This window comes from Cynocephalus volans, chromosome 1 (genome assembly GCF_027409185.1).
Source record: "Cynocephalus volans isolate mCynVol1 chromosome 1, mCynVol1.pri, whole genome shotgun sequence".
Taxonomy (NCBI): domain Eukaryota; kingdom Metazoa; phylum Chordata; class Mammalia; order Dermoptera; family Cynocephalidae; genus Cynocephalus; species Cynocephalus volans.
In genome coordinates this window covers 250,135,763-250,279,941 of record NC_084460.1, presented here as the reverse complement: position 1 = coordinate 250,279,941, position 144,179 = coordinate 250,135,763, and the positions used below count along the sequence as shown (strand labels likewise).

Genomic DNA, 144,179 nt, shown 5'->3' with positions numbered 1-144,179 from the left:
GAAATAAAGCTTCACAGTGAAGGGAAAGGCAAAATAATATGCCAATACAACCACAGGAAGTTACAATAAGTATAAAATTTGCTTTTCTATCTACTTTTAATTTTGTGAAATATTCTGCAAACAATAATAATTGTTCCCCCACTCTCTCTCTCTGAATACGGAATCCATTTTTTTAAATGAGAAAAATACTGAAACAGAGAGAATGCTTTGATGCGATTTATTCAAGCCAGATCATTTGCACATTAACATACCAAACAGCTTTTGCACATCAGAACACAGAATCATAAATCAAATGGCCAAACAAGACCCTGAGAAGTCTTCCATTCCAATCCACTACCCTTAGGCAACAGGAAGACTCTCAAATCACCTCCTCGGATAGAAGAGTTTTTTTAATGACCTTTAAAAAAAGAGATAGTCTCCTTCTAATATTTAACAATCCTGAGATTTAAATAAATAAAAAATAAAACCTTCCTTGTATTTAACCTAAATCTCTTAGGGTACAATGGTACAATAGCATTAGGGTTTTGTTTTATGTCACATCATGTCACTAATTTTTTAAAATAATATATTTCATAACTATGATGGTTAAAGTAAAATTACATATGTATAATTTCTGTAACTCACAATTTATATAGTTTTATATTTCCAAATATTTAATACTGGCCTCTTAAAAATAACACAAACAACATGAACTAAGCCTCCCACACAACATGCTGATACACAAAACCTGGAGGAAGTCATTCTAAAAGCGACTTTATATCATAGGTGTATTCACATTCAGTCATAGATGGGAGATCAGAATTCATTTAAATAAAAGATTAAACTGAGCAATGACTAAAGTATAATTTTCTCTCCATCATATAAGACATGGATAAATTTCCCTTTTAAAGAGATTATGTAAGTGAATTATAGTCAATTTCTAAAAGTATTGTGTTTTCACAAAGATGTTTTATACGGAAACTAAAATTTCAGTAGGCCATTATTTAAATACTTCTTCTTAACATTAAATCTCTTTGAGTTCATATAGCCTGATATTTACAGTTTAAAGCCCCCAGCCTTGCACATTCCAGAGTCAGTACTATTTCTCTAAAATCACTGACCTGACAGTTTTCTTGTTACAACAATGGAATTGCGGTATCTTTTGTCAAAATTCCTTGCCCTTGCTTATGCCATCATTTCCAAAGTTACTCCAGGCAAAGGATGCAGAGAAGTGGTAAAGCTGGTGACAGACAAAGATCATGGCTTTCCAGGAAAAGTTCATGCAAGACTTGAGAGGACCTCAAAATTCCTACAGTTGTTTTCATTTACCATTGAAAAGAAGAATCAAAGCAATTCCTAGGATCACAGTACATGTGGGTTGTTCATGGGCCTTCTCTAGATTCTGTTATGGTCTGTAGTCTTAGGTGCCATCTTCTCCTAGCTGCACAGATCCCCAAGGGGACAATGGTTAAAATTCGAGAAATCAGTAAATGCAGATTGGAAAAATTTACATTTTTATTGTCACTGACCTATAACTGAAATTTAGCATTTCCTGAGATTATGAGCATAGGTAACAAACCACAATGGTATTAAAGTCTTTATGACATTTTCACCAATAGCAATCATAGATATTTCCATATCACGTTATAGTTGTTGCAGATATCCCAAAATATATACTTCATTTATCCTCATCTTTACTTTAAAGCATGGTAGTTATTAGAAACATTGCTACATTTTGTTATTTAACATATTAAAAAACAAGTACATGTATTATTATCACAATTTTTAAATCTTTTGATGATGATATTTCATTATAGTTGATTTCTTTTGTTATCCTATGTGTTTTATTTTATGTATTTAAAATTTAACCTGAAAAAACTGATCTCTAGCATGACAGCAATGACCTGCTTCCCAGTGAAATTGGTGAAAATTATTTTTAAAAACTATCATTCAAAGACTCTGGAAATGATCCAAAGGGAAAACAGAAAATGAAGAAACATCGATTCAAAAAACTCTATGAAAATTCTGTAATAAAGGCAAGAATCTGCAGTATTTGAACTAATACTTCTCCCTCCCCTACCCCTCCCAGATCAGCAAGTTGAAGACTCCACTGTAGACTGCTGGGGCCAAGAATAAGAGGGATCCCTCTCTCCCCAGATCCCAGCCAGAGAGCTTTCTTCTCAGGAACAGGACTGCAGTATTTCTCATTCTACTTTCATCTGCCTCTTGTTGAAGGTAAATTCTGGTGAATGCTGTGGAGAGATAAGGTCCCCCTTTTCTGGTCCAAACCCCACTAGTGGAATGGAGGTTCTGCCTTGGGCATGGTGCAATGAAAATACTGGGACTCCTGTAGCCCTTTCCCCAACTCTTGAGGTGTTTGTTCCATGCCAGAAAAAACAAGTGAAGAGGACTGAGGTCTACTAACTCTTCTCTGCTGAGTACTCAGCTTCTAGAACGGGGATGTCACTCAGAGAGAAGCTTGTTATTACCCCAATCCCAAGCTCCAGAGTCCAAGGTCAGAAGTTTTGCCTGTGGGGAGAAGCAGGCCATAAAAAGAAGCTCTCTTCCCAAAGGAACTTCATTTGAGACAGAGTATGAAGAAGTTTTAGCCTAAGAGGACTCTAAGAACAGTAAATGTTGTGATGAAAAGCAATCAGGAGCAGGTTCATGGATCTAATAAACATATAAGCCTAGGCTATAGGCCAGCTAGTTTGCAATAGTGAACTAGGAAATAAGGCAGCTGGGAAGAGCACTCCAGGGTCAGGAAATATCAAACACTGACCTCAGAAACCATGAAGGAGCCACAATTTGATCATTGGGTCCTGGAGCCATTACTGAAAATAACAGAGCAATCAGTCACCAATTAGTAAAGTTTAACATCTGATTGTGATCAGAGAAAAAGTAGAAGAGAGCCCTACCAGGACCACTGTCATCCCAGAGTGACTGTGGGCATACCTGAACTTGCACCTGTCTGAGGTGCAATATATGACTTAACACTGTGTGTGAGGAGGAGGGGATAGGAAAATAGACTTTACTAAAATAATCCAGCTTAAATGAACAAATAAGGAAAGAACAAAAAGTCCCCCAGGCTGGAGGCATGGGAGAGGCAGTACCTAGATTTGTTACAGTATATCTAGAATATCCAGTTTCCAACAACAAAAAAAAAATTATAGGGCATGCAAAGTAACAGGAAAGTATGACCTACAGCCATACACCAGAAAAAAGGAGGCAACAGAAGTTGCCTGTCAGAGTGACCAGATGCCAGATTTAAAGGAAAAAGAATTTTAAAGTAGCTATTATAAATATGTACACAGAACTAAAGGAAAGAATGACTAAAGAAGTAAAGGGAGGTATGATGGCAATGAGGCATTAAAGAGAAAATTTCAATCAAGAAGTAGAAAATGCCAAAAAGAACCACATGGAAATCAGAAAGTGAAAAGTACAATAGCTGAAATTTTAAAAATCCACTACAGGAGCTCAGTAATAGATTTGAAATGGCAGAGGAGAGAATTAGTGAAATTGAAAATAGACTGGTAGAGATTATACTAGACAAAGACCAGAGAGAAAAAAGAATGAAGAAAAATGAACAGGAACTTAGAGAAGTGTGGGCACCATTAAATGCACCAACATAAGCATAAATAAATCTGGTGCTTCTGGGAGTACCAGAAGGAGAGAAGAGATAAAAAGAAGAAAAGAAAAAATATTCAAAGAAATAATGGCTAAACACTTCCAAAATTTATTGAAAAATAATAATCTGCATATCCAGGGAGCTCAACAAACTCCAAACAGGTTAAACACAAAGACACTCACAAACACATTATAGTCAAAATGCTGAAAGTCAAAGTCAAGGAAAAACTCTTGAAATCAGCAAGAAAATATATTTATTCTGGGAAGCGGTTCAAGCACCAGACTGCCACAGGAGCTGAGGCTCAGAACAAGTTCAAGAATCTCAAGTATACTCATCTAGAATAAAATAGCTGGCCGTGGGAGATAATGGGAGTGGGGAAAATCCCAGTTATCAACAAGACTATCAATGCTACAGAAACAAAATGTCTGTAATGCAAAAAAAAAAAAAAAAAAAAGAATGGGGAAGCTGCTAGGTTATACAAAATTAAAACTACTTTGTTGCTGCAGGACTTGTCATGAGGTTTAAGTGCCAGCTATGAATCTCCAAATATGGGCAAAATCACAGCATTTCTCAAACTAATTTGACCATGAAAGCCTTTTTGAAATATATCTAAAGGCTCAAGGTTTGAAGAGCATTTTGAGGAACACTGATCTGAAGTTAATAAAAGTGAGAGTTATGGTCACTGCTGGAGTCAACTGGCATCTTTGTTTCCTATATGTCTACATCAGGCTCTACTTTTTCTTCACGGTATACATGATAGATAACTATTCATATTTTCAAGGACACCCTAGGTCAAAGGCTGTCTAATGTCCCTAGTAATGCTGCTTGCCAAGGCCACAACTTTAAGTCACCCTGAGGGTGACTATGCCCTAGCCATCTTTTTTGATTTTTAGATCACATTCTGTTAAAAATCTTTAGACTCTACATTAATGAATGCAGAAAAGAACAACCACTGCTAACGGGCTTCTGTGCATGGAAAATTCCTTCCCGTTCCTGTTTCTAGTCTTAGGTGCTGGTTTAGAATAACAGCCTATCAAAAGGTTGCATGCAGCTTCAAAAAACGCAGTCATCATCTGAGAGCTATACTTAACATCAAATGCCAAAGCAAATTTATCAGCAGCTGAGGCCTGGAGCACAGCCAGTTCACAGCACTGAAGCTTTGCTCACTGCAACTCACCATTAGAGGAAGATGGACTCAAGCCAGATATCAGGAAGTTATGGCTCAGCAACTTGAATCAGGGTGACAGCAAACAAGGAGGATGAAGGAGCAGTGCAAAGGCACACAGAGACAACTCCAAGAAACATAATATTGCCGTTGCCTGTCAGAAAATAGCAATAGCAGCAGATAGCCCAACCTTAGTGTGCCATTCAGAGGTGAAGTGGCTATTATTCTTTACAAAAATGCTTATAGCCTCCAACAGAAAGCAGTGACTCATAAAAAGAACTAAACACTTCCTAAGATGTAAACAGACAGAAAAATAGATGAATACTCACTATGGAAATGACCTAAGTCTAAGGGTATCACCAAACACAAATATTCTATATAGAAAACATGGTCTCTGTATAGTCTACAGGGCTGTTGACTTTTGTTGCTCTAATCCTTCTAACAGTTGTGTAAGCTTGTAAGTCTCTGAATTAAGTTTTATCCGGCCTGAAGTACTTACAGTGGTTCCTGTTTTCCTGAACAAAATAATTATATTGCACTATACCTATTCAGACGTCCTTGAATAATCAATGATTATAGAAGCAGAGATCATACTTTCCTAGAATGTTGTGCACACATTAGTGAGCATTAAATACTGGCTTGTTAATAGATTAATGAAAGGATCTAGTAGAAGTCTGTCCTTGTTCTGGTGGCCTTCCTACAAGCAGGCCACTTTCTGAGTAGAAAAAAGAGCAAATGACAGAAAAATCTAAAGCATGTATGAGACAGAAAACAAAGACCAATTACCAACAACAGCAAAAACAAGAAGATCCCAAGGAGCCAGAGTAAGTTTGCATAAGGATTGGAGTTGCAAGCAGTAGTATAAACATCATAGATAAAAAAATGTCTTGAGCCAACCAACACATTTGAGGCTCTCAAGATCCATAGCTAAAAGAGGACTGTCTTTCCCAAATGCTGAGTGATGTTGAGCATTTATTCATGGATCTGTTGGCCATTTGTATATCTTCCTTTGAGAAATGCCTATTTAGCTGTTTTTTCCCATTTTTTAATTGGGTTACTTCATGTTTTTCTTATAAAGCTGTTTCAGTTCCTTGTATATTCTGGATATTAATCCTTTGTCAGATGTATATTTTGCAAATATTTTCTCCCACTTGTTGGTTGTCTTTTAACTCTGTTAATTGTTTCTTTCAAGTCGAAGATATACCTGTTCCCCAATGTTCATTGCAGCACTCTTTATGATAGCTAAGAGTTGGAACCAGCCCAAATGTCCATCATCAGATGAGTGGATACGGAAAATGTGGTATATCTACACAATGGAATACTACTCTGCTATAAAAAAGAATGAAATACTACCATTTGCAGGAACATGGATGGACCTAGAGAGAATTATATTAAGTGAAACGAGTCAGGCACAGAAAGAGAAATACCACATGTTCTCACTTATTTGTGGGAGCTAAAAAATAAATAAATAAATACACAAACAATCTGAGAGGGGAAGGGAAGAAGACATAACAATTACGATTCCTTGAAGTTGATACGACAAGCAAACAGAAAGGAGATTGTTGGGGGGGAGGGAAGAGGAAGGGAGGTTTCAGTAATGGGCCACAATAATCAACCACATTGTGTATTGACAAAATAAAATTAAATTAAAAAAATTTTTTTAAAAAGAGGACTGTCTTTGTTTTGTACTAGTATAATAGAATAACACAGAATGGGTAATTTGTAATGAACAGAAATGTATTGGCTCATGTTTCTGGAGGCTGGGAAGTCCAAGATCAAGAGGACGGCATCTTTCAAGGCCTTCTTGCTACATCATCCCACAGAGGAAGGGCAAAGAGATGGTGAGAGAGAGCAAGAAATTGAACTCATAGCCTCAAGCCTATTTACAATCAACATTAGTCGGTTCATGAAGGTGGAGCCCTCATGACCTAAACACCTTCTATCCGTCCCCACCTCCCAACACTGTCACACTGGGGATTAAGTTGTTTCCAACACATACTTTTTGGGGGACACATTCAAGCCATATAGCAAGGACCAATGGGCAATCAGAAGCAAAGAACTATACCAAGAATCTGTAAAAATGTAAAGAGCTCACTTACCAAAATGACATTAAAAGAAAAAAAAGATAACTTCTCATCTTGGCAAATTCAGAAATGCAGCCACTTATTCACAGTGTTGGTGGGAGTACAAATTGTTAAACTGATTCAGGAGAGGAGTTTGGTAATATGTTTTAATTATTCAAAAATGTTCAGATTATTTAAACCATGCATTTGTACTTTTAGAAACTTTTTTACCAAAATCTCAATTTTGTTTCAATGAAAATTGTGTGTGAGTGCTTTGAGTATGACTAGAAGAACAGCCTACAAAATAACAACAGTGATTCTATCTGGGTATTAAGATATGGTAAATCTATATTTTCTGGGGTTTTTTTTTTTTTTTTTTTTTTTCTATTTTCTTTGGTATCTTCCATGATAAACAGATACTAATTCTGTAATACATAAAATAAAATAAATAAAATTTGAAAGAGCAATAGAGTGAAAGCACACACAAGTGTCGGGAAGACTTTATCATAGTTTTATGCCTTTTCTAAACTATTCTATAGTTCCAGGGAGGCAGGAGTTAATTTTAAAAGGATAAGGATTGCTTCAGATCCTAGTTAGGAACTGATAAAGGGATACTCCTAACCAAAGTACAGAATGCAGAGACTGAGCAGCAATTTCTAGTGAAAAAAATAAAGAGAGAGAGAGCTCCAAAGCCAACAACCTTCATCCTAACATAAATAGAGCCTCCGCCTCTGCCACTCACTAAGAGATACATACAGAGGAATGCAGATACCAGTGGAAGGAGCCAGTGTGGTACAGACTAGGAATCAAACAGAAGAGAATATTACTTTCCTGCTCTTCCACACCTTCAAAACACTACACATTTAGTATATTACACCTTTTGAGCAAGGCCAGGAAACTTGTTTTATAGGATCAAGAGAAAGGGAAATTTCAAAAACAAAATAATGCTAATGTTTGTTAATCCAATGAAATTTACTTTGCTAATAGTCGGTGAGACCCAGGAAAGGGCAGCCAAGACTTAGTTACTGTAGCTTCAGTGCTTAGCACAGCATCTGGCTCAAGGAAAATTTGATGAGTGAATGAATGACTATTTGAATCATTTCAATAAGACTCTAAAACCATCAGAATTTAATCAGAAGAGAGCAGTATCTAACCAATGAAACCAAATGCCTTTGCAATAATACACAAATATACAAAATTAATTTATTGGAATTTTCAAAACTTCATTCTTGCTGATAATTTGTGTTAAATTCAGATTCTACTCCAACTCATCAGGTACTAAATGCAGCTATCATAAAGGAGGCCAGTTGCCACACTTCTCTAGGAATTTCTGGTCCTTATGTTCTATGATTGAATCATTGAGAAGAAACATTTAGGCAGTTGACCCACACTGAATTTAACAAGAGCTTGACATGCATCAGCAGCATCACACGCAGATGAAATTGGTACTGACTGGGTGACAGCATTTATTGCAGGATAGTGAGGGTCTTGAGGGCCTTTACTGTGAATGAGAGTGACAGCACTTCAGAAAGGCCTGATGCAAATTCTTTGACAGATTATACAGTCACATACAAAAGTCCTCTTGCTTCTGTCACACATCATCACTTTTTAAAAATGCCAAACCTGTATTACACAGTATTAAAAAAAAAGAAAAGAAAAGAAATAAAATCTTAGTCATGGTTACATGTGAAATAACAATTTTAACATGATTTAAATTCCAAATCCACAACTTGATTTAAAAAAAAAAAAGTTAACTCTGCTGTTCTCACGCTTGGGCTTTAAAAAAAGATTGGATTTTTTTATTAGCAAATATATTATTTTAAATTCAATCATTTCAGGGCCGGCAGCGTGGCTCACTTGGGAGAGTGCGGCGCTGGGAGTGCAGTGGCGCTCCTGCCGTGGGTTCGGATCCTATATAGGGATGGCCGGTGCGCTCACTGGCTGAGTGCAGTGCGGACAACACGAAGCCAAGGGTTGCAATCCCCTTACCGGTCACAAAAAAAAAAAAAAAGACAAAATAAAATAAAATAAAATAATTCAATCATTTCAGCTATTTAGCAATTAAGCACTTAGGTAATACCACTACATTTCTGTATATAAGATTTCTACACGTTTCCCTCAGAGAGAATAAATAACATTCTCTAAATCCCATGTCCTGGTGTAGGTATACTTCACCCTGTGACTCACCCTGTGACACACCAGTGATCTCAATCTATTTAAGCAAAAGATTGCCTTTTTTTTTTTTTAAGGCATTACACTTTGCCCTAATTTGGGAAAAAGAGCAGTAGGATTTAGAGAATCTACAGAAGATGTCTTCATCAGCCACACCCGCTCCCCTCACTGGACCCTAAAAAGGTTATAACAAGTTGCTGGTGAAGGTTGATCCAGAAATTCTCCACAATAGTCCAGAAGTACATTTTTGTATTTTCCTCTAATTTTTCACCGCAAATATTAGCATTTAACAAACTTGGCACAGGATCCTCAGATACTTGAAATCTTTCACCTTCTGACAGAGAAGTGAAAGCAAGCTTTGACCATTGCATTTAAAATAGGAAATAAAAGGTCACATGGAACTTTTTGACCAGTTTTTGTATGTCGGCATCCTGATATTTACTTCTCTTTGCAATTAAAAGAATCAGAATCTAGCCAGAGAAGAGAGCCACCCAAAATTTTAAGAGATCCTAAAGCATAATGGCAAACCAAAATAACAGAAGCCTGCTCTTTGAGATGGAAAATATAGAATTAGAAAGATTATTCTACTTTTAATAAATAAGTCAGCTTTACTCAAAGTAGACTCTGAGGAAGCTTCATGAAGTTTTTGTTTATCCAGAGGCTCTGGCATATATTGTCTCTGGCCCAGAAATTAACAATACCATTTTGGATTACCAAAATCATTGGTGGGCTGAACTACCATGAGGAAGTTAGTCTCAGGGCTCCCCTCTTTTCTTCTTCATGGGCATCCACTCTCCCTACATTTCCTGGCATCCAAGGCCCAAGAAGATAAGAGTACTCTCAGATTTGTACACAGCTATCTTTATGTTAAAATATGTGTATCATACATTAAAAATAGATATTAAAATATATAAAAATTTATATATGTATAAATGTATACACACTCACATATGTGATGAAGTTTATATATATGTTCATTATATTATTTTAAATTTAATCGTTGTGTTGTGGAGACTGAAGTCTGTAAATTATGGAGTCATAAGACATAACTGGTGTCAGAAACATGGATAGATTATAAATTGCACCTGCTGCAAATCATTGAGGATATAAATAAATGTGCTCTAGTTTGTTTGTTATTCCTTTTACTTTTCTAACCTATCTCTGTCTTATTTTCTCCAGAAGTTTCAAACGTGGTGTCATTTCTGGTGTTTGAAAAGCAATACACTCTGAGCTTTTCTCCAGTGCAATGATTTGTAAGAAGCTTCTATTATGAAAAGTGCTTCTAATAATTTCTACCTCTAAAAACAACAGTTTTTATCTTTGGCAATAATGTTTACCTTGTGGAGTTGTAAAAATTACGTAGCATATTTATAAAGTACTTAGTATTCAATAAATAATTACCATGATTTGCCGAATACTTTATTACTTGCCTGGTAAGTAAGTAATGAAATACAAACCCAGGCTCTGCTATTTCAACTGTCACTTGGTCCAATTTACTTTTTGATACTCAGTCTCCTCTTCCTAAAAGGAGATATAATAGTATCTATCTCACAGGGTTGTTATGAGGATTCAAAAAGTTAATGTATTTGAAGCACCCAGCACAGTGCCTGGCATGTACTAAAGCTCGTGCATTAGATAGGCTTATTCAATTTTGGGGGGTTGGCGGGAGTGGAAGGATGAGGAGGACACAGCTACAGCAGAGAATTTTACCTGTTGCATCCCACCTTATAGCAGCTCATTGCTTTATGTGACTGAGATGGTTCTGGATTCTCTTCATATGTTCCAAACCATTCTCACCATACATATCTCCCACAACAGATAATGCCCCCAAACCTCATAATATTAACACCACTATTAACTATTTTATATTTTCTTCATGTCAATGGCTTTATCATGTTAAGGTCTCTATGATTTCAAAAAGTCCCTGAGATATTAACAATAGAGCCAAATTACAATAATAATAATGGTCTCCTGAAGATTGAGAAAATGTCTGAAAAGACAGAAGTCATGTATAGCCACATGTTCTCAGAACTAGCAGAAAGCAAGCTTTAAATGAGGGTTGAAATTCAAATGCCTACAGGATTGATCACATAACTTTAAATGAGGTAAGTCAGCTGTGGAGAAGAATTTGCATACATGTTATTGGAGTGGAAGAGAATGTGCAGAAATGGAAAGCAGTCACCCCAACTGAAAGTGACAATAAGCTTGGTGTTGCCACAGCTTTTGGTTTTTTTCAAGAGAAGCCAAAATCCTGATTTTTATGTGAAATCCTCCCATCGAGTTTTAATTTATGAAACAATCATTGTGCAGGCTTAACACAATATACCTACGAGGGGACCTTACTGTAACCTTCCAAGCCTTGCACCCAGCTTTCAAAATTCAATTTCCTTGAACCTCAGTCAATTTGGTCCTGATTAATCCTTCAAGCAACTAAATAATTTATTTTTTAGTTACTGGTTAATGTTGTAATTCATTATGAATCCCCCAAAACAGTTTCTCATTCAAAATAAACCCACCATTCAACATTTTGGTCAAAAGCCAAAATGTGAATCTCAGTTCCTACAAGCCATGTGTCTGCCATTTTTTTCCTACCAATCCACATACATCTAAGAAAAATGGTCATTATGCTGATTCTGAGCCATATAAAAATGCACATCTTTAAACAAAGACATTTTCACAAGAGCTTTCTTTTTTATCCTATTAATCTAGTATTATATTTGTTGCTTCTGAAAAACAATTTTTAAACTATAAATGTAGGGCCCAATAGTGTCATTCTAGGGATATAAACTATTGAATGCTTTTCAGTTTAAAGATATCTTTACTGTAATCATTTTTCTTTATATTTCCTGCAAAGTCATCTGAAATGCATTCTCTGGATGGGTAAATCATCCCTAGTATAGCTGGTACTTGGTCATGTGATTCATGTGGTTTTAGACTGCGTAGGTAAGAAATCATTTAAAGTGCTGAGAATTGGTGAATGTGACGTGGAAGTCCAACATGGGAATTCCGGCTGCTGCTTTGATTGCTTGGGTCTGATTAATTGCTGAGATAAATAGATAGATATGCAATTACTTTGAGCCGAGGCAACAGAAAAGGCCTATCACCTGATTAGGAACAATAAGTTATGCCCTCAGAAGCCTGCTGTTACTCATGGCCAATGCCTCCAAGTTTAGAACCTTTTTTTTTTTTTTTTTAAAGAAATGAAATGTTGTTGGTTAAGATGAGTTTTTAAGTTTTGCTTTTTATCAATTTTACAAAAAAAGTGAAATAAACTAAATGGAAGTTCTAAAGGCACTTTAATGCTGGGATAATGCATTTGTATTTCCATATCTTATGGCAAAGTAGAACAATTACAAGCTTTGGAATAAATTAGAGGTGAGTTCAAATGTGTTTCTTAGTAGACCTTGAGCAAAGTCCATTAATAACTCTAAACCTCAAGTTTCTTCATTCATAAAATACAGGTAAGAATACCTACCTGGTAGCATTCATATAAGGATTAAATGGGATAAAGCACAATGTCTACTTAAGGGCTCTATTTATATCCTTATTTACATATCTACCATGTAACTCTCTCCAGGCACCTAGAAAATAGAATCCTCCTAAGTAAGAAAAAACAAAGCTCACAAGGTTGAATAAAGATTGTAAATTTAATAAAAATGCTCCTTATACAATTGCTACCTGTAGGGAAAGTGAAGGTATATGGTCAGGGTCTCTCAGATGTTCAGAATCTTGCCTAGCACTTGATGTAAATATGCATGTGCACCCAGGTGTTTCTTGGTTATTGTCTAATGTAATTGTGCATGTGCACCCATCTGCAGGTGTTCTTTGACTGACTCCACCCAGATGTTCCTGGGTTATCAGACTTGAGTATAAAGGATGAGTTGCTCTGATCCACAAGGTCACCCTCCCTCCACCCCCAGGATGCCCCCTGGAGGGGGGTACCCAGGAGAGGCCATCGCTCTTGCTGCCTGTGTCCCCAACCCCCAGGGGGCCATGGGGAGACTGCTACTGCTGCTGGAGGGTGTTGCTGCCAGGGCCTCTGGGTCTCTCCAGGAAGCTACCACTGCTGCTAGAGGCTGCCGTACACTGCTGCTGCTGCTGCTGCTGCTGAAGAAACTGAGGACTAAGCCTACTTCTGGAATGAACCTGTCAACTCTGCCAACTGCTTCTGGGATCTTTCCCAATTACCTAGCTCACAACCTGTATGTGAGGGGTCTGTGAACAGTCTGTACGATAGGTTTGCAGGGTCTATGAGCCCTATCCCGACACTACCTCACTTACTCTTTCCGACCATCAGCCATGTGCCCAGAAGCACTGGTATGCACTGCTATATTATGAATATTCATCGTCCAAGGACTAAGTCACACCCAACCCTGATAAAAGGCCAGGGAATATTAGAAGATAGGAAGAAGAGCCAGCAAGCCCATGTCCTAGAGGCCTTAGTAGAAGACACCACCTTCCCCCAAACAATTACGTGTCTTGAGCTATATGGACTTGTACCTTTCAAGGAACAAGGTACAAGTCTGGAGGCTAGATGTCAGGATAGAGACAGGGCCTTTCCCTTCACCTACCCCAAACCAAACTCAGCTGGTGGTGTTTTCCTCACACGGGGGAAACCAAGCAGGCAATACACATGCAATTTAATTCAATTCCCAAAATAGCCCATTAAGTGCAAAGAGACCACACGTTTCTCACATAAGCCAATTTAAGGAGAGCTGGGCAATGTTTAAATTTTGACAGTGCTGCAATTCTTTGGGGACCAGCTGTCCAAGGGAAAGCAGAAAGAGTATGACATCCCCTGAATGGCTAATGGCTGCCTGTCAGATCCTTGCTCGCAGCACACACTGACTACATGCACAGTTCACGAGCCCAGAGCAGTATCTTAAAATGGACAGCATTCAGACCCTGCTCAGGGAGGAAGTTCTAAATGACAAGAATTTCATTTGCTTCTGGTCAATTCTTCTGACTGTAAGGAACTCAAGTTATCACGGAGGGGGGACAAAGCGGGGCGGGGGGGCTTGTAAAGCCATATAAACTGAAATTAGAATTGGACCATAGACAAACATGAAGCCAGCTCAGGGAACTGACCTCTCAGCCATTCCCAGAGGTCACGTGTCTCTCATTCTATCCCTGGGAAAATGTGCTAGATTATAAATTCTATTTTCCTTGCATTCTCATGGCCCCAAGCCTGGTATGTAGTTCCCTTCTTTGCAGTCCTTTTGTCTTATCCTCCATTTTCAATTGTAAGGATCACCCATGTCTCCTAATGCAAAGCACTGCAAGAGAATCTGACGTTCCATTATCATTCGTTCATGTCAGGGCCACGCAAAGAGTACTACCCAGACTGGTTGACCTGGGGTCAGGGTGACCACTCTTGGTCAGTTGGCTGAAAGAGAGTGGCTGGGGAGGAAAGGCTCAGCAATCTGTATCAGACCATGGCTGATGGCTGTGCTGGCAAGCTCGCTGCCTGCTTTGTCTCTACACCCATGAGAGGTAACATGTCAAAGAAAGAGCATCAGCTCCTGGCGCATCAAGTCTAATTGATATTGTGAACAACAACAGTTGTCAAAAGGTACAAAGACAGATTTGATTGATGTTTGGAAACTTCTTCCCTAAGTTCCACCAGGAACTTGAGAATCATTTTTAAATGCAATGTCCAAAGTTTCAGAAGACACGTAAAATTACTTAGAGCAAAAATAAATAAGATTAAGGCCCAATGAAGGTCCATCAGATTTCAAATGAAAAACTGGACATGTTTTGCTTTTGAATTAGATAATATTAATTTGGCAAATGTATGGACCAAAATATTAAGTAAAATGGGTTTCATAAAACCTGATTAAGCCTTTTTTCTTATTTTCTAAATGAGAACAGAAGTTTCCCAAGTCAGGTAAATAAAACAAAATATACGGTGTTATCATAGTGCCAGTTACATAACAACTTGTTAACCTCACATCTTAAAAAGACAGTGATACACCTATTTTGATTTTTCTTTTTCTTTTATCTTTTAACATTTACTTATACATTTTTGTGGGGTACAGTGTATTGTTTCAATACATGCATACACTGCACAATGATTCACTTACAGTAAATGTTCTTTAAATAATAATGAAAAGGAAATCTTAATAAAAAATAACACTACTGATTACTTCCCACTTCAAGGATGATAAATAGGTAAATTAAATAGCTGGATTTTCAAAGAGATGAAGGTGAACAGAATCTGACACTCTGCTACTTTTACTTGCCCACAGAAGGAGTGAGTTTGATGCCAAAGGTTGAAACAGGTTTTTCTAAAAAAAAGAGGATCACAAAAGAAATTCAGACCAAGTCAAATTAAAAGGAAGGTATTTTCCCGACTAAAGGACAGCTCTGCTGGGCAGCTCTAAAATGGGAAAATATGAAGGCGGAGCTTTAATCACACAGATTCCTTCAAGGTCAGGGGAAAGCAAGCAGTGAGCAGGAACTGCATTTGCATAGCTTAAAATTATAAGAATGTTTCAAACATAAGACTTAAGGATGGGAAAAAATAGCTTACCTGCTTTTTTATTTTATGGTTTCTAAACCATCATTTAAAGTTTTGTGGGTTTTTTTACCTTGTAGGTTTACTTCATTCCTGCTATGAATTGAATTGTGCCCCTTAAAGTCCATGTATTAGAAACTTAATCAGCACTGTGACAATGTTAAGAGGGTGGGAAATCCTATTATGGTAATTGAAAGGTGGGGCCTTGAAGAGGTGATCAGATTGTGAGGACCACTCCAAGTAAATGGATTAATAAATTGATGGTTTAATGGTGGTTGTGGGCATGGTTCTGATAGCTTTAAAAGAAGAGCGCAGAGAAGCCCTCTCTCTCTCTGCTTCTGCCATTGCCATGTGACACCCTGCTTTGTTGTGAGAAGTCACACCCACCAGCAGGGCTCTCACCAGATGTGTTCCCTGGACTTTGGACTTCCCAGCCTCTGAAACTGTAAGCAATAAATATTATTTCTTTATGCATTACAGTTTCAGAAATTTTTGTTATAAGCAACAGAAACAGACTAATACAATTCTCTACTCCCTTTTGCCCCTCCCATCAATATTTAGCATCTCTCTCCAAATTTCACAACAAAATATATCATTTTTTCAGGATTAATGCTAAATTACTGCATCTTTATAGTAACCTAACACATATACCGATTATCTTAGTTTCATTCCAACCTCTCATTCAGATAGCTGGTAGGCTGCCAAACAAATCCACTTTCACCTTGGTCCTTTTGATTTCAAAACAAACTTTTTATTATTCATATTTGTATCTAAATGCACTAAATGTCCTTTATCTCTGTGTGTACTATAAAGGTGACCACAATAGGTTATTCAATGTAGCCCTAGTAATACCCAGATCTTTAAACTGGCTGATTTTGGCTAACAATCTTAATTCCTTTCCGTAACAAATACATTATCTGATATATATACCTTCCTTGCAAAATCACTTGCTATTAGACGTTGCTTTCTCTCTCCTGAAATGTTATCTTCCTTCCCCTTTATTGCTTAGAGCACTGGGCCACCTATCTTCAAAATCCTGGGCTTCATTTTTTTCTGTGCCCTGCAAAAAATATATATTAATAAAAAGCAAATAAGAAAGATCAAAAAAATCAACAATGCATTATCTATGCTGACAGTAAATATACCAAGGCAGGATGGGAAGAGAGCTGTGAACAACAGCAGCATGACCAATAACAACAGGAACCACAGATCTTCACTGGCTTTCCATCCAGTATCTGTAATTTTCTATCTGGCTAGATACTATTTATTTGATAAGATTTATTTATTTATGAGATAATATTCATTAGGTACCAGTATTGCATACATTGCCATTTTCAAAAAAGTGAAGATAAAACACATTCATTGTGCAACAGGTACAGATCACAACAGATGCAGGGTAGAGTGGAGAACATTCCAGAAAGAAGGAAGACATACAGGCAGGGGGGAGCGGGGGAGGGGTGGAATGCAGCCTGTCAGGAACTGAAGGATGTTTGATGCAGCTCTAGGAGTCAAGATGTGCATGAGAAGCGGCAAGAGGAGTCTGAGAAAGGATGGCAAGCTAAGTCATTTGAATTTTATTTTTAGTGGAGGTGAGGCAGGACAGGATAGGGATGTGCCTCAGGGAGGCTCTTCATAAATATTCTGACTGGAGCAGCACTAACCACCTCCTTGCTTGGCAGTTAATGGACCCGTAATGAGCTGATAACAGCTTAACCACCCTACCAATCAGTGTGCTATACCTGGAACTTTGCAGATTACAAAAACCTCCGCACCTGCACACTAGGAGAAACAAAAGTGCAGACAACCTTCCACCTGTGACGTTAGACAAGAAAGGACAAAGAGGAAAGTGAGTTCACTGTGCATGACTAGAAATTTCAGAAACTCAGAGGAGCACAACAGGAAGCTGATGAAACCTTCCATCAGCCTAGTAGGCCTTAATTACCCTAGACCCTCAACCACACCCGAATATTCCATCCCTTAGTTGGGGTAGAGAAACACCCCCATCCCAGAACAACATTTAAACCCTTCCCTTAGGAATCCGTGGCATGATCCTCACTCATGGGGCTGCCCGCGCACGCTTTGTAATAAAGTCCTATTGTTTAAATGTTCCATCTGCCTTTCCCACTTTCCTTTTCTTTCACTGAGCACTATCATGTAGACTCGGTACCGTGGAAGATTTTTCTCCCTGGTTTGACCAAGAACCTGGGTCTGCCCTCCAGTAACAGACAGATTGGCAAACTTTTCCATAAAAGGCCAGATAGTGTATATTTTAGACATTTGAGCCATCTGTGGTCTCTATTGCATATTCTTGTTTTTTGTTTTTTACAATACTTTTAAAGTGTGAAACCCCTCCCTAGCTTGCAGGCAGTACAAAAACAGGCCAGGGGCTAGATTTGCCCTGCAGGCCTTAGTTTGCAAACCCCTACTGTAGTCAATTGTTTATCTTGTCATAGTGCCAGAAACCCCAGAGAGAGAAAGAGAAACCAGAAGAGCTACCTCAGAGGAGATAGCAGAGCAGTGAAGGAAAAGTTTGGAGGCCCTAAAAACAAACAACCTGGTTACCCATTATGGGACGTGAGGATATCACTATCCCCTAATCCATGGTTCAGTTTAGTTTTTGAACACTGAGGTGATAGAGAATAATATATAACTGAACATTTGGACGAAATAATACATACACAGGCATAAATTTAGGTTTCTTCCTATGAAAACAAGGATTTTGATCTTTAGAATTAATTGTTCTCTAGTTATCAAAGAAAAGCTCTGCTTTCAGAACCAGATCACCACGCAGTGAGCACAATGTCCTTTTGCGTGATCATTTATGGCCTCCTTTGAAAAAGCTTCTGAGTAGAAATCTTACCTAAGCAATGTTTTATCCTGCGCACTATATTCATCTCACAAAATGAAAAGTCTCAGCCACAGTAATGAGGGGCTTAGCTGCTGAGATTTTCAGGTATGTTCAGCTGACCTAAATTAGCTCACTATACATGCCGGCAGCCACTGGAGTCACATGTCCCTGTAAAGAGCAAGCACCATACCTGTCTGGAAGATTTTCCATAGAAGATGGGGAAAAGAGGACAGTCTGCATTGTCAAAAGACAAAATTACAAGAAACGTAATTGAAAGCTCTAATTGTCTTTATTTAGCAATTCAAGAATCTGGCAACACCTCATTCTATAAAACAGAATGAGTGTTCTGCTGGGCATGACAGAATGGTTAGCTTTTATAAGATGAGAAGAAGGAAACAACAATTTTAGAAAGCATATTCGTTAATATCATATTACTACAGATCACTTTTCTTGTAAGGTTTAAAGCAGAGGGGACTTCCTTATTACACTGGGCTCTTACTGACTGGTTGCTGTGAATCTCCTGTTTTCATGAAGAACTGGTCTGTTTGGGGATTTACCTGCTTCACTTGGCATGTAAAGTGAATCCATTTTGGTTTGGTCTGGACTGCTATGGCCTAATGCAGGAGGCCAGTTCCAAACAATGCCCTCCCATAAACTTTAACTGCCTTTGCCGTCCATATATCAGTAGCTAGATATGTGGTCACTAGGCTGACTCAGCACTCATGCTGTGGCACCAACTTCCTCCCTATTCTGAGTCCAGTCAAGTGATAAAGCCCAAAGTCTTCCTGTGTCTGAGGTACATCCCATTGTCATTTCTCTCCTTAAAAATCGAGGTTTGTAGTCAACTCAAGCATTAGAAACTCTAGTCTCCAATGTGCTAGTTCTACTGAAAGTCTCTATTAATAATTTCACCAGTCCATATCCCTGTTCAGTGCAAGGCATCGATTTGATTTTTCCCAAAACTGATCTTTCAGTGTGCATTTAACTGAATACCTGTAGTGGATTGAATTATGTCCCCCCAAAACTCATTGAAGCTTGAATTGTGTCCCCCAAGTTTTATGTGTTGGAGCTTAGCCCCCACTTCGACTGTGGGGAGGGTGGGAAATCCTGTTGTGGTTGTTGAAAGGTGGAGCCTTGAAGAGGTGATTGGATTGTGGGACCGTGCAGTGGTAAATGGATTGGAAATGTTGGTCAGGGGCATGGCTTTGAGGGCTTTAAAAGAGGAGAGTCTCTTTCTCTCTCTCTGCTCTCTCTGCTTCCACCATCTTGCAATGTGAGACCTCTGGTACACTGTTGCCACCACCAGATAGACTTTGGGCTTCCCGGCCTCAGAAACTGTAAGCAATAAATTTCATTTTCTTTATAAATCACCCAGTTTCAGGTATTTTGTTATAGCAACGCAAACAGACTAATACAATATCCAGTGCAGTTTTTGGTGTTTTCAGAAATTTACTCATCTCTTTGACACTCTAAACTTAAACACAATGTCAAAACCTTTTATTTGACCTTTTTATTTCCCTTGCCAGCCTTGATAAATACAGCCAGCAAACACAATGGGAATCTTTAAATATAAAAATATCTCATCTTCCTTAATAACTCAAAGTGATATTTCCCTGCTACTTGTAGTATTTGTTTTCATGTTTATGTATTTTACATACAAATCTAATTTTAACCAATTAAAATTTCCAACAAGCCTAGAAATAAACCATCACATATTTCTGTACATAAACAAAAAGTTAATTGTGTTATATTCTTAACAAAAAAAAATAAAAACCCAGTGAAAAATAAAAAAGAATAAACAGAAAGAAAAACACAGTTCAAAAACTTAGAAATGAGAACAAATTAAGGAAATTAATAATTAAAAGTATGAAAGAACTGTCCTTTGGACATGACAGTTTTATTTTGATACCTGTATTAGTCTGTTTCTGTTGCTTAGAACAAAATGCACAGAACTGGGTGATTTCTAAGACAACAAAATTTATTGATTACAATTTTGGAGGCTGGGAAGTCCAAAGTGCAGAGAACATATCTGGAGAGGGTCTTGGTGGTTGCTACAGTGACCCAGGGATCTTAAATAGCAGAAAATGGCAGAGCAGAAAGAGATCTTCTCATGTGCTCTTCTTTTAAAGCCGTTAGAACCATGCCCCTGACCATTATTAATCCGTTCACTACATTACAGTCCTACAATCTATTCACCTCTTCAAGGACCCAATTTTCAATTACCATAATAGGACTTCCCTCCCTCTTTAAACTGACACAGTGGGGACTAAGTTTGGGGGGGGGGCATTCACCCCAAGGCAATACCCAACCAGTCATCATCACATACAATAAAACTCAGAAATGTGATATTTCATTAATGTTCAAGTGGGCTTGTGAAGAATGGTCCTATATATTGCAAAGGTTGTGTTCTTTGTTCAAAAACAAACAAACTTATAAGGTACCAACTGTACCGAGCACCAAACTAGATATGACAATAAAAGATGAATAACAAATGCCCTGTAATGTCCTGTACCCTTTTATCACAGCCCAGAGGAGGAGAAGATACTTAAGAATAAAGTGAAATGGAATAAATGTAATAATGGTACATATAAATTATTGGAGTAATCTAAAAGAAAAAAAAAAATAAAGACTTCACAAAGGCAACATCTGAACTAGATCATGTGAAGGAGTTTTACAAACTGTAGCTTACTACACAAATAAAATTCTGCATCCCCATATTTGTCATGAGAAACATACCTTCTTAGCCCACTGAGGTAAGATTCGCATGCTCCCTGAGTTGCCCCCACAGCAGTCAGCCCCTGCTGGCAGCTGCCTTTGTCAGACCTCTTGATCCTTCAGGGTCCGCAGAGTAAACAGGGGTGGAGGCAGCCAAGCTCAACCACACCTGTACGATAGGTTGTGAACACAGTGTGTAGTGAGTTTCTAAAATGCTGAACATTTCGGAAGCCAACTGAAAGAAATTAAAAGGAGATGAGCTCCCCAAAAGAATCATTGTAACAACATGTAAGAAAATTCCTGAGACCTTCATGGCCTTCAAAACAAATAGAGGGTTTGGCAAATGAAGTCATTGATTCATAATAATAAATCCCAGAAGCTGTGCAGAAATCATTTTCCTAAAACTCTGACTTCTGAAAACTCAAGTCTTTTTCTCCAGCCCTCTCCACAATAATAATTTTTCCAGTCCATCAGTTTTATGGATGTTGTCCACTATTATTTTCATCTTTCACTCCTCTTCTCCATGAGAAACTGCTTCCTATTCCCAATACTCAAAATACTATTTCAAATAATAAAAATAAAACTTTTTATTTTTAAAATACTATTAATCCAAATTAACTGTATTTATTAATATCCCTCCCCTTACTGATAAAAAATAAGTGACATCCTCTCAAGGTTACTAGTTTAAAAGCAGGAAGGTATAAATTCATGGTAGATTTTCATTTTCTTGACTTGTTTCATGTTTAAAATTTTGGCAAAAATAATTCAATATTTGTATTTAATTGACAAAATGGAGCATTCATTTCATCTATACCCCTGTTCACTGCATGAAGGTCAGTAATGATAATAAGTATGCTCTGTGCTAGACACTATTATCTCATAAGTATCATTCCAGAAATCACTACATACAGAAACAGTTTCCAGTCACTGGTAAGAAGCCAGCATAGCATTGCCTCAACACTATGAACTCGATCATGTTCAGTAACATTCACCTCTTAAGCCGATGGAAAACCAACATTATTTTATGCTCATTTACCTAGGATGGAGCTTATCTTTGGACCAGACCACACTCTAACACATATTAGGCCAGCCCTGAGGAGCTGATTTTCAACCTGGTTGGTTAGTAAACATACTGCATCGGCTGTTAAATATTTTTAATATCTTCCCTATAGTCATGTGACCAGTCAAGGCAAGTCTTCCTTTTAACAATCAGTATCATATGAAAAAGTTTGATAATGCTTCCTACTGAATTATATCTGGGGTACCTTAGTCCCTAATGATAAACAATCCATGCTAAAGACACCCCATTTCTTCTGAGAGCAGAGAAATATTTTTGTTTTATTACTCCAGTTTCTTTTCAGTCTGCCAGTGAATAATTATTATTTCTCTCAAAGTGAAAATAAGTTTCAAAAGGTGTGAGTACCCCCTTGGAAATTTCCAAAGTATGAACTTGGTATCATCAGCAATCAGCTTCTAATTAAACATCAGTGGTCAGGGCACAAGTACGGTCTTGTTAAACAAATAAATTATTTTATTATTAAATACCATTCAGGATAGGAATCATGCTCTATTTTTATGTCCAAAAAGAACCTTTGAATTAAAATTTTAAATAACACCTAAATTTTCTATGCCACTCACTGTATAGTCTTGTTAATTGCTTAAAATCTCCTTTTATAACTCCTGTATAGTGAGTGCTCTCTCACCCTTCCAGCTCTGCTCATGCTGATTTTCAAGGTTATCATGCAACTTTCACTCTTTCAATTTGGCCCAGCACTTCCATTTATAATTAATACCTACTTGGAAACTGTACGTACCCTCCCAATTTCTCCTTCCATTGTGTGAGTATTGTCTTAACTCTCAGGATCTTAGCAAATAAATTGTATTTGAGTCTGTTCCATCTTGATCATCCCGTCTCAGATTTCCAGACTGTATTCTCATCAGGTGTTCATTTTTTCCAACTTTTATCTTAGTTAGTTATCTTTTAAAAAATACTAGAAATTAGTATAAGAAGTTTTTACTTATTCAAAGTTTCACAAAGTTATTTGACACTTCAAACTTTTATTATTGTTTTCAGTGAATACAACTTGTTATTCTATGCATCATAGATAACTATTTCTTGGTGTTCATTAAAATGATAGAATAGCTGTAATCTCTGCCTGTCTGCCATTTAAATGAAGAACTGAGTTATGTGCATCATAACTGCCATCGCCTACAATGCTGAGACTTGATCAATTTGGCATTTTGAGTTATATCTATGGCAGTCAGAAAAATGGTAATGACTCACTTGTTTTTTCTATGGTTGTCAGATATTTATGTAGAAAGAAAATACATATATACACACATACACATATGTGTGTATGTGTGTATATATATATACATAGCCCTAACTTTCTTGTTGGACACAGTCCTTTGCAAATACCACCAATCTTAGCAAATGACAGTGTAATGAAAGAAAAAATGTTTTCATCCCAAACTGTACTTCCTTTTCTAATACAGGAATACCTGTTGGTACCAGAGGAGTGTTTAAGTTTCTACATACAAACTAATTCATCAGTTGTAGCCCATCTTCAGAGATTACAAGATTTAAAAAGTAATGGGTATAAATGTCAAGATTTGAAAATTACTGTGGTTGTACTTAACTGCTGTTTCATTTTGGCTGACATAGGAACTGAAAAACTCAGAAAAGACTAATACTTTCTTCCAATAGCAAACTTCTAACAGCATTAAAGTTTATGAGAAATCTGTCTTAAATCCTGTTTTGAGAAAAGTTCCATTAGGAACTCAGAGAAAATGCTAAGCATGAGCTTGAAGACCTTGTTAATGACCCTTTAATGGAATTTTACATGTTGTTGTCACACTTAATATTGACAGGTTTTGACAGCTTAATAATATCCTTGAATCAGAATCAATTTATGCTTAAGACCTATGACTCTCTTATGTAACTAATGAAGCAATTATTGCTTCTTCCTTTGCAAGAAAAAATCTTTACATGGTACCGTATGATAATATAAAATCTCACACTGTGACCCACACTAGCATCCTGAAAAGTCTCCCTTCTAGAATGTTCTTTTCAATAAAAAACATAAAGACATTTACAAAGGTATTTGTTGCCAAAGCAAGAATAACAATTGCTGGTATATGCTAAAATGTGCTATTTTAGAATTGCTAACTTGCAGAATGCGTAAGAATGAAACATTATATCATTGATATAAAGTTCTTTTTATGGAACTGCAAGGACATTGATCTCATATCTTGACTTCTTTAAGTTAATTTAGCAAGTAACTTCAAGTCTCCGGAAACCTTCTGAAAGTTATGTGCAGACACGATATCCAATTAGAAATGATACCAAAACTTAGCATTCAGGTTTCTTTATAGAAATATTCCTTCCAATAATTCTTAGACTAGCTTTGATCTGTAACCATTGGTGTACCTATTACATTGAAATAATACTATAAACCACCTCATATTTAGATTTTATTCTTAGAAAAAAAAATCATTCTGAAACTATTTCACTATAAATTTTGGTCCAACCAAACAGCTGAGACCTACGATGCAACCAATCAAAAATTCACAGGGGGAAGTCATTCTAATCTTGCCTCTTTGCAGAAACAGACCCTAGCTGAACTATTGATTAATGTTATGGTTGGAACTATTCTAGACCAATGAACACAATCTATTAATGTGAATAAACTATTCTAAGTGTCTCTCTAAGAAGGGGCTAATTTAGAGACAGTCAGTATCATCATGTTTCCCACTGTTCATCAGCCTCTTAGTTGGCTACTGGTTATAGGAGGTCCACCACACCTAAAACAAAGTTCATCTAAAATTTTGGGTCTGGCATTTGGGGGAAAAAAATGCCAACTATTATAATCACTATAATAATTAATCACACAAATAATACATTTGGGATCTATAATAAAAATGAGTTACAGAAAAACTGAAAAAAAAAATGGCCAACCTCAGAGCTCTACTCAATGTCACTATACCTGGGCTCAAAAAGAGAACAGGAGAGCTCACAACCAACCAACTGACAGCCACACTGGGATGGGAGGAGGAAGGCGGATTACAGAAGGCCCCCACCAACCAAAGCTGGAAGGGGAAATGAAAGAGAAAGAAAATCTCATTTATTTAACAGATACTATATGTCAGGTCTATACTAAGACTGTCTTAATTCGTAAAAAGCTGTTGTTGTAATCAATGTTTACAATGACCTTGTGAGAAAGGTAAGACTAGCCTTAGTGTTGATGAGATGAGATGAGAAAACAAAATCACTTACCCCAGGGGAGCAGCTATGAAGGACAAAGCTAAGGCAGAAATGCAGCTCTATTAATCTCAGTGCCCTCTATCTTTTCACCAGTCTATTCTGGGGGAATTTTCCCTATCCAGGAAGAGTGAGATTTGGTGTCATAAGTGTACCTCCAACACTCACTTGAAGGTTGTCATGAGTTCTTTATCCATTCGATGGTACCCCGATCCTTGAATTTTTAGGGAAAAAACTTAATCATTTAAGTAATGGCATCAGTAATCTTTGATGCCATTGTTGTATGCTTTTAAGTGGAGACTGTTGTTCCAGCAGCACCCAAGAATCAGTGCTTTACACCCAAATATCACTAAGTACTACTGGTACTATAAAATCAACTACAAATAAAAAGACTCTCTCTTATCACAACCAACATAAGCATATGAACAAAACCTATCAGTGTTTGCTATTAAAGAAAAAAAGAAAAGCTCTATTTTCATATTGCAACAGCTTCCCTGAAATAAAAGGCCTGCCGTTAGTTAGAAATAATCACAGTAGTTTGAAGATGACCTTAATGAACATATACGTTCCTTGAAGTGTTATGAACCTAAATATCAATATCAATCCAATAAATAGCCTATCCAAAATTCTTGAACACTACATCCACTCATTTTAAAAAATAGAAGTGCCATTTTAAATTTCTTATACATTTGGTTAAATATGCAAATAATAATAATAATTACTTGTAGTTACTTGTTATGTAATGCATATGATGCTAAAATTTGTCCTTATCAATTTTATTGAAAAATTTATATTGAAAAAGATATGATAGATAGCTATAACTTTAATACTCTCTAAAATAAATTTTTATTTCCTAAAGCTTTTCTCTTAGCCTAGCCAAGAAAAGGAAGTAATTACATTTGCTATAGTTTTGAGTCCATGGCAAAAACTATTACACCCTGAAACTCCTTTTTAATGACAAATTCAGGATACCAAACACAGACCTTGCCAGCATGTCTCTTTTAAAATAAGACTGGGCAGATCAACAACCTTGAATTTCTCACTTTCTCCTTGACAGTTCATCCCAATCACATCTCGGTATCCAATTAAATGCCTTCACTTACCATTAGAAGGACTGATTATTGCCAGCCTTTGCAACAGTGCTTACAGCAACCTGACAGGCCAGCATCAGTTAATCCTAAGAAGGTCCACTTCAATTTGTCATTGTCCTAAAGGTTTGATATTCCTTGGATATAAATCCAAGACAGAAATTCTTAAAACAGTCAGATGGCTTGGCTCACAGCTGAGTGCAGCTGGTGTACGGACGTATTGATATGCACAATCACTCAGAATCTGCTCTGTTAATGGACAGGTAGTTCTTGCTTCTCTGTGTCTGACACTTGGCAGGCATGAGTACAGCCTCCTCTCTTTTAAAGCTCCATGGCTGCTTTTAACATTGGCATACCTCAATCTCTTCTCAGAAGCTGCCATGACACCTACACTCGTAAAACCTTCCCAGAAACAAGTCCACCACAAGTCCACCTTGGTTAAGATCTTCAGCTAGATATTTTTAATCACTGGGGAAAGAATGTGCTGAAATCATATTGCATCAAACAGTATGAGATTAGAGCGTTTAGGGCCAAGACAGCAGCACTTCCTCTATATATTCATGAAGAGATTTTCTTTTACAGCATTTTGCAGATATGATAACATCTGTCTGCACAACCTTCCCATGAGGGATAAAGTGGGAGGATGATTATCCAGACGTTATACATCAGTAATAGCAAACAAAGCCATCAGAGAGAGCCGAAGGTTATAGTCTAGTCCCTGGAGAGCTGGGGAAATAACTCAGGTCTTTTAAGTCTCAAGAAAATCTGCTTTCTGGTCATGAACTAGCTTCGCTACTCATTAAAGAGCTTGTTTTAAGGGGCTACTCCTTTAAAAGCCCATTAAATGTTTTTATGCCAATTTTGGAAACAAAGGAAGGCTATTAGAAACTACAGGCTGAGCCTGTAGCACAAGGGAGAGATTTCAGTTACCCTGTCAGATCTAAAATTTGTTTAACTTTTACATTCACTAGGACTAGAGCTCTCTGCTGACTTTGGAATCGACAAATTGAGTCAATTTGTTGTACCTGTTATTTCAAATTGGAGTCATGATATTTAAGTCTTCCATAGACAGGAATACAACAATACTCAATCATTCATAGAATCTCTCAGCACTATTTTAGGTCTTATATGACATTTAAAATACAATAAATCATCCACCACACTTTCTCTATTGAGAGCAACAGGCTGTTCTAAAACAAGTGCAGGTGTCAAAGTCAAAAAACACATCATTCCCACCCATCTTCCCATGGCCTCTCAGCCTTTTACACAACTTAGCATATAACCTCACATCGCACATTCCATAATTTTTTCATTCTCCTCAGAGAAGTTATAGTAAGAGAAAACCATAGGTAGAGGAACTGGCTGTACCTGTGATTATATATTCTTCACAGACAAAGGACAAGCCCTGGCCAAAATGGAAAGGTATAATTTATTTTTGATGTTCTCGTTCCAATTAAAAACCTCCCTTGCCTACATTCTGTGACTTTTCTTATATGCCTCAAAGCTACACGAAAATAAAGAAAACAGGGTGATGAGTATTTATGAAATATAAAAGGATCCCAATGCAGTGCCCTATTCCTCCCCTGCCCAGCTTTTCCCAGCATCCACCCACCACTTCCTTGGGGCTGAACCTAGACCAGGCCACACCAGCAAGAGCCCATGCTACATCTGGCCACACACACCTCTCCATTTCCATCCCATCAGCCACCACATCCTGTAGATTGTGCCTGAGAAATATTTCTCCATTTTTTCTCCTTTTCTCTGGCTCCACTTTATGTCTTTAGTTATGCTATTTTCATCTCAGGCCTGGAAGACTGCATTATTTTTCTACCTGAGGTCCCTGACTCCAGTTTCATCCCTTCAAGTCCATGAATGTTCTAAAGTTAAAACTGGCTCTGCTTAAAATCCTTCAGTACTCCCCATAACCTTCTGGAAAATAATGCTGAAACTTTTTACGATGGAAGCAAAGGGCCTTCATTAGCTGACCTGCAGGGCACTCCGGTCTCATCTTTCCATGCCCTCAGTGCATCAGCCACTCAATTACCTCCCCTCTCCTCTGTCACATGTCTGTGTCTCTGTCAACATGCAGCTCTTGCTTTGCAGAATGCCCCTCCATTCTCTCCCACACTTCTGCCCAGTGAACAGTTACTCATCCTCAAAGATAGCTTAATCTTAAATCCCTGATGGAGACATCTCAATCATTGGTACACTATTTGCACTTTTCCCACTATATGAAAATTATTTATAAATTTCTTTCATTCAACAAATATTTGCTGTGTTCCTTCTATGTTCCAGGCACATAAATGGGCCTGAGCTCTGAGCATAGACTATGAGCAAAACAAACCTAGACCTTGATCTCATGGGGTTTACAGTTTAGTGGAGGAAAAAGACCTTAATAAAATAATCACAAAAGAATACAATTACAAACTGTGGTGTTATGAAAGAACAGTAACTAGAGCTACACAGACCTGAGCAGGAGGGCCTGATCTAGTCTTCAAGGTGAGGAACAGCCTCCCTGAAATCACATTTGAACAACTATGGGAGGGAGAAAAGAAGATAAGAAAGGAGGGAGGGAGGAAGAGAGGGAGAGAGAGAGAGAAATTCAATTACGTTCAAGGGCATCCTGAACAGAGAAAAGAACATGGCTAAAGACTTTAAATCAGAAGGGAATATGGGCTAAGCAGGTCAGTTCTAACCTACACACTGGTACATGGAATGTTTCTTTGCTGCAGAATGTTTCTTTACTGTTTTACACAAAGACAGTGGTAAAGTAAAAATGAATGTATTCTGGTTTAAAACAGGATTTTAAAGTAATCTTAGCTAAGTCAAATGGCAAGGATTAGGGACTAACCACGACATAACCAGAATATGTAGAAGGCAAGACCTGTATACTCAACACTGAACTCATGATTCATTAACTTCATATTAGTGAAACCAGCAAATTTCTCTTGACCAAGACCTTTCCGCTCCAATAAGAAATTATTCTCCAATTGTATATATAAAGGTACTTCAAAAAGTTTGTGTAAAAATAGAATTAAAAGATAATACAAATATTTCCATGAACTTTTTAAAGACACTTCATATGTAAACCCTATGTATTTGAAGAAAAATTCAAATTTTTGTTTTAAGTAATACAAACCATACGACCCTCAGCTTTCTTGCATAGATCTGTTCTCATCCAGATTTGCAGCATAGAATCCAGATCTAGAAGGCTGCTTAAGAAGGACATAGCTCATCACTAATCAATCACAACCATCATTCCTGATGAGCGTCAACTCAGCTTCAAAATTTTCCTCATGGAGCAGTCCAATCAACTACTCTTAACTAACCATACTTTTTTTTTTAATTCAGATCTGTTTAGGCATTCCTGCTCTAGTTCTACCTTGAAGTTGTACTATGTAGCTATTAATAGAATTTTTGTTTTAACTATCACTTTCTAAGTAAAATTATATTTGATTTTCCCTATCAATCCAAGATTCTTCATCCATATTACAATTGACTTGAAGTGGACAGTACCTGTTTTCCGTCTGGGCCACTTTGAAGAGTAAAAATGATTCAGGAGTTCCAGAGGCTTGAGAGTACACATGACACTACACCAGTGTCTGTCTGTTGATGAAAAAAAGGATGGATGCTGCTCTTTGCTCACAAAGTGTCAGCAAGAAGGCCCTTGGCTCTCCTTATCTCTTCTTCTAATGAGCTAATCCTAAATAAAGACAGCACATTTCACGGCATACTGCAACGGGATTTCTGGCTCCCTATCAGGTCCCTATCAGGACCATTCTCCTGAAGAAGTCATTTACAACCCATTGGTATACACAGACTGACCTAATTGTACTAGGAAGAGAACATAAGCCTAAAAGCCATTGGTGATGGCTTTAGCCACCACTGAATCGGGGAGGCAGTAATAAAATGCTTGGGCCAGCTGAGACAGAGCGTTGTCCACCCTAAAAGTTAAAAATCAGTACTGAATCACTAGCATGACAATAATGCTCTATTTTGTTTTATCTTAGCTTGGTCTTGAAAGGACTTTAAACACTCATCATTTTTAGTCCTCCTATTTCTATCCATGCCCCCCTCAAAATCACTCTCTGCACTACAATCAAAATGATTTTTTTAAATCACAAAATGTTTCATGCCCATCTCCTTTTAAAATTCTTTAGTGGCTCCCTTTGCTGTCAACATGAAAGTTAAGCTCTTTGATGAGGCTTGCCATGCTGTCCATGATCTGAGCCCTGCTTATCTCACCGGCCTCTTGACCCCCCACCCCCCTCCCCTAGCTCTCTGTTCCCACCATATGGAACCACCTGCAGTTTCTCAAAGGCTATGCTACCTCCTGCTTCTGGACCTTGGCCATGCTATTTTCTCTGTCAAGGAGATGGTACCACTATCCCTAATTTTCCTGGACGTCCCCAGCTTTTCTGTTAGGATCAGATGATATATCACCTCTTCTAGAAGGCTTCTTGGGCCACTCTAAATCCCAATTCTGTACCACTGTTATATACTACTCCCACAGCATCCTGCCCTTTCTCCATTACAGAACTTATGCTCCATTGTAATTCCTTATTTTTTGTACTGTATTCTTCACTACGTTGGAAGCCTATGACAGCTGGGATATTGTCTGTCTTGCTCACCAGTGAATACCCAGCTCCCAGCATAACGCCAGGCACATAAAACATGACATGGAAATCACCAACTTCTCCAAAATTCAGATACTGAACTTTTCTTCAGTAAACAAATGAGTCTGATTCTCTCTCATAACTGCAGGACATAAAAAATATCTATTTGGGTTTTCTCCCTAAGTGTTTTTGTGTCTCTCAGGAAGCATCCCAGAGCTCTGTTCCAGCCCCTGCCTCTCCCTCGGGCTTCCCCCTCCTCCAGATCACCATCCTCACCCTCGGTTACTCCACATCTGCTTCTGGAAGCTGTTGCTCTCCTACACTATGTGACTCACTACTGGTATATCAGTTTTCTATTGCTGCATAACAAATTGTCATAAACTTGACGGTTTAAAGCAACACCCATCGATTATATCAGTTTCTGTGGGTTAGAATTCCAGATGCAGATTATTTGGTTTCTTTGCTCAGAGTCACTCCAGGCTGTGAACACGGTATCAGCTGGAGCTGCTGTCTCATTTAAGGCTCAGAATCGCCTTACACGCTCACTGGTTCTTGGCCTTCTGAATGAGGTATCTGTTTTCTTTTTTTTTTTTTTTTTTTTTTTTTTTTTTTAAATTTTATTTTGTCGATATACATTGTAGCTGATTAATGCTCCCCATCACCAAAACCTCCCTCCCTTCTCCCTCCCCCCTCCCCCCCAACAATGTCCTTTCTGTTTGCTTGTTGTATCAACTTCAAATAATTGTTGTTGTTAAGGTATCTGTTTTCTTGATGAGACGTCTCAGCTCCTAGAGGCTGCCCTCCGGCCCTTGTCACAGAGCCCCTTCCTCTCACAACATGGCAGCTTACCTCCTTAAGGCCAGCAGGAGAGAGTTTGCTGCTGCTTCTTGACTCTTACGGGCTCTCCTGAAATAGGTGAGGAATACCATGTGATAGAGTTTGGATGTGTTGTTCCCCCAAAACTCCTGTGGAAGTTTGATCCCCAATGTGGCAGTGTTGGGAGCTGTTTGAATCATGAGGGTGGATCCATCAGGAATGGATTCATGCTCTCCCTCGTGGGGCAAGTACTGTGTGAGTTCTGGCTCTGGTAGTTCCTATGAGAGCTGGTTGTTTATAGGACCCTGGCACCTCCTCTTCTTCCTCTCTCTTGCTTCCTCTCGCCATGTGATCTGCTTGTACCCACTGGCTGCCTGCCACTTTCCACCATGAGTAGAAGCAGCCTGAGGCCCGTGCCAGATGCAGCTGTCCCAGAATCATAAGCCAAATAAACCTCTGTTCTTCATAAATTACCCAGTCTCAGCAACACAAAATGGACTAATACACCATGTAACTTCCCTTTTGATTGACTCAAAGTCAATTAATTAGGAACCTTCATTATATATGTAAAATCCCTTTTGCCTTATGAAATAACACAAGAGAGATATCCCATAATCACGATTGTGATATCCCAACATATTCGCAGGGTCCACCCACATTCAAAGGAAGTAGACTATGGAGGACTTGAATTCCAGGGAGCAGGAATCTTGGGAGACATCTTAGAATTCTGCCAAACACACCTGGAAAGAGAAGACTCCCTCAGTTAAATAAAATACAGACATAAGCTGGCTGTGGTGTTTAAATTAAAATAATACATTATTATATATAGACAAAGGAATGTAGACTTAGAAAAGAAAACTTAAAACTAAATCTGAACATCAATGTCCATAGAATTCAAAGGCCATGGCCTTCTACAGAAGACCACCTTACAGGGAGGTCAGCCTACTTGCCCACCAAGGAGGGCTTTGGAGCACCTCTCCTTACCGGAATCCAGCACCCATTGCCTTGACCAAACAATGGCCAGGAGAAGGGGAGGAAAAAAAGTTTTCTATTTACCTCCAGTGACTTGCCCAGGCTCCAGCAGTTATAATAATCTGCTAAGGATAAACTTACTTATTCAAAAAAAAAAAAAAAAACCTTTACATTATCATAGAAAACAGTTTACCACTTCACTGTATTAAAACTTTCCATTCCAGGACAGAATCTCAACTTTACCTTTGCATAACCAAAAGTCCTACTAAGATGCCACCTGACTCCCACATCAAAAACAAAAACAAAAAAATCAAAACTGGAGCAATCTATTCCCAAGAGTGGAATTCTAACTTCACCTCTTAGAGGAACAGGAAAAATAAACTTCTGATAACTTTTAAAATAGAGGTTCCTCCCCACTTTCAACCAATTAAGTTTTCAGAAAAATTGAAAGCAAGATTGTCTAGAGCTCCTCATTATACCAGACTCCCACATCAGGGTAAGTGTTCTCTCCTAGGTGCTGCCGTAGCATTCTGTATTCTTTCTTCATAACACCTTTCCCAAGAAATGCTAGCTCGTCTGCTGGTTGTCTGTACACTGCCTGTACCTACAAAAGGATAAGAACTGCATTTGCTTTGCTACCTTTGAATAGATTCACCATTGCACCTAAAAGAGGGACTCTCAGCCTAAACACACATTAGAATCTCCTGGGAAATTTTTGTTCCTTCATTTGTTTGTTTGTTTGTTTGTTTTCAGTACAAACCTCAACGTACAAGCCTCATCCCACCAATCAGATCAGAATCTCTGAGAGTAGAGTTTGGAAAAGTTTTTGTTAACCCATCTGTTTCACACATTCATAGGACCAGGTCAGCAGGGGTGGCTCCATTTCCGGCTGCAGGTCAGCAGTCCTGCTCCATGTGTCTCCTCTTGGGACCCAGGCTGCAACAGAAGTGGCTATCTAGAAAACCTCGAGGTGGAGGTAAATAACTTCTAGAATTTTCCTCTTCCAGATGAAATGGAGTACCCATCTTCCTGAAACAACCCAAAAAATGGACAAAGCACAGGCAACAATAGTTTTTAAGACACAACATCAGGGAATGGACAGTGATCCCTGACATAGAATACAAACAAGTTGAACCCTACAATTGCCTCAGTTAACTGCTGAAGTGAAAGGATGGAGAACCCAGGCAGGGCCTGTTTGACCCCAACTTGAGGAAATAGAGAGTCATCTACAATAAAGCTACCAGAATAAATAAATGACTTTATTAAAGTTGCAGGATATAAGATCAATATGCAAAAATCAATTGTATGTCTATATTTTAGCAACAAACAACGAAAAATTGAAACAAGAGATAATCCCAATTATAATCACATAAAAAAATAGGAAATACTTGGGGTCAAATGTGACAAAAGATGTGTAACACCAGTATACTGAAAACTTAAAAAAAAAAATTTGAAAAACCAACAACAACAAAAACATTGCTAAAAGAAGTTAAATTAGACCAAAAATGGAGAAATATACCAATACACCAATATTAGATGATTCAATATTTTTAAGATGTCAGTTTTCCCCACATTGATTTATAGATTTAATACATTTGCAAATAAAACCCAGCAGGGTTTTTTTTTGTGAAATTTTCAAACTGATTCTAAAATTCGTATGGAAAAGCAAAGGTCCTAGAATAGTCAAAATTACTCAGCAAAAAGAACAATAAACTTGGAGAATTCATAATACCTAATTTTAAGAATTACTTAAAATTACAGTAATCATAATGGTGTGGTTTTGGCACAAATACAGATAAGTAGATCAATGGAACCATTCAGAAATATAACCTCATATACATGAGCACCTGATTTTCAACAAAGATGTAAAGCAATTAGGTGGAAAAAATATAATATTATCAACAAATGGTGTTGGAAATATTGGATATACCTATGAAGGAAATGAGCTTTGATTCATACCTTGCATCATTTACAAAAATTACATCAAGTTCACCATAGACCTAGATGTAAAACCAAAACAATAAAACATATAGAAGCAAACAAGGAGAAAGAACTTTTACCTTGTACATGGCAAACATTTTTTAACTATGACAAGAAAAGCACAGTTTATAAAACTGATAAAGTCCAAATCGATAAACTGGACTTTATCAAAATTAATATCTTCTGTTATTTTAAAGATGATGTTAAAAAATGGAAAGGCAAGCTACAGACTGGGTAAACATAATTTCAAATCATACATCTAATAAAGAAAGCACTTGTATCCTGAATATACAAAGAATTCCCAAAACACAATAATAAGAAAACAAAAAACAAACAAACAAAATATAGGCAAAAGATTTGAAAATAGGCAAGACATTTTCACCAAAGGAAAAATACACATGACAAATAAAGCCATGAAATGATGTTCGACATCATTTGTCATCAAGGAAATGAAAATTAAAACTCATTGGGATACCACTAATTATTGGAATGGTTAAAATAAAAAGGACTGACAATACCAAGTATTAGCAAGGATGTGGGGAAAATGGAACTCTCGTACAATGATGGTGAAAATATACAATATTACAATTACTTTGGATAACAGTTTGGCAGTTTCTTAAAATATTAAACATACACCTACCATAAGATTCAGCCATTCACTCCTAGGAATTTACCCAAGAGAAAGAAATCCCGTGTTCATACAGAGACTCATACAAATGTGTTTATAGCAGTTTTATTTGTAGGAACCAAAAACTGAAACCAACTCAAATATTCATCAATAAGTGAATGGACAATCGAACTGTGCTATACCCATACACAATAGAATACAAAGGAATAAACTTTTGATATACAGAACAATACTGATGGACTCCAAATTAATTACACTGAGTGAAAGACAAAAGATAGTGCATATTGTATGCTTCTATTTACATATATAAAATTCAAAAAATACAGACTAATCTGTAGGGGGGGAAAGCAGATCAGTTTTTGCCTGGTTATGGAGGAGCACAGGGAAAAACAGGAGGGGAAAGGCTACAAACAGGCACTAGGAGACTTTTGAGGCTGTTGGGTATGTTTGTTATCTTAATGATTTCACAGGTATATACATATGTCAAAACTTACCAAATTAGATATTTTAAATATGAACACTTTATCGATTGTCAGTTTTATCTCAATATAGCTATTTTGAAAAATAAGAAAAGAAAACCCTCTGCTGACCTCTCAATAGAAACAAGGGAACCCCAAACACAATGAATGAATAACTGCTAACCTACAATTCTATATTCAGTGAAAAGTGCTTATCAGAAATTTAAGAGAAATAATATTTTCAGACAAAAGCTAAGAACTCATCACCCACAGACCTGGACTAATAGGAACTCTTAATACCAAGAGAAAAATGAACTCAAGAAAGAAGCTCAGAGACATGGAAAGAAATAAAGATCAATAAAAAGTGTAAATCTGTAGGTAAACCCAAATGAATGTTAAATATAAAACAAAATAATAATGTTTCATTGAATTTAAAATGTATATAAAACAAAGAAAAAAATTGACATATGGGGCAGGAGAGACTAAAAGAAATGAAAGACTTTAAGGTCCTTTCATTGTCCAGGAAGAAAGGAAAAACACTGATGGATATTTGATTTTATTATTAATAAAGGATACATATGATAGTGGCTACCTTTGAGGTAGAGAGGAGGCACAATGGGACTTCTGAAATGGGGGCAATATTCTTTTCTTGACCTGAGTGATAGTTATGTAACTGTTTGCTTTGTAATAAATCATTGAGGTGTACATTTTTGTTTTGTGTATTTTCCTGCATATGTGTCATATTTCACACTTAAAAGTTTTAAAGATCGGAGGAAAAAAAAAATTCCCAGGGGTCAGGCCCAAACTCCCAAACATCCTTCAAGCCTCTGCTCATATAACATCTGTTCATATACCATTGGCTCATATACCAAAGTAAGTCACGTGGCAAAGCCCAAAGTCCGGGGTTGGGAAGTATACTCCACCTTTTATCAGACCAAGCACTGGCAAACTGTTTCTCTAAAGGACCAGATAGAAAATGTTTTAGGTTTTGCAAGCTACATACATCTCATCTGCATATTATTCTGGGTCTTTTTGTTTGTTTTTTAAAGCCTTTAAAAATGTAAAAACCATTACTAGCAGAGAACTTCACAGCGAAAAGCATCTTCCTGGGGAAGGTTTTGGGGTTTTTTTTCATAGTAGCCATCAGATTCTCCCAGAGGGCAGCTTAGCCATGCAAACACACTACTTTTTTGTTACTTTGCCATTTGTCCAAGCAAGTCACATAAAAGCAAAGTACATTACTGTTCTCCCACCATGAGGCCATGACAAGCATGCAGTTGCATACTACTACTACAAAAAGAATGAAGCATTATTGTCAATCATTTAATCTGTGATTCCATATTGAGACTATTATTCAGTAGTGAATTGAATGCCAAATCAGGGTCACCTAAATATAACACAAAGATTTTCATCTATAACAATAAATATTAAATTTTAACAAATATTTAAAGTCAATAAAGAAGATTCTTAAAATGATTGCTAATAGTTAAACTTTATTCAGAAAGAATAAATCTAATAGTTAAAAGGGAGGAACACTTAACGTCAAGAAATAATACACCTATACTGAAACCAATTTATGTGAAAATGGATTTTAGGCTGGAGTTTCAAGATGGCGGCGGCTGCGGGGGCTGGCGCGGAGTAGCTGAGGTGGAAAAGGTGGCCACTGGGCCTCAGGCAGCCGGGAAACTTGTGGACCTTTCTCTGGCCATCTCTTAAGGGAGGACTGCTGCTGCTGGCCGGTCGTGGGGGCTCAACGCCACTTTGCCCCCGGCAGGAGAGGCTGCCTCATTTACAGGCAACAGCTTTGAAGTGTGGAGCAGGAAAAGAACTGATTCTTAGCTGCAAAAGTGAGTCTTGAAACAGGGAACACGGCGCCAGGGCTGCTGTGGATGCAGCCAGGATCCCGGAGGCTGGGGCCGCACTGAAGGCGGCCAGCTGCCCTATCCAGGATTCGAGGTTTCAGGCCGGCATTAAAGAAGACTCCTGGGAGCGCCCGAGCGGCGCCGCGACTGAACAGCCCGAGGCGGCAGCGCCGAGAACACGGAAGGCAACAAACCAGAGACAGAGCGAGAGCCCGACCTGGCACAGCACTGTGAGTGATCCCTGGCAAAGCTCTGTTCGGGGGGTGGATGCCCACGCGGCTGCCCGCCTGCACCACCAGGCCACTCACTGCCCCGGTGCTGCCTCCATTTTCCCAGGTGCGGGCAGCTCCGCCCTGCTCGGCCATCACTGAGCCCATTTGCTTGGCCTGGCGCGGGGCTTTCCGGACCCTGCGGGCCGACCTCCTCTCCCACTCCCTCCACGGTTCTCTGGCAGGGCTGGGGGTGTGGGGCGTCCCGACCAGTTTTGGGAGGGCTAGGAAGTACGGGCGGGCCGACTGTCACTCCACCACACCCTGGACTCCGGCCCCGGTAAACTTCCTGTTACTGGGAGGCAGATACCATCTCTGCGACCACCAGTTTGGAAAAAAGCCTAACGAATTTCTGGTTGGGAATAGTGTGGTAGGAGAGTTCCCAGGTCCGCTTGAACCTGCCGGAGAGCAGGCTGCAGGAGGGCACTAGACTCGGTTTATACCGGGGGGATACAAAGGTGAACAAGACCCGAGAAAGATCTACACAGTGCTACAAAGGCACCCAGAGAGACTGGTCATCTGTGCCTAGCAGAAACCTGGTAGACTTCCTGGACGAGGCGGTGCTGAGCAGGGTCTTGAAGGCCCAGCTGATAGACGAGGGGTGCAGAAGACACGCCCCAACCCAGCACAGTGTGCACAGAGGGGGGAGACGTGCGGCCAGGGAGGCGGAGACTCGACAGAAACCACACACCCGGTGGGGTCGCCACTGCACGATCTAACAGCCTGGGCCAGAGCACACTGAACGGGGAGAAGTCCTGTACAGAAAGTGAAAGCTCAACAGAGATCACACACCCTGTGGTACGTGATCCACCAGCCCAGCAGAGTACAAGCTGACCAGAAAGGTGGATCCCCGGAGAAGCCCAAGACCCGAGGCAACCACACACACAAGACACTAGAGGCCAACTGAGCAGTCACGGCGGGAGCCATACCAAATTGGCAACCACAGCAACATCCTAGTTAGTCATTAGTCTTAAACCGGTGGACTGTGAAACCCCCTGCCACAATGAATAAACACCAAAAAAAAGACACCAGAAATACAAAAAATCAAGAAAGTACACCACCAAAAGTTAATAAATCTCATACTCTAGATCCTATAGAACAAGAAGCCCTTGAAATAACTGATAAGGAATTTCGAGTGATAATTCTAAGGAAACTGAATGAGATACAAGAAAACTCAGCTAGACATCATGATGAAATGAGGAAAAGTATACAGGATCTGAAAGAGGAAATATACAAGGAAATCAATGTCCTGAAAAAAAATGTAGCAGAACTTGCTGAACTGAAGAAGTTATTCAGCGAAATAAAAAACACAACGGAGAGTTTAACCAGCAGGCTTGTCGAAGTTGAAGAGAGAACCTCTGAACTTGAAGATGGGCTGTTTGAAATAACACAAGCAGACAAAAAGAAAGAAAAAAGAATCAAGGACATGGAAGAAAATCTGAGAGAGATATCGGACAACCTCAAGCGCTCAAATATCCGAGTCATGGGTATTCCAGAAGGGGAGGAAAATGGAGATTCCATTGAAAACATATTCAACAAAATAGTGGCAGAAAACTTCCCAGGTATAGGAAAAATCACAGATCTTCAGATCCAGGAAGCTCAACGATCTCCAAACGTTTTCAACCCAAAAAGGCCTTCTCCAAGACATGTCATAGTCAAATTGGCAAAACTCAGAGACAAAGAGAGAATCTTAAAAGCTGCAAGAGAGAAGCGTCAAATCACCTATAAGGGAGCCCCAATCAGGTTAACATCAGACTTTTCATCACAAACCCTAAAAGCTAGAAAGGAATGGGATGATATTTTCAAAATACTAAAAGACAAAGATTGCCAGCCAAGAATACTCTACCCTGCAAGGCTATCCTTCCGAAATGAGGGGCAAATAGTATATTTCTCAGACAAACAAAAACTGCGGGAGTTCACTACCACAAGACCACCCTTACAAGAAATCCTCAAGGGAGTACTGGGTTTGGTTCCTGAAAAATAACTACCACTGCCATAAAAACCTAAGAAAAATCTAAACCCGCTAGTACAATAAAAATGGCATTCATGAAGAGAAAACAAGCTAACAAAAACACTATCTACAACCTAAGGAACCAACAAACAAAGAAACCAAACAGTAAATCAGAAAGCAAGGAACAAAAGACACCTAAGACAACCAAACAACCAATAAAATGCTAGGAATAAATCAACACCTTTCAATAACAACTCTGAATGTTAAAGGCTTAAATTCCCCAATTAAAAGACACAGACTGGCTGACTGGATCAAAAAGCAGGACCCAACTATATGCTGCCTACAAGAGACCCACCTCACCCATAAAGATTCACACAGACTAAGAGTAAAAGGATGGAAAAAGATTTACCATGCAAACAGAAAAGAAAAACGAGCTGGAGTGGCTATTCTTATATCTGACAAAATAGACTTTAAACTAAAAACCATAAAAAGAGACAATGAGGGACACTACTTAATGATAAAAGGACTGATCCATCAAGAAGACATAACAATCATAAATATGTACGCACCCAATGTTGGAGCAGCCAGATTTATAAAACAAACTCTATTAGACCTAAAGAAGGAAATAGACACTAATACCATAATAGCAGGGGACCTGAACACTCCACTGTCAATATTAGACAGATCATCTAGGCAAAGAATCAGTAGAGAAACACAAGATCTAAACAAGACTCTAGACCAATTGGAATTGGCAGATATCTACAGAACATTCCACCCAACAACCTCAGAATATTCATTCTTCTCATCAGCACATGGATCATTCTCCAAGATAGATCACATATTAGGTCACAAATCAAGTCTCAATAAATTCAAAAAAATTGGAATTATCCCATGTACCTTCTCAGACCACAATGGATTAAAACTAGAAATTAATAACAAACAAAACTCTGGAAACTATACAAACACATGGAAATTAAACAGCATTCTACTTAATGACATATGGGTCCAAGAAGAAATCAAGCAGGAAATCAAAAAGTTTATTGAAACTAATGAAAACAATGATACATCATACCAAAACCTGTGGGATACTGCAAAAGCAGTATTGAGGGGAAAATTTATTGCATTAAATGCTCACTTCAGAAGAATGGAAAGATGGCATGTGAACAACCTAACACTTCACCTTAAAGAACTAGAAAAACAAGAACAATCCAATCCTAAAGTTAGCAGACGGAAAGAAATCATTAAGATCAGAGCAGAACTGAATGAAATTGAAAACCAAAAAACAATTCAAAAGATCAACGAATCAAAAAGTTGGTTTTTTGAAAAGATAAATAAAATTGACAAACCATTAGCATGGCTAACAAAAAAAAGAAGAGAGAAGACTCAAATAACAAAAATTAGAAATGAAAAAGGCGATATTACAACTGATTCATCTGAAATACAAGGAATCATTCGAGACTACTATAAACAACTATACGCCAACAAATTTGAAAATCTGGAGGAAATGGATAAATTTCTGGACACACACAAGCTCCCAAAACTGAACCGTGAAGACGTAGAAAATTTGAACAGACCAATAACAATAAAGGAGATTGAAGCTGTTATCAGAAGGCTCCCAACAAAGAAAAGCCCAGGACCAGATGGATTCACAGCAGAATTTTACCAAACATTCAAAGAGGAATTGACACCGATTCTTTACAAACTATTCCAAAAGATTGAAACGGACGCAAATCTCCCAAACTCATTCTATGAAGCAAACATCATCCTGATACCAAAACCAGGTAAAGATATAACCAAAAAAGAAAACTACAGGCCGATATCCTTGATGAATATAGATGCAAAAATCCTCACTAAAATACTAGCAAACAGAATACAGCAACACATACGAAAAATTATTCATCACGATCAAGTGGGATTCATCCCAGGGATGCAAGGTTGGTTCAACATACGCAAATCAATAAATGTGATACACCATCTTAATAAACTCAAACACAAGGACCATATGATCATCTCTATAGATGCTGAAAAAGCATTTGATAAAGTTCAGCACTCATTCATGACAAAGACCCTCTATAAGTTAGGTATAGAGGGAAAGTATCTCAACATAATTAAAGCCATATATGCCAAACCCAATGCCAATATCATCCTGAATGGGGAAAAGCTGAAAGCTTTTCCTTTAAGAACAGGCACTAGACAAGGATGCCCACTCTCACCACTCCTATTCAACATAGTGTTGGAAGTACTAGCCAGAGCAATCAGAGAAGAGAAGGAAATAAAGGGCATCCAGATTGGAAAAGATGAAGTCAAACTGTCCCTGTTTGCAGATGACATGATCCTATATATCGAACAGCCTAAAACCTCTACAAAAAAACTCTTGGAATTGATAAATGATTTCAGCACAGTAGCAGGATACAAAATCAACACACAAAAATCAGTAGCATTTCTTTTCTCCAATAGTGAACATGCAGAAGGAGAAATCAAGAAAGCCTGCCCATTTACAATAGCCACCAAAAAAATAAAATACTTAGGAATTGAGTTAACCAAGGAGGTGAAAAATCTCTATAATGAGAACTACAAACCACTGCTGAGAGAAATTAGAGAGGATACAAGAAGATGGAAAGATATCCCATGCTCTTGGATTGGAAGAATCAACATAGTGAAAATGTCCATACTACCCAAAGTGATATACAAATTCAATGCAATCCCCATCAAAATTCCAAAGACATTTTTCTCAGAAATGGAAAAAACTATTCAGACATTTATATGGAACAATAAAAGACCACGAATAGCCAAAGCAATGCTCAGCAAAAAAAATAAAGCTGGAGGCATAACACTACCTGACTTTAAGCTATACTACAAAGCTATAATAACCAAAACAGTATGGTACTGGCATAAAAACAGACACACTGACCAATGGAATAGAATAGAGAATCCAGAAATCAACCCACACACTTACTGCCATCTGATCTTTGACAAAGGCACCAAGCCTATTCACTGGGGAAGGGACTGCCTCTTCAGCAAGTGGTGCTGGGATAACTGGATATCGATATGCAGGAGAATGAAACTAGATCCATACCTCTCACCGTATACTAAAATCAACTCAAAATGGATTAAGGATTTAAATATACACCCTGAGACAATAAAACTTCTTAAAGAAAACATAGGGGAAACACTTCAGGAAATAGGACTGGACACAGACTTCATGAATACGACCCCCAAAGCACGGGCAACCAAAGGAAAAATAAACAAATGGGATTATATCAAACTAAAAAGCTTCTGCACAGCAAAAGAAACAATTAAAAGAGTTAAAAGACAACCAACAGAGTGGGAGAAAATATTTGCAAAATATACATCTGACAAAGGATTAATATCCAGAATATATAAGGAACTCAAACAACTTTACAAGAAGAAAACAAGCAACCCAATTAAAAAATGGGCAAAAGAGCTAAGTAGGCATTTCTCTAAGGAAGATATACAAATGGCCAACAGACATATGAAAAAATGCTCAACATCACTCAGCATCCGGGAAATGCAAATCAAAACCACACTGAGATACCATCTAACCCCAGTTAGGATGGCTAAAATCCAAAAGACTATGAACGATAAATGCTGGCGAGGCTGCGGAGAAAAAGGAACTCTCATACATTGTTGGTGGGACTGCAAAATGGTGCAGCCTCTATGGAAAATGGTATGGAGGTTCCTTAAACAATTGCAATTAGATCTGCCATACGACCCAGCTATCCCACTGTTGGGAATATACCCAGAGGAATGGAAATCATCAAGTCGAAGGTATACCTGTTCCCCAATGTTCATCGCAGCACTCTTTACAATAGCCAAGAGTTGGAACCAGCCCAAATGCCCATCATCAGATGAGTGGATACGGAAAATGTGGTACATCTACACAATGGAATACTACTCAGCTATAAAAACGAATGAAATACTGCTATTTGCAACAACATGGATGGACCTCGAGAGAATTATATTAAGTGAAACAAGTCAGGCACAGAAAGAGAAATACCACATGTTCTCACTTATTGGTGGGAGCTAAAAATTAATATATAAATTCACACACACACATACACACATACACACACAAACCGGGGGGGGGGGGGGAAGAAGATATAACAACCACAATTATTTGAAGTTGATACAACAAACAAACAGAAAGGACATGGTTGGGGGGGAGGGGGGGAGGGAGAAGGGAGGGAGGTTTTGGTGATGGGGAGCATTAATCAGCTACAATGTATATCGACAAAATAAAATTTAAAAAAAAAAAAAAAAAAAAAGAAAATGGATTTTAATTGATACAATGCTCATTGTGAGCTGACATTGTAATGAGCCTTCCAAAAACCTAATAGAGGCACGCTGCATTTTAAAAAGTGGAATTCCCAACTCGGGGGATATTGTCAGTATTCTTTTGACTTTCAAACCACACGTTATAAAATATGTTCCATTCCGAGAGCCACATTTTAAGAGAAATGTTGATAAAAGGGAATGCATCAATAGGAAGGTGACCAAGAGAATGAAGTGTTTTGGGATAGTGCCATATACCAAACATTTAAAGAAATGTGGAAAGTTTATTTTAGGAAAGAAAAAGGCAGGAAAGAGGGAAAAAACATAAAATATGTCTTGAAGTGTTTTCAGACTGTCATTTGGAAGAGGAAATAGATTTACTCATTGTTGCTATAGGTCAAGAGTTGGCCAACTTTTTCTATAACAGGCCAGCTAGAAAGTATATATTTTAGGCTTTGCAAGCTATATGGTTTCTGTTGCAACCACTCACTCTACCATTGTAACAGGAAAGCAGTCACAGACAATATATAAACTAATGTTCATGGATGTGTTCAGTAAAACCTTGTTTATAGACACTAAAATCTAAATTTTATATAATTTCCACATCACAAATGTTAGTTTTTCATTTTTTTCAACAGTTTAAAATTTTTTTTAAAAATTCTAAGCTGTAAAAAACAGGCAGCAGGCCTAATTTGGCTCAAATGCTCAGTCCCTGCTATAAGGGACAACTTAAGACATTGGGTCCTAGTTACAATAAAGCAAATATCAGATCAAAAAAAAAAACCCATAATAATTGAGGCATAAAATGAGATGCTGTGCATGTGCTATTGAGAACCTACCCCGTATCTCCTTGGCCCACCACTGAGTTCAGTGGACAGTTCCTCTGTGAACTGATAGCTGTCCATTTTTAATATTGTGCTATTCTGTTGAGGGCTTTCTGCAGCATCACAGGAGCTAGCAGAACCCACATGCAGAACAGCCTGGAGTGCTGGGGATTATACTCTACCTGAGCAATCTCAATCAATGAAGGCTTAGGAGATGAGGAAATAATGCCTTAGCTTCCCTGCTCCCAACCTCCATTGGTGGAGCAATTCTAAGGTAACTTCTATCCTGTGCATAGAGAATCCCCATTGTAACTAAGCCCCAGTTACCTACGATGATAACCCTCTTATCATTGCAAACTATACTGGCTTTCCTCCTTCTATGTTTCACTTTCTCTACTCTCTCATTGTACTTCTGAGAATCACTGCCCAAATAAGATACCATCCCTCAAGACTTTATATCAGGTTCTACTTTCTGTGGACTCCAATTTAAACAGATGTGTCTATTTGGATTTAATAAATACCTTTAGGAACCAGATGATAACTTGCTATCAAAACCACGGAAGGAATTTTAAAAGTTATACCTGTGGTTCTCAGCTGATTTTGCACTCTAGGGAAAAACTGGTCTGGAAATATTTTTGATTGTCAGGACTGCCCCCACCTCTACCCCAGAATTTAGTAAGTAGAAGAAAGGAATGCTGCTGAACATCCCACAGTACATGGAACAGTCTCACACAACAAGGAATTATCCAGTCCAAATGTCCATAGTGCTGACTTTGGAAAACCGTGACTTAAGACAGGAGATTGATCTAAATGGCCTCTAACGTTCTATAGGATGCTAAGATTTCATGGTTTTAAAAAATCACACTGAGGTTCTTAACCTGGATGAGCTTCAAGGGATTCATAGTACCTTGGAAATTAAGTGCAGAATTTTTTGCCTATGCCTATTTTTGCATTCTCAGGGAGAGAGTGCCCACAGCATTCATAAATTTCTCTAAGGGGTCTATGACCCATAAAGGTTAAGAATCAAACTCTGTAATTAATAATTCTTAATAATTTTACCTTAGTTCCAAATCTTTAACCACCTTTTTTTTTTTCTTCCATAGTTTTAAGGAATGCAAGGACTGACTTTTCATGAACTGAACTTTGATAGCAGTTCTTCCCAAGGCTGTGTAATTCTGATAGGTGTAAGAAGCAGGCAAAGAAGAAGCTGCATTTAGTTATAGTACATTAAGAGGACAAAAACTTCCTGGTAATCAATCTGGCACTTTCCTCATGTACTACGAAAACTTTTTTTTTTTTAAATCCCTGATTAATGTAGTCTCAACAAATATCACTACATGTTGTGGAAGGAACTGAGCAAATGAAAATTGCATAGAGAACAGTCCTTTATATCTTCTTATCCCTTATCTTTCTGGACACAAAGCCACTGCCAACAAAGTGCCAGAGATAAAGAATTGGTATAGACCTTCCCTTCTGTAGATTTTTAAAACAGGGGCCATATAAATCAAACAGGATTACTTTATCTGCAGCTAAGAATTCTGTAGAGACATATTGAACCTATAAGAGATGGCAGAACCTGGCCAAGTTCTGTCTTTTAGGTAATAAATTCTACTACCATTCTGACTCTGCTTTCAGAGTTTTCTCTATTTTTATTTTAGGGCAAGATAAGTGGATTTGTCTGCAATATTAGAAGGATTTTTGTTTTATAAAAATCTGAAGTTTGCTGCCTTAGATTAAGTATGACTCTTCCTGAGTACTGGCATTATGTACATGTGAAAGAATGAGAAAAGTAATAAGAACAACTAAACATGTATGATGTAAAATTCAATGAAAAACACAAAGGCATTTAAACACTCAGAAATAATTATGATATGCAATTTTCCAACAATAGCTGTAATTTATGAGAACTTACAAAGTGCGAGGTATGATAGATTCAGATAGATAGATGATCAACCGATAGATAGATAGATAGATAGATAGAAAGGACAGGCTATAGATTAATATATAGATACATTTAAAACCTATGACAATTATCTGAGCTAGGAATACAGGTCTCTCTGGCTTCAAAACTTACCCTTATCTCCACAATGTAATATGCTCTTACATGACATAAGAGCCCAATTAGAAAAAGTTGGGAAGATTTGAATCTCTTCACTGGGAATATCAAAGTCACCAAAGAAAATTTAGGGAAGTAGCTAGAGTTGATAACCTGACCTGAAAAAGTTGTAACTTTCAAATAAGCTTAGGGCATCACTGGCCTCTTTGCATTACAGGTGAACTAAGAGTTTCAGGTGTATGTAATCTAAAGAAGCCAGAGCTTTGTGAGAGGCACAAAGAAATATTTAGACTTTGAAAGGAAGAGTAGGGGTTTGCTTCTGCCAAAAGTAGGAGTCTAGGTCTGTCAAGAGTCTCTAAGAGTGAGAAGCTACCTACCACTGAAAGACTGAGCTGAGAGCCTGGCCTAGAAGAAGACATGAAGACCCCATCTCACAGCTGGTTTTGACCAATAGCTATAAAATCAATTTAGATTTGAATGATTCAGAGGGAAATAGGACAAGGAGGAGAGTAAGACTTCCAAGTGTTGGAGCCATACAAAGTGAATATGGTAACTGAATGTCATCCCATACTCTACGGGGGATATTTATAATGAAGAGGGTAGGAGTGACATATAGGAAAATTCCTCTGTATCTATATTAGTGAGGACATTTTCAGTTTTAAGCCAAAGAATCCGAATTCAGCCTAGCTTAGGACAAAAGAATATTAGCCATATAACTGAAAACTTCAGGAATAAATCTAGCTTCAATTACAGCTAGACCAAGGGGATCAGAGATTGCCAGAGAACTTTCTCCCCATTTAATTACTGCTTTCCTAGACTATCCCTTGACAGCAAGGTGGCCACCAGAAGCTGTAGGCTTTTGAGGTTCTAAAAAATTATAACCCAAAAGAAAAAGAAAGTCTGTTTCCTCAATGTTCTTGCAAAAGTCAGGTCTGGCATGGCTTGGATCATGTGACCATGCCTGAACTAATCAGTGTCATCTGATGGAGTAGCTGGCCTTGCCTCCCTTGTATGCTCTCCCCAACCCTGTTTTGGGAAGACTGGAGGTAGAAATCAAGCCCACCCAAACACAGATACAGAGCATAGGTGGGAGAGTGGTAGTTTCTTATAGGAAGAGATGCTGGACAGAAAAAAAATGGAACTATTGCATCAAAAACTGCAACAAGGAGGGACTTCCAGGAAGACAGTGGACTAGAGGTGCCCAGGGCATGTTTCTTCCACAAAAGAAGATCAAAATGGGCTCACCATCACCACTGCCTCACTTGCTGGAGCCATTGTCTGGTCTCAGAACCATCATCTGTAGCAGAGAAGGAGTCCTGTGGATTGCCTGTCATTGCAGCTGTAGACTCCACAGATGTGAGGGAGGCAGCTGCAGCTGGTGGTGCACCTGCCATCCCCAAGCAGTAACCCTGCTGCTGCAGTGAACACCACAGACACCAAGGAGGCAGCTGTAGCCACTGGCACTGATGCCACCACCACAAGGTAACTCTGCTGCTACCAAGGATACAGCAGACATCAGAGAGGCAGTTGCAGCCACTGACACCACTGCCATCATGGCGAAGTAACTTCACTGCCACTGCAGACACAGGAGATGCATGAGCCACCACTGTGGACACCACAGTCAAGCAGGTGGCTGCTGCAACCACCACTGCTGCAGTTGCCACCACCACTAGACCTGCAAGGCCGCCACCATCATCATGTGAGCAGCCTGCTGCCACTGGAGCCAATGCTACCATGCAGGCAGCCCACCAAAGCCACCTTCACAACCACCACTGCCTCAAGGGTGGCCACCTACCACAGCAGCAGCTGCAGCAGGCCACTGCCACCATTCAGGTGGACTGCCAACCACTTGACTGCATTGACACCAGGAAGGTCACCAGTGGAGTTCAGGGAAAGAGAGTAATAGAAGAAGCGATCCTTCTAGCAGGTGACCAGACATCAACATAGAGATACCAGAAATACAAAAAAGCAAAAATATATGAGTCCACCAAAAGAATAAAGTAACTCTCCAGTACCAAACCCCATATAGCAGGAATCCCTTGAAATGACTGTAAAGGAATTCCAAGTAAAAATCTTAAGGAAACTCAATGAGATACAAGAAGATGAAGTTAGATGGCACAATGAACTGAGCAAAACTATCCAGGATATGAAGAAGGAAATTTACAAAGAGATTAATACTTTCAAAAAGGATGTAGCGGAATTCATGGAACTGAAGGAGTCATTCAACAAAATAAAAAACACAACTGAGAGCTAAAGCAGCAGGCTAGAGCAAGCAGAAGAATTTCTGATCTTGAAGACAGTCTCTTCAAAATAACTCAGGCAGATTAAAAAAAAAGAAAAAAAGGATTATAAAAGCTGAAGAAACTAAAAGAGATACAGACAAGCTTACACACACAAATATCTGAATCATGGGTATTCCTGAAGGGGAGGAGAAAAGAAAAGGCACTGAGAACATACTCAACAAAATAATATTGGAAAATTCCTAAGTATAAGGAGATACACGGACCTTCAGATTCAGGGGGCTAAAAGATCCTCAAACATAGTCAATCCAAAAAGGTCCTCTCTGAGGCACATTATAGTTAGACTGGCAAAACCCAATGACAGAGAGAATCCTAAAAACAGAAAAGTGTCGAGTCACCTATAGGGGAGTGCCCATCAGACTAAAAGCAGACTTTCTCAAAAAAACTCTACAAGCCAGAAGAGAATGGGATGACTTATTCAAAGTAATAAAAGAAAAAAACTACCATCCAAGAATATTATAGCCGGCAAAGCTATCCTTCAGAAATGCAGGATAAATAGTGTATTTCCCAGATGAACAAAAACTACAAGAGTTCATCACCACCACATGACCAGCCCTACAAGAAATCCTCAAGTGAGTCCTGCATCTGGAATCCAAAAGATAATAATCACTACCATGAATACACAATAAAGAAAAAAACCACTGGCGGAACAAAAATGCAAATGAGAAAGATAAGGAAAGAGTATCTTACCACCTCCAAAAACCAACAAACACCAAAAACAAACAAGAAAAGTGAAAAAAAGAAACAAAGGATATTTAAAACACCCAAACAAAAATTGATAAAATGCCAGAAGTAAGACAATAACTTTCAGTAACAACCTGAAATGTAAATGGATTAAATCCCCCACTCAAAAGACACAGACTGGCTGATTGGATTCAAAAGCAAGATACAACTATATGCTGTCTACAAGAGACTCACCACACCTGTAAAGAGATACACAAACTAAGAGTGAAGGGATGGAAAAAATATACCATGCAAATTGTAATAAAAAACGAGCAGGAGTAGCTATTCTCATATTAGATAAAATACACTTTAAACCAAAAACTATAAAAAGAGACAAAGAAGGCCACTAAATAATGATAAAGTGATCTATCCAGCAAGAAGACATAACAGTCATAAATATATATACACCCAACATCAGAGCACCCAGATATATAAAAGAAACACTATTAGACCTAAGGAAAGAGATGGACCCAAATATATTTGGGAACCTGAACACTCCTCTCTCAACAATGGAAAGATCATCTAGTCCACAAATCAACAGAGAAACAAAGGATTTAAACCACACTTCAGATCAACTGCTCTTAGCAGATATCTGCAGGGTATTTCATCCAACAACCACAGAATATATATTCTTCTCATCAGCATATGGAACATTCTCCAGGACAGACCACATGTTAAGTCACAGAACAAGCCTCAACAAATTTTTTTTAAAGTGAAATCATTTCAAGTATCTTCTCAGACCACAATGGATTAAAACTAGAAATTAATAACAACAGAAACTCTGGAAACTATACAAACACATGGAAATTAAACAACATGCTCCTGAACAATATATGGGTCCAAGAAGAAATTAAACAGGAAATCAAAAGATTTCTTGAAACCAATGAAAATAAAGACACATCATATCAAAACCTGTGGGACACTGCAAAAGCAGTATTAAAAGAGAAGTTTGTTGCAATAAACACTTACATCAAAAGAATAGAAAGATTTCAAATAAATGACCTAATGCTTCACCTCAAAGAACTCGAAAAACAAGAACAATCCAATCCCAAAATGAGTAGACAGAAAGAAATAACTAAGATCAGAGCAGAACTAAATGAAATAGAAACCCCAAAAATGATACAAAGGATAAAAAAACCAAAAATTTGGTTTTTTAAGAATATAAACAAAATAGACAAACCATTAGTTAGGATAACTGAAAAAAGAAGAGAGAAGACCCAAGGAATAAAAATTAGGAATGAAAAAGGAGACATTACAACCAATACCACAGAAATATGAAGAATCATTAGAGACTATTATAAACAACTGTACCCCAACAAATTTGAAAACCTGGAGGAAATGGATAAATTCTGGACACATACAAATTATTGAGACTGAACTAAGAAGAAATAGAAAACCTGAACAGACTAATAATAAGCAGCTAGACAGAAGCACTAATCAGCAGTCTCCCAACAAAGAAAAGCCCAGGACTGGATGGTTTTGCTGCTGAATTCTACCAAAGCTTTAAAGAGGAATTTACAACAATTATCTTCAAACTATTCCAAAAAATTAAAACAGAAGCTATTCTCCCAAACTCATTCTATAAGGCCAGCATCACCCTGATACCAAAATTGGACAAAGATACAACTAAAAAAGAAAACTATAGGTCAATACCTTTGATAAACATAGATGCAAAAATCCTCAATAAAATATTAGCAAACAGAATACAGCAACACATCAAAGAAATTATACACCATAATCAAATAGGATTCATCCCAGGGATGCAAGGACAGTTCAACATACTCAAGTCAATAAATGTGATACATGCATCAACAAAATCAAGGACAAAAACCATATGATTATCTCCATAGATGCAGAAAAGCATTGGACAAAACTCAACATCCCTTTATGATAAAGGCTCTCAGCAATTTAGGTATAGAAGGAAAGTATCTCAACACGATAAAAGCTGTATATGACAAACCCACTGCCAATATCATCCTGAATGACAAACCCACCTCCAACATCATCCTTAAGAAACAGATGATAAACGCACTACCAATATCATATTTAAGAAAAAAGAACAAGACAAGAATGCCCACTCTCACCACTCTTATTTAACATAGTATTGGAAGTACTGTCCAGAGCAAAATTCAGCAGCAATTTTATACTCCAACACAAACTAGCAGAAAAAGAAATCAAGAAAGCTAGCCCATTTACAATAGTCAGCAAAAAAATAAAATACCTAGGAATAAATTTAGCCAAGGAGGTGAAAGATCTCTACAATGAGAACTACAACTCACTGTTGAAAAATTAAAAAGGACACAGAAAGATGGAAAGACATCCCATGTTCTTAAATTGGAAGAATTAACATTTTGAAAATGTTCACAATACCCAAAGGGATTTACAGATTCAATGCAATCCCCATCAAAATATCAATGACATTCTACACAGAAATGGAAAAAAAATGATCCTAACATTCATATAGAACAACAAAAGACACTAATAGCCAAAGCAATCCTAAGCAAAATAAATAAATAAATAAAGCTGGAGGCATAACACTACCTTACTTCAAATTATACTATAAAGCTATTGTAACCAAAACAGCATGGTATTGACATAAAACCACACACTTGGACCAATGGAACAGAATAGAGAACCCAGAAAGCAACCCACAAACTTACAGCCAACTGTTCTTTGACAAAGTCACAAAGAATATACATTGAGGAAAAGACTGCCTTCTCAATAAATGGTGCTGGGAAAACTGTACATCCATGGGTAGAAATATGAAACTAGACCCATACCTCTCTTCATATACCAAAATCAACTCAAAATGGATTAAATATTTAAATATAAAACCTGAAACTATAAAACTACTAAAAGAAAACATTGGGGAAATAACTCAAGAAGTAGGACTGGGCAAAGACTTTATGGATATGACCCCCAAAGCATAGGCAATCAAAGAAAAAATAAACAAATGGGATTATATCAAACTAAAAAGCTTCTACATAGCAAAAGAAACAATTAACAGAGTGAAAAGACAGTCCACAGACTGGGAGAAAATATTTTCAAACTATGCCTCTGACAAGGGATTATTTTCCAGAATATATAAAGAATTCAAACAACCACACAATAAAAAATCAAATAACCTGATTTTTAAAATGGGCAAAGGAGCTGAATAGGCATTTCTCAAAGAAAGATATAAGAATGGACAACAGGTACATGAAAAAATGCTCAGCATCACTCAGCATCAGGGAAATGAAAATCAAAACCATATTGAGATATCATCTCACCCCAGTTAGACTGGCTACTACCAAAAAGACAAAGAATAACAAATGCTGGCAAGGATGCAGAGAAAGGGGAACCTTCCTACATTGTTAGTGGGACTGTAAATTGGTGCAGCCATTACGGAAAATAATATGGAGGTTTCTCAAACAACTACTGATTGAACTGCCATATGATCCAGCAATCTCACTACTGGGTATATACCCAAAGGATTGGAAATCATCATGTCGAAGGGATACCTGCAACCCCATGTTTATTGTAACTCTATTTGCAATAGCCAAGAGTTGGAACCATCAACAGACTGGATAATGGAAATGTGGTATATTTACACAATGGAATACTACTGTGCCATAAAAAAAATGAAATTCTGCCATTCACAGCAACATGGACAAATACTTAGAAAATCATGTTAAGTGAAATAAGCCAGGCACAAAAAGAGAAATACTGCATATCCTCACTCATAAGTAGGAGCTAAAAAATAAATAAATTTAAGAAAAAAAGATGCAACAATCACAATAAAATGTTGAACTTTCAAAAGGAGAGAACAGAGCTGAGGTTGTCAGATGTGGGAAAGGGGGAGGGGGAGGAAGGTAAGGGTGGAATTGGTAAAGGACCATGAAAAATGATTACGTTGTATAATGGTGAATATACTAATTATCCTGATTTGATATTGCACACAGGTAATGACATTCAACTCTGTACCCAACAGATATGTACAATCAACTATGTTATAATTTAAAAAAACACAAAAACAAAGATGAAAAGGCAAACAAAACAAAACAAAAACCCTGCAACAGGACTTGCTTTGTAAGTACGTGTTAAAATTCAGTGCAGCATAGAGCCATAGGTATACATGTGCATGGCGGGGAGGGAAGGGGAGTCACACTTCAAGCAGTTAAACATTTGTTGAATATCTACTACCATACTTCATTGATTCTAAGATGCACATTTTCCACATTTTAACAGCTCAGGTATCAGCATGTCTCTTACAATGAAGGACATCCTGCAATCACTGTTGGCCAGGGGGCAGCTGGGATATAATTTTCAGTCTGCACAGAATTTGATCATAGTTCTTCATATTTTCATCTCCTGAATCAAGTTGTGTGAATCATTAATACTATATTTGCAGGGTTTAATAGTTGTTTAAAATATCTTCAAAGAGATTAAACTGTGATGCACCATTGATACAAATATTATACATGCAGAAAAGGAATCTGTGCAACAGGGCACATATTATGGGTTGGGAGAATGATTGCAATTTCACATTTTCTTGCAAAGTAACACCAAGTGATTTTTGACATCTAAGAAAGGATGACACTAACAAGTAGATGAAGCCATTTCACATTTTTTTACTGATGTGTGAGAATATTTCAAAAAGTTCATGGAAAAATAGAATTAAAAGATAATATGAATCTTTCTATAAGCATTTCATGTTTTTCACATAAAATTGTATTGCTTTTCACAAGCCAAGAAATGTCTCTGAAGATAGTAACACTAAATGATACATATCTATGTCTAAATAGTCCAAAATAACTCAATAAATACACTTATTAAAGTGATAATATATTTATTAAAATATTTTTATTTACGTTTTACTTTTATTTACAATTATTATTTTTTAAAGTAATAAATAATAAATCACTGAAATAAGTGATAGCAATTGTTAGTAGTACATAAAATAATGTTTCATATTAAAATCAATAACAATGTATTTGATGAAATAAGGCATATGACAGCCACTGTGGTAGGTAGCAAAAAGGCCAAGAGAAATAATTCATGCATGGTCCCTATATCTGAAGTGCACACCGTCTAATGAGGTGTAATAGGAAAGGGTTATAAGGGCAACCTTCACTAAACCAGAGACTTTACCTCCTCTGTCACACACCCTTTGTTTTCTGGCCCAAATTCCATTTAAGAAGTATTGTGGGGAAACATTTATGAGAATGTTTGCAGGTTATAAATTAATAGATTTACGAAGTATTTAACTGCCTTGGCAACTACAATACCCCAGATGCTTAAGCCAAAAACCTTAGAGTAATCCTTGACTTCTCTGTCTCTCACTCCCCACATGCAATCCAGAAAAAGATCTTACTGGTCTTTAACTCCAAAATGTATCCACAGAATCTGACTGTTCTGCTACCACCTTAATCCGGTTCACGTCATGTCTCGCCCAGAGCACTTGCAGGAGCCTCTGACAAGTCTTCCTACTGTCCACATTCACCCACCTCCCACCCACGGTCTATCCTCAACACAAAGCCAACGTGAACCTTTTAAGCATAATTCAGATCATGCTACTCTTGTGCCCCAAATTCTGAAATGGCCTGCCATTTGACACAGAGTAACGGCCAAAGTTACTGCAAAGGCCTGCAAGGCCCTGAATGATCGGCCCCCTGTGACCTCTCTGATCTCCTGTACTCTCCCTCTTTCTTTCAGTCACTTCACTCCAACCTGCTGGCCTCCTTGCTGTTCTTTGAACACACCAAGCATGATTTTGCTTCCAGTCTTTGCTCTTGCTCTTCCCTGTGCTGAATATTCTTCTCTGAGATAACTGCTTGGCCAACTCTCTCATTTCCTTTCAGTCTTTACTCAAATCTCACCTTGTCAATGAGGCCTCTCCTAATCACTCTATTCTCTCTGCTCCCAATTCGCCTTACCCTGACCTAGTTTTTCTTTTCATTACAGCATTTATCTTCTTCTAACATAAACTGTATAACTTACGTATAAGGTTTATTGCTTATTGCCAGATTGCTCACTTCCTTCTGTCCCCTGAATCAAAGCTCCGTGAAGCCTATCTTTTTGTTCACTGCTGCATTCCAGCACCTACGACAATGATGAACACGTTCCCTGGCACAGGCCTGGCTGCCTGCCCCCTTTCAAAAACAAAACACTCAAAAGTCAAATGTGGGTAAAAAAGGGAAGTCAGCTTTTTTCCAGGAATGTCAGTGACCTGAGGAGAGATGTTAGGCTAACCCTTCTCTCCGGTAAACCTAAGGGACAATGACCAGACTAAAGCCATCTTAAAGACTCAGATTTGCTGAGAGGTTTTTATTTTATTTTATTTTTATTTTAACTTCTCAATATACATTGTAGTTGATTTTCGTGACCCTTTGCTGAGGGGTTTTTAAAGAGAGGCTTGAGGGAATGGAACGTGGGAAATGAATAGCAGGAGGGAGGGGGACATGCAAGGGGCCATGTGCAAATTCTCATCAAGGCTCCATCTGGTTTCTGCTCCTGTCTTTGCTGTTTTCTCAGGGTCTGAGAATTACGTGCAAGTCTACTTCAGGCTGACTGGAAAACAACTTTACATTCATGTAAATAATGTCATCTTGCCCCATAGCCAAGGTTCAAAATATCAAATAACCATAGGAAAAGAGGGACCTCAGAGAAATGCATGCCAAGAAAAAAACTGTGCCCTTTTAAAATCTTTTAGACCCCATGTGGTTTTAGATCCCAACATGGCTCCAGTCTTGCTTTCTCCAAAAACATACAAGTAGAAGCTCCATAAACATTTACTGATTGAATAAATAAATGATTTTTATTATATATATGAATCAAATATGTATATGAATATAAACTCATGTCTGTAAAATCACTTAGGACAGGCAGAGAAAACATAAGCTGAAAATATTCTAAAGTCAAAAAGTAAATTACGTCCTGAGAGAAAGCCCAGAGGAAAATTCCCTATAGAATCTAGAGTACTGACAGTCCAGAAAAGGCAGATGAGAGAGGAGACAGGGAAGACGGAATCTCTACCTTGGGTGAGGGGCAGGTCTGCTGCGGTAGATGGTCCAAGCTTCCGGCATTAATGCCTCCAGGCTACACCCAATTGAATGGATAAAAGCTTGCAATGAGCTCCTCTAAAAATGTGCATCCCCAGGAACATCTTCCATACCCCCACCTGCACTCGCACCATGGGCTACAAGGAATGCCCCTGAAGAATGCTCATCTTCTAAAATAGAACTCAGAGTTGTACAACCAACACTGACACCTCTCACTCTTGTCAAAATAAAGCCTACGGTTTTCTTGAGGACACACAGCCAGCACAAGCAAGCCAGCAGCAACCAAATCATATGCAGTCACATGCCATTTTCCAGTTGACGACACACTGCATATACAATGGTGGCTACACCATAGAGTCTAGGTGTGTAGAGGGCTATACCTATAGGTTTGTGTAAGTACACTCTGATCTTCACACAATGATGAAATCGCCTAATGACGTGTTTCTCAGAACATATCCCCGTCGTTCAGAGAGACATGATTGTACTCTTTCTCTCCTTACTTCCTTATGTCTAACCACCACCGAAGGAGTGAAAAGAGAAGAGACAGTTATAAATCTACTTGGAGAACCATTAAACTGCTTTTTACTTTCAATTTGATCCTAACCTATCTTAAGGTTAAAACTCTTCAGCAAAAATAAAAGTTTTGAAATAATATTCAAAAATCCAACAAAAGTGCACATCATAGAAAGCTGAATACCTGAAAATTTAAACCACTTAAACTCCAGAATTGCAAATTCTCTTTCTGAGCCACTCACCTTGTCTCCCACCTTTCTTGCTTGCTTAAATTGGGTAGGTCCACTACAAGACAGCACAGCACGCCGCAACCCACTCACATTTAACCCCACATGCCTACCTGCTACCTGCAGAAACCCCACCTATCCTTCAGTGCCTAGCTCCAATTCCAAACCCCTTGGGAAGACTGCAGAACTTGGCTTGTTCCCTTTTTCTGGCATATTTCTTGTCCTCTTTCCTTTTCAAATGCATTATGTGTGCATTTGATATAATTCCCATAACAGACTTGAGTCTCTTCCTTGTCTCTGTATCCTTAAAGTACACTCTGCATAATAGCCCCAAACTAAATGGCTGTAGAGGCCACAATCATAAGGAAGCACACTTGCAAATGCATGAAAAAGATAGTTCCAAGAAGATAAAAATGATCTTAAGTATTTTACCCTGCCCTCATTTATATCTCACTGATACCCTTTCACACGTAGAACCTAACAGATTTTTTCAAAAATTAAAAAATAAAAATGTATTTTTGTCATGATTATTATTTTGTTCTATTGTAGTAGCTCTTGAGGAAAAAAGGTCACATTTTTAACCCAGAAGTATTCAACTGATTTTTTTTTTTTTTCAAAAAACTTGGAAAAGTATGTAGACTCAGTTCGCCTATGCTGGATGCCCCAGAAGACGCATAGGAAGAGGAATCAAGGCAGTTGCCAATACCTAAGATTCAGCACTGCCAGGAATAAGTACATCTCAGTGCAAGGGAGAGGAACTCTTCAGGAGTAAAAGAACTGAGTCCGTAGCCAGCCCTATAACTTATTGTCCAAACCAGGCCATTTCTGAGAGTAAAAGAGGCACCATTAACAACCATACCAAGCAGCAGGTATTAAGCAGCAGTTTGCCTGGAACTGTAGCAGACAAACTGGAACCTATGACAATCCTACAAAAAAGCCCCAGGGCACAGCAGGAGAAAGACCATTGTAGTTCCAAAGCAGCTCTAGTTAGCTTAGAATAAATTCCCTGACAAAGCTGCCTATTGAAAGAGCCATTCAGCATTCTACTATCTCTAGAAGGCTCAGCAGGAAAAGAAAAATTGCCGAAAATGTTCTGTTGAACAATCCAGTCACCATGGAATCGGAACAGTGAAAGCTGCTAGATGCCTTTTCCATCCATCCATCAAAATCTATCTCCCACTGCTGTCATCAACAATTAGGATCAGAATGATGGAGAGAACCATTACCCGGGAGTCTCTATCTTCTCTGCCATCTTGGCACAGGTAACATCTTAGGGAGGAAAGAAGGCACCATTATCTACCACAACAAAACGAAGAAAAAAATCATAGAGATCCAAAATGTTGACACTGGAAGGGAACTTAAAGACAATCTAATCCATGTTCCAAATTTATATATGAGGTGACACAGGTTAGCAACATTAAATAAAACACTTCATGTACATAGAAGAGAAAAAAATTATAATTTAATCCACTCATCCCTTCACTTAATAAACACTTATTGAGTATTCCCAATGTGACAGACACTAGGATAAGCACTGGGGGATAAAAAGATAAATAAGATATAATCCTGCCCATGAGGATCTGTATATTTATAGTTTAAATGTACTAGCAATAGTATTTCAAAAACTGATTGCCGAATATACCATGAGACTGTTGTGTTAATACCACTTGAGAATTCTAGCCAAATAGCCAAAAAAAAAAAAAGAACTATTAATAGGGAGAATGTTGGTAAACACAGCCACTATATGGTAACTTTGCTAAGAATGCTTGAAGTTAAAAAATGTTTACTAATGAAAGTCTTCCATTTGTCTTTTTCTATTCCTTCTTACCCCACACTTGTGTATCAGATTATTCAAAACGATGAGAATCAAACTGAATCCTACAATTTTTTTTGTAATAGTATATTTATATACAATAAATATTGAAGTTCAAAATATATATTTTCAGATTTCCTAGAATCCTGAAATATACAAATCTAACTTAATTACACTCAGATCTTTCTTTTCTATCTGTGGAAAAAATGGGCCTCTAAAACTACACTAATGAACCTTTACCATTTATTCATAGAACATCATCATGTGGAAAAATGATCGTTCTATAAAATTAATTTAATTAGAAGATCTTTCTAATTCATTCACCCTTCATAGAATTTACAATCACAGAACATTCTAAACATTTTGTAAGAAAACAGGACTTGGGGCCTAAAGGAAACCAGTATCCAAAAAAAACGATTTCAATATAACCCAAACAAAACATTACTTAAACCCAGAAATATGGGTTATATTTTTTTAAGAAGACTATTTCAACTAATGAATAAAATGATTTACCATATCAATAAAGCATCAGAACCCAATACCATGAAAAGTTTTGCAGTTAAAGACCATGTCTGCAATGTGACAGTTTCCTGTTAAATTTTCTTCTTTTAAGTTCACTTCTCAATATTGCTGAATTCGAATTTTAATCAACAGTTTCATTAGATTTTCATGTTCATGTAAAATATGATTTACCCTTGAATACTTAAAAAAATGGGGGGTTTTGTATATCTTAGCAGCTCAAAATATAAAAAAGTTTCATGAAAGAGATATTGAAAAAATTACAAAGTTCTCCAATACCATACTTTAGCATTCAATTACAATAATAAACTGGTACAAGTTTTCACAGCCTTAAATATTTCCAACCTACATTGAGCTTAGTGGTTTACATTATGTGAATGCCAAATTAAATGAGGATGAGGTGAGCGAAAATATATTCAGAAACCTTCACATCATTGCTGGTTAGTATGATTTCTTTATAATAAAAAAAGGCATTCAAATACAGCCCAATGCTGAAAATATCTGGGCTTCCTCTAGTTCATAAGAGTAACAATGACTAAAAAAGAAAAAAGCAAGGAAAAAAGATTAACAAATAAAATATAACTACTGAGTCTATATAGTGTGATTAAACACAGAAGAAAGTGCCAGTAATTCTTGTTAGCAGGTTCTATACAAATTTGGGATGTCACAGATTGCAAATGATGAGGAAAAAAATTCTAAATTGTAAAACAAAATGTTTTTATTTCACTTCACAATCATGCATTTAAAAGGTGACCAGCCTGGATTGAGACTAGAATACGTGTAGTCTGACTCAGCACTAGCCCTCATGCAAAACTGTGCATATGTGGAGGCAGGGAGTATATGGGAAATCTCTGTACCTTCTGCTCAATTTCACCGTAAACCTAAAATTGCTCTAAAAAATAAAGTCTATTAAAGAAAAAAAAAATACCAGCTCCTTTCCTCTGAAGCTTCTGGGAACTGCAAACATAAACTGCCCTTCAATTAACCCAGATTCCTGAGCCTCCAGAACTCCTACTTTCAATAAATAACCAACACTCATAAATATCTGTTCACAAATGTAATCTTTTTAAAGTGTCCTTCCTATGTTTCTGTGTATAAACAGAGTAGCAACAATAAAAAATACATGCCATTTCCTTGGGAGGAACTATAATAAACTACTAAATAGGTTGAATAATATTGTTGCTGCTGTTGTGGTTACTAGAGCCTGGGAAGAGGGAGGGGACTAGGGAGAGGTTGGCTAATGGATAAAAAATTACAGCTAGATAGAAAAAATAAGTTCTGGTCTGGTGGTGTACAGTAATGCTAGGCATCTATAATTAACAATAATTTACTGTATGTTCTCAAATGGCTAGAAGAGAGGAGCTCAAATGTTCTCATCACAGAGAAATAATGAATTTTTGCAATGATGAGTATGCTAATTACCCTGATTTGATCATCTTATATTGTATACATGTATTGAAATATAACTCTGTACCCCATAAATATGTATAACCAATACATGTCCATTAAAAATAAATTAATTAAGTAAATTTAAAAATATTGCTGCTACTTATGAGAAAGTGTGGGAAATGATAAGCCTGTTTGTATGAAAATTCTAAACTCTAGTGTAGTATGTAGAAGCCAATTTTCTAGGGATTCAGGTTTCCATACATAACAGTGTTCTAATGTAAAGCCCCGACTATTTTCTATCATGGCAATTCAACACTTGCTGTAAAAAAAAAAAAAAAAAAAAAAAAAAAGGATCATTATAATCAGCTAATAGTAAGATATTGAAGAATGCCAGAGGCAAGAAAAATGCATGGGCCTCAAAAGTGGGTTTAAAGGTTTAAGGAAGTTGAATCATAAAGTAGAATTCTGTATAACTTTTTCCCCTAGATTTTTCCCTTGTTAGTACCAAAGATCTATGATGAAAAGCAGCAGTCTCTCACCCAATTCCTCCCCTCCCGCAGATACACTTTTCAAGGATATTTAACTGTTTCTGTTTCTAGGGGGTAAGGCGGCTATCTCCGTAAGTCTAAGTTTGTTTCTTTTTGTTATCCTGATTTGTTAACTTTAGCTAATATCTACCAACTGCCATCATTATGAAACGTGAGAAGTGAGTTTATCTACCTTGTTCTCTCCTCCCCTTCCCCTCTTCCTGGTATGCAATTTTTAGCTTTTGTATGCATTAACCGTTAACTATAAATAACAAACTAACCACATACTGCTCATTAGAGCAACTTTCCACAGGACCTCTTGAATACATTTTGTGACATAAACACATTAACATCCAAACATATTTTCTCTGCTTTTCATAAGATTGATTCTAAGTGATGAAAATCGATAAACACAACCATAATGACATGTAAATTTGCTCTGATGTTGTACTAGAAATATATTTCCCTCTCCACGATTCCATTACATGACCCTGAATATATATGTATATAGGTTTTGTCTACACTTGTTCTTAGCCAAAAGGCCAAGGAGCTATTAGGTTTTGCCTAAAAGAATCAATTCAACAGGCATTTATTTAGTGTCTACCACATGCAAGCTAGTACCAAATCTACTGGATAAAGATATGAAAGAGGAATATTTGTGTTCCTCTACAAAAACAACTACAACCAGGAAGAAAGTTATGAGGAGATCTGGAAAATAATCAGTAAATTATCAGTGCCAACTCATACTTTTTTTTTTAAGTAATTGGCCTGTTAATTATTAGGATGCATTTAGTCATGCAGCAAATACTTAAGCACCTACTGTGTGTCAGGGACTGCAAAGGGCACTGGAGAAAAGTTGGTGAGCTAAAATGAACATGATGCTATGAAGACTGTAAGAAAAAATACATTATAAGAACGTAATAGAAGTGGACATGATTCAGTCTTGGGAGAGTCAAGACAGACGTGAGAAATGACACAAATCGTGATGATATTTAGAGGACATGAAAATTAAACTAGGTAGTAAGAGAGGCAGGAGAATGGTATAGAAGGTAGCATCCTGAGCAGAAAAACAAACTTGCCTAAAGCCCTTGGGATTGCCCAATGGACAAATAGGAAGAAAACCAGGTGACTTGAACCCAGAACACAAGGGAAAATGTAAGTTATTTGATACCTGATAGACGGATTATATGTATGTATGTGTGATTCAAATATATATTATGCATGTAACCCTATATACATTCTCTGTGTGTATATATATATATAACTTCATATGTATGTTATATAACTTTAAAGAGTTATATTATTATAAAAAGTAATTTTTGATATTAATCCCTATATATATTATACATGTAATAATACAATTTTAAATTAATTTTACCAATTCCTCTACAAATTGCTAAAATAAAAATCCTTTCTCTACCAGAATAATTATATAAACAAGCCATATGAATCTATATATGTCTTTATGCTCCTTCCAAAAGTTTTAAGTTGCTCCTTCCAAAAGTTTTTCAGCTACATGTTTACTGTAGCTGGAAAGACAATGTGATTTATATAATGTCCACATTAATGAAAAATTACTCTCTGCTTTGCAGTTTTTGCTACTCTTTTTCAACTCCCCCACCCCCGCTTTGTTTTTCAAAACACTGAATGTGCTTGTAAACTTTATTGTTTCTGTACGGACCATTTCCTAGGACACTATTTTTTCAACAGTGCTTTAAACTTATTAATGAAATCAATTAAGTGGATCCATTTTTTTAATGTAATAGAACAAAATAGAATCAATCAATAAATGTCAGAGTGCATAATACGTAGTAATGAAAAGTGTTGTTTCTGAAGCTTTTGTTTTAGCTATGAACACACACACACACACACACACACACACACACACATAATGGGTTAATAGAAAAAATGCATTTCTTTGTTTCACAGTCAAAAATGTATGAGAAACACTGTTCTAGAAACCTCTATGCCAGAAAAGTAAACACTGTCAGGAGAGTATTTCTTCCCAAAGTATGTATAAATGACCCTGTTTGCAATAGAAACATTTTCATCATCATTATCAAGCACACCATCAAATAAGATTTAGCCAATGCCTATGAAACTTGCACAATCCAGACAGAATTGAGCCTTGTTAAGACAGAATTCTATAAAGGGTGCAACTTCCCTGATTGTATACACTCCCAACATCGGGTCTTGACTAGAACAGGTAGGTAGGGTTCACCAGATTAGACATCTACCTGTAAAAATACTTAAGGTAGTTAGTTAACTTACCATAGAACTGCAAAAGTTGAATCTCATTCAATGATATGCCCTTTACATTCATTTTAACACACAATAAAATATAAAGAATATACAATAGTTCTCATGTTGGACTCCAGTTATAACCTACTAACAAACTGTCAATAACCTCTAATGTATGTGGTAAAGAAAATATTTCTAATTAATTTTCAATGCTATTATCCACAGCCTATGTTGGAGAATTTTCTGATGTGATAAGACTTTAATCAATTGGTGAACACTATTCATTGAACACCTACTGTATCTATCAGGAGAAGGACCTTTCATGGGCCAATTAGAGTGTGCCATAAACCACAGAATATGGTTAACTCAAGTCTGTGCATCTGAAGTTTAAAAACAGAAAAAGAAGAAGAAAAAAACAAGCATAAACATTGCTTCCTACTTCAAGGGGCTTGACCATTGTTAAAAATTAGTAAAGCAGAAGAATTTTTCAGTAATATGAAAAGATGATTATAGGGAAAGCATGCTAGGTGAGAAAAATAACAAGGAAGAATATTCAAATTTTCCATAAAAGTGAAATGTTTTCCTAAGGGTCTATCTCAGCAAGTATTTAATTTGTCTTATTTCTAGAATTGTTCTTTATTGAATGTCTGTACTTACGGCACTTTACAATTGGTGTCCTTTTTGTAACAATAACAGTAGGAAAAATAAGTTCTAGTGGTGTACAGTAGTGCTAGGCATCTATAATTAACAACAATTTATTGTCTGTTCTCAAATGGTTAGAAGAGAGGAGCTCAAATGTTCTCATCACAAAGAAATCATAAATTTTTACAATGGTAAATATGCTAACTATCCTGATTTCACCATCACACGTTGTATACATGACTTGAAATATAACATTGTACCCCATAAATATGCACAATCGATATGCCGCAATTAAAAGTAAATTTCTTTTTAAAAACAGTTATTTGAATGTATAGGAATCTAAATCGGAAGCCCATAAGAGGAAAAATCGCCACCTGAGAAGCTGGGTGAGCAGATTTTGAAAACTCACAGTCATCCCTTTAAGAAGAAGCAGGGTAATTTACCTGGAAAAGATGCCATTTGAAAGAGAGATCAATATGTAATTTTAGCTAGATTGCTTCCCTATTGTCCTTTGGGCCAATGCCAAAGAAACTCTCTGCCTCGCTTGGGACAATGGGTCAAACCAGAAACAGTGCTTTGCACCTGAAAATAAAGCTGCTACAGACAGTGTGCTGAGACAGCATGAGATTCCATTAGAGTGTCAGTCATGAATAAGGTGAGGTGCGATTTCTGTGGCTATGAGATAGTTTCACCATCACCAAGTCTCCCTGGGCAACTTCATTGATGCATTTATGATGAAACTTCTCATTTTCTGTTATGTTTTCTCTCTTGGACCTTGAAGTAAATTCATCTTTTATCAGATCCACACTTCATTGAGTGTCATGATTCAGAAAAGATAATAAACTGGCTAGTGCTGCCCCCAGAGAGGATACTGAACCTGCCTTCATTTCAGGAGACTGTACTTATGGGAATTGATTTACCTGCCAAGACCATTGTCTATAAAGAAAGGAGTCGTCTTGAAACAAAACAGAGGCAGAAAATTAGGAGCCATTGTTTCAAATGCAGGTACCGTCCTCAAAGACTGGGAGGTAGAAAGACGAGGTAGAGTTGTTGAATTCAGAGAAGTAGAAACTAATAATTATTATCATCAGTTTATCTTAAGTTGTTTTTCATTGTTGTTTTGTCCATCTATTTCAGGACATTAGACTTAACATTATTTAGAAACCCATAGATTCTCTGGAGAGAAAAACATTTAGAATTATTATAGGATCATTTTCTGATTTATTTTTACTTAACATTGAAATCTGTCAAAGATCATGACTGTCTCTGAATGCAAATCCAAAATAGACTTTTGTAATCAATAAATGAATCCAGAATGTAAAAATGCTAAATGATAGAAAAAGTTAATTTCTTGCCATGACAGTTTCAGGAAACTAGGCCTGAGCCCATCTGACCATAGCATTCCTTTGGTTGCAGATTATTGATGAAATCATTAGGCCAGTGAGGTATGAGGGTTAATTTACTGGATAAAATGGAAAGTAAGTTTCCCTGTCTTAAGAGAAAGTCAGAAGAGACAGCCACCATTGTATGTAGTCGATCACAGTATGAGGCCTAGTACTGTTACAACCATCTTGTGACAAGACTGAAATGAAGTCAACGCAAAAAGGATAAAATGCCAAGTATATCTGAGCCAGTCAGACCAATCTCTGGTTAAACAAGGCCTTACTGCTACCTTAATGCTACCCCACTTATGAACATTTTCAGCTTTAGGTCTGTCTCTGTTGGTTAGAGTGCGGTGTTGATAATACCAAGGTCAATCAAGGGGTTCAGATCTCCTTACGGGCCAGCCGCAAAAAGGAAAAAAAAAAAAAATGACATGTTAATATTTTTAGCTTCTAGTGGGCCAGTTTTCTCACCTGTTTCTATTTTTTCTGATCATGGTTATTTATATTCACATGTACCAACTTTTTATTTTTAATTTTTATTGTAAACCACCACAAATTACAGAATAAGTTAAGCCATAAATTAACAAAGTTTAAAAAAAGATGAATTAATTTTTTAAAAGTGGAACATTCTCAGAAGACCCACAGTACAAAAACAAGCAAGGCAAATTGAAAAAACGATTGAAGTTATTTTACGAAGCAGAAACTTTTTATTACAGAAAGAGATGTTCTGTTCATTTTCCAAATAAATGGAACTCGTTGTATTTTTATATAATCAACCAGAAGAAACAGGAATTGGTTTTATATAATTTTTAATGATCTAAATAGAATTCAAATTGCAAAATAACAGAATTGATAGTCTAAGAATTACTGCAAAGTGCCTCACGTTATGCAGCTCATTTTACTTTTTTCTGACTCAGGCCATTTCACTTCACTAATCTAATTAATTTGTACTAAAATATGTCACCCTTGTTGCATTAAATTTTACATTAAAATTGTTTGACTGCTTGCCAAAGGATATTTTTCTCTAGAATTGGGTTTATGGAATAAATGCACATCGCCTGTTACACACTTTTTTCATTTTGATAGGCATTTGTTTTGTTTTCATAGCTATCCATAGCATGGAGATCATAGTGCATTTAACAACTGAAAGTATATATTAAATATTTAATGAGAATACTAAAAACACAAGTTAAGAATATATATGAAATGTGTGTGTGTATGTAAGTGTGTGTGTGTATATACATATGAATTTAAAGTAAGCCTAATGAAAAAGCAATCAACCCTGCTTGATTTCATCTCTCCTTCTTTAGGATATAAATCTAAATTGTACTTCCATAGAAGATAAACCTTAAGAGCAAGACAAACTGTCATCCAAATAGGCAGGAAATGCTTATTAATCTTTGTAAGTAAGGCCTAGTAATTATGGTTTCTTTAAAAAAAATTAATTGAGAAAATATTTTGATGCTTTTTTGGCATGCTAATGGCTTGCAAATCACAGAATGATTGAGTTGATTTTAGAAATGACAGGAAAGCAGATTGAAGAAGGAATAGAAAAAAAACCTCCCTGCCCTACTGAAAGTACAAACTCCCACCATTAGTGCTCCTTCATTACATACTACTTTCATCACTGAGACTCTTGGGATGATCCCTTATATTTTTAGTTCACTTAGTATCATGAAAGCAAGTTTTGGTAAGGAAAGGAGGCAGTAGGGAGGAACTGAACAGCAAAATGGAACCACCATAAACTTTGCCTATTTCCTTGTTTAGCCTAGGCCAGCTGAGAGGTGTGCACACCTGGGTCAGTCGATCTAAGTCATCCTCATGTGCTGAAGATTTAACAACCAGGAAGGCTTCTGGGCAACCTTACTAACCTGTTACTCCTCTATTTGTAGGGCTAGTTATGTGGTTGTATAAAATCATTTGTAAATCAGAATCCATGAATTTGGAAACATGCCAGTTATAAATGTAATATTAAACATAAAAACTTTTTAAATCCACAACCTTTTTCAAAATGTATATAGAAATGATTTTCATTAAATGACAATCGCATATTTGCATATGTATCTTTGTTACTTGATAGCTGTCCTTAACAAAAATTGGCATATATTATATAGAACTACAAAAGGAACTCAGAGATTTGTTGCTGTTTATCAAGCAATCAAACACTTATTTATGGGTACTTCTGACCCATGGACATTCTCACCCCCATTTTCTATTACCAGGATGCTCACTGGTAACTTCATGTATGAGGAGTTGGCAGGAGATACGTAGGAATTGGTGAGTACGGCCATAGCTGTGAGGGACTGGAAGTCCGAAAGTGAGCAAATCACACATACGCCCATGTAAAGTCTTCTGAGCAGGCAGAAAAGCAAAGGTCTCTTTAAACAGGTTATTTTTAAACTAAATGACTTGAACAAAGCAACTGATGCAAGATTCTAGGAGCCTCAGAGTCCAAGGTTTCCATACCTTAGAACAAAATCTTTAAATCAGATTTCTTATGGAAATAACAAGAATGCAACAGAAGCTATTTCCAATATGCCTTTACATCCCAAGCAAAATTCCCTCACTCGCATTTCCTGAAGGACCCACAGACCTCTCCAGCCTCAGAAGTAGTTACTGTGAATTAGTTTGTGGTTTGTGAATTGTGGATAACTTTCTAATTATTATAGTATTTATATATAACAGTGGTTCAACCTGTTTCTTTTCTTTTTTGCTCCCATTTTCTGTGTTGGATTCATTGCAATAGTTATCCACTACTTAATAAAATAAAGAAGATTTCAAACAGGTAATAACTTCAAAACTCCAGCAGAGTAGAGATTGTGACTGGCTGTAAATTCCTATATACGGATGTCTTGCTAGGCAACCACGCCAGTTGTCGGGCTCTTTTACCTGCTGGTAATCCTGCACTGACTGGGCTGATTGTCGAGCTAGGTCTGGGTCTGGAACCCACAGACCCCTCAATCCCATTCACAGCCTGGGTCACAAACCCTTCATATACCAGACCAGGTCACCAGACCCCTCACATACCAGGCTGGGTCACCAGACCCCTTCACGCAGGTCTATGAGCTAGGTAACTAGCCAAAAGGTCCTTGGAGCCATAGGTTGGAAAGCATGGCTGCACAGGGCGGACACTAGAGGCAGACGCCCGCCCACCTGCTTCACTAAAACTCCCCTCTCTCTAGAACACAAGAATAGCAACAAAAACTAAAAAGATACATTAGCACGCATGCACACTATCTCCACACACACAATTTGCTTACAATGGATGTGCTAAACCACACCCAACCAGACCCGAGGCGAGGGCCCTGACCAGACTAGTCTATCTTCCCAATAAGGGATATCCATAAGAACTAGCAATTTCAATCATTCTTTTTAGCGCATATACTCTTACGGAGGGATAAACGATGAGAAAAATATGTTACATAGGAATGGTAAGATGTAAGAGTCAATGTGTATTTGTCTTGCAGTTCCTTCTAATCTTGATAGGGACCTTAGCCAGAGAACAGCCATCTTTGGGATAACTAAGACCAAGCAGAAAATTTCAGTTAGCCATTAACTTGGGAAGTTAATTCCTGAAATTAGTAGAGGAAATAAGAAACTCACTGTATGGCTGAAAGTGCCCTGAGATGAAATCATGATACAAAAGGATCCTTCTCAAAGGTTTATTTCTGTTTACCTCCCATTACACCCTCTTATGTTGATTTACTTTAGATGTTGTACACCTACAATTAAGGATTAAAACTAAGTTTTCTTGTTTTTCTTACCTCCCTAAATCAACTGCAAACAGAGGAAATACAAGGGAAGGCAAAGCACCCTAGCTGATTATTAACTCACCTTCTTGCTTAAAGGAGAAATGCATTCACATTAGTTAGAGGTCCAAGTCAGGTATTTTTATGTTCCAGTGATGTTTAACTGAGGTTATTGTCTTTGACCTCTCCACAGGAGATAAGGACTCCAACCTCAAAATAACATCAAGGGCTTGAAGTTGACCAGTCTACCAACTGCAGATTCCATGACCCCAAAGCACCAAGTCCATCATGAGATCATGACATCTGACTCAGACCCTCTACTGATTCCATGACCAGCCTTCAGAACAAAACCCTTACCTCACTTCCCTGCCTCTTCCCCTTTATAAACCCCAGAACAGGCATCAGAAGGCAGGATGATTTCAGCTTGGTCATCCACCAGATGCTTGCTATCTTCCAGTCCTTGCTAGAACTTTTGGAATTTGAAGTCATTTGTTTAGTGCAAGAGGGCAGGACAAACCTGCCTGCCTATAACAATTTGGTCCGAAATCTCTAATAATGACTTTAAAAGCCTCAAAGCCTTCTCCTATTTATGGTGGGATGGGGTTGCTCATTAGCGGGGGGATTGGTTGTGGTATTGTGGTTGGTCTTGGGGGGTCTTTTTTAGGGTTGATGGTGTTTTTGGTTTATTTGTGGGGGATAATGGTGGTGTTTGGATATACCACTGCTATGGCGATTGAGGAGTATCCTGAGGCTTGGGGGTCAAGTGTTGTGGTTTGGGGGGCCTTGTTGTTGTGGTTAGTAATGGAATTATTTGTGGTCTTGTGGATGGCGTGTTATGATGAGGTGGAGGTTATTGTCAGTTTTAAGAATATGGGTTTGTTTTTTCTAGTCAGGTTAGGTCTAGTGTTTGGAAGGCCATATTTTGGCTTGTGGTTAGGCTCAGGTAGGACATTGTGCGGTGGGTGAGGGTTGGGAAGAATCCTAGGAGGGTGGAGAAGTTATGTGGGGGTGAAGGTGGTTTAGGGACTAGGTTGGGTGAGTTTAGGCATAGTTCTTGTGCTAGGATAAGGCCTACTATAGTAATGAGGAGGGAAGATAGCTTGAGGTAGGGGGGTATGGTTATTTGGGGAATGTTCATCGGGGGAATACTGTTTGAGATAATGAAACCGGCGAAAATGCTGCCGATCATTAGACGTTTGGTTGAGTTGGTGAGGTTAGGGTCGTTTTCATTAATGGTTGTTAGGGTTAGGAAGCGGGGTTGTCCTAGTAGTGTAAGAAAAATAAATCGGGTGCTGTAGGCAGCTGTGAGGATAGTGGTGATGAGTGTGATTGTAAGGGCTCAGGCGTTGGTGTATGACGTATTTATGGTCTCGATGATTAGGTCTTTGGAATAAAAGCCTGTTAGGAATGGTATGCCCGTGAGGGCAAGGTTTCCAACGATTAGGGAGGCTGTTGTAAGGGGTATGGTCTTATGCAGGCCTCCTATTTTTCGGATGTCTTGTTCGTTGTTTAGGTTGTGGATGATAGAGCTGGAGTATATGAATAGTATGGCCTTGAAGAATGCGTGCATGCAGATGTGGAGGAACGCTAAGTGTGGTTGGTTGATGCCGATTGTCACTATTATTAGGCCTAGTTGGCTTGAGGTGGAGAATGCGATAATTTTTTTAACGTCGTTTTGTGTTAGGGCACAGATTGCTGTAAATAGTGTGGTAAAGGCACCTAGGCATAGTGCTAGTGTTTGGATGGTTTTGTTGTTTTCTATTAGGGGGTAGAATCGGATTAGTAGAAAGATCCCTGCTACGACTATCATGCTGGAGTGAAGTAGAGCTGAGACAGGTGTGGGGCCTTCTATTGCGGAGGGTAGCCATGGGTGTAGGCCGAATTGGGCGGATTTGCCTGTTGCAGGGAGGAGGAGACCCACTAGTGGTAGGGAATTCGGGTTGGTGTTGAGGATAAGTATTTGTTGAAGGTTTCATGTATTTGAGTGGACGAAGAACCACGCTATAGCTAGGATGAAGCCAATGTCGCCGATGCGATTGTAGATGATTGCTTGTAGAGCTGCTGTGTTTGTGTCTGTTCGGCCATGTCATCATCCAATTAGGAGGAAGGATATGATGCCCACTCCTTCTCATCCGATAAGGAGTTGAAATAGGTTGTTGGCAGAGACCAGAATTAGTATTATGATAAGGAAAATAAGTAAATATTTAAAGAATTTGTTGATGTTGGGGTCCGATTGTATATACCATAGGGAGAATTCTATAATGGATCATGTGACGAAGAGGGCTGTTGGGGGTAAAGATTATGGAGAAGTAGTCTAGTTTGAAGCTGAGGGATAGTTCCAGTGTTTGGATAGTGATTCAGTGTCAGTTGGAGGTGATTATATCCTGTCTGGAGTGGATAAATGTGAGGGCAGGTGTGAGACTGATTAGGAAGGCAAGTTGGGTTGAAGTTTTTACGTGGTGTGGGTAGTGTTTGTGTATGTTGGTAAGGGTGGGAATGGTGAGAATGGCAAGTGAGGTTATCGTTAGGGATAGGGATAGGTTTATTACTTTTATTTGGAGTTGCACCAAATTTTTGGTTCCTAAGGCCAATGGATTCCTTCTATCCTTTAAAAGTAAGAAAGCCGTAATTTTAGGTATGGTTATAAGAATTCGCAGTTCTTGGGGTCTTTCTTGGTAAATAAGGGGTTTTGAGTCTCTGTTGTCAGGTTCACAGCCTAATGTTTTGTTTAAACTATATTTACAGTAAAGGGGTCCTAGAGCTGTCTTGGGGTTGAGGGATAGGAGTAGAAGTGGGATGATGTGCGTTAGTATTAGGGAATTTTCTCGTGTAAGGGTTGGTTTGATATTGGTAATGTGGTGTGTGAGGGTGCCTCGTTGTGTTGTGATTAGTATGTACAGGGTGTACAGAGCTGTAATCAATATATTAAATCCTATGAGGATGATGGTGATGTTTGATCATGAGAATGCTGTTATTACTACGAATAGTTCTCCGGTTAGATTGATGGTTGGTGGGAGGGCTAAATTTGTTAGGGAGGCTACCAGTCATCATGTCGCTATTAGGGGAAGGAGTATTTGTAGTCCACGGGCTAGAATTATAGTCTGGCTGTGGGTGCGTTCGTAGTTGGAGTTCGCAAGGCAGAAGGGTAGAGATGATGTAAGTCCGTGGGCAATTATCAGGGTTGTGGCTCCTGTGAATCCTCAGGGCGTTTGGATTAGGATGGCTACAATTACAAGGGCTATGTGGCTAACGGATGAATATGCGATGAGGGATTTTAGGTCTGTTTGGCACAGGCAGATGGAGCTTGTCATGATTATTCCTCATAGGGAGAGGATAAGAAAGGGGTAGGCTGCGGAACTTGTAGGGGGGTTTAGAATGATGGTAATTCGTATTATTCCGTATCCTCCTAATTTTAGGAGGACGGCTGCGAGGACTATGGATCCGGGGATGGGGGCTTCTACGTGTGCCTTTGGTAGTCAGAGATGAAGTCCGTAGAGTGGTATTTTTACCATGAAGGCGATTATGCATGCCATTCATAGTAGGGTGTTGGATCATGGGGGTAGGGGTGTTTGGGTTCAGTGTTGGAGTAGTAGTAGGTTTAAGGAGCCGGTGGAGTTGTGGATATGGACTAGTGCGATAAGTAGTGGTATGGAGCCGAAGAGGGTATAAAATAAGAAGTAGAGTCCTGCATTTAGTCGTTCTGGTTGGTTACCTCATCGGGTGATGATAATTAAGGTTGGGATCAGTGTTGCTTCGAATATAATGTAAAATATAATTAGTTCTGTGGCAGTAAATGTCATGATTAGTAGAATTTGTAGTGAGGTTAGTGTAGTGATGTATAGTTTTTTTCGGGTGAGTGTTTCTTTGGAGAGGTGATGTTGGCTTGCTATAATTATTAGGGGAAGGAGTCAGGTTGTTAATATCAGGAGGGGGGGTGATAGGGGGTCTGAGAAGAAGTTTGGTGATATGGTTGTGCTGTTTTCATTGTTGTGATTTAGGAAGAGAAGGGTGATGAGACTAATTAGCAGGCTGTGGATCGTTGAGTTAATTCAGATTATGTTGTTGTTGGCGTATCATGTGGTGGGGATAAGTATGATTGTGGGGATGATGAGTTTTAGCATTGTAGAAGGTTAAGGTTTTGTACGTGGTCTAGGCTGTAAGTGTCAGAGATCATTACTAAGAGTGCTAGGCCTACGGCAGTTTTGCAGCCTGCAAAGATTAGGAGAGTGATGGGAAGGATATAGGATAAGGTGAAGTGTAGGTTTAGGGCTAGAGTGGTGGCTAGAACGAAGAGGGATAGTATTAGGCCCTCCAAGCATAATAGGGAAGATATGAAGTGGGACCGATATATTAGCAGTCCTACAAGGGATGTGGCGTACGCCAGGATAATGTTAATGTAAATTGGAGGCATTTAGTAGTTACGAGATGCCGTAATTTAATGGGTCGAAACCAGTTGTTTTGGTTAAACTAACTACTATATTCGGCTCATTCTAGGCCTTTTGGGGATCATTGATAGGCTAGGCTTAGTGCTAATGTAAGGATCAGAATAAGTGCAATGGTAAGTATTAGTTTGAGGCCATTTACTTGGGTGGCTCACGGAAGTGGTAGTAGTAGGGTGATTTCTAGGTCAAATAGGAGGAATGTAATAGCTATAGCTACCAGGAAGAATTTTATAGAGAATGGCAAGTGGGCAGATCCTACGGGATCGAATCCGCATTCATATGGGCTTAGTTTTTCTGCGTAGGTGTACGTTTGGGGGAGTCAGAAGGCGATGGTGATGAGCAGGAGTGCTAGTGTTGAGTTGACAAAGAGGGTTAGTGTTAGGTTGATTATTCTTTTCTGGGTTGTGACCAGATCTAATTGATTGGAAGTCAATTGTACTAGCTGATACTGAAAGAATAGGACCCTCATCAGTAAATGGAAATGTATAAGAACAGTCAGATTACATCTACGAAGTGTCAATACCAGGCTGCTGCTTCGAAGCCAAAATGGTGTTTGGATGTGAAATGAAATTTTAGTTGGCGTAGGAGGCAGATGGTGAGGAAAGTAGATCCAATTATTACATGGAGGCCATGGAAGCCTGTTGCTACAAAGAATGTTGATCCGTAGATGCCGTCGGAAATGGTGAAAGGAGCTTCGAGGTATTCTGAGATTTGGAGGAGTGTGAAGTAAATGCCCAGGGAGATTGTGATGAGAAGGGCTTGGATTGTGTGTTTGCGGTTTCCTTCTATGAGGCTGTGGTGGGCCCAAGTGATAGATACTCCAGAGGCTAATAGTACTAGTGTGTTAAGCAGTGGAACTTCTATGGGATTAAGGGGGCAGATGCCTGCTGGTGGCCAGCAACCTCCTAGGTTGGGGGTTGGGGCTAGGCTTGAGTGGTAGAAGGCTCAAAAGAATCCGGCGAAAAAGAAGACTTCGGATGTAATAAAGAGGATTATTCCGTATCGTAATCCTGTTTGTACGGTGGTTGTGTGGTGGCCTTGGAAGGTGCTTTCTCGTACTACATCTCGTCATCACTGGTACATGGTTAACAGGTTAGTTAGTAGTCCTAGGGCCAGTAAGGTGCTGGAGTTGAAATGAAGTCATATTGTTAGGCCGGATGCTATGAGTAAGGTGGATAGGGCTCCTGTGAGTGGTCAGGGGCTGGGGTTGACTATGTGGTAGGCGTGAGTTTGGTGGTTCATTAGGTGTTGTCGTGTAGGTAGAGGCTTACTAGGAGGGTAAATACGTAGGCTTGGATTAGGGCTACAGCGAGTTCGAGGATGGTGAGTAGGGTGAGAAGGGTGAGGATAATTGGGACCGTTGGAGGGTTTAGAGAAATTAGTACTGATGTGGTGTTTCCGACGAGGTGTATAAGTAGATGGCCGGCTGTGATGTTAGCTGTTAATCGTACGGCCAGGGCTACGGGTTGGAGGAAAAGGCTGATGGTTTCAATAATTACAAGTATAGGGATGAGAGGGGTAGGTGTGCCTTGGGGCAGGAGATGGGCTAAAGATTTCTTCGTTTTATTGCGGAAACCTAGGATTACTGTTCCAGCTCACAGGGGAATTGCTATGCCCAAGTTTAGGGATAGTTGGGAGGTGGGTGTAAATGAGTGGGGTAGTAGGCCTAGTAGGTTTGTTGAGCCAATAAATAGGATTAGTGAAATTAGTATTAGGGATCATGATTGTCCTTTAGTGTTGTGGATTATCATTAGCTGTTTTAGGGCAAGTTGGATAAATCATACTTGTAGAGATGTTAAGCGGTTGTTGATGAGGCAGGGGCGGAGAGGACATATTGTGCTGGGCAGGAGGATGATGAGGGTTACGATGGGTAAGCCTATCAATGTGGGGGTTGTAAAAGAAGTGAATGGGTTTTCGTTCATTTTTTTTCTCATGGGTTTGTATGTTTTGGCAGCTTGGTGGGTTTTTCTGTGGGGTTGTGGGGGTAGGTAAATTTTGAGAATTTTAGTTGGAGTTCGACGAAAAGTGTTAGGATTATAAATATAATAGAGATGGATCATGTTGAGGTATCTAGTTGTGGCATTTCATTGTGGGAAGATGGGTGCTTCCATTCTTTAACTTAAAAGGTTAATGCTGTTTAGCTTCACGATGTGTTTATGATGTTAGGGTGGATCAAGTTTCAAAATATTTGAGTGGGACGAGTTCAAGTACGATGGGCATGAAGCTGTGGTTTGAGCCGCAGATTTCCAAACATTGGCCGTAGAATAGACCTGGTCGTGCTGCTGACAGGGTTGTCTGGTTCAGGCGTCCTGGAATTGCGTCCGTTTTTAGACCTAAAACCGTACTCTTGACGGTACGGTTCACGAGTGCAGTACGTCCTCGGATGAGATTAGTATGCGGATTGGGGTTTCTATTGGGAGTACTGTTCGGTTGTCGACTTCTCCTGGTTTTAAGTCGGAAGTGGGGATTATGTATGAGTCAACATTTAGGTCCGTATAATCCGTATACTCGTAACTTCAGTATCATTGGTGACCTATGGCTTTGACGGTTAGGGAAGGGTTGTTGATTTCATCTGTTATATAGAGGATTCGTAGTGATGGAAGGGCAATTGAAGTCAGGATAACAGAGGGTAAAATAGTTCATATGATTTCCACCATTTGGGCGTTTATAGTGCTTGTGTGGGTGAGATTTGTGGTTAATATTAGGGAAATAATATAAAGGACCAAGGAGCTGATTAGGAATACGATTATAAGGGTGTGGTCGTGGAAATATAGTAGTTCCTCTATGATGGGGGAGGAAGCGTCTTGAAGTCCTAGTTGTAGTGGGCGTGCCACAGAGACATAAAGGATTTAGGCCTATAAATTAACTCTGACGAAGTCATGTAATGTTTTTACTAATATCTCGTCCGTAGGGAAAGTCACAGGGGCTATGGGGTTGGCTTGAAACCACTCTTGGGAGGTTCAACTCCTTCCTTTCTCGTTGAGTTTTCACGTATGTTGGTTCCTCGAATGTGTGGGAAGTAGGGGGGCAGCCGTGTAGTCATTCTAGGTTTGTGGTGAGGAGTTCTACTGTTGAGACCTCTCGTTTTGACGCGAAAGCCTCTCATGTCATGAAAACTATTAGCATAACTGCTGTTAAAGAAATAAATGACCCCATGGTTGAGATTGTGTTTCACATGGTGTATGCATCTGGGTAGTCAGAGTATCGTCGTGGCATTCCCGATAGACCCAAGAAATGTTGTGGAAAGAACGTTAGGTTCACGCCTACAAATATAACTGTGAAGTGAATCTTAGCTCAGGTGGTGTTGAGGGTGTAGCCTGAGAATAGAGGGAATCAGTGGACGAAACCTCCCATGATGGCGAACACTGCTCCCATAGACAGTACGTAGTGGAAATGTGCTACTACGTAATATGTGTCGTGTAGTACGATATCAAGCGACGAGTTGGCTAGTACAATTCCTGTTAAGCCTCCAATTGTGAATAGGAAGATGAAGCCTAGGGCTCATAGTATGGCGGGGGACCATTTAATATTTCCTCCGTGCAGTGTAGCTAGTCAGCTGAATACTTTCACGCCCGTGGGAATTGCGATGATTATTGTGGCTGATGTGAAGTATGCTCGGGTGTCTACGTCTGTTCCTACTGTGAATATGTGGTGAGCTCAGACGATAAAGCCCAGGAAACCTATGGATATTATAGCCCAAACTATTCCTATGTACCCGAAGGGTTCTTTTTTACCTGAATAATAGGTTACGATATGTGAAATTATTCCAAAGCCCGGGAGGATGAGGATGTAGACTTCGGGGTGTCCGAAGAATCAGAATAGGTGTTGATACAGGATAGGGTCTCCTCCCCCTGTGGGGTCAAAGAATGTGGTGTTTAAGTTTCGATCTGTTAGTAGCATGGTGATGCCGGCGGCTAAGACAGGAAGTGAGAGAAGTAAGAGGATGGCTGTAATTAATACTGATCATACGAATAAATGATCATGCTGCCAAATGCCAGGCACTATTCTGGACACTTCTGATACAGTCACAAGACAAAGTTCTTGGCCTCATGTTTAGAGACTAGTGGGGGAAAGAGACAAACAGATAAGCATTTTATAACCATAGGTATAAATAAGTGCTAAGAAAGATAAAAAGCAGGAATGGGGAGGAGAATGATGGGGTGTAATTTTAGAGAGGGTCTTTTGAGAAGGTGACATTTGAGCAGAGACCTAAATAAGGTGGCGGTGTGAGCAAAGCGAATACCTGGGAAAGAAGCATTCCAATCAGAGAGAACAGTGGTGCCAAGGCCCTTCGCTGGACTGAACTGGACCTTGTAGTTTCAAGGAAACAGAAGAAGGCCCCACATTTAGAGAGTCATAAAGAAGAGGCCTGCTCACTGATGCTTTGCAAGTCCTGGAGATAACTCTGGATTTTATTTTGAACATGTTGAGAAGTCAATGGGGAGTTGAAAGTGAAAGAGGGACATTTCTAAAGAACCTTTAAGGGGCATTTTTAAAAGTGGATGTGAGGGGAAAATAAACAGCAAGGGTGCAGAGGAGGAGGCATGGAGATCAGTGAAGAGGCTATTTCTGCAGTTCATGTAGAGATGATGGAGGCTTGGATTAGATTGGGAGTGGAGGACATGGTCAGAAGTGATCAGATGAATGAACAAGGCTGTCTCAAAGGGAACAAGGCAAATTCATCAAATCGGGCTATTCCCCCCTCAGCATGCGTTCTCTGTCATCTGTCAGTCCTCAGAAGAGGCCCCTGACAGTTTTGATCCCCAAGTGTCCTAGACATTTTGATTTAAGCTGAGACCAAAACCAACTAAAATTATAAACAGTTTCTACAGAGAAATCAAACTTGGTTCCAATGGAGCATGCCAGGAACACATGTCAGCCTCTCAGAGGTGAAAACTACCAAGAGCTTTTGAGAAAGCAATTGTCCACATCTATTCATTCTGGATTTGTGTTCTGGGAAATCCCTGGTCAAATTTCCCTTTATGAGTCTAAAGCCCCCTGATATCACCATACATTTAGTAATTTTCTACTTTGCCAGAAAAAAAGATAAAAATCATAGATTATGGTGGTTAACTATTATACTCAAGTTAGTTTCACCAAAAGATGTGTGCAATGTTCTCAGAAAGATTTACTTTAGTGCAATGTTAAAGAAAAATGTATCAGATGAAATTAAACATGCAAGGAAGACTTTATTCAAGACTATTTCAATAGGAGAAAGAGATTGAATTCAGCTGTGCTGAAACAAAAGGTGGGAGAGTTTTTAAGCACTGGGGTAAGCTAGTGGAAAAGTACCATAGGACATTAGCACAGAGGTGGGTCAAGGTGATTAGGCCATCTATATCTGCTACTTGGCACTATTGAAGTTAAGCTTCTACCCTCCCACAGAGACTGTGAGATAGGTGCTCTATCTTTCTTAATTATTACATTTCAAAGCGATGTTTCTCAGATCCTTTAGAAAGACATTCCTGGGCAACACTCCCTTACTCCCACTCCCCCACCTCTCTCAATCCTCTTTCTCCAAAGCACAGGATAAATCTGTTCTCTTTTCTGCCTAAAGTTCAGACCCATCAAAGAAGAAAACCGTTATTACTTTTGGTTCTTTCTCTGAGTTTTCATTAACTCAATTCATATCACAAGAAGAAAGACTGAAGTCTGTCAACACACCTGGAAAGACTTTTGTCACAGACCATTGTCTTCTATTTCAGTCCCATTCAGTATTTTGAAGAGAATCATTTACCAGTCATTGTGTGTTCTGCAGGCCCAACAGATTTTGTCCCAGTCTATTGTATGTTCTCCAGGCCCGTTGAGTCTCCCACTTGGTAAATCACTCTCTTGAGATTCCTCTCCCTCCCCAGCACATTAAAATAAAATTTGTTATGCCTTTTCTTCATATATATTGAATCTTGACAGTTGATTATTTTAGGGAAACTTCAGGAGTGAAAAGAAAGTTTTTTCTTGGCCCCTACACTGTCGTGGTCAGCAAAAACATTAGTACTCAATGATTACAAGGTTTGTGTGAGAAATCTTTTTCCAGCTTGTTTTTCATTGCTGCTAATTCTCCTTAAATGAAGTGATAGAGTTCTAATTTGATGTCAGCACATAACTGTTATCTGCTCTAGAAAAAGTTATTAAAGGCCCTGAACATTGGAGCAACACCACTGAACTACGGATAAATAGAACTGTGTCCTCCTCACAAAAGGCTAGGAGGTCCAGAATGGCTCGGATGTATGAAGTTTTAAAAGATTTCACAAGCAGGGACTGAAAAACCCTTGTTCTTTTGGGTACTAAAATTTCTGCCTTACTGTTTTTTGCTTATTTACTTTCTTTTGTTTTGCTTTTAAAGTATTAAAAATCAAAGGTTTAGTGTAGACAAGGGAGTCAGCCCTGATTTGGGCAAGGAACTAAAAGAATCATTTCTTAGAACCTGACCCCAGGAACAATACTGCCTCCTGAGGAAATAGGGGTTCTCAATTCAGGCTTCTCTATACAAGGTTGCTCTCATATAAATCAAATATTTATAAATCAGGAACTGCCTACCTGGTGTCAAGAGTAAGAGATACATTTGGCTTTCCTATATCTGCGGGTTGTGGATTCAACCACAGACTTAAAATATTTGGGGAAAAAAAATGGTAAAATATAAAAATAAAATCAATAAAAAATATATAAATTTTAAAATATACTATAACAGCTATTTACATAGCATTTCCATTGTATTAGGTATTATAAGTAATCTAGACATGATTTAAGGTATACAAGAGAATGTGCATAGTTTATATACAAATACTATACCATTTTATATCAGGGACTTGAGCATCTGTTGATTTTGGTATCCACAGGGGTCCTGGGACCAACCCCCTATAAATATCAAGGGACAACTGTAGTTCTTAATTTTGTGTCAGTTTTTTAAAAATATGAATATTTGTAAAACACTTTGAAATAACATGACTATAGAGACAGAGAATAGATTAGCAGTGTTCAGGAATTAGGGATGGAGAGAGAGGGGAGGTGTGGTTAAAAGGGTAGCATAAAGGATTCCTGAGGTGATGGGACAGTTAAGTATCTTGATTGTGACAGTGGTTACACAAAGCTACACATATGATAAAATTTTACAGTGTTATACAGACACATGTACACACACACGGGCATGCTTGTGTAACTGGTAAAATCTGAATAACCTCCATGGTTTGTACCAATGTGAGTGTCCTGGGTTTGACATTGTACTATAATTACGCAATGTGTTAACATTGGGGACGATGAGTGAAGGGTGCACAGGACTTTCCTGTATATTTCTTTGCAACTTCCTGTGAATTTATCATTATCTCACAATAAAAAGTTAAGAAAAATGATATGGACAAACTGAAGTGCCTCCAGAGGGTGACCAAAATGGTAAGGAACTGAAGACATTTGTTTAGTCTTAAAAAAGAAAGCAGGAAGAAGAGGCACAAAGGCCTTATAACTGCCAAAAGACTGTTATGTAGAAGTGACATTAAATTTATCCTGGATAGCTCCAAATTTTAGAACTAAAAATGAAGTATAGAAGTTCAAGAGAGGCAGATTTTAGCTGAATGAAAGGGAAAGTTTTCTAACAATTAGAGCTTTCTGAAATGAAAATGGAGCATTAAGACATAGTAAATTTACTTTCCCTGAATATGTTCAAACAAACTTGGATGACTTTCTGGAGTAATTTCAGAACAGGATAGAGAGATGGATTTTTCTAAAGTGTTTTGCCAAAAAATATCCCCACAGCTATCTTCTCCTCTGGCTGTAAGCATTAGTATATACAGACTCCACCCACCATATACTTACCATCACAAACTCCAGTTACAAAAAAAAAAAATCAGAATAACTGTAGTGGACCAAATGTCACGTTCCTGCATTATCCAGAGAATTCTCAAAGGAAGACACATTTATGTTAATGTGAATGAAAAATATTTAGCAAAGTATTTTCTAAAGTAGAACTGTTCACTCAAAACAAGAAGCATGATGGAATTTAGAAAAAGAAATAATATTGTACCGCTGCAACGTACAAATGCTAACATGTACAATTTGAACCAGATTTTCAAAATCGAAATATATTCAGTTAAAAAAAAAATTACCCAAGGTGTTGGAAAGCCATTTTCTATCTCAAAATATAGTATGCCCAAGGTTTTTTTTTTTTTAGTGTTTGTTTTAAATTGCAGATGCAATGTGTCAAATGTATAGTAGAATCACAGAATGTTTGAGACAGAATGGACCATCAGATCCATCTAGTTGAATTGAAGGGCAAGTTACCTAACTCCAGCCAGAATTCCCAGGCCAGTTCTTTTCCAACTTTACATTGCTCAATCTGAGTTAAATACCCACTACAGCAGTACGCTGCAGAAAGCATAGAGAAAGACAAACCACACTTCTGTCAATAGACAGAGAGCTATAAGTATGAAGTCAGACAAGGAACATGCATTGATGGTCTGATCAGCCATCCCTGAATATTGTCTCTGAAGGTACAATGATTGAAAAATGTACATCTTTTTAGTTCATTTGGGTTTTCGTTTTAGTGTTTAAAGAACACATAAAGATCAAAATGAGGAAATGTTTCCACTTTATGCTCTGGCATGAGGGTCACACTTGGATAGGAAAAGCCCACATATAATTATTTGAATGAGAAAAAGAATCACCTAATCCAGATGACAATGATGCTGTGGCAAATGAGCAAAAAAGGCAAGCAGTCAGCAACTCAGTGCTGAGAAGAGGGGCAAAAATTAGAGGAGCTACAAGTCACACATGAGTTCTTAGCAAGCGGGCTTCTAATCTGAGGGAGCACTAGCAATAGACTGTTTTGTAGCATCAGTAAGAACTGTCATTGCAAGTGAAATGAATAGGTTTAAGTATTGATTTCTTTAATCTTCCCTAGAAATATATAAATTGCTTGAAATAGCATTCATATAAATTACATTCTAATAACTGTTTAGATCAGCCATATAATCATCTAATGCCCACAAGGGATGGGGGAAAGTCACTTTAATACATCTACTAATTAATGCATTTCTTCAATTTTTTAAATTTGTTTTTTCATTGTACATGTTTATGGGGTACACTTTATTGTTTTTTATGTGCATATATTGTATAATAATCCAATCAGAATAGTTAGTATGTCTATTACCTAAACATTTATCATGCCTTTTGGTTATAAAATTCAAGATCTTCTTTTATGGCTATCTTGGAATATACAATACAAAATTATTAGCTATTGTCACCCTAGGAAAACAAAACTGATTCTTCCTGTCTAACTAACTTTATAAATTTGTATCAGTCTACCAACCTTTCCCTTCTCCCCACCCCCCGTTCCCCTCCCCCCACCCCACCTCTGGTAACCTCTATTCTACTCTCTATTTCTCTCCTTTTTTTCTTTTTAATTTATTTTTCTTAATTGACCCATGATAATCATAATACATATTTATGGAGTACAATATAATATTTGGATACATTCATACTGGGTGCAATGATCATATCAGGATGCTTGGTATATCCATCACCTCAAACATTTGTCACTTCTTTGTGTGGGGAACATTCAACATCATCTTGACTAGCTATTCAAAGATACACCATATACTTTGTTGTTAACTGTAGTCTTCCTAAATTGCTATAGAACACTAGATCTTATTCTTCCTATTTCTCTACAATTTTGTATCCATTGACCACACTTGCCGCATTTCTCTTCCCCACTTCCTTTACCAAGCTCTGGTAACCACTATTCTACTCTTTATTTCTATGAGATCAGCATCTTTACATTCCACTTATGAGTGACAATGTGATATTTCTCTTTCTGTGCCTGGCTTATTTCACTTACAATTTTCTCCAAGCTCATCCATTTTGCTGTAAATGGCAGAATTTTTGCTTTTTTATGGCTGAGTAGTATTCCATTGTGTATATATACCACATTTTCTTCATCTAATCATCTGTGGAAGGACATTTAGGTTGGTTCCAACTCTTGGCTATTGTGAATAGAGCTGCAATAAATAAATATGGGAGTGCAGGTGTCCCTTTGATTTGTTGTTATCCATTCCTTTGGGTATATACCCAGAAGTGGGACTGCTGGATCAAAAGGTAGTTCTGTCTGCAGTTGTTTGAGAAATCACCATAGTGTTTTCCTTAGTAGCTGTATTAATTTACATTCCCACCAACAATATATGAGTTCCCTTTTCTCCAAATCCTTGCCAGCATTTATTTCCTGTCTTTTTGATAATAGTTGATCTAACTGGTATGAGATGATATCTCAATGTGGTTTCGATTTGCATTCTTCTGATGATTAGTGATGTTGAGCATTTTTTCATATGTGTGTGGGCCATATGGATATCTTCTTTTGAAAAATATCTATTCAGTTCCTTTGCCAATTTTTAATCAGGTTGTTTTCTTAAGATTGAGTTGTTTGAGTTCTTTGTAAATTCTAGATATTAATCCCTTGTTGGATGCATAGTTTGCAAATATTTTTTCCCATTCTTCAGGTTGTCTTTTTGCTCTGTTGATTGCTTGCTTCACAGTGAAGAAGCTGTTTAGTCTGATATAATCCCATTTGTTAATATTTGCTTTTGTTCCCTGTGCTGCTGAAGTATTATTCATAAAGTCTTTACCCATATCTATGGCCTGAAGTGTTTCCCCTTTGTTTTCTCCTAGAAGTTTTTAGTTTGGGGTCTTACATTTAAGTCTTTAACCCATTTTGTGTTGATTTGGGTATATGGTGAGAGATAGGGGTCTAGTTTCATTCTTCTGCATATGGATCTCCAATTTTCCCAGCACCATTTATTGAAGAGACGGTCCATTCCCCAACATATGTTCTGGGCTCCTTTGTCAAAAATCAGTTGACTGTTGGTACATGGACTTATTTATGAATTCTCTATTCTAGTCCATTGGTCTACATGTCTGTTTTTGTGCCAGTACCATGAACTATCATTTTGTCAAATATTTTGAAGTTAGGGAGTGTAATACCCCAACTTTGTTCATTTTGCTCAAGATTGCTTTTGCTATTTGGAGTCTCTTGTTGTTCCATATAAATTTTTTATTTGCATTTTCTATTTCTGTGAAGTGTGTCATTGGTGGTTTGATGGGGATTGCATTGAATCTGTAGATGACTTTGGGGAGTATAGTCATTTTGACAATATTGATTCTTTCAATCCATGAGCATGGGATGTCTTTCCTTGTTTTTATGTCTTCTTTAATTTCTTTAATCAGTGTTTTATAGGTTTCATTGCGGAGATCTTTCATCTTCTTGGTTAAATTTATTCCTAGGTATTTTGTTGTTGTTGTTGTTGTTGTTGTTGTTGCTGTTGTTGTTGTTGCTATTTTAAATGGGATAGCATTCTTGATTTCTTATTCTGCTAGTTCATTGTTGGTATATAAAAATGCTCCTGATTTTTGTATGTTGATTTTGTATCCTGCAACTTTAACAAATTTGCTTATCAGGTCTAGGAGTTTTCTGGTAGAGTCCTTAGGATTCTCTCCATATAAAATCACATCATATGCAAACACGGACAACTTGACTTCCTCCTTTCCAATGTGGATGCCCTTTACTTCTTTCTCTTGCCCAATTGTTCAGGTTAGGACTTCCAGTACTATATTGAATAGAGTGGTGAGAGTGGGCCTCCTCCTCTTGTTCCAGTTCTTAGGAGGAAAGCTTTCCACTTTTCCCATTCAGTAGGGTATTAGCTGTGGGTTTGTCATATGTAGGCTTTATTGTATTAATATACTTTCCTTCCATACCTAATTTGTTGAGAGTCTTTATCATGAGGGGATATAGAATTTTATCAAGTGCATTTTCTACATATATCAAGATGGTCATTTTATTTTCTTTCATTCTGTTCATGTGATATACTACATTTAGTAATTTGTTTGACATGTGTTGAACTATCCTTGCATCCCTGGGATAAATCCTACTTGATCATGGTATACAATTTTTTTGACGCGCTGTTGGATTTGGTGTGCTAGTATTTCATTGAGGATTTTTGCATTTGTGTTCATTAGGAATATTGGCCTGTAGTTCTTTCTTTGTTGTGTCCTTGCCAGTATTGGTATCAGGATGATGCTTGCCTCATAATATGAGCTTAGAAGAATTCTATCTGCTTCAATTTTTTGAAATAGTTTAAGAAGTGCTGGTATTTGTTCTTCTTTAAATGTTTGGTAGAATTCAACTGTAAAACTTGCTGGTCCTAGGATTTTCTTTTTTGGGAGACTTTTATCACTGATTCTCTTTTGTTGTTTGTTATTGGTCTATTTAGGTTTTCTATTTCTTCTTGGCTCAGTCTTGGTAGGGCATAAGTGTCCAGGAATTTATCCATTCTTCCAGGTTTTTGTATTTATTAGCATATAGTTGTTTATAATAGTCTTGGATGATTCTTTGTATTTTGGTGCTATCTGTTGTAATGTCTCCATTTGCATTTCTGATTTTATTTATTTTGGTCTTTTCTGGGGGGTTTTTTTGTTTGTTTGTTTTTGGTTAGTCTGGCTAATGTTTTGTCAATTTTGTTTATCTTTTCAAAGAACAAATTTTTTGTTTAATTGATTTTTTGTATTGTATTTTTAGTCTCAAATTTATTTATTTCTGCTCTGATTTTCATTTTTTTCTTGTCTTCTACTTATTTTGGGATTAGTTTGTTCTTGCTTTTCATTAACTGTTTGTCTGTATTCTCTTCTATCATAGTGAGTTTCCTTACGATTATTAGTTTGAATTTCTTTTCTGGCAAGTCAGAAATTGTCAACTCTCTATCACAAAGAATCAATTACTACGGAATTATTTTGTGTTTTTTGGTGGTGTCATGCTACCTTGTTTTTTCATGTTTCCTGTTTCCCTGTGTTGATATCTGTGCATCTGGTGGAAAGTCACATTTTTCAGTCTTGTAGAGTGTCTCATATGGGAAAAGACTTTCACCTGCAAATGTTTCCAAGGGTGTCAACTGGGTAGAATGCAATTATTTTGCTCAGGATGTTTGCAGTACTGTAGAATCTCTGTAGTTTCTTCAGCTGTAATTCACTTTCACTACATCTGTGAGTGACTCAGTGACCTGTGCTTGTGAGGTTTGTGGCAGTGGTGGCACAGCTTTGCCAGGGAAGGTATCACTGGGTTGGCTCATAAGCTGGGGGTATATATATAGGCACCCTGTGGGTCAGTCATATCAGGAACTGGTTCACTGGGGATACAGTTGTCAGACTGTTTCTAGGGCTAGGGGTGTGGGCATATGGTATGTCAGGGTCTCCAAAACTGGAATGCCAGTGGCATTGTGCTGCTTCTCTTACTAGGTTTGGGCCCACCAGGGGCAGTCAGACAAGCTGTTTCTCACTTGGATGCATGTGCACGCGATGGCTCAAAGACCCAGGAGGCAGCTTTTCCAGGGGCATGATAGCTTAGTTATTTCTCTGAGCCAGGGATATGGGTGCACTTGTCTTGGCTAACTGAGTGCCTGTCTGCCAGTGACCCTTCTGCTGTGCCACTTCCTGATGCCCAATGCAAGGTTGTGTTTCCCTCTGCAGTTCAGAAGCTGGCCTGCCAAGGGTGGAGCTGCTGAGCTGCTTCTCAGGAAGTGAGTGAGGCCTCCAGGCCAGCCCACAGTGAGAGGGCTTATCCAGCTGCTTCTGGGTAACGGGCAGAGCCACTAGTCAGGCCTGCAGTGAGGAGAACCTGTCCTGCTGTGTCTCAAACTGTTGGTGAGGCCTCTAGGCAGGTTTTCAGTGAAGTGTTCTGTCCAGCTGCTTCTGGGCAGTGGCTGGGGCCAGTAGGCAGACCTACAGTGAAATGACCTGTCACCTGCTTTTGGGAAGTGGGTGAGGCCACTAGGCAGGCTTGCAGTGAAGTGACCTGACAAGCTGCTTCTGGGCAGTGGGCAGAGCTGCTAGGCAGGCCTGCAGTAAAGGGGCCAGTGCAGCCACTTCTGGGACTGTTGGTAATGTCTCTCGCCACTTGGCAGGACTGTTCGGGACAGAACTGCTTGGTCCCTTCTCTGGGAGGGGCAGTTGCATTTTATTTCCACCAGCCTGAGGACATATTTGTTAAGGTAGAGACCCATGAGGTGTCTTCCAGGTTAAGGGGCTCAGGCACACACAACTCAATCAGTTGGTGGGGCTGGGGTTAAGGGGAAGAACGGGGGATAGTCTGCTTAAGCAGGACTAGGTTTGGTTTCCCAGACTGCAGAACTAGAGTCACAGCCTGTGAGCCCAGGCTTCAAACTGCTGGGACCAGGGCATTGTAGCCTCTTATGTGAGTGCACTGGGATGAAGGCAGAGCCTTAAGGCTGGGAAAGCACCAAGGCTACTACTGGCCCCAGGGCAAGGCGCTCTACCTCAGAGACTCTGGTTTCAAGATGGCACCATACTGCATCGGCTTGTGTCCCAAGGGTGGAGGGTGGGGAGTGCACAGTTTGTGATACTGTTCTGGAGTGATGCAGTGTATATATTCTAGGCTGCTCCTCACACTTGGCTCCGGACTTGCCCTGCCAAAGCATCTGTGGGCCTCTGCAGTTAGGATGGGGATTGGTGTGTGTCCTCTGCCTGTCTTTTCCCCACAAGAAAAAATTCTTCCTGCACCAATCCCAGTGTCAGAGACATGGTGTGCTTCTCTCTCTTCTCTATGCCATCCTGGGCTTTCGTGCTCCATGGGGATCTCACCAGTCTCCTGCTGCAGTCCTGCACTCTCACACAGATGCTCCATCAATATTTAGCTGTCTGTTAACTACTCTGGTCCTTTTCTGTGGGAGGAATGTGCCCTGGGCACCTATAGTCTGCCATTTTGCCCCACCTCCTGTCGTTGACATATATTTTCATCATGATTGTTATGTACTTTCCTACACACTGGAGATACAAATATGAAAAAAATAAAAATGTTTTAATCTCCTAACCAATGTAGGATTCTTTCTTACAATGTTCCTGAAAGATAGTCTCTGACTAGATTCAGTGACAGGAAACTTAGTAATTTCCCACACATTCAACTCCACTTTTGGACTGATGCAATTGTTTAAAAATTCCATTTGATATCAGCTAATTGTTTTGAAGGCAAAACTATTCACTGAAATTATGCAAATAAAAATAAAAACTCTGGTCATATAAAAAAATTCCATTTGAGGTAGAATGAACTGTTACAAAATATTGAACACAAATAATTTCATATTTATGAAATTGAGAAAATCAAATTTTAAAAATTCATCAAGATTGGCAAGAAAGTCACTATTGATCATTTCATGGGAAAATATAAACATTCCTACCCAAACACCTGTAAATAGATGATACACACACACACAATTTATTTTGAAGTGAAAATCAGATATGATCTCTCAGTCATGCTGCCTTTTTTTCCTCCACTTTCTGCCCAGTGCAATGGCTCTATATGAACTGGGTCCTAACATCTATAATTCCATTGAGGGTTTGGCAGCTCAAGTGACCATGGTAGATCTTTCCTGGGCCCCAGACACTGCCTCTCACCAGCTACAACCTCTGAGGTTCTGCCATCTTGAAGCTTGTGCATTCACAGAGGCTTCAGAAACCAAGTTTACCAGAAAATACACTATCCTCTCTTTCCTAGTATGGCTCTAGGCCAACCTTTTAAGACTAAGCACACGGCTTATATCCTTCCCCCTTCTTGGACAATTGACTATATTTGCTTCCCAGAGCCTTGACTTATTAGTTTTTCCTTGAGTAACAAAAACTTGGATTTCAAAAAAAGTTCTGGCTACTTTTGGAAGAAGAAAGGGGAAAATTGTTTTCATCTTTTAAGAATGCACATAGAATTCATAAAACAAGGCATGATTCATATCTCCATAGGTGGTTCTGCACAATACGTTTTTAATTTATCTGCTACATTTGTCATGAGATCAAATCTCTCATTCTATAAATTCTTCCAAGCAATTCTAATCATGCCTCTTGCCAAGTCTACAGTCAAAGGAGAGAAGCCATGATATTTTAAGATAGCTCTCAGGTCTATTGAAGTCTTCTCCAGTCTAAATACGCTCAATGCCTTCAAAAGTAACCTGAAGCACCTCATCATTTTTAACACTGAAAACCTCTAAGACTGATAATAAATTCTTAAAAAAAAAAAAATAGGGAATGATAATAATGCAGAATAGCAGCCGACTTTAAAGCACTTGATTTTGTATCTCAGGAATCAAACACAATGAGCGGTGACTTTAGGTTTGGCCAGCATTAAACCAATACTTCACTTCTCGGCATCTCTTTTCTTATCTCTCCCCTTTTCTTACCAGCTGACAAAACTTTTATTGCTCAGTCTACCCAAAATGCAGATATTAATCCATCACAGCTTCATGTCTCTAGTCATTAACATGATCCAACTATCTCTCTGCTTTTTATCACTCTTTGTGTATTAATAAATCACCACGACTTACATAAAGAAAAAGAAAAAGTGTGAAAGAACCTATGCAAAAGTTTATTCAATGGCAAAACAAAGGATGAATGATCGATTTAGTCAAGGAAAGTTGATGAGAAGTGGGTCAATAAAAGCACCAAGGAAGAGGAAAAACTTGAAATATAACACTGTTAGCTGGGCAGGGATAGAAAAGAGAAGGGCCTTCTCAACAGAGAATTTCAGGCCTTCCCAAGATTGAGGCCAATCAGGTACTAAAGGAGCAGAAATATAAGGAGCCTAGGCTTCAGGAAATCACCAGTTCAAGTCAACTTTCCCATGGTTAGATCGATGATGGGCTTTTGCCTTTTTTCTCTGGACAACCCCTTGTCTTTTGTTCAAAGGATGTAAATCTCTGCCTTACTTTTCAATCCTTCTGTTCCCCAAGACTTAGGTCCCTATCTTCCCTTTCAAGCATCCTAGGTGATAGAATACTGTTTCTAGACCTGGGCTTTATTACAGGGCTCCCATCTACCTCCAAGTCAGTCTACCTAGCCTCCCACCAAATATCTAAATTATTTTCCGTACCAAAATGCTGAGATGTTCTCATATTTGGGACTCCTGCACTTGGATATTTTTGGTAACATTTATGAAGATTTTTCCAACTAGTGGTTTCATCTGGTCTTTGGATTCCAATCTTTCCCAATGTGGCCATTATAGCAAAGTCATAATTATAACTCAAGTCGTAAACTGTCTACTTTGCTTGTAAAGAGTAAAACTGACTTGCATGTGATTTTTTTCAATTAAATCAAAAAATAATACTGTAGTATTAGGAGTATAATATACTTAAAGTTATTTACAGTAAAACAAAATGACAACAGAATATACAATCCATACTGTAAAACAAACAATAAAACAGGATAATGATATAGATTTATAATGTAACTAAATGTTCAAAATTTGACTTGAAATAGCTGCCCATAATTGCTGTCTATTGAATTTCTCTGAACAAACTATTGACTAACATGCCACCAATAAACATTCTATAACATTAAAAATAATGATAATAATAATACTGCTATAAAAGGTCATTTAAAAAGTTAAACAAGAAGACTTCCAATTCTAGATAGGATAGAGTAGCTTGTGGCAAAGTAAAGTCACCACAAAAAAAAAAAGAAAGAAAGAAACTTAAAAAGCCAGATAAAACAATGTTTATAATAATCAAGATCAGAGGAAGCTATTTGTACTATGGAAGTTAAAATTCCAAAGGGTGAACTTCAGAAAGGTGAGCTGATTATCTGAAGCTACTTTATTCCTTTGGGTATATTTGCTAACTCTGGGCTCAGGCAAGAGACTGGGAATCTGTCAGAGAGTGCTATAGAATTAGGGTGACAAAAATGGAGACTTGAGATGTCTCAAAACATGGCCAGTATCTCTCTCAGGATGTTTGCCCAATTCTGAAGGTATTTAAGGCTGGAGGCAGAAACCTCTGGGAAAAAAAATGTTGCAATTGTATAAGTGGTGCAATAGTAATAAAGTTAAACAATTAAGAGGCAAAGAAAGAAAAAGAATGTTTCCAAGACTACAGATTAGTACTAAGGACACACCAGTAAAAGGGTTTTCAGTGAATACACCAGACACTTAGTTCAAAGCCCTATAGAACTATATCCTAGGATCAGGAGTAAAAAAAAAAAAAAAAAAAAAAGCAGCTGCGGCTTTAAAAACATAAAAAAATTAAAAAACGTAACTCAGCCTTAGCCCAGCTCAGTCCCCAATGTGATCAATGTGTTCAGCCTCTACTCTCTGCCTAGCAGAAAATAAGTGAGCACTCTTCTAGTGGAAGACATTATCATCTGCATAAGCCACAGTTTTTATAAACAATGTCTGATATTAAATCAAAATTAGTAGGCATGGCAAGAAGCACTACTATAAGAATGAAAACCATGAGAAAAATGCACTCTTTTTCACTCAAGAATAAAAGTAGACTCACAAGTGATTCAAATATTGCTTCAGCAGACAAGGCCTTTAAAAGAACTATGATTAATAGGAAAGATAGAAGACAGTGGAGAAACTATATTAAAATGGAGAATTTCACCACAAATTTGGAATCAATAAAATAATCAAATGGAAATTCTAGAATTAAAAACACATCTGATATTTAAAATGCAATAGTTTAACAACAGGTTAGAAATAGTAAAAAACACAATTGGTCACCTAGAAGACAGATCAATTTCTAAACAAAAACATAGAGAGAAAAGAATGAAAAATCCAGGAAAGATGGTTAGAGACATATGAGAGGGAAGGAAAAGGTCTCACACTATGTGCAGTTGCCCAGAAGAGGATGGAAACAATTGGGAGAAGAAAGATTTGAAAAGATAATAACCAAGAATTTTCCACAGCTGAAAGACATCAATCCAGATTTTAAAAATCCATTTAACCATAAGAAGGATAAATTGAAAACAAAAACAAAAAACTATACTTTGGCATATAATAGTAAAACTGAAAACCAAACACAAAGTCTATTATGTAACTGACTGCTTTTAAGATTTACTGTCATTTAACATGAAACAACTTTTCAGTCAATAATTTTCAACAAAATAGCTTTGGAAAAGTTACACCACATGTCAGAAAAAAATTTTTTAGTATAGCAACCTTTTCCCCCAAAACACTCAAAATTAGTTTCCTAGGAATGTTGTAGTAAACCACAAATGAGTGGCTTAAAACTACAGAAATATATTGTCATATTTCTGGAGACCAGAAGTCCAAAATCAAGGTATCAGTAGGTTTCCCGGTGAAACCTGTGGGGAAGAATCCTTCCTTGCTTCTTCTAGCTTCTGATGTTTCCCTAAAATCCTTGGCATTGCTTGGCTTGTAGACGCCTCACTCCAGTCTCTGCCACTATCATCACATGGCTGTCTTCTCCCTGTGTGTGTCTCTCTCTCTCCTCTTCTTATGAGGACATTGGTATTATTTGATTAGGAGCCCACCCTTCTCTAGTATGACCTCCTCTTAATTTAACTAATTTTATCCACAAAGGCCCTATTTCCAAATAAGGTCACATTCTGAAGTTCCAGGGCTAGAACTTCAACATATCTTTTTGGGTTTTTGTTTGTTTGTTTGTTTGTTTGTTTGTTTTTTATTTATTTTTTTTTCAATTTTTTTAAATTTTATTTTGTCGATATACATTGTGGCTGATTATTGCTCCCCATCACCAAAACCTCCCTCCCTTCTCCCTCCCCCCCTCCCCCCCAACAATGTCCTTTCTGTTTGCTTGTCATATCAACTTCAAATAATTGTGATTGTTATATCTTCTTCCCACCCCCCCGGTTTGTGTGTGTGTGTGTGTGAATTTATATATTAATTTTTAGCTCCCACCAATAAGTGAGAACATGTGGTATTTCTCTTTCTGTGCCTGACTTGTTTCACTTAATATAATTCTCTCAAGGTCCATCCATGTTGTTGCAAATGGCAGTATTTCATTCGTTTTTATAGCTGAGTAGTATTCCATTGTGTAGATGTACCACATTTTCCATATCCACTCATCCGATGATGGGCATTTGGGCTGGTTCCAACTCTTGGCTATTGTAAAGAGTGCTGCGATAAACATCGGGAAACAGGTATACCTTCGACTTGATGATTTCCATTCCTCTGGGTATATTCCCAACAGTGGGATAGCTGGGTCGTATGGTAGATGTATCTGCAATTGTTTGAGGAACCTCCATACCATTTTCCATAGAGGCTGCACCATTTTGCAGTCCCACGAACAATGTATGAGAGTTCCTTTTTCTCCGCAGCCTCGCCAGCATTTATCGTTCATAGTCTTTTGGATTTTAGCCATCCTAACTGGGGTTAGATGGTATCTCAATGTGGTTTTGATTTGCATTTCCCGGATGCTGAGTGATGTTGAGCATTTTTTCATATGTCTGTTGGCCATTTGTATATCTTCCTTAGAGAAATGCCTACTTAGCTCTTTTGCCCATTTTTTAATTGGGTTGCTTGTTTTCTTCTTGTACAGTTGTTTGAGTTCCTTATATATTCTGGATATTAATCCTTTGTCAGATATATATTTTGCAAATATTTTCTCCCACTCTGTTGGTTGTCTTTTAACTCTGTTAATTGTTTCTTTTGCTGTGCAGAAGCTTTTTAGTTTGATATAATCCCATTTGTTTATTTTCCCTTTGGTTGTCCGTGCTTTTGGGGTCGTATTCATGAAGTCTGTGCCCAGTCCTATTTCCTGAAGTGTTTCTCCTATGTTTTCTTTAAGAAGTTTTATTGTTTCAGGGTGCATATTTAAATCCTTAATCCATTTTGAGTTGATTTTAGTATACGGCGAGAGGTATGGATCTAGTTTCATTCTCCTGCATATGGATATCCAGTTATCCCAGCACCATTTGCTGAAGAGGCAGTCCCTTCGCCACTGAATAGGCTTGGTGCCTTTGTCAAAGATCAGCTGACAGTAAGTGTGTGGGTTGATTTCTGGATTCTCTATTCTATTCCATTGGTCAGTGTGTCTGTTTTTATGCCAGTACCATACTGTTTTGGTTATTATAGCTTTGTAGTATAGCTTAAAGTCAGGTAGTGTTATGCCTCCCGCTTTATTTTTTTTGCTGAGCATTGCTTTGGCTATGCGTGGTCTTTTATTGTTCCATATAAATGTCTGGATAGTTTTTTCCATTTCTGAGAAAAATGTCTTTGGAATTTTGATGGGGATTGCATTGAATTTGTATATCACTTTGGGGAGTATGGACATTTTCACTATGTTGATTCTTCCAATCCAAGAGCATGGGATATCTTTTCATCTTCTTGTATCCTCTCTAATTTCTCTCAGCAGTGGTTTGTAGTTCTCATTATAGAGATTTTTCACCTCCTTGGTTAACTCAATTCCTAAGTATTTTATTTTTTTGGTGGCTATTGTAAATGGGCAGGCTTTCTTGATTTCTCTTTCTGCATGTTCACTATTGGAGAAAAGAAATGCTACTGATTTTTGTGTGTTGATTTTGTATCCTGCTACTGTGCTGAAATCATTTATCAATTCCAGCAGTTTTTTTGTAGAGGTTTTAGGCTGTTCGATATATAGGATCATGTCATCTGCAAACAGGGACAGTTTGACTTCATCTTTTCCAATCTGGATGCCCTTTATTTCCTTCTCTTCTCTGATTGCTCTGGCTAGTACTTCCAACACTATGTTGAATAGGAGTGGTGAGAGTGGGCATCCTTATCTAGTTCCTGTTCTTAAAGGAAAAGCTTTCAGCTTTTCCCCATTCAGGATGATATTGGCTGTGGGTTTGGCATATATGGCTTTAATTATGTTGAGATACTTTCCCTCTATACCTAACTTATAGAGGGTCTTTGTCATGAATGAGTGCTGAACTTTATCAAATGCTTTTTCAGCATCTATAGAGATGATCATATGGTCCTTGTGTTTGAGTTTATTAATATGGTGTATCACATTTATTGATTTGCATATGTTGAACCAACCTTGCATCCCTGGGATGAATCCCACTTGATCGTGATGAATAATTTTACATATGTGTTGCTGTATTCTGTTTGCTAGTATTTTAGTGAGGATTTTTGCATCTATATTCATCAAGGATATCGGCCTGTAGTTTTCTTTTTTGGTTATATCTTTACCTGGTTTTGGTATCAGGATGATGTTTGCTTCATAGAATGAGTTTGGGAGATTTGCGTCCGTTTCAATCTTTTGGAATAGTTTGTAAAGAATCGGTGTCAATTCCTGTTTGAATGTTTGGTAAAATTCTGCTGTGAATCCATCTGGTCCTGGGCTTTTCTTTGTTGGGAGCCTTCTGATAACAGCTTCAATCTCCTTTATTGTTATTGGTCTGTTCAAATTTTCTACGTCTTCACGGTTCAGTTTTGGGAGCTTGTGTGTGTCCAGAAATTTATCCATTTCCTCCAGATTTTCAAATTTGTTGGCGTATAGTTGTTAATAGTAGTCTCGAATGATTCCTTGTATTTCAGATGAATCAGTTGTAATCTCGCCTTTTTCATTTTTTTTTTTTTTTTTTTTTGTTTTTTTTTTTTGTTTTTTTTGTTTTTGTTTTTGTTTTTTTTAAATACTTTCTTTTTTTTTTTTTTTTTAAATTTTATTTTGTCAATATACATTGTAGCTGATTAATGCTCCCCATCACCAAAACCTCCCTCCCTTCTCCCTCCCCCCCTCCCCCCCAACCATGTCCTTTCTGTTTGTTTGTTGTATCAACTTCAAATAATTGTGGTTGTTATATCTTCTTCCCCCCCCCCCGGTTTGTGTGTGTATGTGTGTATGTGTGTGTGTGAATTTATATATTAATTTTTAGCTCCCACCAATAAGTGAGAACATGTGGTATTTCTCTTTCTGTGCCTGACTTGTTTCACTTAATATAATTCTCTCGAGGTCCATCCATGTTGTTGCAAATGGCAGTATTTCATTCGTTTTTATAGCTGAGTAGTATTCCATTGTGTAGATGTACCACATTTTCCGTATCCACTCATCTGATGATGGGCATTTGGGCTGGTTCCAACTCTTGGCTATTGTAAAGAGTGCTGCGATGAACATTGGGGAACAGGTATACCTTCGACTTGATGATTTCCATTCCTCTGGGTATATTCCCAACAGTGGGATGGCTGGGTCGTATGGTAGATCTAATTGCAATTGTTTAAGGAACCTCCATACCATTTTCCATAGAGGCTGCACCATTTTGCAGTCCCACCAACAATGTATGAGAGTTCCTTTTTCTCCGCAGCCTCGCCAGCATTTATCGTTCATAGTCTTTTGGATTTTAGCCATCCTAACTGGGGTTAGATGGTATCTCAATGTGGTTTTGATTTGCATTTCCCGGATGCTGAGTGATGTTGAGCATTTTTTCATATGTCTGTTGGCCATTTGGATATCTTCCTTAGAGAAATGCCTACTTAGCTCTTCTGCCCATTTTTTAATTGGGTTGCTTGTTTTCTTTTTGTAAAGTTGTTTGAGTTCCTTATATATTCTGGATATTAATCCTTTGTCAGATGTATACTTTGCAAATATTTTCTCCCACTCTGTTGGTTGTCTTTTAACTCTGTTAATTGTTTCTTTTGCTGTGCAGAAGCTTTTTAGTTTGATATAATCCCATTTGTTTATTTTTCCTTTGGTTGCCCGTGCTTTTGGGGTCGTATTCATGAAGTCTGTGCCCAGTCCTATTTCCTGAAGTGTTTCCCCTATGTTTTCTTTAAGAAGTTTTATTGTCTCAGGGTGTATATTTAAATCCTTAATCCATTTTGAGTTGATTTTAGTATATGGTGAGAGGTATGGATCTAGTTTCATTCTCCTGCATAACGATATCCAGTTATCCCAGCACCACTTGCTGAAGAGGCAGTCCCTTCCCCAGTGAATAGGCTTGGTGCCTTTGTCAAAGATCAGATGGCAGTAAGTGTGAGGGTTGATTTCTGGATTCTCTATTCTATTCCATTGGTCAGTGTGTCTGTTTTTATGCCAGTACCATACTGTTTTGGTTATTATAGCTTTGTAGTATAGCTTAAAGTCAGGTAGTGTTATGCCTCCAGCTTTATTTTTTTTGCTGAGCATTGCTTTGGCTATTCGTGGTCTTTTATTGTTCCATATAAATGTCTGAATAGTTTTTTCCATTTCTGAGAAAAATGTCTTTGGAATTTTGATGGGGATTGCATTGAATTTGTATATCACTTTGGGTAGTATGGACATTTTCACTATGTTGATTCTTCCAATCCAAGAGCATGGGATATCTTTCCATCTTCTTGTATCCTCTCTAATTTCTCTCAGCAGTGGTTTGTAGTTCTCATTATAGAGATTTTTCACCTCCTTGGTTAACTCAATTCCTAAGTATTTTATTTTTTTGGTGGCTATTGTAAATGGGCAGGCTTTCTTGATTTCTCCTTCTGCATGTTCACTATTGGAGAAAAGAAATGCTACTGATTTTTGTGTATTTGAGTCTTCTCTCTTCTTTTTTTTTTTAGCCATGCTAATGGTTTGTCAATTTTATTTATCTTTTCAAAAAACCAACTTTTTGATTCGTTGATCTTTTGAATTGTTTTTTGGTTTTCAATTTCATTCAGTTCTGCTCTGATCTTAATGATTTCTTTCCGTCTGCTAACTTTAGGTTTGGATTGTTCTTGTTTTACTAGTTCTTTAAGGTGAAGTGTTAGGTTGTTCACTTGCCATCTTTCTATTCTTCTGAAGTGAGCGTTTAATGCAATAAATTTTCCCCTCAATACTGCTTTTGCAGTATCCCACAGGTTTTGGTATGATGTATCATTGTTTTCATTAGTTTCAAGAAATTTTTTGATTTCCTGCTTGATTTCTTCTTGGACCCATATGTCATTAAGTAGAATGCTGTTTAATTTCCATGTGTTTGTATAGTTTCCAGAGTCTCGTTTGTTATTAATTTCTAGTTTTAATCCATTGTGGTCTGAGAAGATACATGGGATAATTCCAATTTTTTTGAATTTATTGAGACTTGATTGTGACCTAATATGTGATCTATCCTGGAGAATGATCCATGTGCTGATGAGAAGAATGAATATTCTGAGGTTGTTGGGTGGAATGTTCTGTAGATATCTGCCAATTCCAATTGGTCTAGAGTCTTGTTTAGATCTTGTGTTTCTCTACTGATTCTTTGCCTAGATGATCTGTCTAATATTGACAGTGGGGTGTTCAGGTCCCCTGCTATTATGGTATTAGTGTCTATTTCCTTCTTTAGGTCTAATAGAGTTTGTTTTATAAATCTGGCTGCTCCAACATTGGGTGCATACATATTTATGATTGTTATGTCTTCTTGATGGATCAGTCCTTTTATCATTAAGTAGTGTCCCTCATTGTCTCTTTTTATGGTTTTTAGTTTAAAGTCTATTTTGTCAGATATAAGAATAGCTACTCCAGCTCGTTTTTCTTTTCTGTTTGCATGGTAAATCTTTTTCCATCCTTTCACTCTTAGTCTGTGTGAATCTTTATGGGTGAGGTGGGTCTCTTGTAGGCGGCATATAGTTGGGTCCTGCTTTTTGATCCAGTCAGCCAGTCTGTGTCTTTTAATTGGGGAATTTAAGCCTTTTACATTAAGAGTTGTTATTGAAAGGTGTTGATTTATTCCTAGCATTTTATTGGTTGTTTGGTTGTCTTAGGTGTCTTTTGTTCCTTGCTTTCTGATTTACTGTTTGTTTTCTGTGTTTGTTGGTTCCTTAGGTTGTAGATAGTGTTTTTGTTAGCTTGTTTTCTCTTCATGAATGCCATTTTTATTATACTAGCGGGTTTAGATTTTTCTTGGGTTTTTATGGCAGTGGTAGTTATTTTTCAGGAACCAAACCCAGTACTCCCTTGAGAATTTCTTGTAAGGGTGGTCTTGTGGTAGTGAACTCCCGCAGTTTTTGTTTGTCTGAGAAATATACTATTTGCCCCTCATTTCGGAAGGATAGCCTTGCAGGGTAGAGTATTCTTGGCTGGCAATCTTTGTCTTTTAGTATTTTGAATATATCATCCCATTCCTTTCTAGCTTTTAGGGTTTCTGACGAAAAGTCTGATGTTAACCTGATTGGGGCTCCCTTATAGGTGATTTGACGCTTCTCTCTTGCAGCTTTTAAGATTCTCTCTTTATCTCTGAGTTTTGCCAATTTGACTATGACATGTCTTGGAGAAGGCCTTTTTGGGTTGAATACATTTGGAGATCGTTGAGCTTCCTGGATCTGAAGATCTGTGATTTTTTCTATACCTGGGAAGTTTTCTGCCACTATTTTGTTGAATATGTTTTCAATGGAATCTCCATTTTCCTCCCCTTCTGGAATACCCATGACTCGGATATTTGAGCGCTTGAGGTTGTCTGATATCTCTCTCAGATTTTCTTCCATGTCCTTGATTCTTTTTTCTTTCTTTTTGTCTGCTTGTGTTATTTCAAACAGCCCATCTTCAAGTTCAGAGGTTCTCTCTTCAACTTCGACAAGCCTGCTGGTTAAACTCTCCGTTGTGTTTTTTATTTCGTTGAATAACTTCTTCAGTTCAGCAAGTTCTGCTACATTTTTTTTCAGGACATTGATTTCCTTGTACATTTCCTCTTTCAGATCCTGTGTACTTTTCCTCATTTCATCATGATGTCTAGCTGTGTTTTCTTGTATCTCATTTAGTTTCCTTAGAATTATCACTCGAAATTCCTTGTCAGTCATTTCAAGGGCTTCTTGTTCTATAGGATCTAGAGTTTGAGATTTATTAACTTTTGGTGGTGTACTTTCTGATTTTTTGTATTTCTGATATCTTTTTTTTGGTGTTTATTCATTGTGGCAGGGGGTTTCACAGTCCACCGGTTTGAGACTAATGACTAACTAGGATGTTGCTGTGGTTGCCAATTTCGTATGGCTCCCTCCATGACTGCTCAGTTGGCCTCTAGTGCCTTGTGTGTGTGGTTGGCTCAGGTCTTGGGCTTCTCCGGGGATCCACCTTTCTGGTCAGCTTGGACTCTGCTGGGCTGGTGGATCACGTACCACAGGGTGTGTGATCTCTGTTGAGCTTTCACTTCCTGTGCAGGACTTCTCCCCGTTCCCTGTGCTCTGGCCCAGGCTGTTAGATCGTGCAGTGGCGACCCCACCGGGTGTGTGGTTTCTGTCGAGTGTCCGCCTCCCTGGCCGCACGTCTCCCCACTCTGTGCGCACTGTGCTGGGCTGGGGCGTGTCTTCTGCACCCCTCATCTATCAGCTGGGCCTTCAAGACCCTGCTCGGCACCGCCTCACCCAGGAAGTCTACCAGGTTTCTGCTGGGCACAGACGACCGGTCTCTCTGGGTGCCTTTGTAGCACTATGTAGATCTTTCTCGGGTCTTGTTCACCTTTGTATCCCCCCAGTATAAACCGAGTCTAGCGCCCACCTGCAGCCTGGTCTCCGGCAGGTTCAAGCGGACCTGGGAACTCTCCTACCACACTATTCCCAACCAGAAATTCGTTAGGCTTTTTTCCAAACTGGTGGCCGCAGAGATGGTATCTGCCTCCCAGTAACAAGGAGTTTACTTGGGGCCGGAGTCCAGTGTATGGTGGAGTGACAGTCGGCCCGCCCGTACTTCCTTGCCCTCCCGACACTGGCCCAGGACGCCCCCCGCCACCAGCCCCGCCAGAGAACCGCGGAGGGAGTGGGAGCGGAGGCCGGTCCGCAGGCTCCAGAAAGCCCGGCACCAGGCCAAGCAAGTGGGAGGGCTCAGTGATGGCCGAGGGGGCGGAGCTGCCCGCACCTGGGAAAATGGAGGCAGCACTGGGCGGTGAGTGGCCTGGTGGTGCAGGCGGGAGCCGCGTGGGCATCCACCCCCTGAACAGAGCTGTGCCAGGGATTACTCACAGTGCTGTGCCAGGTCGGGTGCTCGCTCTCTGTCTCTGGTTTGCCGCCTTTCCCAGTTCTCGGCCGCTGCCGCCTCGGGCTGTTCAGTCGCGGCACGGCTCAGGCACTCCCAGGAATCTTCTTTAATGCCGGCCTGAAACCTCGAATCCTGAATAGGGCAGCTGGCCGCCTTCAGCGCGGCCCCGGCCTCCGGGATCCTGGCTGCATCCACAGCAGCCCTGGCACCGTGTTCCCTGTTTCGAGACTCGCTTTTGCAGCTAAGAAACAGTTCTTTTCCTGCTCCACACTTCAAAGCTGTTACCTGTAAATGAGGCAGCCTCTCCTGCCGGGGGCAAAGTGGCGGTCACCCCCCACGACCGGTCAGCAGCAGCAGTCCTCCCTTAAGAGATGGCGAGAGGAAGGTCCACAAGTTTCCCGGCTGCCTGAGGCCCAGTGGCCGCCTTTTCCACCTCAGCTACTCCGCGCCAGCCGCCGCAGCTGCCGCCATCTTTCAGAAGCTCAGGGCTAAGTTCAACATATCTTTTTGGAGGACACAATTTTACTCCATAAGACATTTAAATAATTATAATAGGTGATATTTCAACATGATTTCATGCAAAGAAGACACAATCACCAACTTATCCAACATAACAGTTTTTAGTTAGAGAATACCATATGGAACAAATATGAATTGCACACCATGCTTAGATGATCCCAAATACATTGTTTTACATATGTACATCAGCTGAGAAGGATGGAGAAGTAGCATTTTCAACAATTCTTCAGAAGTAGTGCCTTCTACCATTTTTCAATCTGTTTTATGTACGTGCCACATTTATGTTTTGAAGCTCTCCCATATTTAGCCTTAATTTTCCCTTAAAGGTATTCTGATTAAGCAGAGTTCAATGTTAGCCAACCAAGAGCTCCCCAAAAGTTGAAAAATTGGTGACAAACATGGTGCAGAAAGAATGACTCTGTTCCTTCCCTCTTTCACCAACCACTATCAAGTCTTCTGTTCCTCTTTTATATTCTTCATTTATTACATTCATTTACAACATTTATTTAATTTCAATGTTTGGTTTATTACCTTATAAACATGGGGGGGGTTATTCAATTCAAATTATTTGGGCACCTTAGGTTAATACAAATCACATCATAACATTTCTTGTTAAAATTAATAAAATTTATCTTATTTAATATCTCTTCACCTAATGTCAGAATTTTCAAGAACTAAAGTCATTAAACACATGACAGGTGTAAATTCAAAGAAATAACAATAAGGCTGAAAGAAAACTTCTCAACTGAAATGACAGAAACTGAAGACAAGAAATAGACTTCTTTAAAGTGCTAAAAGAAAATAACTGCCAACCCCTGATTCTATATGAAAATATCCTTCAAAAATAAAGGTGAAATAAAGACAATATTCAGATAAATAAAAACTGAGAAAATTTATATCCATCATACCTTCATCAAAAGAAACTATAAAGGGGCATATTCAGGAAGAAGGTAAAGTATCACCAAAATGCTGGAAGAAATGAAGAATATGGGTAAATATTTGTGTAAATATAAGTGAATATTAATTTTACAACAATAGTAATGTCAACTTGGATTGAAAATACATGAATAGTTAAATTGCATAGCAGTAATAGCATAAAACGAGTGAGTAAATGTACCATCGTAGACTCCAATATTATCAGAGAAGAGGTAAAATTAATAATTGGTAATAGACCATAATAAGTCAAAGAAGCATTTTATGATCTTCATGTCATGACCACAAAAAGATAGTGAAAGAATGTATAACTAACCAGTCACCAAAGTAAAAAATTCAAAGTATTAATATATGTACAGGTCCTGCACATAATGTATATTCAATTAATGGTTGTTATTATTAAAATAAATAATAGCAATTTTAACCATAGCCTGTGCCACTTAATAAGGTAGCAATTATATGAACAAAATTACCTCGAACTCACGAGCCTCAGGATAGGTACTCCAGTTCACACAAGCATGACTCACCATATCACAAAATGCTATTTATAAATCTCACCGTGCACTAGATTTTTTTCCTCATGAGCTATTCAGTCTGATAGGGCCAAGAAGGAAATTCTTAAGAAGGTTTACCATGTTTGTCAAAATGTCCATTTCTCCCAAGAGAGTGTGGAGTGGGGCATGGTGCAGGGGGCAATGATGAAGATCGTGGAGACTCACAAGTTCCTTAGGAAGTCTCACCAACTTAAATGTAAATCCATAGCTCACAAAAATCACAAGTATTTCTTATATTGCTTCATTATCACTGTCAATCACAAACTCTACTCATGGTTAATCGGTAGATTGAGATCAAAAACCACCATGAAACCAAACACAGTGGTATCCCAGAGCTTCCTTATAACACAACTCTGTTGAGTTGGCTGCAACTCTATTGTACTGGTGGCATTAAAAAACTAAATGGTAAAATGGCATTCGAGTAGCTACTGAGTAATGAAATGATGTGGTATAGCCACAAGAAGAGAGTAATTAATATTTAAGATTCACAGGCACACCAACCACTCTGGGAAACAGCAGCAGCAGAGACTCCAGTAGAGTGGAGTAGCAGCGCAGCTGGAGCACGATGAGTGGCTATGAGGATAACTCTTGGAGCAAAATCCAGAAGCTAAACTCTGTTAAAGATCCATAAATAGCTTATTGTTCAAATAATTAATTTCCTTCCTTCACTTAGCGTACAAAGCACTTTTGGCTCCTCCCCTACTCTTTTACCAGACCTACTTCTGCCCACTTCCCTGTTGCAACGCTTCCAGAATGTGGTAGAGTACCTAATCTGATGAGAAAGAGCCCAGAATATTCACTGGACCATGGTTTGCTACAGGTTAAGGTTATTGGGCCTTCAAGTCAGCAGTCTGAAATACGGCTCTCTCTTCTCTTTTCTTCCCAACTTTCTGCAGCTTTCTCTCTCGCCTTATCTACATATCCAACTGTGTCATCAGTTGGCAGGCAGCCATCTCTGAATATACAGACTTTTTTCTTCTTCCCCACAGACTTGGTTTAGTGCCCCAAATTTAGACCTATGAACTATAATACCTCTAGCTATGTGCCCCAACTCAGTTTACCAGAGGGCCCTGCAACTGGAGATTACTGGGAGTTCCTGATATAGATAAGAATAAACTTGCAGTTTGATTGCCAGTTTTGCTGTTTTTTATACATAGTTCCCAGTTTTAAAAAGTCATGGGGCACGATAGACGATCATTAGAGCAGATTTAAGACTATAGAATCTTTAGCCATACCACCATCATAATAGTGCCAAAACACAACCTCTATCACAATAGTCTTTTCAGCTATAGTAATGTCATCATTCTAGTCACAACTAAAAATTATTATAAATACCATAAACTTTTAATATATAAAATAAATCTGAGTACATTAATAGTAGTTCTAATTTTACATATATAAGTACACCATGTGTGTCCAGAAATATTTTATATCCTAGAAACATATAAGTATGACACAAGAATACTTGGAAGTCTATAATCTTCTCTGTACATTTGCATTATTAATCAAATTTTAAAGTGAGTTCTGTAACCGACATTTTATAGAATTATCTGTTCCCCACAAATATTTATACTCAATTATGTTTCAATTTTAAATAAAGAATTTTATAGAATTATAGAGCTGTGAACACTTATTAACCAGGTCTCTTTTGGTAGTAAGTGACAGAAAGCCAACTCAAGCTGACTTGAGTTAAAAAGGAATTTTTTGACACAGAGATGAAACGTAGAAGGGTGGAACTGGCTCAAGAGCTTGGCAATCCGGTTAGTCAAAGAATGTCATTAGGATCTGTTTTCATTTCTCAATTCCTCTTTTTTTCTGGGTTGCTTTTCTTATCAGACAAGCTCTCCTCATAAGATGGCCACAAGCAAATTAGACTTAGAAACCACACTAGACTGTGATGGCCCCTTGGCTGCTTTTCTTAGGCCTTGTTTAAGTCATTACCTAACTCTGAAACAATCAGTGACTATGATTATTTGGATCTTAGTCATGTACCTAGCTCTAAACCAGATGGACTGAGGATATGAGTGGAGTGATTCCCCTTTGAAAACTCAGGGTACAGTTAGCAGGAAAAGGAATGGGATTGAGCACAACAAAAATAAAAAAGGCCTATTATAAATACTTTTCTCTGAAAATTTCTCTTTAAAGGAGAAATTTTGTTTAATTCATACCTGATCATGAAACACCTGCAAAAACTCATATTTCAACAATTTTCTCTGAATGTAAGAAATCCAACTTGACAACATATGAAATTGCTGAGAGTAATTATCATATAAACTAGTGTGCTCATCCATGCAGTGATTCTTTCCTCTCCTCCCCAACTACATACTACCGTTTAAACTGTCTCTTTTGAAGGCTCCAACTTGAAGGAGATTTGTATTTATCATAAATTCAAGTTTGAGACTGGCATGAAGGGAGAAATATATTCTGCATGTTCTATATAATTTATTCATGATTATAGACATTAGGAGTTTAAAATTAGAAATTACCTAATGCACTACTACTTTCCATTTTGTAGAAAGATTTTTAAATGCTGACTTGGAATAGATTATTACCTTGAAAAGTATTCATACTTCTAAACTCTTCATAGCTCCCCCAATTTTACTGTGTAAATGATAAAGAAGGTAAGACTTCCATTATTTCATACCACTTATTAATTTACTGATTTGCCATGGGTATCATCCACTGGAAAAGTTTATGGATAGCTTTTTAGAGCTTCACTTTTATATTGAATAAAATTGAAGAACCAAGCCATTGTGGATCATATTTCTGCCGTCATTATAATAAATGATAAAAATGTGAAGCATTCCTATTCCTCTCTCCTTTGTCTATGACAGACATCACCAATTGATCATTGCACTCCTCACACCCATCTTAAAATAGCACTTTAGGGAGCCACTACAAAACAAAGGAAGCACTAAAAATAAAATTATTTACTAATTTTGTCCTTAAGAATGTTTACTTAAGCAATCAACAAGAACTGAAAAATTGTCTTTTACCCATGGCCCTATATAGATTTTTCTTCCAATCCTGGATCTTTTGAGTTTAACTTCCTTGGAATTATACCAGTCTATATTTTTAGGCATAGACAATGTTAATAGCTACCTAAGAAAACAGAGTTATTGGAATGATTCATAAATTCCTGCCCAATCCCTTTCAGAGGGCAATGTGAAACATCCAGAAACACTCAGAAGCATTCTGGCCTCTTACCTTTTGTCATGACCATTAGAATATCTGAAGCTTCTCTGTCAGAGTGGGTTCCTGGGAGTCTCCTAGGAACCCACAGAGTTTGGAATAGTCCCTTGCCTTGCAATAAGCTCAAATATAGGCTCCAAAGATTTTCATATTCTCCAGGATTCCCTCAGTACAAAAACCTTCTTCTAGTCCATTTCCCAGATAAAAAGTCTTTCTTTAAACAACCACTCATTTAACCAACTCAGTTTAATGATTTGAAGTAAGAGAGATTTTGAGATTTCAATTCATTTGTTTCTGTTTTAATGCTCCCTTTGGTTGCCTTGATAAGGAAACATAGCAATGAATAAAATAATAAAAAATTAGAGCAATGTGATTGTTCTGATACAACTGTACTTACCCACAGGATGACCATGTGGTTTTAGCATCATATATTGTGCATCTGGGCAGAAGTCTGCTCGGGGAGTTAGCTTGAATCACACCCTCTCTCATTCTGTGGAAGCAAATTCACAGAAATGCGTTACTCAGGCTCACAGGGAAGGAAAGCATTCCAACAATGACATAAGTATTAGTTTCAGCATTGTTTCTAGGAGAACCAAGGGATCATTCTATGAAATGAATTGTTATTAAACTCATGAAATGTAATAAAAAATGTATCTCATCAAGTAATCTCATCAATCATCCTCATTTTATGGAATAGTTACGTTAGGCCAGTTTATAAAGACAACATGGATCATATGTTGTGAATGTCTGTTATGAAAATCATATGTGTGTTTCCATAGAGAAGAGTCCAACAAATAATGGAATTGATTAAATTTTATAGAGAAGCAGTTACAATTATAGATATGTCCCATGGCATGTCCAATGCCTACTCTCAGGGATAGACCTGCCCAGCAGTTCATTTTTCTTTGGCAACACTTTTCTTATTCCAGATTTTTCCATAGTCAGACACAATACTATCCCTATTCCCTCAAAATCATATGAATACTAGACAAGCCTGGAGATTCCCTGTCTCCAGACCATTCAATAGGATCCTCTTAGATGTCCATTGTCAATGCACATACAGTATCTAATAGCTTGAGGTTGTCAAATTAAGTGCAACTGGAAAGATGGGAAGGGCAGACCTGAAAGAGCCTTTTGAATTACCAACCTACCAGCAGGTACTTTCAGCTTGAAAAATTATTAGCTCTGTAAATTTGGAGGTGTGTATATAAATAGATGTGTTTCATCTGGGGAATTCTCTAGTAGAAGAAAATATTTGAATTTTATCCTTTGATTCAACATTAAATTACAAGCTTTTTCTAAGTTAGCTGATTTTTAGTATGCCTGAAAAGGTATGAGTACATTGTCTTAGTGCACAAAAACTGAGTAACTTGCCCACAATTTAATCATTTGCTAAGAATCTCTGCCTTGTTTAAAAATAATTTCTATAAAATGAGTTGGAGGGTTTTTTGGCAATCGAAAATTCTTTATTGGTGTCTATGAAATGAATTTGATGTCATTTTTGCAAATTCCAGTGAAACAGTCAAATTTCATAGTTCAGATATTTGGTTATTTCTACATAGATCATAAGTTCCCCTGTACAATAGGTTTAACATTGCCAATTAACTAGCCAGATCACTCCTTCATTCATTGACCTTGTGCACAAGGTACTATGTTAGTTGCTGTGAATAATGTAGTGATGTGTAGGATGTCCTCAAGCCGATGAGAAATAAACACTAAAACTTCAACATAGGGTTAAGACTGATAAGAGCCACAAAAGAGCAACAAAGAAATTTCCATGGGAGTTTAAAGGAAAGAGAAAATACTCTGAATAAATCATGAAAGAATAATAAAGTTGGCCTTAAAAGGTGGATAGGATTTTAGCAAGAGAGAATTTTAATAAGAGAGAATATCATTTTAGGAGGAAAAGGGTGTTATTGCCAGAGACATGGTAAAATATTAGAGAACTGGCAAGAAGCCTGGTGTGTCTACAAAATGGAGTGCAAGGGGAAAATTAGTGAACACAGCTGGTTGGGCCAGGCCCTGGAATAGCAACCTAAGGGATTTCCAAATTAGTAGGTGACATGGGGAACTATTTAAAATATTGCACAAAAAGGTAATGATAAGTGTTATTCTTTTAAGATTAATTGAATAAGATGGAAGTGGAGAGATACTGGCTGCCAAGAGATGAGCTAGGAGACCATTATAATAGTCCAGATGAGAGGAAATACAGGTCTCGAGTAGTGCCAAGAGGATTGATATGAGACTGTAGGTTTCCCCACAAAAAGCAAAACTCCATGGTGGCATAAACCATCTTATCATGTCTGTGGCAAATAATACACATACAATAAATATTTGTTGAGTGAATGAGGTGGAGTTCAAAGCAGAGATATTGCAGAAGTAATGCTGGAACACCTATGAAACTGATTAACAAAGGAAGGAAAGAGGGGGTGATTAAGGTTTTGAGACACTAAGAGAAATTTCAGGAGATGGCGGGGATGATGCATTCAGTTATTCATTCATTCAATAAATATTTTTGAGCACCTATTATATACAGGTTCATATAGAATTTTGAAGACTTTGAATTTGAGGTGCTAAGGCATATATTCAAATGGAGATCACCAAAAGGCTGTTTAAAATGTGCATCTACATTGAGTAAAGAAATCTCAGTTGACAGAGCATTTAATGATCTCTCAATTACCCAGGACTTTAGTGTGGGTAGATCTACTCATATATCACATAAAAATTTTTCTTAGTCTCCAAATCACGTCTTACTTTTGTCAAATAATTTACAGCTTCCATTTTAAAGAGAATTTGTTTGAGAAACACATTTGGTCTTTCCTTCTTTTTCCAAGACAAAAATTATAATGCAATAAAAGATAAAAAGAATAGATATTGCTCATAAGAAACTCAGATCTTAATGGTTCAATCATATATGATAATCCTATCTTAATACCCACATTCTAGATATCACCAAAACTGAATTTTCACTAAGTAACTAAAACTAATATTGATGATGGAAGTTGATGGAAATAAATGATATCATAATTGTCAAGATTTTTAATTGTTCTAAGCAAATGAGATTTTTAAATTGTACTAGTTTGGGATTTTTTTTCAAAAATATGAAAGCTTTAGAAAAACTTTTTAATTTATCCTATTTTTTCTGTAAAATATTTGCCATTAATTTCTTATTAAGCAAATTTAAGGAAGAGAATCATAGAGAGGTATACAGTTACCCAGTAAAACAAGAAAGTTGGAGAATATTCAGAGTACTTTTTCTGAAAGTTCCATTCATCAAGTAAACTCACACGTAATGTTAGGTATGACTCCCTTCATTCCGGGGGATGGTGCAAAGTTTAAGGAGCAAAGAAACCTTAAATACATATAATCTACAAATGCCACATATGCTTCTCTGACTCTATTGTCCCTTTCAGCCACCTTCCTCATTAGTATATATTCAAGTACAGAATAGGGTGTGTGTATGTGTGCATGTCTGTGCGATTTGTCTGCTTTCCTTCTAAATTGTTAGTGTCTTATAGCAAGGACTCCCTCCGTTGTATCCATTCTAATTCCCATCACAACTAACAGACATCTATGCCTAGTGATTACTAAATTAATTATTGTGAGTAACTGACTTCTAATGATTCTATTTATCTTTTTGACTAGGGGTATGGGAAGAACATTCCTCCCTGTTAATCCATAACATAAAACAGTCCGTTTAACCTAAAGAGCATTGAGAGAGATCCTAAATATGAGTTCTTTGGGTAAGAACAGCATTTTTGCCTTCTATGGCATTTGTTTCCCTGCTGGTTCATTCCTCAAGATAAATAGCTGTTTCCATACTTTACTGGAAATAGAACAAGCATAATTGGACCTTATGAGCAACATCTATCCTTAAAATGTACCCAATCTATATGGCATATGCAGGGTTTAATGAGGAAATCAAGAATTCACATGTTGTAATAAGGCACAAGAAAGTAAACTACTCATGTTTCATATCTCGGTAGAAAACTTTGAGTGAAAACATTTTATTCTCAGGTGACTTAAAGATACCGCAAAAAGTTTAACATATACAAATCAAGATAAGAATAATTCCTTAATTACATCTAGTGTGAATGACACAATGAAGAATATATTTTGAGTGACCAGCTATGAAAGGAAATAAAAAGAATATGTTACATAAATAGTCCACAAGGGCGTAAACAGTTTAGCGGGCTATCCTGTTAAGTACTTGAAAATTCCTTAACTCAGTAAAGAGATAAAGTCTTTCTATAGCAAATGAGTGGCATTCTGGGAAAGTATTTGAGTTATTCCCTGGGTAAAAATGAACCGCTATGCTTGGAAGATCTAAAATACGGTGTCTGGGGGCCTCCATCGTAAACCCAACGGCAGCACAAGTCTTCCGTGTCCTAGCTTTCAGCTCCACATGGTGACAATAAACAACCCTGTAAAACTGCCTGTGCACCACTGCAAGTTTTTCAAAGATAGTGTGGGTATTGAAGCTCACTGTGTAGAACCGAATGCTTAATACATTTGGGGTTGTTGGCCATTTTAAGTATATTCACAGACTACAATGGAACTTTTCATTTTTACAGGAATAATTGACACTAGAATAATTTCATGTGGTGACTCTGTATTCTTACAAGTGTTCCTGAGTAAATTACACAATGAAATGTTTTCACCTCATTTATTCTCCCTTTCTGGCTAATGTGATGTTGCATTAAATCTTTCCTAGGGCCTGGAGTCTGACTGTGGTAGACATTAATTTTCTAGTTATAAATCTGAAGAAACAAAGCAGAAACAGAAAATAAAAGAAAAACAAAAAATAGAGCATTAAGGTTAGTAAACAAGCCCTAGACCATTTTCGCGTATAATTTATCACTCTTTCTACAAATATTTAATGAGTCCCAACTCTGTGCCAAGTACCATTTTACTTACTGGGAATAAAGGAATGAACAAAATGGAAAAAGTGCCTGCTCTAATGAAACTTATACTAGAAGACAAAAGATAAACTAGTAAACAAACACATTAAAAATAATTTTAGTTTGTGCTTCGTGCTATGAAGAAACTAAAGAGGGGCTGTGAGAGAGAATGACAGGTGTGCGTGGAGCAGTGCTTCAGATGGGGCAGTTATTTCTAAGAGCAGTGGGAAGCTACTGGATGGTTTTAACCAGGGAAGAAAGAGCCAACTTATATTTTTAAAAGATATCTTGGGCTGCTGTGTGGATATTAGATTGTTATGGTACAAAAGCAGAAGCAGGGTGACTAGTTACAAAGTTATTGAAGCAACCCAGGAGAGTAATGATGGCACCCTGGTCTAGCAGAGGATTGGGATGAAGGTCATCAGAAAGAGATCTGAGATATATTTTGGTGACAGAGCACAAGAGACTTGCTAATAGATTGTGTGGATGGAGGGGAGATAGAGAAGAATCAAGAAAATTCTCAATTTACTAACAGGATATCATGCTGTTTACTGACTGGAAAAGTAACTGTATGATATCACTTTTGGAGGGAAGGTCTACAGAGAAACAGGCATGGGGGAAAAAGTCAAGGATTCGCTTATGGTCCTTGCATTAGGATACATTAAGTTATGGTAACAATAACCACAAAATCTCAGTGACTTAACATAACAAAGGTTTAATTCCTACTCACCCCACATGTTCAGCACAAGTCAGCAGGGAGCTATGCTCCACAGAGTCCCTCAGAGACCCAAGATGATAGAGGCCCCACCATGTTGTAGGTGCATCAACTAAATCACAAATCTTCCTCGGTTGCCAGAGAACAAGAGAGAGACTAGAGAATCATGCCTGGGATTTTTTTTTTTATTGTTTGTATTTGAGGTGTAGCATGGGCTTTTATTAAAAAACACTTGGGTTTGCATTTCACTGGCCAGGACTAGTCACATGACCCCAACTAACTTCAAGAGGACTATAGAAGAGCAAATGGAATATTTGTTAAGATTTCTGCCTCTGCCATAAACCTGTGTGTTCTGAGATGCCTATTAGTCATTCTTGTTTATTGTTTTCCTTTTGACACCATTCAAGATATTGAGATTTTAGTCAATACCAAAAGCGATTTTTTATCAAACCAACCACAAAGAACAAATGAGCTAAAACAATCATGCATTGGCTCATGTATTTCTCTGAATATAAAGTTTACAGAATGGCAGGTAACTTTATCCATCAAGATCTCAATGAAAAGAGATAGCACATTCAACTTAGAATAATTCAAGGATGATTTATTGACGAAGAGCATTTTTTTGTTTTGTTTTGTTTTTTTTAATGAAGACGTGGGTGAGTTGTGGAGAACCACAAAGCATACAGTGCAGGAACCTGAGTTAGTAACACAGGGTTGTTACAACCCCAAGAGCCAAAGAGAGGAGAGGAGGAAGCATTTATCAGATCCCTGAAGGAGAGAGTGATGCAGAGAAGGCTGTCTTGAGAGAAGTATCTTCATTCAAAGGAAATCTCACAAAGAGGAACCAGAAGAATAAATATCCTCATCCTTCCTATATTGTAAATTAATGGCATGAATATGAAAGATTACATGTATACCATTTTAAATAACAGTGTATACTAAAACTAAATTTATAAAAGTTGTCTAAGCACTTTGTAGAATTCAATTGTACTCATGCTTTTTTTTACCTTAAAATTATTTCAACCATTTATGCATTTGTTCAGGATCCAAAATAAAGTGTTTATTTAATTTAATATCAAATACACCAAATATTAATACAAATCACTCTACATACCAATATATTTCCCAGATCCCATGTGCATACCTACACATACATATATGATTAAAGGAATTATTGACAAAATGCTTGATGGCTATAAGTGAAATGAATAAAATGTACACAAATATTCTAGTGTTCCCCAATAATATCATATGGTCAACTATCAGACAAATTTCATTGGAACAAAGGTTATACTGGACACAGGGAGGGCAAATGGAAGCTTACTGAAGTAATATGAACAAGAATTGATCTGAGCCAAGGAAAATGAAAATTTGAAAGCCAAGGTGGCAAATGATAAGGGGACTTCCAAAACATATTAAGAAAAATTGTTTAAAATCAGTGATTCATTGGCTATGATACTGGATTTTGAGGGATCTGTAAGATACAAGAATCTAAGATGATACCAAATGTTGCATTATTCAGTGATGAAGTCATTTTTACACATTATAAGCATGAAATATCTGTGAAGTATCCAACTGGAAATGCCAAAGGGGCAATTGTTTTAGTTCACAGCCAGGCAGCTAAAATATTAGGTCCAAGTATTAATATGTGATCAACTCCTTACCCATTCACCACACTATCATTTTTTTTAAGTTAAATACTTTGAGCAAGATATTTATTGCTATTATACCAAAGGATACTTATTATAGCATAAATATTACGTGTTGGTAGAAATGGTTTTCAGCTTATGATGGATTCAGACATTATTCATCCTTTCCTGTCCTTTGCTGCTTCGAACCAGGATTTCAAAGAAGAGATACAGTTTTAAAACTGGTGCTTGGATGTTGGGTGAAGTTATAATCTATAGTCCTTGATTCCAATGTCTCCAACTGTTTCTTTGTTTGGATCAAAGTCATAGGTCTGCAGAATTGAAAGGCTATCACCAAAATAAATACCTCTGGCCATTTATTCAGCCCAAGAAAGTGATGCCATCACTCTTTGGATCGCCAACCAAGGAGGTAGTGGTGAAGAGAGCTTAGCCAGACTTCAGGCAGCAGGAAGAGATGGGGTGGGCAGGATCCATTATGACATAAATTGACATCAAAACTGGTATTGACTGCAAGGAGTTAGGGTTACCAATAACAGATGTTTTGGGGGGAAATAATAGATCCATTTTCTTCTTTTTTTGGCAGAGATATTTTAGAATATCTCTTTGGACTATGAATTTGAAATATTTCTCTGATCATAAATTCAGTTGGATGTGTTACTCAGAATGGCAGATGCCATGTTTGTGAAGTGCATGTACACGTGTGTGACATGCACCCACATGCAAACTAGCATTTGAAACAGGGCTTGAAAACTACACCAACTGAATGTGGTAGGTCCAAAGTTTAGCTGAGAGATTGAAAATATGAGTTTAAAAATCATGCTTAGTAACAATTGAAGTCATGGGCAAATATTGTCCCCTAGGGAGCATGCAGAGAACAAATGGCTGAGATGGAATCTTAGGGACTGTTGCATTTAACACATATTATAACTGAGAACACCATTACACTAAGCCAGATGGTATTCAGACTCCACAACAATATCTTTTATGTACTTTTGACACCTAAAAACATTAATAAGGTTAACTAAAACAAGCATGAAATATAACATTTATCGATATTTGGAATAACCATCAGATGGATCTCTTCTCCCTTCCCATGATCCCAGCCTTGCTTGAGATTGCTCAGGACAAGGGGGTGGGGGGCAGGGTTCTTTTATATGTTATTTATTACCACTGCACTGCCTCATATGTTTTGAGTTTCAATCAGCTTTATCTCTGCTCTTTTCAGTGGATCACGCCCTCTCTAGTGAAAGGGTAGAAAGAGGAGAGAAAGAATCTTACTATCTTCCTTTTATGGGTTCTTCATTATCCCCTCTGTTTGTTTTTTCAGGCCAGAGAATCACTTCCAGTATCTTTTAGCTATTTACTTTTTCCTAGCTTCCCAACCAGTTCTCTGAACAATTCCTTCACAGTGAGTCTTTCAATCACATCCCATATTCGTACACTATAATTCCAGGAAGTAGGAAAAGAAAATCCATTTTTTCCTCCAATTTAAGATAAAAGGTAAAGTTAAACCATTTCCCCAAAAAATCTCATTATTGCTCTGCACCACTTCCTGCCACTGCAGACAGAGCTGATGCAGGGCTCAGAGGCAAGATGCCAAGCCTGATGCAGCAGGGGAAGGAAGCTATGTCTGGAAAATCCCCGAGTACTGAAGAAGCTGAGAATTAGGAAACTGACAATTCATGACTAATCTATGAATTTTTTACTACTCTCTGAACATATTTATCTCAACCATCTAGCTCAATAAACAAATACTGTGTGTTACAGTTAAGGTTTGTGGTCTAAAATTTACTAATGGCATCATTACCAGTTTCTATAAAACTCAAGTATAAAAGGGTGCTTGTCGGCTGGCTGCTGTTTTGAATACATCCAAAGGAAACTTGGTTCCTTCCTTTTGACCATCTTTTTCACTTTTCTACTCCGACTTTCAGCTCTGGTTAACCAATCTCAGCTGATCTTTTTTCCTAAAGGCAGAGGAGAGGAAAACAGTAGGAGCTTGTGCCTCTGTGCAGTCATCTACTATCAACTGAAGATCTGGCAGACACAGAAAGGGAAATCAAGCTGCAGGGTCTTTGTCTGACCTTCATCATTCCTATCTATTTTAGGTCAGAAAAGGTTTTAGAATTTAGGGCTATTTTATGCAGCAAATCATAAATTCTGGGAGGGTTATGCAAAACCACTACGGAAGACTTCTGAAACAACCAGGTTCATGTAGTAGCCTGTGACCGTTTTCTCCTCTTCCTTTAGTTGTTCAAAGTGTTCACAAACAGTGTCATATCTGAATGCTAATAATCTATAAAAATACTCTCTATTTCTAATGATGACAAAAATTTTATAAAATCATAAAATTCAATCATGATTGAAGAGTTCCCAGAGGGAAACTATCTGATATAAGTAACACTGGATGAAAAGACATACAACATAAAAAAATAAATAGAATAATCTTGGACATGTACTCTAGTGTAATCTTTGCTGGTAATTTATGAAGAATAATTCATCAGGAGTTCTGATTTCACTAGGACATACCCAGTTTTGATTATCTTTATGGTGTCTACCATGGACTGAATTGTGTCACCCCAAAATTTATATATTCAAACCCGAATCCCCACTGAGATGGTATTTAGAGATGTGGTCTTTGGGAGACAGTTAGAGTTAGATGAGGTCAAGAGGGTTAGTTGAGGTCAAGAGGAGCCCTCATGATTGGTTAGTGGCTTTAGAAGAGGAAGAGAGATCTCTCTGCCATGTGAGGACATAGCAAGAAGGTGGCCATCTGGAAGCCAATAACAGGGCCCTCAGTGAATACCTAATAACCTGGCACCATGATTTTGGACTTCCCAGACTCCAGAACTGTGACAAATTTCTGTTGTTCAAACTACCCAGTCTATGGTATTTAGTTATAGCAGCCTGAGAAGACATACAATGACCAGGTGAAAAAAATAACTATCTTAAAAAAACAATAACCAAATGGCCAAAGATAATTAAAACTGTCCCCCAAAGTCACCCTAATTGTGCCTGGATGAAAAGTGTCATAATTTTTTTAATTTTTTATTTTTGCAAAGCAGGAGACCACGAGACTTCCCATAAAGAAAATCAGCAAACTTGACTGGCTGCCTGCCAGGCACTAGCAAGTCTACAAAAATGAAAGGTTTAATTCCCACCCTTGACTAGTAGTAGAGAGAGACAAGGATTTATTAATAATGTGTTGACACATGCTATTAGAGAAGTGGGTAGACAAAATGCCCTCAGAGTGCTGGAGAGAGCAACTTTAAGACTGGCAAAGATGACTTATAATGTGGACAATAAGAATGAGGCAGTCTTTGTCAGGCAGCAACAAGAGAAAACCACTGAGACAATGAAGAAAAGCTTGACCAACTATAGCTATTCAAGGACCCTGAGTGAGGCCCACTGAGGCATCTAGATACCATCCACTCCATCCTCCATACCTGTCATTTTGCAGATATGAAAAATATAGTTCCAGTTGCCCAAGTTTATATACTACATCCATTAAGTGAGGTTTGAATGAGCTTAGATAAGTTTTCTCACAATTTTCAATTTGGCTTCTGTTGAAACTTTTGCAATTCTTTTAGCACATTCCTGCATTTGATGAAGTAGTCCTGCTAAATGCTTTGTTAATTTGGGTATCTCACTAGAATTCTCTTGAAACACAAAGCAGCTTAATAATGTCATTGCCTGTTCTGCAGAAAGGTCATTGCAAAGGCCATTCAACATCATCCCAGTTAGAAGGAGCTCATCAGCACTGCTGATCTCACAGGCCACTCTTCCATCTCTCTATGACATCAGAAGAAGTGGCAGATCCCAACCTTCCTAAAACATATACATCATCTCTTTTCCTCAATGCCATTTAATTCATAAACAAGCTCTGTTAACTTTCATCAAATAAACATATAGCAAATCCAACCACTTCTTTCCATTCCACTAACCTACCATCATCTTTCACCCAGATTGTGCAATAGCCACCAAACACATCTCCCAGCTTCATCCCTTGGCCTCCCACAAGCCATTCTCCCCACAGCAGCAGGAATGACCTTTTAAAAATATAGCACAATCCCCTGCTTAAAAATCCCCAATGCAATTTCAGTGCACTTAAAATAAAATCCAAAGTTCTTTACCAAGTTTACAAAGGCTTGTGTAACTTGGCCCCTGATTATCTCTCCAGTCTGTTCTCATATCACTCTCCCTCTTGACCTCCCTGTTTCTCCAACTTGCCCATCAAGCATATTCCTGTATCAATACTATGGTACTAGTGTTCTCCTCTCAAGATCTTCTTCTCTTTGATCTTCACCTGGCTGGCTTCTCCTTGTTATTCAGATCTCAGTTTAAACATCAGCTCTTCAGAGGGGTTTTCCTGATCCTACAACCTGTGACAAGCACCCTGTCATTGTCTGTCATACCGCCCTGCTTTAGTTCTCTATAGAGTATTTGTTGCTGGCTGACATTTTTGCTTGCTTGTTTCTTTATTTATTGAATGTAAGCTCCATGAGAGCCAGAACTTATTTGTCTTATTCATAGCCACATCCCCTGCTCCTAGAAGAGAGTTTGGCACAGTTATTCAAATACATTTTTTAAATAAATGAATAAATAATATCATCTCAGAACACTAAAGGTGTCTACCTTAAGAAATATATCCCTTTAGTCTGCCATGATACTAGAAATTTCTACAATTAGAATTGTTTCAATGAATGAAAGAAATCTATTAAAACCTATTAAAACATGAACATTTTATGTTGTCTAAGTAAAATGCTTACTAACCTAGAATTACTCATTTAAACTGTAATATAATTAGTTTATTAGTCCTAGATAAAAACATTTGTTTCAACAGAATGTGATGTAAGAGAAAAGCAAGGACTGTGGAATTTGGAAGTTACTCTCCAGAAAGAAAAAGTAGCATGACGGGAAAGACCTGGGTAGCAGGAGTGCAACAATTCTGCACATAAATTCTGCTCTAAGAAAAGTGTATGCACTGGGTAATGAAGATAACCCAGGAGCTCATAATTTTACATCACCTTTTTTTCTCTCAAGCATTAAAGTACTCCCCTGGTTATGCTCTCAGGAATCATCTACCATCTCTGTGAATCAGTCAGGTTGTGCTGTCCCTTCCAATCCACTAAAATGAAAAATTTAGGACACTACTACATGGTTAGTCACTGCTGGACTTGAGAGTAAGCCACAGCTCTTCAAGCTGCCAACCCATTCTTCTGCAATGCCCATTTTGAACAAGTAGGTTAGAAAATTCTCACTAAAACTCTATGAGCTAGTAAGATTATCATATTCCATGAGTGATGTGAGAGGGGTGGTGTTTGGAGGGAAGCAAATTATAGGGATAAAAGTATTTGAGGAACATCAATAACCCCACAACTATCCTCCTTCCCTGATCCACCCACCTCCAGAATGTTGCTTACATATTTTTTCCCTTATTTTTGTTGTTGCTGCTTACATATTTATAAAAATTAATTTCAATTCATTTTGAAATCATTTGTTAAACATTCAACAAATATTTATTGAGCATATGTGAAGTGAAAAGCATTGGCATTGCTCTAAGTGCCTGGGACATAGTAAAAAAGAAAGGAAAATCCCTTTCTTTATTTCACCTTATTATATTAATATTGAAAATTCTGAAAAACCTTAATGGCAAAATGCATTTTTTAAGTTCATTTCTGTGTCCTTCTTAGATATTTCCTTTCCCCACTCCATTGCTGAATGAATATTTGTTAAAGTTGTGGAGCAAAATTAAGGCTATTGAGGCAGACATAATTTTATGAAGTTTTATTGAGAGCAAAATATGAGGATCGACCCAGAAAACATAAACCAACAAAGTTGGGAAGTGCTCTGAAGCCTATTACAAGCTGGAAAGATTTTTACGGGAAAGTTTGGGAAAGAAAGGTATATTTCCCATATAGGAGTTGTCCCATTTTTATTGGTAGGTAAAATGCAGAAGTAACAACTATTGGTTACAGATTACAGCACACAAGCAAAGATGTCTACATGCAGAACAAGTGTCTATGTGTAAGATTAGCAGTAAACTTTTATGTTTGGGCTAATCTTAAAAATAACTTGGCAGCTTACTCAGAATTAGCAGGCTATATATAATTAGTACACCAACAATTTTAAGAACTTACATGAATTATTCATTTAAGAACAGGATGTCTCACTCAAGTCATGAGGCCCCCCTTCAAGGCAATTGATATTTTTTAGAGAACTGCTTGTGCAGCGAGTCAGCTACAAGTCATCAGAATTAATGGAACTGAATGGAATCGGATAGAATTGAATGGAATGCTACGTGTTCTGACCCCACACCGTGTACCCAGGTCATGTTTGTTTTGCGCTGCTTAGGGCATAGGCAAATCCTGGAAGAATGGCAAATGTAGCAAACAGCTGAAAACATGAGGCGGTGTTTCTCATAGTATGGTCTTTAGAACACAATCATCAGAATCATCTAGGGTTTTATAAAAAAATTAAAATTCGAAAACCCCAACCCAGTTCTACTGAGTCAAAATCTCCTCGGGAAGTCTGCAGGCATCCAGAATTTTAGGCACACTGAAGTTTGAAAACTATTATTTTAAGCCTCGAATTAGAACCAGAGACAATAGAACAATGTACTCCTCTTGTTCTGAGACTGCTAAATCTAATTACATTTATAAACGATTTGTTGTGTCACTTCAATTGACTCAAGTTCAATTTTTTGTACTTGATAGAAAAATAGTAAAATAAAACAAATGCAGCTACTTGAGATAAGGCTCTGAAGTTCAGATGTGTATCAGAAGATTATCAAGCATCTGATTGAGCTATTCGTTTTTGTGGAAGTTGTGCAAAGGTCAGACAGCATTTTTCCAGAACTTTCTAGTGATGACTGACTTTGGTTCTTTTATTTTGTCTGAACACTTAACTGAAATAATGGCAGCTTTTTGGTCCAAACATCCCCTGATGATTATTCCAATTTTCTGTTTGACTTTAATGCTGAAGATCTGGCTGATTTGTGCCAAGTAAATATATTGCTATCTTTTTTTAATAATATAATTCCAATTATTACAAATTTAATTGCGAAGTTAGAGCTGTATTTTATTAATTAATGGCACTTGTTTTTCCAAGAGAGGGTAACTTGCATTATCTGGTGATTTTTACATCAATTTATTTGCACTGACTTTTTTTAAATGTAATGTAGATCCTTTCAAACTATTTGTAATCTCATCAAGCCATTTATCTAATGAAATACTTTAAATTACTTCCCCAGATAATGTCAGACCATAATGACATCAAAACAGTACTATCATGTAGTCCCACTGGATTTTTATTGAAATCTTTCCTTTGAATATACTGAATAAAAAGGAAGACTGCTTCTATGGGTTGAAATATAATTCTCATGAGAATCTATTAAGAACGAGTTCTTCCTGTCCTTTTAATATTTTTAAAAGAGTGTGTTCTGTGTTAGTGTTTATTACGGTTATTTATTTAAGACTGAATATTTTCATACTGTCCAAATTTATTTCCCTGTACTCTGAGGAAGAAACCACTATTCATAGCCACAGAAAATACTTTTTTCAGTATCCAATACTAGTGTTTTGTTTTTACCATGAGCACACATAGGTTCAAATTAACCTGTATAACCAGTATTCTTTCACAGATGAATCTGCTTTATATGCTAATTCTTTCTATCACTTCTTATATTGCAAGTGAGATAAAAAAAAAAAACCACCTCCTTCCAAAATAAAGTCATCTACATTTAATTTATTGATTCTAATATAACTTGGTAAGGGGAGGTGAAGACTTGAAGCAATTTGAACGATAGACTTTTTAAGTCTGAATTTCACAGGGTTTAGAGTTATCTCCAGAACAATATCAGCAGCCAGAGTTTTAGGAAGAAATAGTGGTATTGGCTACATAACTTCTATACTCACAGTTCATGCTCAGCCCTGTGTAAGGATTTGTATCCTACCCTATGCCTTATTCTCACCCTTCGTCCCAAAGTGAGCTCCCTGTTAGGCCAGGAGCTTCTAGGACATGTAATGAAAGACAATAAAAGGAAAGGATCAAATGGCTATGAGAGCAATCTAAAACAGTCAGCGGGTGTTAAGGAAATTAACCTCACTAGGATTCAATCAGTGTGACCAAGAGAAGATGGGAAGGAAGTAGTCCTTCCCTCCTACTCTCACACAGATGGACAGATATCATCAGGATACTTTTGTAGGAGTTGTCAAGGGACTCCAAAGACTAGTAGAGCTGTCAGTAGCATATACAGTCCCATACATTTTAGGTCAGGTGAGTTGAATAAGTGCTTTTTGGGTATTTTGGTTGGAGGGAAGAGAAAAGTTGGCATATTTAGCAAATAAAAATACAGGACAACCAGTTAAATTTGAATTTGAGATTTAAAAAAATGAAAACCTGTTTAGTATAAGTATGCCCCATGCAATATTTGGGACATACTCATACTAATAATGTATTCATTATTTAACCAAAGTACAAATTTAATTGGGCATCCTGTATTATATCCGTAAGGACAGTATCCTACAGGTCTGGGAGATCTTAAGCCTCCCATTGGAAACTAGGAAGGCAGACAAGGAAATGGAGACTTAGAGAGCCTTGGAGTTATAGAAGTAACAGAGAAGGGCCCCAAAAAGATAGGGGAAGGGTCCAAAAGAGAAAGTGGAAGAGTCGGTAGCTTTAGGCCCAAAAGAAAGATCAAGGAAACGAAGTACCAAGTAGGAAGGATATCCTACCTCCTCAAAATAGGAAGAAGACGAAACTGAACATGGAGATCCATTTGGTTTGGGAGAGAAATGATTGGCCTAGAGGAGTCAATCACTTAATTTCTAAATATTTTAGAAATTAAAGAGCATAATCTTAATCTGCTCACTACAGAGGGCAGTGTTGCCACAGAATTTGGGGCAATATCTCTAACACTGTCCACCTGGAACATACTTTATAATCATAAATCCATTCTAAGAAAAATATGTAAGTTTCACTGCTTCCCTGAAGCTTGCCAAGCCTTCTTCCTGAGTAGTCAGGTGAGATATCTCTCATGAACAAGCTCATGCAAGCTTTCTATTCTTAAGTAGCTTTTTTTTCCCCTAGTTCTTCCTATCTGGTCCCAGGAGAAATCTGCTGGATAGAAATGTATTATTATACTTTATATTTTTTAAAATCATAAATTTTATTTGAAGTTATGAGATCCATGTGCTACCAGTTTGAATTTTATTTAAATTATCTTCCATCTATAAATTTCTAGCTTTTTTGTTTGTTTCAGTACTCTGTGCTTAGATAGTTAGAGTTAAATTCTTACAAGTTTCAAAATTTAAATGTCTGTATGTTCAGGCAAATGACATTATGACATTCTGATCTTTTTTGTAATTTTCTCTAAGAGAATATTTATAAACTTTGGTAAACAACAAGTTACAAAAATCCTTTTTAGCTAAAATATTATGCTGTTATTCATCATTTAATGATCTTAATAAAGATCAGTTTTTATTAATTTATTTTTCTTTTATCTCACCACAGAAACATTGCCAGAGACAGTATCTTGCCTTACAGGAACTCAAAATCAAGGGAATGTTAATATATGTTGTTAGATTACTTTTATTTTAATGCAAATAAGGAAACTTGTTATATGAGAGAGACAGCACTGCAGATCAATTAAAAGCCAGTCAATAAATTGTGCTGGGAAAATTTTTCCTTTGGGGGAAAAATATTGACTACCTCACACCATAAACCAAAATCTATCACAGATGTACTGAAAACTTAAATGTAAAAAGACAAAACTTCCAAGTTTTCAGAAGAAACTTTAATAGAATATCTTCATGCCTTCGGGATAGGGAAATATTTCTTAAACAAGACAGGAAAAGCTAACACAAAGGAAACACTCAACAAAATGAAAAGAAAATCTACAGACTGGGAAAAATATTTGCAAACCACCTATCTGATAAAGGGTTAGTATCCAAAATTTGTAAAGAACTCTTACAACTCAATAGCAGAAAAAGAAATAAACTGATTAAAAATAGGCAAAAACCTGAACAGACATTCCTCCAAAGAAGACATAAAAATGGACAACAAATAAATGAAAAGGGGCTCACCATCATTAATCACCAGAGTAATGCAATTTAAACCACTGTAAGATATCATCTCACACTTGTTAGGGTGGTGTTATCAAAGAGACAAAAGATAGCAAATGTTGGCAAAGGGGTAGAGAAAGGAAGCACTAGTACACCATTGTTGGAATGTAGATTGGTATAGCCATTAGGAAAAACAGTATGGAGGTTCCTAAAGAAATTAAAAATAGAACTACCACATGTCCCAGCAATCCCTGTTCTGGGTATATACCCAAAGGAGATGAAATAATCACCTCAGAAAGATATCTGCACTCCCATGTTCATGGCAGTATTATTCACAATAGCCAAGATATAGAAACATCCTAAGCAACTGTCAGCAGACAAATGGATAAAATAAAATGTGATATATATGCATCACATTTATATACATATATCACATTTACATATATATGTATATCACATTCATACATATATATAAATGTGCATATAAATTATTCAGCCTTGAAAAAGAAGGAGATCCTGAGGCATGTCAGAAGCCAAAATGGTGCACAGGTATTCTCCAGGCTGCGGTTGGCACCTTGTCATTATCTGAGCAGGGTGTTTTGTAAGTGGCTCTGGTAAATGCTCCGCCACCATAGCCTGGCATCAGAATATCCGAGGCTGTAACTACGATGGAGATTTTGAAGATGATGATTTCTACAGCCAGTCTGTAGAGGATGATTACTGTATTCCACTATCAACAGCTGCTCAGTTTATTTACTCATGATGTGACAAACCTTCAGTCATTGAGCCTGTTGAAAAATATGATTATGAAGATCTGAATCTTCCAATTGTCTTTCAAACCATCAGCTAACTGGAATTAATCAAGCTCATCTTTACTCATGCTTTGATCACATGAAAGAGGATCTTGGAGATGCAGTGCCAGATGAAATATTGATTGAAGCAGTCCTGAATAACAAGTTTGATGTGCCGTATTAGTTTGCTTCTGTTGCTTATAACAAAATACCTAGAACTAGCTAATTTAAAAAGAAAACAAAATTTATTGCATAGAGTTTCAGAGGCTAGGAAGTCTAAAGTCCAGGGAACACATCTGGTGAGGGTCTTGGTGGTGGCAACAGTGACCCAAGGGTCTCACATAGCAGAAAATGGCAGGGCAGAGAGAGACTAACCTCTAACATGTTCTACTTTTAAAGCCCTCAGAACCACTCCCCTAACCACCATTTTTAATCCATTCATTACAGCATGGTCCTACAACATATTCACCTCTTCAAGTCCCCACCTTTCAATTACTATAAAAAGATTTCACACCCTCACAGTTACAGTGGGAATTAAGCTTCTAAAATATGAATTTTGGCAACACAATTCAGTCAGTCCACAGCATGTGCAGAGGGCTTTGTCAGTGGTTCTGGAACAAGATAACAAGCAGAATTTGAAAGACAAGAGTAAGGGAACAATATTTACAGGAAAGATAGCAAAAGGAGTCTTATTTTCTGCCTCTGAAATTTCAGCTGATAATATTCAAAGTTCTTATGCTCAATCTGCAAATCATTTGGACTGTAGTAGTAAACCCATTGATTTTTCTAGCTCAGTAGCAAAATATGGATTATATCATAATTCTCAGTTCCAAATCACTATTTACTCCATAGAAAAAGAAATTTGGCAGACCTAAAAGTGAAAAGAAACTAGAACCATGTAAGCTAAAAGAGCTTTCACTAGCTGACCTAACTCATTAATATGCCAAGAGATTCCTGTAAAAATCAGCCATCAGTCAGATTTATCACCCACAGATGGTCTGGAATGTCTACTTTCAAAGAATCTAGATGCTGATTTGTTAAGATCTCATGCATATGAATGTGTTTCCAAAGATGATTCTGTGTTCAAAGGAATATCGGACTTGAAGTCCATAATGGTAAAGAGTAAAACACCTAATAATTCTGTTCTTATTCAAAATAGTTCACTACCTGATTTTCAAAACATTCCAGTACAAAACAGCTTAGGAAGTTTAAATAATCCTTTGCACTTAACTAGCTCATTGGAAAATATGACTCTTGATCATTTAAATGCTAGAGAAAAGACTGAAGTTGGAAGTGTTTCTTTTGTTGAACAAAGTGCTTGAACAAAGTGTTGATCAAAGAGTTACAGTTTTAAAAATGTCACTTTGCAGTTTTCCAATGTGAAAATCCATCACTAGCTGAATTGTTTCAGGAACACAAGGAAAACAATCTAAGCCAATGCTTTACATTATCTGATATTTGTAACCTGTCACCTGCCAGTTTCACAGATCTAAATCTGGGATCCTTTCCCATGGCACAGCTAGCAAATTGCTGGGATATCAGAATTAACAGGATCTCTACCATCTTTGGCATTTCATAAAGGTTCTCCCACAAAATCCTTGAGAATTTGTCACTTTCCGATTTGATTGTAGAAATAATTGATGTCGACAACTCTCAGATTAAGAAAGATCCTTTTGAGCTCAGTTTATCTGAATTGAGGTCTCCTGGAATAGATGCAAATACTGATCTTAGTGTCTTTATAAAAACCCAAGACTTTGTTCCAAAGCCAATAGTAGACCAATCAGTTGTTTCAACAACAGGAACTAAAGTTCTAAGTTGAAAGTTCAAGAAAAATTCCTATTTTGCTAAAGATAATAAGAAAAACAATAAAGGCTTTTTAACTAGGAAACCACCTTTTTCTCTCTCTTGGACCAAGGCTCTTGCTGCTAGACCTTCAGCTTTTGCTTCAACACTGTCTTTGTTATCCACTGAGAAGCTGCAAGCGACACACCCTTGACCTCTATAAGACGTTTCTTTATAGTGGAGAAGTTCAAGATGTAAAGGACAAAGACATAAGTCCTCTGTAGCAATAACACCATTTGACTTCAAATCAGCGTCTCCTGATGACATCGTAAAAGCTAATCAAAAGAAAGCATTTACTAGAGAATAGTAACAAAAGGAAACTTGATTACTGTTGTACAGCTTTTTATTTTTAATTAAAATCAGTATAGGATCAGTTTATACTATGAGATTCAAGTCGGGGTTTTTATATTCAAAGTGTCTTAAAATCAGTTGATAACTCTAGTCGATACGTACTTTTCACTGAAATTTTTTTTATTCTATGTTCTTTTAGTGATAACTGGCTTTATTTAAGTTGATAGCCTACAACAACTACATTTACAAAGTGCATATGGAAACTTGATATTTTGAAATCAAACCTTAGATATTTTTGTGTGAAGCATTCAACTTTATAAGTTTTTACAATGAGATATTTTCTGCTATAAAATATTTTTGTACTTTGTTCTTAAATGAGAATGCCACTACTTGGGGTTATTATAGTTTAGTGTGAAGATCATTCTTACATGTGACACAGCATAGCTGAGACATAATTATATTTTTAAAAATTATTGATATCATTCCAGGTTTAATTATTTTCTGTAAGTGAATACTAAAATTTTTCTATTAGAAAATCTTAAAATTCCTGACTTATAAGAGTACTACGGAAATTGTTGAAATACATTTTTGATGATAATAAAATGAAAATCTTTTAAGGGACCATGTAAATATAGAAGTTGTATTAACACATAAATTATCTTTATGCATTTTCAAAACCATTTATCCTAAACATACTCTTTAAAATAAACATATAGAAAATGAAGAGAGAGGGAAAAAAAAAAAAAGATCCTGTCATCATTTGCCACATGGAGGACATTATATTAAGTGAAATAAGCCAGACACAGAAAGAAAAATATTGCATGATCTCACTTATATGTGGAATCTAAAAATAAAAAGGTCAAATATAGAGAGATAAAAAATAAAACAGTGGTTACCAGAGGTGGGAGTGGGGGAGAAAATGGGGAGATATAGATCAAAAGATACAAAGTAGCAGATACACAGAATGAACAAGTCCAAAGATCTAATGTACAACATAAGGACTATAGTTAATAAAGTTGTATTAGAAATTTTTGTTAAGTAGTTAGGTTTTAGCTGCTCTTGTCACCAAAAAAGTAACTCTGTGAGATGATAGACATGTTAATCTGTTTCATTATAGTAATCACTTTACTATCCATGTGAGTATGCACCTCATAAGATCATGTTGCAAACCTCAAATTTACATAATAAAATTTATTTTTAAAATAAAACAAAATTAATTTTTAAAATAAAATAAATGTTTGTTGCAGCTCTATTCACAATAGCCAAGATTTGGAACCAACCTAATCATTCATCACAGATGATTGGATAAAGAAAATGTGGTATATATACACAACGGAATACTCAGCCATAAATATATATATATATATGTATATATATATACAGTATGAATATATATATATAAATTTTATATATACAAAATTCTGCCATTCACAGCAACATGGATGAACTTGGAGAAAATTATGTTAAGTAAAATAAGCCAGGCACAGAGAGAGAAATACCGTATGTTCTCACTCATATATGGAAGCTAAAAAGTTGATCTCATACAAGCAGAGAGTAGAAAAGTGGTTTCCAGACACTGGTAAAGGGAGGAGAAAAGGAGGAACAGGGAGAGGATGGTTAATGGACACAAAATTGTAGAGAGATAGGAAGAATAAAATTTACTGTTCTATAGCAACATAGGGAGACTATAGTCCACAACAAATTACTGTATAAGTTCAAGTAGCCAGCTGAGAGAATTTCAAATGTTAAGGTGACAAATGTAAGAGGTGACAAATGTTTGAGATGATAGAGAGTTCAAGATGGCGGTGGCTGCGGCGGTTGGCGCGGAGTAGCTGAGGTGGAAAAGGCGGCCACTGGGCCTCAGGCAGCCGGGAAACTTGTGGACTTTCCTCTCGCTATCTCTTAAGGGAGGACCGCTGCTGCTGGCCGGTCGTGGGGGGTGACCGCCACTTTGCCCCCGGCAGGAGAGGCTGCCTCACTTACAGGTAACAGCTTTGAAGTGTGGAGCAGGAAAAGAACTGTTTCTTAGCTGCAAAAGCGAATCTCAAAACAGGGAACACGGCGCCAGGGCTGCTGTGGATGCAGACAGGATCCCGGAGGCCGAGGCCGCGCTGAAGGCAGCCAGCTGCCCTATGCAGGATTCGAGGTTTCAGGCTGGCATTAAAGAAGATTCCTGGGAGCGCCCGAGCCGCGCCGCGACTGAACAGCTCGAGGTGGCAGCGGCCGAGAATGGGGAAGGTGCAAACCAGAGACAGAGAGCGAGCACCCTACCTGGCACAACCCTGTGAGTGACCCCCTGGTCCAGCTCTGTTGGGGGGCAGATGCCCACCTGGCTCCCGCCTGCACCACCAGGCCACTCACCGCCCCAGGGCTGCCTCCATTTTCCCAGGTCCGGGCATCTCCGCCCAGCTTGGCCATCACTGAGCCCTCCCACTTGCTTGGCCTGGCGCGGGGCTTTCCGGAGCCTGGGGGCCGGCCTCCCATCACACTCTCTCCGTGGTTCTCTGGCGGGGCTGGTGGTGGGGGGCGTCCCCGGCCAGTGTCGGGAGGGCAAGGAAGTACGGGCGGGCCGACTGTCACTCCACCACACCCTGGACTCTGCCCCGGTAAACTTCCTGTTACTGGGAGGCAGATACCATCTCTGCGGCCACCAGTTTGGAAAAAAGCCTAACAAATTTCTGGTTGGGAATAGTGTGGTAGGAGAGTTCCCAGGTCCACTTGAACCTGCCAGAGAGCAGGCTGCAGGCAGGCGCTAGACTCGGTTTATACTGGGGGGATACAAAGGTGAACAAGACCCGAGAAAGATCTACACAGTGCTACAAAGGCACCCAGAGAGACCGGTCGTCTGTGCCTAGCAGAAACCTGGTAGACTTCCTGGGTGAGGCGGTGCCGAGCACGGTCTTGAAGGCCCAGCTGATAGACGACGGTTGCAGAAGACACGCCCCAGCCCAGCACAGTGTGCACAGAGTGGGGAGACGTGCGGCCAGGGAGGCAGAGACTCGACAGAAACCACAGACCCGGTGGGGTCACCACTGCACAATCTAACAGCCTGGGCCAGAGCACACGGAACAGGGAGAAGTCCTGCACAGGAAGTGAAAGCTCAACAGAGATCACACACCCTGTGGTACATGATCCACCAGCCCAGCAGAGTCCAAGCTGACCAGAAAGGTGGCTCCCCAGAGAAGCCCAAGACCTGAGGCAACCACACACATAGGGCACTAGAGGCCAACTGAGCAGTCACGGACAGAGCCATAGGAAATTGGCAACCACAGCAACATCCTAGTTAGTCATTAGTCTCAAACCGGTGGACTGTGAAACCCCCTGCCACAATGAATAAACACCAAAAAAAAGATACCAGAAATACAAAAAATCAAGAAAGTACATCACCAAAAGTTAATAAATCTCAAACTCTAGATCCTATAGAACAAGAAGCCCTTGAAATGACTGAGAAGGAATTTCGAGTGATAATTCTAAGGAAACTGAATGAGATACAAGAAAACTCAGCTAGACATCATGATGAAATGAGGAAAAGTATACAGGATCTGAAAGAGGAAATATACAAGGAAATCAATGTCCTGAAAAAAAACGTAGCAGAACTTGCTGAACTGAAGAAGTTATTCAGCGAAATAAAAAACACAATGGAGAGTTTAACCACCAGGCTTGTCGAAGTTGAAGAGAGAACCTCTGAACTTGAAGATGGGCTGTTTGCAATAACACAAGCAGACAAAAAGAAAGAAAAAAGAATCAAGGACATTGAAGAAAATCTGAGAGAGATATCAGACAACCTTAAGGGATCAAATATCCGAGTCATGGGTATTCCAGAAGGGGAGGAAAATGGAGATTCCATTGAAAACATATTCAACAAAATAGTGGCAGAAAACTTCCCAGGTATAGGAAAAATCACAGATATTCAGATCCAGGAAGCTCAATGATCTCCAAACGTATTCAACCCAAAAAGACCTTCTCCAAGATATGTCATAGTCAAATTGGCAAAACTCAGAGACAAAGAGAGAATCTTAAAAGCTGCAAGAGAGAAGCGTCAAATCACCTATAAGGGAGCCCCAATCAGGTTAACATCAGACTTCTCATCACAAACCCTAAAAGCCAGAAAGGAATGGGATGATATTTTCAAATTACTAAAGGACAAAGATTGCCAGTCAAGAATACTCTACCCTGCAAGGCTATCCTTCCGAAATGAGGGGCAAATAGTATATTTCTCAGACAAACAAAAACTGCGGGAGTTAACTACCACACGACCACCCTTACAAGAAATCCTCAAGGGAATACTGGGTTTGGTTCCTGAAAAATAACTACCACTACCATAAAAACACAAGAAAAATCTAAACCCGTTAGTATAATAAAAATGGCAGTCATGAAGAGAAAACAAGCTAACAAAAACACTATCTACAACCTAAGGAACCAACAAACACAGAAAACAAACAGTAAATCAGAAAGCAAGGAACAAAAGACACCTAAGACAACCAAACAACCAATAAAATGCTAGGACTAAATCAACACCTTTCAATAACAACTCTTAATGTAAAAGGCTTAAATTCCCCAATTAAAAGACACAGACTGGCTGACTGGATCAAAAAGCAGGACCCAACTATATGCTGCCTACAAGAGACCCACCTCACCCATAAAGATTCACACAGACTAAGAGTGAAAGGATGGGAAAAGATTTACCATGCAAACAGAAAAGAAAAACGAGCTGGAGTGGCTATTCTTATATCTGACAAAATAGACTTTCAACTAAAAACCATAAAAAGAGACAATGAGGGACACTACTTAATGATAAAAGGACTGATCCATCAAGAAGACATAACAATCATAAATATGTACGCACCCAATGTTGGAGCAGCCAGATTTATAAAACAAACTCTATTAGACCTAAAGAAGGAAATAGACACTAATACCATAGTAGCAGGGGACCTGAACACCCCACTGTCAATATTAGACAGATCATCTAGGCAAAGAATCAGTAGCGAAACACAAGATGTAAACAAGACGCTAGACCAATTGGAATTGGCAGATATCTACAGAACATTCCACCCAACAACCTCAGAATATTCATTCTTCTCAGCAGCACATGGATCATTCTCCAGGATAGATCACATCTTAGGTCACAAATCAAGTCTCAATAAATTCAAAAAAATTGGAATTATCCCATGTATCTTCTCAGACCACAATGGATTAAAACTAGAAATTAATAACAAACGAAACTCTGGAAACTATACAAACACATGGAAATTAAACAGCATTCTACTTATGACATATGGGTCCAGGAAGAAATCAAGCAGGAAATCAAAAACTTTATTGAAACTAATGAAAATAATGATATATCATACCAAAACCTGTGGGATACTGCAAAAGCAGTATAAAGGGGGAAATCTATTGCATTAAATGCTCACCTCAGAAGAATGGAAAGATGGCAAGTGAACAACCTAACACTTCACCTTAAAGAACTAGAAAAACAAGAACAATCCAAACCTAAAGTTAGCAGACGGAAAGAAATCATTAAGATCAGAGCAGAACTGAATGAAATTGAAACCCAAAAACAATACAAATGATCAATGAATCAAAAAGTTGGTTTTTTGGAAAGATAAATAAAATTGACAAACCATTAGCATGGCTAACAAAAAAAAGAAGAGAGAAGATTCAAATAAAAATTAGAAATGAAAAAGGTGATATTACAACTGATTCATCTGAAATACAAGGAATCATTCGAGACTACTATAAACAACTATACGCCAACAAATTTGAAAATCTGGAGGAAATGGATAAATTTCTGGACACACACAAACTCCCAAAACTGAACCATGAAGATGCAGAAAATTTTAACAGACCAATAACAATAAAGGAGATTGAAGCTGTTATCAGAAGGCTCCCAACAAAGAAAAGCCCAGGACCAGATGGATTCACAGCAGAATTTTACCAAACATTCAAAGAGGAATTGACACCGATTCTTTACAAACTATTCCAAAAGATTGAAACGGACGCAAATCTCCCAAACTTATTCTATGAAGCAAACATCATCCTGATACCAAAACCAGGTAAAGATATAACCAAAAAAGAAAACTACAGTCCAATATCCTTGATGAATATAGATGTAAAAATCCTCACTAAAATACTAGCAAACAGAATACAGCAACACATACATAAAATTATTCACCAGGATCAAGTGGGATTCATCCCAGGGATGCAAGGTTGGTTCAACATACGCAAATCAATAAATGTGATACACCATATTAATAAACTCAAACACAAGGACCATATGATCATCTCTATAGATGCTGAAAAAGCATTTGATAAAGTTCAGCACTCATTCATGACAAAGACCCTCTATAAGTTAGGTATAGAGGGAAAGTATCTCAACATAATTAAAGCCATATATGCCAAACCCACTGCCAATATCATCCTGAATGGGGAAAAGCTGAAAGCTTTTCCTTTAAGAACAGGAACTAGACAAGGATGCCCACTCTCACCACTCCTATTCAACATAGTGTTGGAAGTACTAGCCAGAGCAATCAGAGAAGAGAAGGAAATAAAGGGCATCCAGATTGGAAAAGATGAAGTCAAACTGTCCCTGTTTGCAGATGACATGATCCTATATATCGAACAGCCTAAAACCTCTACAAAAAAAACTGTGGGAATTGATAAATGATTTCAGCACAGTAGCAGGATACAAAATCAACACACAAAAATCAGTAGCATTTATTTTCTCCAATAGTGAACATGCAGAACGAGAAATCAAGAAAGCCTGCCCATTTACAATAGCCACCAAAAAAATAAAATACTTAGGAATTGAGTTAACCAAGGAGGTGAAAAATCTCTATATGAGAACTACAAACCACTGCTGAGAGAAATTAGAGAGGATACAAGAAGATGGAAAGATATTCCATGCTCTTGGATTGGAAGAATCAACATAGTGAAAATGTCCAAACTACCCAAAGTGATATACAAATTCAATGCAATCCCCATCAAAATTCCAAAGTCATTTTTCTCAGAAATGGAAAAAACTATTCAGACATTTATATGGAACAATAAAAGACCACGCATAGCCAAAGCAATGCTCAGCAAAAAAAATAAAGCTGGAGGCATAACACTACCTGACTTTAAGCTATACTACAAAGCTATAATAACCAAAACAGTATGGTACTGGCATAAAAACAGACACACTGACCAATGGAATAGAATAGAGAATCCAGAAATCAACCCACACACTTACTGCCATCTGATCTTTGACAAAGGCACCAAGCCTATTCACTGGCGAAGGGACTGCCTCTTCAGCCAATGGTGTTGGGATAACTGGATATCCATATGCAGGAGAATGAAACTAGATCCATACCTCTCACCGTATACTAAAATCAACTCAAAATGGATTAAGGATTTAAATATACACCCTGAAACAATAAAACTTCTTAAAGAAAACATAGGAGAAACACTTCAGGAAATAGGACTGGGCACAGACTTCATGAATACGACCCCAAAAGCATGGGCAACCAAAGGAAAAATAAACAAATGGGATTATATCAAACGAAAAAGCTTCTGCGCAGCAAAAGAAACAATTAAAAGAGTTAAAAGACAACCAACAGAGTGGGAGAAAATATTTGCAAAATATATATCTGACAAAGGATTAATATCCAGAATATATAAGGAACTCAAACAACTTTACAAGAAGAAAACAAGCAACCCAATTAAAAAATGGGCAAAAGAGCTAAGTAGGCATTTCTCTAAGGAAGATATACAAATGGCCAACAGACATATGAAAAAATGCTCAACATCACTCAGCATCCGGGAAATGCAAATCAAAACCACATTGAGATACCATCTAACCCCAGTTAGGATGGCTAAAATCCAAAAGACTGTGAACGATAAATGCTGGCGAGGCTGCGGAGAAAAAGGAACTCTCATACATTGTTGGTGGGACTGCAAAATGGTGCAGCCTCTATGGAAAATGGTATGGAGGTTCCTCAAACAATTGCAGATACATCTACCATACGACCCAGCTATCCCACTGTTGGGAATATACCCAGAGGAATGGAAATCATCAAGTCAAAGGTATACCTGTTCCCCAATGTTTATCGCAGCACTGTTTACAATAGCCAAGAGTTGGAACCAGCCCAAATGCCCATCATCAGATGAGTGGATACGGAAAATGTGGTACATCTACAAAATGGAATACTACCCAGCTATAAAAACGAATGAAATACTGCCATTTGCAACAACGTGGATGGACCTTGAGAGAATTATATTAAGTGAAACAAGTCAGGCACAGAAAGAGAAATACCACATGTTCTCATTTATTGGTGGGAGCTAAAAATTAATATATAAATTCACACACACACAAAAACCGGGGGGGGGGGGCAGAAGATATAACAACCACAATTATTTGAAGTTCATACGACAAGCAAACAGAAAGGACATTGTTGGGGGGGGAGGGAGAAGGGAGGGAGGTTTTGGTGATGGGGAGCAATAATCAGCTACAATGTATATTGACAAAATAAAAAAATAAATAAATATTTTTTTATAAAGTTTGAGATGATAGATATGCCAATTATCCTTATATGATCACTGCACACTGTATAAATGTACCAAAATATCACATTGTACTCTATAAATATGTACAATATCATGGGTCAATTAAGAAAAAGTAAACTAAAAAGAAAAAAATTTCAGAGACAGAAGTAGATTAAAGGTTACCAGAAGCTTGGGGGAAGGAATAATGGGAAGTTGTTGCTTAATGGGTACGGAGATTATGTTTAGGTGACAAAAAAGTTTAGAAAGAGATAAAAGTGGTAGTCACACAGCATTGTGAATGTACAAATCTGACTTTGTTGGGAAAAAAAAAAAAGAGGAGTAAAAGCACCAATAACTTTTTTTAAAAAATAAGCTTGAAAACACTAAAACTAAAAATTCTGTTCATCACAATAGAATTTTTTTAAAAATTTTTTTAAAAAAAACACAAACCAGAAAAAGATATTTACAACACATGTAAATGACAAAAGACTAATTTATGGAATATATTAAGGATTTCTACAATCAATAAGAAAAGGACATGAACAGTCATTTCACAAAAGAGAGGACACAAATGACCAATAAAATATAAAAAGATTCTCAACCTTATTTATAATCATGGAAATGCAATTAAAACCATAACTAAATTCTACTATGGCAAAATTAATATTATGCTTACTATATTAGCAAAAAAATTTAAAAACTGACAAAATCAAGCTCTAACAAGGCTATGGAACAAGAAGAACCCATAAAAGGCAGATAAAGGAGTTTCAAGATGGCGGCGGCTGCGGCGGCTGGCGCGGAGTAGCTGAGGTGTAAAAGGCGGCCACTGGGCCTCAGGCAGCCGGGAAACTTGTGGACCTTCCTCTCAACATCTCTTAAGGGAGGACTACAGCTGCTGGCCGGTCGTGGGGGCTCAACACCACTTTGCCCCCGGCAGGAGAGGCTGCCTCATTTACAGGCAACAGCTTTGAAGTGTGGAGAAGGAAAAGAACTGATTCTTAGCTGCAAAAGCAAGTCTTGAAACAGGGAACACGGCACCAGGGCTGCTGTGGATGCAGCCAGGATCCCGGAGGCTGGGGCTGCACTGAAGGCGGCCAGCTGCCCTATTCAGGATTCAAGGTTTCAGGCCGGCATTAAAGAAGACTCCTGGGAGCGCCCGAGCTGCGCCGCGACTGAACAGCCCGAGGCGGCAGCGCCGAGAACACGGAAGGCAACAAACCAGAGACAGAGAGCGAACACCCGACCTGGCACAGCACTGTGAGTGATCCCTGGCACAGCTCTGTTCGGGGGGTGGATGCCCACGTAGCTCCCGCCTGCACCACCAGGCCACTCACCGCACCGGTGCTGCCTCCATTTTCCCAGGTGCGGGCAGCTCCGCCCTGCTCGGCCATCACTGAGCCCATTTACTTGGCCTGGCGCGGGGCTTTCCGGAGCCTGCGGGCCGACCTCCTCTCCCACTCCCTCCGCGGTTCTCTGGCGGGGCTGGGGGCGTGGGGCGTCCCGACCAGTGTTGGGAGGGCAAGGAAGTATGGGCGGGCCGACTGTCACTCCACCACACCCTGGACTCCGGCCCGGTAAACTTCCTGTTACTGGGAGGCAGATACCATCTCTGCGACCACCAGTTTGGAAAAAAGCCTAACGAATTTCTGGTTGGGAATAGTGTGGTAGGAGAGTTCCCAGGTCCGCTTGAACCTGCCGGAGAGCAGGCTGCAGGCGGGCACTAGACTCGGCTTATACTGGGGGGATACAAAGGTGAACAAGACCCGAGAAAGATCTACATAGTGCTACAAAGGCACCCAGAGAGACCGGTCGTCTGTGCCCAGCAGAAACCTGGTAGACTTCCTGGGCGAGGCGGTGCCGAGCAGGGTCTTGAAGGCCCAGCCTATAGACGAGGGTTGCAGAAGACACGCCCCAGCCCAGCACAGTGCGCACAGAGTGGGGAGATGTGCGGCCAGGGAGGCGGAGACTCGACAGAAACCACACATCCGGTGGGGTCGCCACTGCACGATCTAACAGCCTGGGCCAGAGCACACGGAGCAGGGAGAAGTCCTGCACAGGAAGTGAAAGCTCAACAGAGATCACACACCCTGTGGTACGTGATCCACCAACCCAGCAGAGTCCAAGCTGACCAGAAAGGTGGATCCCCGGAGAAGCCCAAGACCTGAGCCAACCACACACACAAGACACTAGAGGCCAACTGAGCAGTCACGGCGGGAGCCATACCAAATTGGCAACCACAGCAACATCCTCGTTAGTCATTAGTCTCAAACCGGTGGACTGTGAAACCCCCTGCCACAATGAATAAACACCAAAAAAAAGACACCAGAAATACAAAAAATCAAGAGAGTACACCACCAAAAGTTAATAAATCTCATACTCTAGATCCTATAGAACAAGAAGCCCTTGAAATAACTGATAAGGAATTTCGAGTGATAATTCTAAGGAAACTGAATGAGATACAAGAAAACTCAGCTAGACATCATGATGAAATGAGGAAAAGTATACAGGATCTGAAAGAGGAAATATACAAGGAAATCAATGTCCTGAAAAAAAATGTAGCAGAACTTGCTGAACTGAAGAAGTTATTCAGTGAAATAAAAAACACAACGGAGAGTTTAACCAGCAGGCTTGTCGAAGTTGAAGAGAGAACCTCTGAACTTGAAGATGGGCTGTTTGCAATAACACAAGCAGACAAAAAGAAAGAAAAAAGAATCAAGGACATGGAAGAAAATCTGAGAGAGATATCAGACAACCTCAAGCGCTCAAATATCCGAGTCATGGGTATTCCAGAAGGGGAGGAAAATGGAGATTCCATTGAAAACATATTCAACAAAATAGTGGCAGAAAACTTCCCAGGTATAGGAAAAATCACAGATCTTCAGATCCAGGAAGCTCAACGATCTCCAAACGTATTCAACCCAAAAAGGCCTTCTCCAAGACATGTCATAGTCAAATTGGCAAAACTCAGAGACAAAGAGAGAATCTTAAAAGCTGCAAGAGAGAAGCGTCAAATCACTTATTAGGGTGCCCCAATCAGGTTAACATCAGACTTTTCATCACAAACCCTAAAAGCTAGAAAGGAATGGGATGATATTTTCAAAATACTAAAAGACAAAGATTGCCAGTCAAGAATACTCTACCCTGCAAGGCTATCCTTCCGAAATGAGGGGCAAATAGTATATTTCTCAGACAAACAAAAACTGTGGGAGTTCACTACCACACGACCACCCTTACAAGAAATCCTCAAGGGAGTACTGGGTTTGGTTCCTGAAAAATAACTACCACTGCCATAAAAACACAAGAAAAATCTAAACCCGTTAGTACAATAAAAATGGCATTCATGAAGAGAAAACAAGCTAACAAAAACACTATCTACAACCTAAGGAACCAACAAACAAAGAAACCAAACAGTAAATCAGAAAGCAAGGAACAAAAGACACCTAAGACAACCAAACAACCAATAAAATGCTAGGAATAAATCAACACCTTTCAATAACAACTCTTAATGTAAAAGGCTTAAATTCCCCAATTAAAAGACACAGACTGGCTGACTGGATCAAAAAGCAGGACCCAACTAATGCTGCCTACAAGAGACCCACCTCACCCATAAAGATTCACACAGACTAAGAGTGAAAGGATGGGAAAAGATTTACCATGCAAACAGAAAAGAAAAACGAGCTGGAGTAGCTATTCTTATATCTGACAAAATAGACTTTCAACTAAAAACCATAAAAAGAGACAATGAGGGACACTACTTAATGATAAAAGGACTGATCCATCAAGAAGACATAACAATCATAAATATGTACGCACCCAATGTTGGAGCAGCCAGATTTATAAAACAAACTCTATTAGACCTAAAGAAGGAAATAGACACTAATACCATAGTAGCAGGGGACCTGAACACCCCACTGTCAATATTAGACAGATCATCTAGGCAAAGAATCAGTAGAGAAACACAAGATGTAAACAAGACGCTAGACCAATTGGAATTGGCAGATATCTACAGAACATTCCACCCAACAACCTCAGAATATTCATTCTTCTCAGCAGCACATGGATCATTCTCCAGGATAGATCACATCTTAGGTCACAAATCAAGTCTCAATAAATTCAAAAAAATTGGAATTATCCCATGTATCTTCTCAGACCACAATGGATTAAAACTAGAAATTAATAACAAACAAAACTCTGGAAACTATACAAACACATGGAAATTAAACAGCATTCTACTTAATGACATATGGGTCCAAGAAGAAATCAAGCAGGAAATCAAAAACTTTATTGAAACTAATGAAAACAATGATACATCATACCAAAACCTGTGGGATACTGCAAAAGCAGTATTGAGGGGAAAATTTATTGCATTAAATGCTCACTTCAGAAGAATGGAAAGATGGCAAGTGAACAACCTAACACTTCACCTTAAAGAACTAGAAAAACAAGAACAATCCAAACCTAAAGTTAGCAGACGGAAAGAAATCATTAAGATCAGAGCAGAACTGAATGAAATTGAAAACCAAAAAACAATTCAAAAGATCAATGAATCAAAAAGTTGGTTTTTTGAAAAGATAAATAAAATAGACAAACCATTAGCATGGCTAACAAAAAAAAGAAGAGAGAAGACTCAAATAACAAAAATTAGAAATGAAAAAGGCGATATTACAACTGATTCATCTGAAATACAAGGAATCATTCGAGACTACTATAAACAACTATACGCCAACAAATTTGAAAATCTGGAGGAAATGGATAAATTTCTGGACACACACAAGCTCCCAAAACTGAACCGTGAAGACGTAGAAAATTTGAACAGACCAATAACAATAAAGGAGATTGAAGCTGTTATCAGAAGGCTCCCAACAAAGAAAAGCCCAGGACCAGATGGATTCACAGCAGAATTTTACCAAACATTCAAACAGGAATTGACACCGATTCTTTACAAACTATTCCAAAAGATTGAAACGGACGCAAATCTCCCAAACTCATTCTATGCAGCAAACATCATCCTGATACCAAAACCAGGTAAAGATATAACCAAAAAAGAAAACTACAGTCCAATATCCTTGATGAATATAGATGCAAAAATCCTCACTAAAATACTAGCAAACAGAATACAGCAACACATACGAAAAATTATTCATCACGATCAAGTGGGATTCATCCCAGGGATGCAAGGTTGGTTCAACGTACGCAAATCAATAAATGTGATACACCATATTAATAAACTCAAACACAAGGACCATATGATCATCTCTATAGATGCTGAAAAAGCATTTGATAAAGTTCAGCACTCATTCATGACAAAGACCCTCTATAAGTTAGGTATAGAGGGAAAGTATCTCAACATAATTAAAGCCATATATGCCAAACCCACTGCCAATATCATCCTGAATGGGGAAAAGCTGAAAGCTTTTCCTTTAAGAACAGGAACTAGACAAGGATGCCCACTCTCACCACTCCTATTCAACATAGTGTTGGAAGTACTAGCCAGAGCAATCAGAGAAGAGAAGGAAATAAAGGGCATCCAGATTGGAAAAGATGAAGTCAAACTGTCCCTGTTTGCAGATGACATGATCCTATATATCGAACAGCCTAAAACCTCTACAAAAAAACTGTGGTAATTGATAAATGATTTCAGCACAGTAGCAGGATACAAAATCAACACACAAAAATCAGTAGCATATCTTTTCTCCAATAGTGAACATGCAGAAGGAGAAATCAAGAAAGCCTGCCCATTTACAATAGCCACCAAAAAAATAAAATACTTAGGAATTGAGTTAACCAAGGATGTGAAAAATCTCTATAATGAGAACTACAAACCACTGCTGAGAGAAATTAGAGAGGATACAAGAAGATGGAAAGATATTCCATGCTCTTGGATTGGAAGAATCAACATAGTGAAAATGTCCATACTACCCAAAGTGATATACAAATTCAACGCAATCCCCATCAAAATTCCAAAGACATTTTTCTCAGAAATGGAAAAAACTATTCAGACATTTATATGGAACAATAAAAGACCACGCATAGCCAAAGCAATGCTCAGCAAAAAAAATAAAGCTGGAGGCATAACACTACCTGACTTTAAGCTATACTACAAAGCTATAATAACCAAACCAGTATGGTACTGGCATAAAAACAGACACACTGACCAATGGAATAGAATAGAGAATCCAGAAATCAACCCACACACTTACTGCCATCTGATCTTTGACAAAGGCACCAAGCCTATTCACTGGCGAAGGGACTGCCTCTTCAGCCAATGGTGTTGGGATAACTGGATATCCATATGCAGGAGAATGAAACTAGATCCATACCTCTCACCGTATACTAAAATCAACTCAAAATGGATTAAGGATTTAAATATACACCCTGAAACAATAAAACTTCTTAAAGAAAACATAGGAGAAACACTTCAGGAAATAGGACTGGGCACAGACTTCATGAATACGACCCCAAAAGCACGGGCAACCAAAGGAAAAATAAACAAATGGGATTATATCAAACGAAAAAGCTTCTGCGCAGCAAAAGAAACAATTAAAAGAGTTAAAAGACAACCAACAGAGTGGGAGAAAATATTTGCAAAATATATATCTGACAAAGGATTAATATCCAGAATATATAAGGAACTCAAACAACTTTACAAGAAGAAAACAAGCAACCCAATTAAAAAATGGGCAAAAGAGCTAAGTAGGCATTTCTCTAAGGAAGATATACAAATGGCCAACAGACATATGAAAAAATGCTCAATATCACTCAGCATCCGGGAAATGCAAATCAAAACCACATTGAGATACCATCTAACCCCAGTTAGGATGGCTAAAATCCAAAAGACTATGAACGATAAATGCTGGCAAGGCTGCGGAGAAAAAGGAACTCTCATACATTGTTGGTGGGACTGCAAAATGGTGCAGCCTCTATGGAAAATGGTATGGAGGTTCCTTAAACAATTTCAAATAGATCTACCATACGACCCAGCCATCCCACTGTTGGGAATATACCCAGAGGAATGGAAATCATCAAGTCGAAGGTATACCTGTTCCCCAATGTTCATCGTGGCACTCTTTACAATAGCCAAGAGTTGGAACCAGCCCAAATGCCCATCATCAGATGAGTGGATACGGAAAATGTGGTACATCTACACAATGGAATACTACTCAGCTATAAAAACGAATGAAATACTGCCATTTGCAACAACATGGATGGACCTTGAGAGAATTATATTAAGTGAAACAAGTCAGGCACAGAAAGAAAAATACCACATGTTCTCACTTATTGGAGGGAGCTAAAAATTAATATATAAATTCACACACACACACACACACACAAACCGGGGGCGGGGGGGAAGAAGCTATAACAACCACAATTATTTGAAGTTGATACGACAAGCAAACAGAAAGGACATTGTTGGGGGGGAGGGGGGGAGGGAGAAGGGAGGGAGGTTTTGGTGATGGGGAGCAATAATCAGCTACAATGTATATCGACAAAATAAAATTTTTTAAAAAATTTAAAAAAATAAATAAATAAAAAATAAAAAAAAAAGGCAGATAAAAGTATAAATTGGTACAACCAGTTGGGAAAACATTTTAGCATTTTCTTATAAATCTGAACATATGAATTTACCACAACTCAGTCATCCCACTCCTATACATACATACGTATGTGCACATATATGGATATATAGATGTAAATAGATATAGACATAGGTATATAGACAAAGATACAGATAAACATACACTATAGAAGCTCTTGCACATGCATATCAGGAGTACGTTCAAAATGTTAATAGCAGCAGTGTTTATGCAGCCAAAAAAAATGCAAACAACCCACGTTATCCATAAAAAGTAGGAGGAATAGGGCTGGCCGGTTTGCTGAGTTGGTTAGACCATG

General features: G+C 38.1%; 1 pseudogene; it reads left to right on the top strand.

Annotated features, from left to right (window-relative positions):
* The first annotated feature begins 48,895 nt into the window (after window positions 1-48,895).
* LOC134369459 (uncharacterized) lies at window positions 48,896-127,782 on the top strand (annotated as a pseudogene).
* The last annotated feature ends 16,397 nt before the right edge of the window (window positions 127,783-144,179 follow it).